Source organism: Bos taurus, chromosome 15, assembly GCF_002263795.3.
Source record: "Bos taurus isolate L1 Dominette 01449 registration number 42190680 breed Hereford chromosome 15, ARS-UCD2.0, whole genome shotgun sequence".
In the NCBI taxonomy this organism is placed as follows: domain Eukaryota; kingdom Metazoa; phylum Chordata; class Mammalia; order Artiodactyla; family Bovidae; genus Bos; species Bos taurus.
Genome location: NC_037342.1, coordinates 55,836,175 through 55,980,353, shown reverse-complemented (window position 1 = coordinate 55,980,353; position 144,179 = coordinate 55,836,175). Strand labels below are relative to the sequence as shown.

General features: G+C 39.6%; 1 protein-coding gene and 1 pseudogene across 15 annotated transcripts; both read right to left on the bottom strand.

Annotated features, from left to right (window-relative positions):
* Positions 1 to 25,052: 25,052 nt before the first annotated feature.
* Positions 25,053 to 30,033, bottom strand: LOC104974294 (prefoldin subunit 4-like; annotated as a pseudogene).
* Positions 30,034 to 46,676: 16,643 nt separating this feature from the next.
* On the bottom strand, positions 46,677 to 127,459 carry EMSY (EMSY transcriptional repressor, BRCA2 interacting). Of its 15 annotated transcripts, none has more exons than XM_005216306.5 (22): positions 127,349 to 127,459; positions 125,551 to 125,659; positions 120,173 to 120,272; positions 118,598 to 118,672; positions 117,218 to 117,259; positions 113,670 to 113,845; positions 111,909 to 112,061; positions 109,921 to 110,180; positions 100,691 to 100,967; positions 96,061 to 96,315; positions 83,847 to 83,996; positions 80,979 to 81,149; positions 75,211 to 75,347; positions 72,568 to 72,741; positions 70,358 to 70,556; positions 62,198 to 62,362; positions 60,341 to 60,496; positions 59,292 to 59,333; positions 56,597 to 56,748; positions 54,124 to 54,687; positions 52,649 to 53,149; positions 46,693 to 48,684 (listed from the first exon to the last, which is right to left on the bottom strand). In XM_005216306.5, the coding sequence occupies exons 2-22, from the start codon at positions 125,618 to 125,620 to the stop codon at positions 48,490 to 48,492; spliced, it is 4,014 nt and encodes a 1,337-aa protein (XP_005216363.1). In that variant the 5' UTR covers positions 125,621 to 125,659; positions 127,349 to 127,459; the 3' UTR covers positions 46,693 to 48,489.
* Positions 127,460 to 144,179: the final 16,720 nt, after the last annotated feature.

Here is a 144,179-nt window from a genome sequence, read left to right as displayed (position 1 = left end):
CAAGCTCTGGGAGTTGGTGATGGACAGGGAAGCCTGGCATGCTGCAGTCCATGAGGTTACAAAGAGTCAGACACGACTGAATGACTGAACTGAACTGATCAGGAAGATGTGGCTTTTCTCCTTCTTTTCCCACTCTTCTGTATACACGTGTGCATGCTTATGCATGAACATAGTAGAGCAGGGGTTTCCATTCAATGTGAGTAGAGGACTAGGTGGGCAGCTCCATTGCACAGATGGAGAAACTGAGGCACACAGTGAGAAAATCATATAAGATCCCAAGTCCATTCACTGTCCTCCGACCTCAGATACACAGCTTCTGTCTCCTGAGCATCCAGCCTGCTTTAAGCTCTGTTTGGGACCAGAGTGTGGAATCTGGTAAGTCTGACCTTCTCTCCCACCCCCCAGCTCTTCTGCTGCTCTGACCTGGATCTCAGAAAGGGAGGTTTCATCCAATGTTCCAGTTTCAGGAACATGTTCCTTCTATGTCCCCAGCATCCCTGGTAAGTCCGTGGAAACTCTAGGATCCCAGAGATCAATTGATTTCATCCCATCTTATTATTTACATGGGGGAAGAGACCTGCCCACTGCACAATGCATCCTCCCAGAGGCAGCGGTTGTCTTTGCCACAAACTTCCTACAGAAGACAGTAGGAGGAGAGAAACCTGGAGAGGAAACTGAGGGGGTGGGTGGGAGAGCATCATGCAAGGATTGGATGCAGATCACTCTGCGTCCTCCATGGCCACAGGTGCTGCCTTCTGGTTTGTCCACATCAGCACATGCAGCATCCCCCTTTATCTTTTCCTCACCCTAATCTGTTCATGGGTACACACTGTTCAGAGCAATGTCATTCACATTCATTGGTTCAGCCAAGATAACACAAGAGGTTAACTCTGCAGGGATTTGTGCCTGTTATATAGATGGGGAGACTGAGGCCCAGAAAGGGAAGAGACTTGGTTCCTGATCATGGCAGGATGTTGTTCTCGGGAGTCTGCCCACAGCCTCCCACTGGCTTTCACTGAAAGAGTCCCCACATGCTGAGGGGGAGCTGAGCCAGCGACTCCAGCACCTCTGGAGGGGACACCTCCAGCTCCCAGGGTTAGATGGGGTGAGGAGGCAAGGTTGGCAGGAGACGTAGTTGGTTTCCAGGTTTCTGGTTGGCTGTGCACGTGGATGGGAAGCACAGTTTGGGTCAGGCAGCGCAAGTCACAGGGGAGAGGGCCCCTGGGGAGGACAAACTGAGCGGGAACTGAGAGGTGTCTCTGGAGAGGCTGCAGCGTGGGTGGGTGCAATGGTGCCAGGAGTGTCACCTTCCTGGTGAGCCTTCAGCAAATACCTGTTCAAAACTCCAGCCCTCCATACTTCTTATACCCCTCCCCTGCCTCATTTTTCCCCATGGCCCTTAGACCATGCAACCTACTGTTAACTTACATCTCACTTACCTTATTCACTGTCTGCTCCCCATGGTGGGTGGGGATAGACAGGGAGCTTGTGTTTGTTTGTTTGTGTTTGTTTGTATATCTGTTTGTTTCTCTGCTAGGCCCCTGTGCTTAGAACACTGCACATCTATGTGCAATGTGTGTGAGATGTGTGGATGGATGAAATCCTCAAGAGCTGAGGGCTTGAGACTGGGGTGTTTAGGGGGTCAGCATGTAAGAGGTGGCAGAGAAATAACAACCAGTAGACAAGGTCCACAGCGTCCAGGTAACCTCCACAAAGTCACTTCACAATCTTGGTTTTGCTCATCTGTAAAAAGGAGAGGGGCTAGTTTACAGGGGCTGCTGTAACAAAGTGCCAAAAACTGAGGGGCTTACACAACAGAAATGTATTGTCTCCCAGTTCTGGAGGCTACAAGTCCAAGGTCAAGGTGTTGGCAGGATTGGGTGCTTCTGGGGGGTAAGAGGGAGGATCTGGTTCTCGCCTCTCCCCTAGCTTCTGCTACTTTGTTGGCAATCGGTGCCATTCTGTGGCTTATAGAAGCATCACCCTAATCTCTGTCATTGTCGTCACATGGTATTTTCTCTGGGCAGGTCTCAGTTCAGTTCAGTTGTTCATTTGTGTCGAACTCTTTGCAACTCCATGGACTGCAGCATGCCAGGCCTCCCTGTCCATCACCAACTCCCAGAGCTTACTCAAACTCATGTCCGAAATTGGTGATGACATCAAAGCATCTCATGCTCTGTCGTCCCCTCTCCTCCCACCTTCGATCTTTCCCAACATCAGGGTCTTTTCCAATGAGTCAGTTCTTCACATCAGGTGGCCAAAGTATTGGAGTTTCAGCTTCAGCATCAGTCCTTCCAATGAATATTCAGCACAGATTTCCTTTAGGATGGACTGGTTGGATCTCCTTGCAGTCCAAGGAACTCTCAACAGTCTTCTCCAACACCACAGTTCAAAAGCATCATTTCTTTGGGCTCAGCTTTCTTTATAGTCCAACTGTCACATCCATACATGACTACTGGAAAAACCATAGCCTTGACTAGATGGACCTTTGTTGGCAAAGTAACATCTCTGCTTTTTAATATGCTATCTAGGTTGATCATAACTTTCCTTCCAAGGAGTAAGCGTCTTTTAATTTCATGGTTGCAATCACCATCTGCAGTGATTTTGGAGCCCCCAAAAATAAAGTCTGACACTGTTTCCACTGTTTCCCCATCTATTTCCCATCAAGTGATGGGACCAGATGCCATGCTTAGTTTTCTGAGTGTTGAGTTTTAAGCCAACTTTTTACTCTCCTCTTTCACTTTCATCAAGAGGCGCTTTAGTTCTTCTTCACTTTCTGCCATAAGGGTGGTGTCATCTGCATATCTGAGGTTATTGATATTTCTCCCAGCAATCTTGATTCCAGCTTGTGCTTCTTCCAGCCTAGCATTTCTCATGATGTACACTGCATATAAGTTAAATAAGCAGGTTGACAATATACAGCCTGATGTACTCCTTTTCCTATTTGGAACCAGTCCGTTGTTCCATGTCCAGCTCTAGCTGTTGCTTCCTGACTTGCATATAAGTTTCTCAAGAGAAAGGAGAAAAGGAAAGATATTCCCATTTGAATGTAGAGTTCCGAAGAATAGCAAGGAGAGATAAGAAAGCCTTCCTCAGCGATCAATGCAAAGAAACAGAGGAAAACAACAGAATGGGAAAGACTAGAGATCTCTTCAAGAAAATTAGAGATACCAAGGGAACATTTCATGCAAATATGGGCTCGATAAAGGACAGAAATGGTATGGACCTAACAGAAGCAGAAGATATTAAGAAGAGGTGGCAAGAATACACAGAAGAATTGTACAAAAAAGATCTTCACGACCCAGATAATCACAATGGTGTGATCACTCACCTAGAGGCAGACATCCTGGAATGTGAAGTCAAGTGGGCCTTAGAAAGCATCACTACAAAGTTAGAGGAGGTGATGAAATTCCAGTTGAGCTATTTCAAATCCTGAAAGATGATGCTGTGAAATTGCTGCACTCAATATGCCAGCAAATTTGGAAAACTCAGCAGTGGCCACAGGACTGGAAAAGGTCAGTTTTCATTCCAATCCCAAAGAATGCTCAAACTACCACACAGTTGCACTCATCTCACATGCTAGCGAAGTAATGCTCAAAATTCTCCAAGCCAGGCTTCAGCAATACGTGAACCATGAACTTCCAGTTGTTCAAGCTGGTTTTAGAAAAGGCAGAGGAACCAGAGATCAAATTCAATGATCTACTGGATCATTGAAAAAGCAAGAGAGTTCCAGAAAAACCTCTATTTCTGCTTTATTGACTATGCCAAAGGCTTTGACTGTGTGAATCACAATAAACTGTGGAAAATTCTGAAAGAGGTGGGAATACCATACCACCTGACCTGCCTCTTGAGAAGCCTGTATGCAAGTCAGGAAGCAACAGTTAGAACTGGACATGGAACAACAGACTGGCTCCAAATAGTCCCAGCTGCAGTGGCATCCAAAGGCATCAAAGGAGAATACAGAAGGAAAGAAATCCTGGCATTTTCTAAAATGTTCTCCCCTGGCTGATTCTGTATTTCCTCAACTAGAGAGCCTCCTAAAGATATTGTTTATGCAAGCTGGCATTGGGAAAACATAAGGGCTTGTGGGTGATAAAGACTGCTTCTAATATTTTGCAATGGTGTAAGACGGCAGAGTAGAAGGACATGCGCTCATCTTCTCCTACAAGAACTCCAAAACTACAACTTGCTGCTAAACAGCTGCTGATTGGAGAATGTTGGATCCCACCAAAAAACAGATATCCCACATCCAAGGGCAAAGGAGAAGCCCCAGCAAGACAGTAGGAAGGGCAAAATCACATTTAGAATCAAACCCCTTACCTGCCAGAGACGCTCAGAGGGCTCAGACAAATATTGTGCACATCAGGACCCAGAGACCCTACAGAGACTGAGCTAGAACTGTGTTTGAGTGTCTCCTGCAAAGGTACAGGTCAGCAGCGGCCTGCCGCAGGGGCAGGGGCTCTGGGTGCAGCAAACCTGGGTATGGCATAAGCCCTCTTGGAGAAGGTTGCCATTAACCCCACCATAGAGCCACCAGAATTTAAACAGGACTGGGAAAACAGACTCTTGGAGGGCACAAACAAAACCTTGTGTGCACCAGGACTCAGGAGAAAGGAGCAGTAACCCTACAAGAGACTGACCCAGATTTGTCTGTGAGTGTCCGGGAGTCTCTGGCGGAGGTGTGGGTTGATGGTGGCCTGCTGCAGGGTCGGGGGCACTGAGTGCGGCAATGTGTGCATGGGGCCTTTTGAAGGAGGTCCCCATTATCTTCCTTACCTCCACCATAGTTTGGCCTCAGGTCAAACAACAGGGAGGAAACACATCCACACCCATCAAACAGAAAATTGGATTAAAGATTTACTGAGCATGGCCCCTCCCATCAGAACAAGACCCAGTTTCCCCTTCAGTCATTCTCTCCCATCAGGAAGCTTCTATAAGCCTCTTATCCTTATCCATCAGAGGGCAGAGGAATGAAAACCACAATCAGAGAAAACTAACCAAACTGATCACATGGACCACAGCCTTGTCTAACTCAATGAAATTATGAGCCATGTGATGTAGAGCCACCCAAGGCAGATGGCTCATGGTGGAGAGTTCTGACAAAATGTGGTCCACTGGAGAAGGGAATGGCAAACCACTTTAGTATTCTTGCCTTAAGAACCTCATGAACAGCGTAAAAAGGCAAAAAGATAGGACACTGAAAAATGAACTCCCCAGGTTGGTAGATGCCCAATATGCTACAGGAGATCAGTGGAGAAATAATTCCAGAAAAAATGAAGAGATGGAGCCAAAGCAAAAACAACACCCAGTTGTGGATATGACTGGTGATGGAAGTAAAGTCCAGTGCTATAAAGAGTAGTATTGCATAGGAACCTGCAATGTTAGGTTCATGAATCAAGGCGAATTGGAAGTGGTCAAACAGGAGATGGCAAGAGTAAACATCGACATTTTAGGGATCAGTGAACTAAAATGGACTGGAATGGGTGAATTTAACTCAGATGACCATTATATCTACTGCTGTGGGCAGGAATCCCTTGAAAGAAATGGGGTAGCTATTATAGTCAATAAAAGAGTCCAAAATGCTGTACTTGGATGCAATCTCAAAAACAACGGAATGATCTTTATTCATTTCCAAGGCAAACCATTCAATATCACAGTAATCCAAGTCTATGCCCTGACTGGTAATGCTAAAGAAGCTGAAGTTGAACAGTTCTATGAAGACCTACAAGACTTTCTAGAACTAACACCCAAAAAAGATGTCCTTTTCATTATAGGGGCTGCTGCTGCTGCTGCTAAGTTGCTTCATTTGTGTCCGACTCTGTGCGACCTCAGAGATGGCAGCCCACCAGGCTCCCCCGTCCCTGGGATTCTCCAGGCAAGAACACTGGAGTGGGTTACCATTTCTTTCTCCAATGCATGAAAGTGAAAAGTGAAAGTGAAGTCACTTAGTCGTGTCCAACTCTTCACGACCCCATGGACTGCAGCCTACCAGGCTCCTCCGTCCATGGGATTTTCTTGGCAAGAGTACTGGAGTGGGGTGCCATCACCTTCTCTGTCATTATAGGGGACTGGAATGCAAAAGTAAGAAGTCAAGAGATACCTGGAAGAACAAGCAAATTTGGCCTTGGAGTACAAAATGAAGCAGGTCAAATGTTAAAAGAGTTTTCCCAAGAGAAAGCACCGATCATAACAAACACCCTCTTCCAACAACACAAGAGAAGACTCTACACATGGACATCACCAGATGTTCAATACCAAAATCAGATTGATTATATTCTTTGCAGCCAAAGATGGAGAAGCTCTATACAGTCAGCAAAAACAAGACTGGAGCTGACTGTAGCTCAGATCATGATCTCCTTATTGCCAAATTCAGACTTAAATTGAAGAAAGTAGGGAAAAGTACTAGACCATTCAAGTATGACCTAAATCAAATCCCCTACAATTATACAGTGGAAGTGACAAATAGATTCATGGGATTAGATCTGATAGAGAGAGTGCCTGAAGAACTATGGACAGAGGTTTGTGACATTGTACAAGAGGCAGTGATCAAGACCATTCCCAAGAAAAAGAAAGGCAAAAAGGCAAAATGGTTGTCTGAGGAAGCCTTACAAATGGCTGAGTAAAGAAGAGAAGCTAAAGGCAAAGGACAAAGATATATCCATTTGAATGCAGAGTTCCAAAGACTAGCAAGGAGAGATAAGAAAGCCTTTCTCAGTGATCAATGCAAAGAAATAGAGGAAAATAATAGAATGGGAAAGACTAGAGGTCTCTTCAAGAAAATTAGAGATACCAAGGGAAGATTTCATGCAAAGATGGGCACAATGAAGGACGGAAATGGTGTGGACCTAACAGAAGCAGAAGCTGTAAAGAAGAGGTGGCAAGAATACACAGAAGAACTATACAAAAAAAGATCTTCATGACCCAGATAACCACGATGGTGTGATCACTCACCTAGAGCCAGACATCCTGGAATCCAAAGTCAAGTGGGCCTTATGAAACATCACTATGAACAAGGCTAGTGGAGGTGATGGAATTCCAGTTGAGCTATTTCAAATCCTAAAAGATGATGCTGTGAAAGTGCTGCACTCAATATGCCAGTAAATTTGGAAAACTCAGCAGTGGCCACAGGACTGGAAAAGATCAGTTTTCATTCCAGTCCCAAAGAAAGGCAATGGCAAAAATGTTCAAACAACCACACAATTACACTCATCTCACATACTAGCAAAGTAATGCTCAAAATTCTCCAAGTTGGACTTCAACAGTATGTGAACCGTGAACTTCCAGATGTTCAAGCTGGATTAAGAAAATACAGAGGAACCAGAGATCAAATTGCCAATATCCGTTGGATCATACGAAAAGCAAGAGAGTTCCAGAAAAACATCTATTTCTGCTTTATTGACTATGCCAAAGGCTTTGATTGTGTGGATCACAACAAACTGGAAAATTCTTAAAGGGATGGAAATAGCAGACCACCTGACTTGCCTCCTGAGAAATCTGTATGCAGGTAAAGAAGCAAAAGTTAGAACTGGACATGGAACAACAGACTGGCTCCAAATTGGGAAAGGAGTATGTCAAGACTATATATTGTCACCCTGCTTATTTAACTTACATGTGGAGTGCATCATGGGAAATGCTGGGCTGGATGATGCACAAGCTGGAATCAAGATTGCCAAGAGAAATATCAATAACCTCAGATATGCAGATGACACCATCTTTATGACAAAAAGTGAAGAACTAAAGAGCCTCTAGATGAAAGTGAAAGAGGAGAGTGAAAAGTTGGCTTAAAGCTCAACATTCAGAAAACTAAGATCATGGCATCCAGTCCCATCACTTCATGGCAAAGAGATGGGGAAACAGTGGAAAGCATAGCAGACTTTATTTTCAGGGCCCCCAAAACACTGCAGATGGTGACTGCAGCCATGAAATTAAAAGACACTTGCTTCTTGGAAGAAAAGCTCTGACCAACCTAGATGGCATATTGAAAAGCAGAAACATTACTTTACCAACAAAGGTCCGTCTAGTCAAAGCTATGGTTTTTCCAATGGTCATGTATGGATGTGAGAGTTGGACTGTGAAGAAAGCTGAGTGTCGAAGAATTGATGCTTTTGAACTGTGGTGTTGGAAAAGACTCTTGAGAGTCCCTTGGACTGCAAGGAGATCCAACCAGTCCATCCTAAGGGAGATCAGTCCTGGGTGTTCTTTGGAAGGACTGATGCTAAAGCTGAAACTCCACTACTTTGGCCACCTGATGCGAAGAGCTGACTCATTGGAAAAGACTCTGATGCTGGGAGGGATTGGGGGCAGGAGGAGAAGGGGATGACAGAGGATGAGATGGCTGGATGGCATCACCGACTCAATGGACATGAGTCTGAGTGAACTCCGGTAGTTGGTGATGGACAAGGGAGGCCTGGCATGCTGCATTTCATGGGGTTGCAAAGAGTCGGACACGACTGAATGACTGAACTGAACTGAACTGAGGCACCACCCAGAGATTCTGGTGTAATGGGTCTGGGGTGGGGCCCTGCCTTGCGATTTTTTTATAAGCTCCTTTAACTTTCATGCATTGGAGAAGGAAATGGCAACCCACTGTACTGTTCTTGCCTGGAGAATCCCAGGGAGGCGGAGCCTGGTGGGCTACCGTCCATGGGGTCGCACAGAGTCGGACACGACTGAAGCGACTTAGCAGCAGCAGCAGTTGACACTGACATGCAGGTGGAGATGAGAGCCCAGGGACTGAATCTGTGGATCTGTGGCCCTCGCTGCCTCATCAGCAAACCCACGCTGGGTTGGCATAGCTTCCTGCTCAGGCGGAGCCTTGGGGCAGGCAATGGAACAAAGAGGCTTTGTCCATGCCCACACCCTAGGGTGGAGCCTGTGTACCTGGGCCTTCCCAGAGCTAGGAAGACAGTCCCAGGCCTGGGCTGTGGGAGAAGTAGGGATTACAAAGTTATGGCTTTCTCGCGGATTGCACCCAGGTACTTGGAAGCCTGTAGCAGGAAATGAGATGGAGCCTTCTGGGCACCGTGGCTTTTAAGGTGAAACCTGGAGGAGGTCAGAGTATGGGATCATGAAAGAGGCAGAGGGGAGGGCAGGTCCCCAGAAGGAGAGAAAGACTGTGTGAGGCAACAGGGCGTGGCATGGAATTCAAGTCCAGGCCTCACCACCTGCCAACAGCATGATCCTTGGAGAGGGAGTAACTTTACTAAGCCTCAGCTTTCACATCTGTAAAATGGGGATTGTGGGTATAATAACTAAATTGTGTGTTGGGGGGTGGGTGGTGCTATTGAGACTAAACACTAGAACTCGCCCGAACAGTTCTTTACCTCAGCTTCAATCCTATCCTCCGTCCATGAATTGAGTCTATCCCTCTGCTCGGCACTGCCCCACCCCCACTGGAACACAGGCCTGGGGTCCCACGGTCTACCCCGCTCGGCAGCAGGTCGCTTGCAGTGTCACACCTGACTTCTCCCCACAAGACTGAGGACCTGGAGGGCGGGGCCTGGGGCTTGCGCTGCTGTGTCGCGGACCCAAGTCTCATGCTCAACCAGCAGCAGGTCCCTTCTGAGAACCCCAGCTCAGTGAAGATAAGCATCTCTAAGCGTTCTCAAGAAGTACCTTGCAGAAGTGACAGCCCAGATTGTGTGATGTCTGCCATACACTGTTCCAACAGGTGCTGGGAGGGTTTGGCTAAGGGACAGATGGACAGACATAGGAGCAGCATTTCCTGAGTGGGGCCACCCCACCGTGGACTCTGCTCCCGCGAGACCATGTTCACCGAGCAGCTGTGCTCTTTCTTTGCCACGTACACCCGCATCCTTGGCTCCTCACAACCCCCTTCTGGGGCGGCTGCTTTACAGATAAGGAGATAGAGCTTGTAGGAGACGGGCACTTGCCCCAGCACGTCTGCACCGCAGGCCGCTCCCACCCCACCCTCTGCCGGGCACAGGGCGCCGGGAATACCATTCTGTCCCTGCAGGCCCAGCACTGTACCACCCTGTCCGAGCCTGGCTCTGACCTCTCACCAGACCAGGAGCCCACACAGGCAGCCAGCACAGGGCCTGGCACAGGCAAGAGTTCACACAGTACAGAAGTGAATAAACAAGTGAATGAGTGAGTGAATGAACGGATGGCTGAGAGAAGGCCAGCGCCTCTGTCCCCGAGGGGCCTGTGGTCTGGTGGACAAGCACACAAGATGTGCAGGGAGCAGAGAGCCCTTGGGAGGCACTGACTTCCCCTCTGTGTGCACAGGGAATTGCTCACCCAGCCTCCTGGCCCAGGTGAGGCGAGGCCTGAGGTTGATGACAGAGAAGAAGCAGCTTTCGGTACCATAAGAAAGCGCCCTCTGTGTGCCCCTGTGTACAAGGAGAAAGAGAAGCCCAGGAGGGGCAGGGATACGGCTGAGGCCACAAACAGTCCACAGCGGAGAATTTTTAGGTCTCCCGGCTCCCCTTTGGCCGGTGTCCTCTCTTTCATGCCTCATTGTCATGATAGTGCCACAATTATCGTACTCATTACATGCAACCTTGGCCTTAAGGAAGTGCCCTTGAGGAGCTGGCCTGTGCCAACGTGGGAAGGATAACAGCCACTCCCGGGTGCACCCCACTTGACCCGGGAAGCATGGCCCACACCCACCTCCTTTAGTCTCACAACAAGCTGTGAGGCAGCCGTGCTTCCTGGTGTGTAAAGGGCGCTTGCTGAGGCTCTGAGGCAGGGCTCTTGCTCTCCCGGGAGCACATAGCCAAAAACAAGAAAAAGACAGCCAAGAGTCCTGGACGCAAAAGTCCAGGAGCTGGATGGTGGCTATGGTTGCACAACAGCTTAATACCTCCGAGTTGTGGCTAAAAAGGGTTAAATGGTAAACTGTATATTACGTATATTTGACTGCAATTTGGAAACAAATGGCCAAATGCACCTAAGTACATTTGTGTACCTAGGACCATGGGGAACCACAATTGGGAGTCTTTCCCTTCTTCGGGGTGGGGAAATTTCACCCACTCAGAGCATTCTGGTAACCCAGGCTACCCTCTACTTCTTTCCTCTTCAGCAAAACTTTTCTAGGTTTCTGCGCCGTGCCAGGGTCCTGGCTGGGTGCTAGTGACACACAGATGAGGCCCAACCCCGTTAGAACTCAGCAGGGAGGCCAATCCAAGACACGGAGGGGCCCAGTCAGGAGCAGAATGGAGACCACTGGGCATCTGCAGGCTTCCAGGCTGGGCTGGAAACAAAAGATGAGCCAATCAGGGTCAACAATGCAGCGGTAGGTCTACCAATCAGCTGGCTCCAGAGTCGTGACTCTGAGAAAGGAGGTGACGGCTGGGGTAAGGTCCCCAAACTCAGCACAAGCAAGACAGGGGGCCTGACTGAGCAGGAGCCTGCACGCCGGGGTTGGAGCCCAGCTGTGCCCATCACCTGGGGCAGGCCATCTCCACTCCGAGCCTCCATTTCCTCAGGGTGATTCCCGCTCCTCCTGAAGCCTGTGAGCGTCGTACTCATGTGCATACATCGCCTAACTCAAAACTAAATCTTTCTGCCCTCCACTGCCCCTCACCCTAAGCCTCATCCTCTGTCTTAGCTTTGACAGCCCTGAGCAGAAGACAGCAAGGGGCTTTGAGCGGCTCTGGCCCCTGTCCCCTGTGCAGGACTGATACAGTTCCCCACCTCCCACGTCCCCAGCTTAGCCCCTCACAGGTGCCAGGGGCCTGCCTGATGTGCTTTCATTTCATCCTCTAGTGAAACAAGGGCTGTTAACATCTATGCTACAGAAAAGGAAACTGGGGCTCAGAGAGCGGCTTCCTCAGTGTGTTGGGGCTGCCTGACTCCTAAATCATGACCTTCTCACTGTCTGTTTGGGTCACCAGTGGTGGATCCCAGCCCCCCAGGGCCATCACCCTCCATCCTTCTGTGACACTATATCCTGGGAGCTGGGCTCAGCCCTGCAGCTTGGCCTGCTGTCCAGGTTTTCACCTGAGCAACCTCCTCACAGGCTTCCTGCCCTGTTACCACATGGCTGAACCCACCAAGCCCAACTTCAGATGCCCCAGCTCACCTGGATGTACTGGTGACTGGGTGCTATGGGTCCTCAACTCCCCGCTCTGGTGAGTGAGTCTCAGGTGAAGGAAATTTTCACCCGTGTGATGTCATATCCCAAGTGGATGGCACATACTCTGGGCTCCAGAAATGTCTGAGTGAATCAGAAACAAAGGACCCAGTGCAGTATCCTTGGCACCTAGAGTGGACACTGTGCAAGACCACACCACCCCCAGAGCCCTGCCCTGGAGGAGCGACCAGAGTTATGTCTGCAGCAGGGTTGCTCATGTAGGAGAGAAGTGGAGCAGGTTTGGAAGAAGGAGCGGGGGGCAATGGTGAAGCCACAACTAGGGAGGATGGTTAGAAGAGGTGGCCCAGCAGGCTGTTATCCTGAAGAAGACTCTAGAGGGCCCTGCCCATTCATTCACTCATTCATTCACTCCACCGTTCAACACAGTTTCTGGAATAGTCTCCCTAATGCCACACTGTGCTGGGGCAAAGCGATGACACCATCCCATCCCTGTCCTTGGGACCCCCCAGAAGCCCTCTCCACACTGCTGGGCATAGAGTCTAGGCTGGGGCCAGGGAGCTCAGATCAAGTCATCTGGCTAACAGGCTACACGGATTGGGCAGGGGGTCCAGTTATGCCCTTCATTTGGATCAAGCAGGCGGTGGATGGTGAGAGAACTGCAGAGATGGGGACAGTAAGGAAGGACATGCATGAGGCAAGGGATCTGTGTGGGACACGTGAAATTTGAGGTGCTGCTCAGACATTGAGGGGTCTTCCAAGAGAACCAGATAGATGGTTGGGACACCCACGGAGGGCTCCAGTCCCCGGGACAGAGCCCTGGGGACTGTCAGGGTGGAGCTGGCTCTGATGCCTCCTTGCAGCTGAGGGGTCGAGTGTGTGGGGAGGAGAGTCGGCAGCCGTCCTGCCCGGGCGGAAGCCCCTCCCGCAGGAGAGCCCAGGCCACTTCCTCCCTCGCCTGGAGCACGGTGGATAAGGGCCGGCCTCCAGCCTTGAGGCAGCAGGGCCTTCCTGCTCAGCAGTGCAGCATGTGAAGGAAATAACTTTATTAGCTCGTGGATGAAAAACAGGAAACGTATGCTGTGACTCGGGCACCAGCAGAGTTTCACTCACATCTAGTTTCTAGGAAACAGTTATGTGGCCTCAGACTAGTGGGGTTTTCTCAGCCAGGTCTTTCTGGAAACGCCATGCTTTTCTCAGGAAAAACCATGTCCTGTAGGCCCCCCAGACTGAGGGGTAATAGTGAGAGGAGACCTCACTTCCCTTCCCAGTCCCCTACCCCTAGAAGGCTTCGAAGACACCCGAGGCTGACAATGGCGGGTTTCCTGAGTACCTACTATGTGCTATACAGTAGAAATAACTTGAATCACAATAGCAAAGTGAAGATGGTTAAAGAAAGTTTAAAAAAAAAATAGCTGTAAGAACACAGAAAATTCAAAGGATGAAACAAATATTAACCAAAAAGAAAAAAATCTGTTGTAGCCAAATAAATATCAGACTAAACAGATTTGAAGACAGAAACACTATGAGAGATAAAGTGGGCCATCATGAAATAATTAATATTTCAATTAACCAGAAAGATATAAAACTGTTTAATTCATACACACATGAAAACACAGCTTTAAGAAAGACATATACAGGGGGAGATCTATCAGAACTTGTTAGATCACATAAAAAAAATCATCAGTAAGACTTCAGCGATCTAATGCTTGCATTTAGAATCCTGTATCCAATAACTGTACAATAAACCCAGTTTTAAAGCACATAGACCACCTTTGCCTACTGACAATACACTAGGCTATTAAACAAGTATCAACAAACTCCAAAGAATCATATAAACCATGTTCTCTGACTACAGTGTTCAGCATTAGAAAAATCTATAAATGAATTGCTTTTAACAACAGATTAAAGGGGAAAATTAAAATTATTTTTAATAAGTAATAGAAAAAATAAAAGTCAACATCCATTTGCAGTTAAATAAAACTCTTCACAATTAGTAATATAAACAAATTTTCTAAACCTGATATCTACCCAAAAAAATCTATGGGAAGCATTTTACTAAATTCTGAAGCAATAAAAGTGCTTCTTTTAAAAATAGGAATAAGAGAAAGAAGAGTACTTACTGCCATTTCTATTAAACATTGCACTAGGAGTTCCAGAGAACACAATAAGACAAAAGAGAAATAAAATTAAGGATCAAAAAGGAAGAAATAAAACTGTTATGATTTAATATGACTTTCTACCTAGAAAAGCAAAATAGTCTAGAGTCAAATTATCAGACCTAAGAGAATTTAGCAATTCATCTGATTAAGTCAATACACAAAAGTCAATTGCACTTTTATATACTACCATTTTTCCATTTTTTGTTAGAAAATATAGTTTAAAAAGAATATGATTTGTACTAATAAAAATGTGCAATATCTTGGAATAAATCTAACAAAAGATGTACAGGACTATTAATAAAACTTCATTGAAAGATGTTGCTGTTGCTGTTTAGTCGCTAAGTCATGTCGTTTTGTGACCCCATGAACTATAGCCCACCAGGCTCCTCTGCCCATGGAATTCTCCAGGCAACAGTACTGGAGTGGGTTGCCATATCCTTCTCCAGGGCATCTTCCCAACCCAGGGATCAAACCCGAGTCTCTTAACTCTCCTGCATTGGCAGACAGGTTACTTACCAAATAAACAGAGATGTATATCACATTAATAAATGGAAAGACTTGCTATCTTGAAGATGTCAGTTTTCTCCAAACTGACCTGTAGATTCAGTGCAATCCCAAACAAAATTCCCAGTGAACTTTTTCATTGGGAAAGAATTCAGTTTGCTTGTGATTTCTCCTGTTTCCTCATGATTAGATTCATATGGAAAAACAAACCAAGACAGACTCCCACTGACCAAATACGGGACCATCTGAACTTCATAACAATAATGACAAATATATTGAAATACTTAAAAGTCACCAAGTTCATAACAATACTTGTTCATATCATAATAGACCTATCATGGTGATCAGTTTAAAATGTATAGAAATGTTGGCTCACTATGTTGTGTAACAGGACCTAATGTAGTGTTGTAGGTCAATTATATTTCAAAACTAAACAAACTCTTAGAAAAAGAATTCAGACTTGTGGTAACCGGAAGTGGGAAATTGGGGGAGAAGGAATTGGATGAAGGTAGTCAAAAGGTGCACACTTCCACTTATGGGATACATAAGTACGAGGGATGAAATGTACAATGCAGTAAATGAAATTAACACCACTGTATGTTATATGTGAAAGTAGTTAGAGTAAATCTTGAGTTCTCATGGCAAACTGTCTTCTGTTTCTTTAATTTCATGTCTATATGACATAATGGACACTGACTAAACTTATTATAATATCACTTTATGCTATATGTAAATAAAAACATTATGCTGTACACCTTAAACTTTAGAACAGCTATATGTCAATAAAACTGGAAGCAAAAAGTCTTACTGATCAGCTTTGGAGGGTGCTAGAAAATAAACTTATTATTATGAAAGCTGACAAGAAAAGGGAAAGACATTTATCCTGACTTGCTATTGAAACTACCTCAAAGAAATGAACTCGTGTATTTGATGAAAAGGAAGTTTTTAAATTTTGTTTGGAATGAAGGAATCCTTGCTAATAAGTAAAGAAAGACTAATTGAGTTAGAATGTCACCGTTTTGCATTTCCTCAGAGAATGCCTGATCACAGGATAGGGGAAGGAAGAGTACAAGATGTGCCTGAAAGATCTTGTTGTGCCAGAAATTACGGAAGTATCCAAGAATGACGGGGACTTTTCAAAAGGATACATGACCCAGCTTGAAGGGACTGATCAAGCTAGGGACAGTTTGATCACAAAACTAAATACAGCCCAGTGAATAAAACAGAAAACCATAAGTACACACTGATATAAACAAATGAATAAATCGAAAGCTTGATGAGAAATGAGACATTTCACAGTTTCAAAGTATTTATGAAATCACAAAAGAGAAAAGAGTAACTTCACCGTGGAGAAGACTAGCAGATACCACCTCTATCCTCATCAATAAAGGAACCGGTCAAAATCACACGCCATCTGAAGACGCAATGAGAAAACCACAGGGTCACTTCTGGGCTATTCCTGCTAACGATGCATAATCATGAGGAAATGTCAGACAAATTCCTACTGGTCTAGAAAATCACTCCCCAAATGTCAAGGTCTTAAAAGTCAAAAGTTGAGGAACTTTTCCAGACTGAAGGAGGCTAGAGAGACATGACATCTAAATACAGCGAGTGTGTCTGAACTGGGTCCTCCGACTATGCAAGACACTGCTGGGGCAATTGGCCACTTGAAGGAGGTCTGAGGAGTAAACGGTAGCAATGACTCCCTGTTAGCCTCCTGGTGTTGCTGGTTGTATTACAGAGGAGACAGTCTTCGTAGGAAATAGTACAGACTCAGGGCGTGATGGGAAACCAGGTACACAACTCACACTCAAAAGGTTCAAGGGAAGGGAAGTTCTTTGTAATGTACTTGCCACTTTTCTGTGTTTGTGCTTGTTTCAAAATTAAAAAGAAAAACTTAAGAGACACAATCAAAAGCAATGTCTGGACCTTACTTTGGATCCTTATTCAAGCAAATATATATACATAAAGAGAAAAAATATATATAAATGAATATACATATTATCTATTATACTTTATATATACGTATGTATATATACTTTATACATATGTATAATATATGTAAAAAGACAACCAGTAAATTTGTTACATTGGTATTTGATTATATTAGAAAATCATTCATTTTTAAGGTGTGAAACTGCATATCTTTTGCAAAGGCTTGCTGAAGTATTTACAGGTGAAATTATATGAAGTTTGGTGTCTGTTTCATTAACTTGTGGTTGGGAGTCTAGATGGAGCACAGTTAGCCATGAATTGATAACTGTTGAAGGTGGTCAGGGTTCATTCGCTCCACTTTTACTTATGTGTGAAATGTCCTTAATTTCTTTTTAATTTCCAAAGAAACTGTAATAAAAAGCTCATGCGGTAAATATGGGGCAAAGCTGGGTGATGTCTTTTATGTTCTTTGTCTATTATGTTCTTTGCTCTATTTTTAAAGTATCTAATTCCCTTCTTGAAACACCCTGTGTTGGTGACTGTAATCCAGCAGGCACTGTGATCCAGGGTTAGTGGGAGTGTGCTGCTGCTAAGTCGCTTCAGTCGTGTCCGACTCTGTGCGACCCCAGAGACGGCAGCCCACCAGGCTCCCCCGTCCCTGGGATTCTCCAGGCAAGAACACTGGAGTGGGTTACCATTTCCTTCTCCAATGCATGAAAGTGAAAAGTGAAAGTGAAAAGTGAAAGTGAAGTCGCTCAGTCGTGTCTGACTCCTAGAGACCCCATGGACTGCAGCCTACCAGGCTCCTCCGTCCATGGGATTTTCCAGGCAGGAGTACTGGAGTGGGGTGGGAGTGTAAATGGCCACAATTCTTGGAAGGTAGTTTGTTTAGGGAAGTATAATTTTTAAAAGTTATTTATTTATATATTTATGACTGCCTTGGGTCTTAGTAGCAGTGCACAGGCTTATTTGCCCACAAGGCATGTGGGATCCTACTTTCCCAGCCAGGGATCAAACCTGCATCCTCTGCATTGGAAGGTGGGTTCTTATCCACTGGACCACCAGGGAAGTCCCTAGAATTTTTTCTTTTTAATGATCTGTTGAAAGTATCATTGTACCTCAAGAAATTGATTGACTAGATTAGAGTACTTCTCTAAAATGGGATACACTGTGAACATTTTTTAAATGAGGCAGTTCTATTTTTTTTTTCCTTTGCCCAGCATTCTGATGACTATTTGATTCAGGTCACTAACTGGGCAATCATGGTTGCAACAGCCCCAGCCATGGGGTCTTCCTCTTCCAGAGTCAGTGGGCTGTCAGTTTGATTTTGATGACAAGAAAATATATTGAACATATGTCCAAGTGAAAAAGTCAAATGGCTGAATAGTGTATGAAGAATGATTTCATCACAGTGAAGTGCAAGTAGCTCAGTCGTGTCCAACTCTTTGCGACCCCACGTACTACATAGTCCATGGAATTCTCCAGGCCAGAATGCTGGAGTGGGTAGCCTTTCCCTTCTCCAGGGATTTCATCATAATGTAGACATAAATACATTGTATGTATATTGCTGCTGCTGCTACCGCTAAGTCACTTCAGTCATGTCCGACTCTGTGCGACCCCACAGACGGCAGCCCACCAGGCTCCCCCGTCCCTGGGATTCTCCAGGCAAGAACACCGGAGTGGGTTGCTATTTCCTTCTCCAAAGCATGAAAGTGAAAAGTGAAAGTGAAGTCGCTTAGTCGTGTCCGACTCTTTGCAACCCTAAGGACTGTAGCCTACCAGGCTTCTCTGTCCATGGGATTTTCCAGGCAAGAGTACTGGAGTGGGGTGCCATTTCCTTCTCCAATGTATATTGCTATCTACACTTAAAATTTTTTATGACTGTATCCCAAACTTTTAAACTTTTGTTACACAAATAGTTATACAAATTTTAAAGTAAATCATTCAGATTAATAGTGATACTAGTATTATTTTAAGAGAACTTGAATATAAATGGGCAGGGATAAGGATTTTTTAAATGACATTTAATAAATACCAAAAACTATAGTGAAGACATTCCAGAAGAAGAAAGTGAAGATGGGGAAATTTTGCTCTACCAGATATTAAACAAGGGCATGCTCAGTTGCTCAGTTGTGTCCGACTCTTTGCGACCCCATGGACTGGAGCCTACAAGGCTCCTCTGTCCATGGAATTTTCCGGGCAAGAGTACTGGAGTGGGTTGCCGTTTCCTTCTCCAGAGGATCTTCCCAAGCCAGGGATCGAACCCGGGTCTCCTGCATTGCAGGCAGACGCTTTACCGTCTAAGCTATGAGGGAAGCCCCTTAACTAGAAAACATGTTTGCAAAATACATAGAAAATTTATCAGTAGGCTGATCCTTTCTATTTTTATATCTATATATACATTTATGAATTCCCAAAAAAGCAGTAAGAAAGAGACAACCAAATATTCCTATAGAAGGTCCATCTACTCCTTCACATATACACCTTATGATGTGACCCTCACTCCCTTGAAGCAGCCCCCACTGAAGACTCATTCTGACTGGGAGAAGTTTTTCCCTCATGGAGCTGAGACTTGAGCTCTTCTCTCCCACAAGTTCTAGTCTGCCTGCTTCCTAAGGAAGCCAAGGGGGACACCAGGCAGACCTCAGCTATAGGAGTCTGCCAAGGCAGCCATAACTAAGGACCACAAACTAGATGACTTAAAACAACAGAAAGGTATTATCTCACAGTTCTGGAGGCTACAACTATAAAATCTAGGTGCTGGCAGTCATGCTCCCTCCAAAGCCCTCCAGAGGACGACCCTTCCTTGCCTCTAAAAGTTTTCGGTAGTCTCAGGCATTCCTTGGTTTAGGGCAGCATAACTCCAATCTCTGCCTTTGTCTTCACATGACAATCTTTCCTCTTCTTATAAGGACACTAACCATAGTGGACTAGGGCCCACCCTACAACCTCTTCTTAACTTGACTACATCTGCCAAGATCTGATTTCCAAATAAGGTCACATTGGCAGGTATGAGGGTTATATCTTCAACAGATCTTTTGGGGGAACACAATTCAATCCATAACATAACACCAGCCTCATTTCTGTCTTCCTGAGAAGGTCTTTGTGTCCCAGGACCTAGGGTTCCCACAGCCAGAGGGAGAAGGGGAGAGCTCTGTACATGAGTGCGTCCAGGGCTCCTTCAATCCGCAGGCCAGTCTCAATGTGGGGCCCACAAGAGCCAGCAGGATGCAAAGGGCAGTCCTAAAACTGCGTAACATACGATTCAATCCTAGATCTATCACTCGCAAGTCATGAAACCTTGAGATTTCATGCCCGTACTGAGCCTCAGTTTCTTCATCTGGAAAATGGGAAGTGATAACATACAGCTCAAAGGCTTGTGAGGGTCAAATGTGATGACTCTGTCTGTGGGAGTTTCTGGCACGTACCAGGCTCTTGGGTGACTCTCAGTAAATGTTAGTGCTCTCTCCCCCAGGTTCCAAGAGCTCCTCAAGGAGAGAGGAAGCCCCGCCCTGCCACCCAGTATCTTGTAAGCCCCTCAGGGGCAGAGTTGTGTCCTAAATAATCCATACTTGTACCCCTCAAGCATGGTCTCTGCAGCTGGCCAGTAGTGTCAGCATGTCTGAGATGAGAGACCCCTGGGAAAGGGCAGTCTGACACGAAGGGAAAGCCAGTCACCACTGGGAAAGTCGTGGGAGTTGCCACACTCATGTCACAAAGCAAAGTCTTGACCCTGAAGAAAGGAACCAAGAGGACAGAAACCCGACTTCTCAGTGGGCGGCCAGGCCTGCTCTCGTTCCCTCTCCCCCTCTTTGGAGTCTGGCCCCATTGAGATTTGGGAATGTTTATTTTCTTTGGTGGGAAAACAGAGTAGGATAAAATATTTCCTTGCGTCTGGAGAGCTATTTTGAGCCAGGCCAGCCTGGTGATGCTCCTGGTGATGGACGCTGGCTGACCCGGGCTGGGCCCCAGCTTTCCGGTCTCTCTCCCTCCCATGCCCCAGAGTCCTGGCAGCAACATAGCCTGTGGGAGCCTGGGTTCCCACTCCTGCCCAGTGACTCATCCCAGGGGGGTCTCGGGGAAGCCTTTGGCGGTCCTTGGACCTTGTCTCCCAAAGGGGAGACTGAGGTCTGTGCTGCCCCCTCCTGGGGATTTTGACAGGGAACTCAGGCTGTGGACATGAACGTGCCATAGAGATACTTAGAATGGAGACAAACAACCGCTACACAGCCTGTGCAGTTCAAGATCCCAGGGCGGGAAAGGACCTCCTCGTGTAGCAGTGCCCCTCCACACATCTCCACTCAGTGGCCACATTGTCCTTCTGGAGACCCAGTCTGATCTGGCCCCAAATCTGCCTAATCCTTACCAGCTCCCACTGCTCATAGAGAGAAGTTCTACTCCATCTGTGATCAACAGGCCCCACCAGCGCTGGACACCCCTCCTCTGCCTGCTCCAGCCTCCTCTTTCTTTGTGCTCTGAAACCAGGCTGGCCTCTATCCACTCCTCAAACTGCTGACAAGTCACTCAGGAGTTTCACAGGCTTCATTTTTTTTCCATCCTTACCATGACCTTCAGGCAAGTGCCTTCCAGGGCCAAGGGTTGGGAGGAAGAGATGTTTGTGAATATGCCTGCCACACAATAGGACCTTAATAAATGTTGGGTTTCTTCCTTCCTTCTTAACACACACCCTGTTTTTTCTTTTTTTAAAAAAACCCAATGGCATCACATAAATCTTACTGCAGAAGTTGCTGCTGTTGGGCGGGTGTTGAGGGCAGGAAAGCCCAGGTGGCCCCACTCCAGAGACAAGAACCAGGCCTCGGGATGAGGCGCTCCTGGGAGTCTGCTCTCTAAGGGTTCCCAGCCTTCCCCGTGGAGCTGGGAAGCTGTGTAACAAGCTCCTCACATCCTCAACAGAGACGGGACTCTGGCTCCTATGAAAGGCTGGAGGAGGGTCTTCATGAGGCAAGTCCCAGCTGGAGGAAGGAACAACTTGAGACTTCTTGCTTCTGAAGGTGAAGCAGGAGTGGATGGAGGGAACAGCCTCAGAGAAGAGAGGAAGTGCTCCCCGGGTGGAGTGTCAGGAACCTCTGGACAGCCTGGGGGTGGGGGTTTGCTGGGGTGAAGGGAAGGAGACATCCCAGAGTACCAGACACTTACCAAAGGCCATACCAGGAGCCGTTAGGGCTCCTTCAGACTCTTGTTCTTAAAAAGTGGTCCAAGGGCTTTTTTTGGAGAAGCCTCCACACCTTGAGAGCAAAGTGGAGGAAGAAGTGAATGTGCAGGCTGAAGCACAAAAGAAGAAAGATGAGGCAGAGGTCCAAGTAAACTCGTACACCACAGAAGCCACAGAAGCAGAAATGGTGAAAGCTAGAGGCCAGGGACGCTGGTACAAAGTGTTCGACTGCATGTCATCCATCTAGAACTTGTCTCAGTGGAATATCTATCTGGAACATCTACAGCCATTCTGATTGCCCTGACCACCTTTGAGAGACCCACCATGCTTGTATCAAAGCAGTTCCTTTTGGTCCTTTGCCCTGGACTAGTGATATTATGGACTAGTTCTCTTGTCAGTTGTGGCTGAATGTAATGTGTACAATAAATCATTTCTTTTGCTGTCTTAGCTGAAGAATAAGAAAAGTGGTCCGAGGGCCAGCAGCATCAGCAGACTCTGGAAGTTTGTTAGAAATGACATCTCTGAGGCCCTGCCCCAGACCTGCTGAATCAGAACCTGCCTATTAACAAGATCCCAGCGATTCACCAGCACACGAAAGTCTAAGAAGCACCCTTGATGGTGATGCCCCCACGTTATAATAAAGAATGGCCTTGAGAGGAGAAATCCTGTCCCAGTTTCTCACATTAGGTCAATGACAGCCTAAGCCTGGAGTCTGGCTCTCCTGGCCTTGTCCCAGGTCCTTGGACTAGCTCTGCTTCATCCCAGTCCCCCATGCAGGAAGTTATCCTTTCTACCTGAGTGTGTTCAGGACAGAAAGGACTGAGAATAGGGAGAAGAGCTTTGGTTGGGGAAACAGGGACCTGGAAGCTGAGCCTGGCTCTGTTAACAGCCCCAGGTGTGAGCTGCCCTCTTCGGGCCTCGGTTTCCCCTGTGGTTCTCTGAGATGGGCTGGAGTAGGCAATAAAATCAGGTGGTATTATCAATCACATTCATTTCCTTACAGCTGCCTGGTGAGGCAGGCAGGTCAAGAAGTATTTGGGGGCTTCCCTGGCGGCTCAGTGATAATGAATCCGCCTGCTAGTTCAGGACACAGGGGCTCGATCCCTGGTCTGGGAGGATCTCACAGGCCACAGAGCAACTAAGCCCATGTGCCACAACTACTGAGCCTTGCTCTAGAGCCCTCCCACCACAACTATCGAAGCCCATGTGCCCTGGATCTTGTGCTCAGCAAAAAGAAAAACCATGGCAATGAGAAGCCTGCTCACCACGACTAGAGAGTGGCCCCTGCTCACAGCAGCTAGAGAAACGCCTCAGAAGCCATGAAGACCCAGCGTGGCCAAAAACAAATACATAAATAAAATGAATTTTTTTTTTTTTAAAGGAAATATCATCCCTATTCTACAGATGGGGAAACTGAGGCCTGTTAGGCAGTGGCTTCTCCGAGGCTACCAGCCCTGGCTGTTTGTGCTGTTCTGCCCAGCCCAGCGACCCTGAAATGTGCCCCTTGGAACCAGCCTTCCTCTCTAATGGTTCTTTCAGCTCCTGTCAGCTATCAGGGCCCCTGGCTCGGCTGACAGCCAGCGTGTCTGCTGCTGATACTCGGATGCCCACATTCCTGGGCTGTGACGGGGAGCGTACCCGGAGCCCAGGCTGGGGGCACCCGGAGGGGTTCCACTTGGCTGCAAGCTCTGGGGCCTGGCTGTCTGGAGAGTGTCAGGATGCAAAGAGCTTTCTCTCCTTCTCTCTGAGGAGGCAGGGGGCGATGTCTCTAGAGGCTGATATGACAGGAGCTGGAGAGGGTACAGGTTCAGCTGGGCCCTGAGGCAAGGCCTGGCCCTGCGGACAACAAGGGGGAGGGGAGGGGAACAGGAAGTGTGAGGGGGCAGGAATGAGCTAGGGTCAGCGGCAGATCAAAGGAGAGCCATCTGAGCAGCAAGACAAAGACCTCAGGCTAGAAAGTCAGACCTAGCTGCATTTTTGTCCATGCTCTGACATCTTAGTTCTGTGACTAGGGGCAAGACACCCACCACCTCGGATCCTCCGTTTCTTCATCCTTAAAGTCCTTAACACAGCCTTGTACATCCATAGCAAGCAGGCAGTGGAGTCCTTCTGAAGCCAAAGACACTCAGGGTTCAGTGTCGGACTAGCATTGCATTTAAGAAGTAAACCTAGCAGATAAAGACAGCAGAACAATTCATCCTTATCTTTTTAAAGAAGTCATTTCAATGTAAACATTATTCAAGTTTAATATAGAGAGCAAACTAGTGTTTACCAGTGGGGAGAGGGAAGCAGAGGGTGTAGGATTAAGAGGTACTGTTGCAGCAAGGGGGACCCCTTCCAGGGCCCAAAACTGGGCTCTTGTCTAACACTTGGAAATGAATTTTCCAAGGAGACACATGTGCTGACAAAGCAAGAGATTTTATTGGGAAAGGGCATCCAGGTGGAGAGCAGTAGGGTAAGGGAACACAGGAGAACTGCTCTGCCGTGTGGCTCGCAGTCTCAGGTTTTACGGTGATGGGATTAGTTTCCAGGTGGTCTTTGGCCAATCATTCTAATTCAGAGTCTTTGCTGGTGGCGCACGCATCACTCAGCCAAGATGTATGCTAGCGAGAGGGATTCTGGGAAGTGGACGGACATGCGGTATCTCCTTTCGACCTTTCCCGAACTCTTCCGCTTGGTGGTGCCTTATTAGTTCCATATTCCTTATCAGGATCTCCTGTCATAAAACAACTCATGCAAATAGTTACTATGGTGCCTGGCCAGGGTGGGCGGTTTCAATCAGTGTGCTTCCCCTAACAGTACAACTGTTATGTATAAAATAAGCAAATAAACTGGGCTTCCCTGGTGTCTCCGTGGTAAAGAATCCACCTGCAATGCAGGAGACACAGGAGACCCAAGTTCAATCCCTGGATGGGGAAGATTCCCTGGGGGAGGGCATGGCAACCCACTCCAGTATACTTGCCTGGAGAATCCCCATGGGCAGAGGAGCCTAGTGGGCTATAGTCCATAGGGTCGCAAAGAGTGGGCTTCCCTGGTGGTTCAGATGGTAAAGCATCTGCCTGCGATGCGGGAAACCTGGGTTTGATCCCTGGGTCGGGAAGATCCCCTGGAGAAGGAAATGGCAACCCACTCCAGTACTCTTGACTGGAAAATTCCATGGGCAGAGGAGACTTGTAGGCTCTAGTCCATGGGGTCGCAAAGAGTCAGACACAACTGAGCGATTTCACTTCACTTCAAGGCTTATGTTGCTGTCAAATCTTGATTATAACTCAACTTTCGAGTCTAACATCCACTGAGTTGATCTCAGTTTGGATTCTAAGGCATCAGTTTCTTCTTGGAAATTTTTTCTTTGCTTCTCCTGAGACTTCTTGCGCTCATTACTGAGAATGGCTAATGAAAACATCACCAGTCTTAAATAATCTTGATATCATTACGCAGTCATCATCTGCAAGCATGATGCCCTGACAAGCGTCTTCCAAATTTCAAAGTTGTTTCCTTCTTTACTCCTAATTCTTCCTTCAGTTCTGGGATTCCAACTGTATTCTGTGCAAATGTGTCTTTTGTTTACCTTCAAAAGTAACACTGACACCTTCCTCATATGACACCTTCCTCATAGTGGCTGCCACCTTAGTGGAGTCTTAGAACAATTCATTCTTTGCTTGAGTCTGTTGAAAAGAAAAATGAATCTAAATACACTCTGTTTGATGCTCTGAGAATCCACTTTCTCCTCTTGTCACTTCTGTCCTCTTCTTAGTTTGGCTCCTCTCACCTCAAATGCCCTGAAAAATTTCTCCAACCCCAAGCTATTCAGTTCTTTCTCATTTTCCCTCCCCTCAACCCCAGGACTTTACTATGTGGATCACCTTGGCCTCTTGCCCAGCAACAGGGAAAATAAAAGGGGAAAACGGCAGGGTCCCTCATAGGATTCCCTTGGGCACGGTAGATTCTGTGTAGTGGTCCCTGTTCCATCCAGATTACTACTATGATTTAAAGCTGTGACAGGACAAAAAAGATTACTATATGAGCATTCAAGAGCTTGTCCTAACAACTCCTACCCACTAACAAGACTCTACGTTTTCCCTTTCAGTTCTGCACGTCCTTACCCTGTAAGGCAATGCCAGATAGGACCTTTTCCTTTGGGAATGGAGAATAGGGTTGGAAGGTAAGCACAGAGGAACCGGATCAGAGGGCAGCAGGGAGGGGAGCAGGACTTAGGCAAAAGAAGTTAAGCCTATTTACTTTCGGGGACTTCCTTGGTAATCCCTGGTTGGGGAACTAAGATTCAAAGTATCAAGGGGCAACTAAACCCATGTGTAAAAACTACCCACATAGTTTTACAAACTAGAGAAACCAGTGTAACACTAAGAGCTCTAGAGCCTGCGCTCTAGTTCAAATACAGAGGTTTTCTGTTCATCAAAAAGCATCATAAAGTGAAAAGCAAGCCATAAAGTAAGTAAAAACATGTGCAATGTCTTACACCAGAAAAGAAATTACACCCAGAATATATAAAGAAGTTCTAGGAAATAATGAGAAAAAGATAAAAATCAAATTGAAAAAATGAGCAAAAAGACTTGAACAAACACTTCATAAAGAGAAAAGTCAATGGCCAATAAACATATGAAATAAACTCAACCTTAAAAGTAATCAGAAAAGTGAAAGTTAAAAATATGATTACACTCAAAATAATTTGTCATATACAAATGAAAGCAATAATGACATTCTGTTACACACTTAATAGCATAACTAAAGTCCAAGAACCTGACAATACCAAATGCTGATGAGTATGTGAAGTAATAAGAGCGCTCTTCCCTGGCAGTTTCTTTTAAGCTAAATATAGACTTACCATACAACCCAGCAATCACACTCCTGGGTATAACTTAAGTGAATTGAAAATTTAAGTAAATACAAAATCCTTTACATGAATGTTTATTTATAGTAGCTTTATTCATGAATGCTCCAATAGGAAACAACCAAGATGTCCTTCAATAGATGAATAAATAAACTGAGTATAACATCAGGGTTCTCCAGAGAAAATAGTATACACATACTGGGCTTGGGAAAACATGAATATATACAAAAATATTTCTAGCATAGCAAAAACTAGACGCCACCCCACTTTGGTAGGCTGGAAAATAAACTGTGGTATGTTCAGTCAATGGAGTCCTATACAACAGTAATAATGAACAGCCATATTTGTCATCATAGAAATAGCTAAGAAACATAGTGTTGAGTAAAAGCAGCAAATCATAGAAGATACAGTCAGTATAACTTCATTTATGTAAAGTTCAAAAACTGAAAAATACATTATTTAATCATGCACAAGTAGATGTCAAAATATTAAAAAAAAAAAAAGCAACGTTATAACTATAATAAAAATCAGCAAAGTGGAAGTTCCCTGGTGGTCCAGTGGTTAAGAATCCACCTGCCAATGCAGGGGACATGGGTTTGATCCCTGGTCTAGGAGGATCCCACATACCACAAGGCAACTAACCCCCTGCATCATATCTACTGGGCTCATAACTAAAGAGGCCACGTGCTACAGCTCCTGAAGCCCACATACCTAAAGCCCGTGCTCTGCAACAAGAGAAGCCACTGCAGTGAGAAGCCCGTGCACCTCAACTAGAGAGCAGCCTCCATTCGCTGCAACAAGAGAAGGCCTACACACAGCAACAAAGACCCAACACAGCTAAATAATTAAATAAAATTAAAAAAAAAAATCAGGAGAGTGGTTTTGTCCTGAGAAGAGGAGTGTAACAAGAATCACACAGACTTGCAGGGTGACTGGCAAGTTCCCATTTCTTAACTCGGGTGGTAACTACATGAATGTTTGTATTTATTTGCTCAGTTGTGTCTAATTCTTTGCAACCCCATGAACCAGGCTCCTCTGTCCATGGAATTCTCCCTCCAATACTGGAGGGGGTTGCCATTTCCTTCTCCAGGGGATCTTCCCAAACCAAGTACCGAACCTGGGTTTCCTGCATTGCAGGCAGATTCTTTACCATCTGAGCTACCAGGGAAGCTTTATAATTATTCTTTAAATTGTACAAAAATACTATATACTCTCCTGTATATATTATATATTTCTAATTTTAAAAATTGTTAAAGAAAAGTTTAGAAACATCTATTCCTACTGCATTAGCGTCTTTGTAGCCCTAGCACTTGAGCCTGCTAACCTACAGAGAGCAGTCAACCTGACCCCCTTGGTGTCACTTAGGCATGACCTTCATCCACTCCTTCTACCCTTCATGCCTCGCTCCCTAGTGCCGTTATTTCTACCAGCACTGTGTATTTCTGGTGATTTTCTTTGATCTGGGTAACTCTTAGTTACAACCATGAGCCATGCACTGTTCTAAAAACTGTAGATACAGTGGGAACAAGGCAAGAAACCTATTCCTCAAAGAATTTACATTACATTCTAGCGCAGGTAGACACATATGTCAGTAAACAAAGAAGGTTGTTTAAGGAACTAAGTTGCATGAAATAGGTAAAATAAGGTAACATGGAATCAGAAGTAGGCTTTTGGCAGGACAATGTGGGAAGGCCTTTCAGAGAAGATGATACTTGAGATGAAACATGGTTGATGAGAATAAAGTGGTTCTGTAGAACAGACTTCAGGATCAAAGTAACCGCAAGTGCAAAGGTTCTGAGACAGGAATCAGTTTGCCATGTCCAGGAACAGAGAGAAGCCCACTGTGGCTGGAGCACAAGAATGAAGAGAAGAAGGAGATGAGCTGGATAGGGTCAGTTGCACCAGGGTTTAGGGTTGGGAAGTCATCGTAAGAGCAGTGAGAAACCATCAGGAGTTTGTCTGACACTTAACCCAAGAATTAGTTACAAAATTTAGAACAACTTTTTAAATAACAGCTTAATTGAAATATAATTCACAAGCCACAAAATTCACCCTTTTAAAGTGAAAACTCAATTTTTCAATTCACAGAGTTGGACAATCTTCTCCACAAACAATTTTAGAACATTTGCATCATATTTTTTAAAAAGACAAAAACTCTGTACCCAACAGCAGTCACTACCCAAAACCCCAAGCCCTAGGCAATCATGGATCTACATTCTGTATGAGTTTGCCTATTCTGTATACTTCATATGCATGGAATTATACAGTAGATGGTGGAGAAGGAAATGGCAACCCAGTCCAGTATTCTTGCCTGGAGAATCCCATGGACAAGAGGAGCCCAGCGGGGTCGCAAAGAGTCGGATATGACTGAGTGACTAAACACCAGAACAATGCAGTATATGGTGCTTTGTGACTGTTTTCTCTCACTTAGCATAATGTTTTTGCTTTGGGCTCCCCCATTTTTCAGTGTAAACGCTTTATCTCTTTTCTATTAATTAATAAGAGAGAGATGTTGAAGTCTCTGAACGTAATTGTGAATCTGTTTACTTTTCCTTGCAATTCTAGCAGATTTTTCCTCTAATACACTTTGAAATTCTTTTATTACATGCATATACTTTTAGAATTACATGCTTTTGATGAGTTTATCTCTTTCTTAGGGCTTTCCTGGTAGCTCAGTGGTAAAGGATCCGCCAGCCAATACAGGAGACGTGAGACACAGAGGTTTGACCCCTGGGTCAGGACGATCCCCTGGAGGAGGGCACGGCAACCCACTCCAATATTCTTGGCTGGAGAATCCCACGGACAGAGGAGCCTGGCAGGCTGCAGTCCATGGGGTCGCAAAGAGCCAGACATGGCTGAGCATGCACGTGGCACCCCTTTCTTATTAGGAAATGGTATTCTTTATTTCTGATGATATTCTTTGCTCTGAAATCTACTTTATCTGACACGTAGAGCCATTCCAACTCTTTTTGTACTATTGATAGTATAGTATATATATTTTCAATCCATTTACTTTTTAACTAACTTTTTAAAAAATTGTATTTATTTATTTATTGGCTGTATTGAGTCTTCGGAGAAGGCAATGGCACCCCACTCCAGTACTCTTGCCTGGAAAATCCCATGGACAGAGGAGCCTAATGGGCTGCAGTCCATGGGGTCGAGAAGAGTCGGACACGACTGAGAGACTTCACTTTCACTTTTCACTTTCATGCATTGGAGAAGGAAATGGCAACCCACTCCAGTGTTCTTGCCTGGAGAATCCCAGGGATGGGGGAGCCTGGTGGGCTGCTGTCTCTGGGGTTGCACAGAGTCGGACATGGCTGAAGTGACCTATCTTACCTTTTTGAGTCTTCATTGCTGCGGACAGGCTTTCTCTAGTGTGGCGAGCGGAACGACTCTCTAGCTGTAGAGCATGGCTTCTTACTGCGGTGGCTTCTCCTGTTGTAGAGCATGGGCTCTAGAACACGAGCTCAGGAGTTGTGATGCAGGACTTACTTGTCCTGCTGCATGTGGTATTGTCTCAGACTAGGGATCGAACCCACGTCCCGAGCATTGGCAGGCGGATTCTTAACCACTGGACCAGCAGGGAAGTCCTTCCATTTACTTTTTAAAGTTGAAGTATAGTCGAGTTACAATATTATATTAGTTTCGGGTGTACAACATAATGATTCAATATTCTTATAGGTTATACGCCACATAAAATTATTACAAGATATTGGCTGTATTCCATGTTATGTACAAGGCGTGTGTGTGTTTATTCGCTCAGTCATGTCCGATTCTTTTGCTCTATAATTTTGTGTTATTTTATACATAGTAGCTTGTACCTCAATCCACTTACTTTTAAACTATTTATGATTTTTTTCAAGTGAGTTTCTTGGAGGCAGCATGTAATTGAGTCTCATTTTTATATTTAATCTAATGCTTTATGCCTTTTAGTTGAGAGTAGATAATTTACATTTAACGTGATTATTTATGTGAGTGTGTGCTAAGTTGCATCAATCATGTCAGACTCTGTGTGACCCCATGGAGTATAGCCCGCCAGGCTCCTCTGTTCATGGGATTCTCCAGGCAAGAATAGTGGAGTGGGTTTTCATTCCTTTCTCCAGGGGATCCTTCTGACCCCAGGATCGAACCTTCATCTCTTATGTCTCCGGTACTGTCAGGTGGGTTCTTTACCACTAGTACATCTGGGAAGCCCAGATTTTTTATATGGTTAGGGTTAAATCCATTGTCTTCTTTGTTCCCCTGTATGCTCACCTGGCTTCCCTTAAGGACAAAATCCCACATAATCACAGTGTGTTGTGAAAAACCATCATTAAAACTTGCATTCAGTGGCTGCAGAATTTTAGGTTGATAGGTATTTTCCTTCTGTACTTTCAAGTATCATTCTGCTGTCTTTTTGCTTGAATTGTTTCTTAAGAGAAATCTGTTATTATCCTTCTTCTGGTTCCTTCATGTCTTTTTCCTCACACTAGTGCTTTAAGGCTTCCTTTTCATCATTGGTTTTGAGCATTTGACTATGAAATGTCTATGTACACTCTTTCACGTTTCTTGTCCTTGGAGCTCACTGAGATTCTAAGATGTGTGGGTTTATAGTTTTCATCAAATTCGGGGAAGTGTTGGCCATTATTTTCAGGTATTCTTCTGTCTCTCTTCTGTTTCTCCAGGGTGCCAAAATACACATATATTAGACTGCTTAAAATTTTCTCAGTCAACTGATGCTCTTGTTCATTTTAAGATGTTTTCTTCTTATTCTCTGTGTTTCATTGGGGATACTTTCTATTATTGTCATTAAGTCCCATAATCTTTCTTCTGAAATGCCTAATCTGCTGTTAATCCTACTCAACATATATCTCAGCTATTACAATTTTCACCTCTAAAAGTTTCATTTGCATCTTTATATCTTCAATGTCTCCATTTAACACTTCAATACAAATATGTACTGATAACGACATTTTAAAATGTTCTCTGTTAGTTTTTACATCTGGGGTAAGCCTGTGTCTGTTTTATTTGATTTTTCTCACTGTAGGCTGCATTTTCCTGCTTATTTGCATTTCTGATCATCTTTATTCGATGCAAGTAATGGTGACTATTACCTTGTTGAATGCTAGATATTTATTTCTATAAAGATTCTTGAGCTTTGTTCTAGGATGCACTTAAATGAGTTTGAAACAGTTTGATCTTCTTGGGGGTATTTCTTTTAAGATGCGTTAGGCAGGACAAAAACGGCAATTTGTCCAGGACTTATGATTCCCCATGACTGAGGCAGAACTCTCTACCTGCAGAGCACTCTACCTGCAGCCTTGTGAAATAAGTAGCTTTCCAGTCTGGCTGGTGGGAACCAACTCTATTCCTGGCCCTGTGTGAGTGACAGCTACTACTTCCTCTAATCCTTCCAGGTGGATCTTTCCCCTGTCTTTGATAGTGTCGTCACACACATGCACCAATCAGCATTCAATAGAAGAAGCAGGAGGATATCATCCAGATCCCTGGGAGACGGTGTGACCTTTGTAAGGAACTGGAATGCTCTCTCCATTATGACTAGAGAGAAGGCAGGCACGTGGGCCCAGACGTAAGTAGGTCATTAGAAATAGTGGTTGGGAGAAGTATCTTAATTTGGGTTCCCCCAGCAGAGCACAAGACAAGGAGTCATCACGTGTAAGTCATTCATTCAGGAGGGGGCCCCGGGAAACATTATTACAGGAGTTGGGGAGTGAGGCAGGGAGGGGAAGGCAGCAAATAAAGGCAATATTACCAAGCCAGTTACCACTGTGGGTAACTGGGGCTTAACGTGTGTAAGATGCTCTTAAGTTATCCCAAATTAAGAGGTGAGAGAGCTGGGTTATTTTTTTATATCCACTCCCATCAGTCCCTGGCTAACTGGAGGGCCGTAAATTTCCCAGCATTTCGGCACCTGCATGGGGCAGAGGCAGGTCCCTGTGCCAGAGAAAGCCCTTAGGTGAGCGGAGAGGCTGATGTCGGCAGAAGGAGTCTGGCCAGCTGGCCCTGAAATGGAAAGGCTTTAAAGGAGCGATGTGTGGGGTGCCAACAGCATCTCAGTATACACTGCAGAGGGTCACTGCCACTTCTGAGTTCAGCGTTTAGTCTATACAATACAAGGTGAGGTCATCATCTGAGGAGGAGATTTGAGAGCAGAGAAAATGTCTCTCTCAGTCAGGGTGTCCTGAGTGAGACTGAATGGGCCTGTGTGCTCCAGCTGTTGATAAGCCTTTGATTTTAATACAGGCACACACGTGCGTGCACACACAACCATCTTCCCCAGTGCATCCCCACTGTGCCGAGTCCACAGGGCTGTGGAAGGCACACAGTGCAGATGTGGTGTGGGCAGCAAGAAACCACAAGAAGAGCAAGAAATGTGGAGATGTCAGGAACTGGTTTCCCAGTTGGGAAAATGGTGCTAACTTACCTCCCAGGACTATTGTGAGAATGAAGGGAAACAGGGCACGTGAGAGCACTCTGCAAACTTAGAGCACTATATGCACACTGCCAGAGGCCATCAGGTACTTGTAAGACGCCCCGGAGAAAGACTCACTGAAGATAAGCTTCCCAAGAAAACCCACACACGGTTATAGGCAAACCTCCAGTAGGTCAACAAAAGTCTTGATATTGACAGAGTGGCCTGTGGTCCAGCAGCCCTGGCATCACCCGAGAGCTTGTTTCAAATGCAGAACTCAGATGCCAGCCCAGAGCTGAGTCCAAATCTACTGACTCAGAAACTGCATTTTAACAAATCCTCACAGAGTTCAAATCCACGAAGAAGCAGTTGAGTCACTGGTCCTGTGCTCAGGTCAGAGCCTGCCTCTGCCCTCCCCTGCCCCCACCGCCACCTACCCCTCTGACTCCTGGGGCAGTTCAGTTGCCTCCAGGTTAGATTTGGGGTTCTAGTCTGGATCTGCTCCAGGGAGAGACTGAGCCTGACTTATGCCTCCTCGCACTCCTTTAGCAAGGCTGTGTACTCTGATCGCTGAGCTGGAAAATCATTATAACTCTGTTCATAATGAAGATTGTGAAGAAACAAGAGATGGTAGGATCATATTCAGGATGGTATGGTAATATATTTCTGAAATTTACCTTCTAAAGAGGTTAAAATTAACAACAATAACTACAACAACAACAATGTCCTGTTGCTTAATTTATTTGAACTGTGGCAATCCGGAAAAGTCGTCAGTATGAAATGACTCATTCCCTGAGGGTTCTGAATACGATTCTAAAATCACCACCCATGGTTTTCCTGCACTTTGAAGTGACAGCAGAGGAGGGCACTGCGCTCGGAGTCCAGAGAGGCCGATACGCAAATATCTCACAACAATAACATCCTCATCCAAAAACAGCCTGCAATAAGGATGTTATTGCTGGGATGTGCTTGTGCATTTTAATGTTAATAAGCATTTGTGCACCTGTGAGCAAACCCCAGGACCAGAATGGTCTGACTTTTTTTTTACACAATCAACAAATTTGTTGATACCTCATCCATGCCAGATCCTATTCCAGGGACATGAAGAGGAATTCAATTCTTGGAGCAAAACTTTCACGGAGCAAAAATTGGAAGCCATAATGAAAATTCAGAGGAGCTATAAAGGAGACAGATTCAACAGTAATGGGGGAAGAATTTGGGAAAAGTATCTCTGAAAGTGACCTTCGGGATGGAGGGTGAGAAGGCGTTTTGGTCAATAATCAGGGATAAGTACAGTGTAGTAGGAAGGAATACAAGGCCCAGGAGGCAAAAGCGCTTGTCAGGTTTTTCCAGCTGGCTAACAATCTAATGCTACAGAGAAAAACTGAAGATAATACATTTGAATCAGTTCTAATGAGGTGGATGAAACTGGAGCCTATTATACAGAGTGAAGTAAGCCAGAAGGAAAAACACCAATACAGTATACTAACGCATATATATGGAATTTAGAAAGATGTTAACAACCTGGTGTACGAGACAGCAAAAGAGACACTGATGTATAGAACAGTCTTATGGACTTTGTGGGAGAGGGAGAGGGTGGAAAGATTTGGGAGAATGGCATTGAAACACATAAAATATCATGTAAGAAACGAGTTGCCAATCCAGGTTCGATGCACGATACTGGATGCTTGGGGCTAGTGCACTGGGACGACCCAGAGGGATGGTATGGGGAGGGAGGAGGGAGGAGGGTTCAGGATGGGGAACACATGTATACCTGTGGCAGATTCATTTTGATATTTGGCAAAACTAATACAATTATGTAAAGTTTAAAAAAAAATAAAATTAAAAAAAAAAAACCATGGATAACTCCATGAGACCCTGACAGATTGCATTGTTGACCTCTGGGTGTGTAATAGCTTCCAGGGGCCTGTTCTGAGCTCACTGCTCCCTAGTCACCCCACATCCCAATTTTCCACCATCTTTGAGTTATCTGCCTATCCCATTCTCCTACTTTCTTGCCTATGGAAGATGTCTACCCTCCTTCCAGCACCAGCTCTGAGGTTGCTAATGAATGAAACCATAAATTAGAAGAAAAGGAATTAATCTATTCCGGTTTGGGACAGCCTAAGGCTGAAGTACTTCTAGGAAATCCAGTTGGGGATGCGTCAAGGCAGTGGGTTTTGGCTCTGGGAAGAGATAATATTATAGATATGGATTTGAGACTCAGCAGAAAACTGACGCAAATGTTATCTCCCCACCTACCCTCCTGTTCCTGAATTTACTTCTCTTATGTTGTAATGGATGAACCCAACACCTCCACAAATCCCTTCTCTTCCCATTAGTCAAGAACAGTACATGAGCAATTCTCCTATCCTGCATTATAAACTTTCTTCTGTCCATTGGATCAATCCCATCAGGAATCCTATTTTCTTAAGTTACAAAACAAAAATCAACAAACCTCTTGACCTCACTTGCCTTTCTAGCAATTGCTCCTCTTTATAGCAACTCACTATCTTTGCAACTCATTATCTGTATTTTCAGTTTCCTCCTCACATTCTTCTCTAGCTTTTGTCCCTAACTCCACCACAGTTGCTCGTCCCAAAGTCACCGATGACTTCACATGACTAGCTCTGGGAGTTCTCATTTTGACTTAACAGCTTTCTTTAGCTGTTTCCCAGATACTACCACCTCAGTCTCCAGCTTCACCTCCCATCCTTCTGGTCATTTCTTCTGTCTCCTTTTCTGATTCTGCCTCATCTTCCTGACCCCTATGTGCTGGGCTGCCCAGGGATCAGCCCTTGTACCTCTTTTTTTTCCCCCTACCTATTTACAGGTATCTTGAATTTAATTTATGCTAAACTGAACCCTTGATACCCTCTTTCAAAATTTGATCTTCCCTAAGTCTCTCCTACTTCAGTTAACGGCTGTTCTACTCTTCCTAACTGCTCAGGACAAAATCTTGATGGAGACGGCAGATAAACGATAGACAACTCCAAGCTCCCATGGTCCCACAGAAACACTGAAAAATAAGCAGAAACTGTCAGAACTAATTTGTCAGACTCTGGAATATAGTCAAAGGTTTACAGCAATAACCAAATGATGAGTCAAGCAAATGGCAACTTGAAAAGTATAGGATGGTTAGTAAGGGGCTGGGCATGGGGCACAGAAATAGGACTTACTACATAATGGGTAACGAATTTCAGTTGGGGATGAGGAAAGTTCTGGAGACAGTGGTAGTGGTTGTCCAATAATCTGAATGTACATAATGCCAATGAATTGTGTACTTAAAATGGTAAATTTTATTCTGTATATTTTACCAGAATTTTAAAAAATGAGACTGGAAAAAAAAAAAAAAAAACAACCAGGAAAGCTTTATGGCATTTTACTAGCCTTCATCCCACTCTCTCCCTGACTTGGCTTAAAGATGTCAAGTTACCAGTGTAGGGGCCTGGTCCCTGGTTCTGGGAGGAGGACAGCAAACCTCCTTTGCAAATTATTGTGTACATCTGTTCTAAGCTGCCTCAGGGTTATTTGAAGGACCAAAGCAAGGCACTCATTGCTATCTCACTTAAATAAACACTCACTCAGGCTGAAAAGGCAGCAGACATTGCTTGAAAACATGGTGTGGCTGAAAGACAACCTACACACACCTGAAGAACAAGATCTGGTTGAGACATCAACCACTGATAAACCACCTAAGGACTGGGGAGAAAGACAAGGGAGTCATCTGTTTTTGTTTTTTTGAAATTAGGGCATTCAAAAGCCCCCGTATATTAGGAGACATTTAGAAAGCCATGCACATACTTAGGAAAAGGACTGAGACCTCAAGCTTCACATTAGCATGGTCTCTAAGTTCAGTGAAGTTTGGTTAAGTGTTGAAGGGCCACAGCACAAAGTCAGCCTACAAACATAAGGAGGTATGTATGTGTGTGTATATTTGCTTAGCTCCTAGGGTTCAAGGAAATTTCTGTCAAAACACTAGTTGAATACATGCTGAGGAATAGAGACTTCAGTGACCACACATAAAAAAGAAAACAGTTTCTTGGGTGGGGAAAGAAGTTAGGAGAAGTCATGAGACAAGTGACCCACTATAGCCTTTAACGATCAAAGTAAAAAACAAAAAAATGCCAAACCAACCAACCAAAAATCCTTCAAATCCCGGGGCAAAGTGAAAATCTGATGTCTACAGAGTTGCCATATCTTAATATTCAGATGTTCACTTTTCAACAAAAAAAACAAAAGTATATAAATAAAGAGTAAAGTACAATCCATTCAGCAGTACAAAATCAATTAACTGAAAGTCACCCAGAAAACTCAGACATTGGACTTACTGCACAAAGCCTTTAAAATAAGTGTCTTAAATATGCTCAAAGAGCTAAAGAATAACATGGACAAAGAAATAAAGGAAAGTGATGTCTAAACAAAGGAGAATATCAATAAATTATAAAAAGGAACCAAACAAAAATTCTGGAGATGAAATATATAATTATTAAAATGAAAACATCATGGAAAAGGTATAAAGCTTCCTAAAAAATTAAAAACAAAACTATCATATGGTGCAGCAATTCCATTACTGGGTATATATCCAAAGGAAATAAAAAGAGTATCTCTAAAAGATATTTGTACTCCATGTTCACTGCAGCACTATTCTCAAGTCAAGACATTTGTTCATCAACAAATGAATGGATAAAGAAAGTGTGTGTGTGTTGTATACATATACAGTCCAGTTCAGTTCAGTTGCTTAGTCATATCTGACTCTTTGCAACCCCATGAATCGCAGCACACCAGGCCTCCCTGTCCATCACCAACTTCCGGAGTCTACCCAAACTCATGTCCATTGAGTCGGTGATGCTATCCAGCGATCTCATCCTCTGTCGTCCCCTTCTCCTCCTGACCTCAATCTTTCCCAGCATCAGGGTCTTTTCAAATGAGGCAGCTCTTTGCATCAGGTGGCCAAAGTATTGGAGTTTCAGCTTCAACATCAGTGAACACCCAGGACTTCCAATGAACACCCAGGACTGATCTCCTTTAGGATGGACTAATTGGATCTCTTTGCAGTCCAAGGGACTCTCAAGACTCTTCTCCAACACCACAGTTCAAAAGCATCAATTCTTCGGTGCTCAACTTTCTTTATAGTCCAACTCTCACATCCATACATGACCACTGGAAAAACCATAGCCTTGACTAGATGGACCTTTGCTGACAAAGAAATGTCTCTGCTTTTTAATATGCTATCTAGGTTGGTCATAACTTTCCTTCCAAGGAGTAAGCGTCTTTTAATTTCATGGCTGCAATCACCATCTGCAGTGATTTTGGAGCCCCCCAAAATAAAGCCAGCCACTGTTCCCACTGTCTCCCCATCTATTTGCCATGAAGTGATGGGACCGGATACCATGATCTTAGTTTCCTGAATGTTGAGCTTTAAGCCAACTTTTTCACTCTCCTCTTTCATCAAGAGGCTCTTTAGTTCTTCTTCACTTTCTGCCATAAGGGTGGTATCATCTGCATATCTGAGGTTATTGATATTTCTCCCGGCAATCTTGATTCCAGCTTGTGCTTCCTCCAGCCCAGTGTTTCTCATGATGTACTCTGCGTATAAGTTAAATAAGCAGGGTGACAATATACAGCCTTGACATACTCCTTTCCCTATTTGGAACCAGTCTGTTGTTCCATGTCCAGTTTTAACTGTTGTTTCCTGACCTGCATACATGTTTCTCAAGAGGCAGGTCAGGTGGTCTGGTATTCTCATCTCTTTCAGAATTTTCCACAGTTTCTTGTGATCCACACAGTCAAAGGCTTTGGCATAATCAATAAAGCAGAAATAGATGTTTTTCTGGAACTCTCTTGTATACATATACAATGGAATATTATTCAGCTTTTAAAAAGTAAAACTCATTTTCAACAACATGTATGAATCTGGAAGATGTTAAATGAAATAAGCAAGGCACAGAAAGACAACTATTGCATGACCTCACATATATGTAGAATCTAAAAAAGTAGAACTCATAAAAGCAGAGAGTAGAATGGTGGTTGCCAGGGGCTGGAAAAATGGGGGATATGTTGGTAAGTTCTTTAAAAATTTCACTGGAAGGGTTCAACAGCAAATTTGAAAATGCAGAAGATGGAATCAGTGAATTTAAAGATAAAACAACTGATATTACCCAGTCTGAGGAGCAGAAAGAGAAAAGAATGAAGAAAAATGAATAGAGTCTAAAAGACGTATGGAACACCAGCAAACAGATCAATATATGTGTTATGGAAGTCCCGGAAGAAGAAAGAGAGGAAAGGGTAGAACAAATATTTGAATAGAAAATAACTGAAAATTTCCCAAGTTTGATGATGAGGACATGAATCTACATACCAAGTTCAGGGAACTTCAAGTAGAATAAACTTACAGATCAGATCTGTCGCTCAGTCGTGTCCAACTCTTTGCGACCCCATGAATCACAGTACGCCAGGCCTCCCTGTCCATCACCAACTCCCAGAGTTCACCCAGACTCACGTCCATCAAGTCAGTGATGCCATCCAGCCATCTCATCCTCTCTCGTCCCCTTCTCCTCCTGCCCCCAATCCCTCCCAGCATCAGAGTCTTTTCCAATGAGTCAACTCTTCGCATGAGGTGGCCAAAGTACTGGAGTTTCAGCTTCAGCATCATTCCTTCCAAAGAAATCCCAGGGCTGATCTCCTTCAGAATGGACTGGTTGGATCTCCTTGCAGTCCAAGGGACTCTCAAGAGTCTTCTCCAACACCACAGTTCAAAAGCATCAATTATTTGGCGCTCAGCCTTCTTCACAGTCCAACTCTCACATCCATACATGACCACAGGAAAAACCATAGCCTTGACTAGACGAACCTTTGTTGGCAAAGTATAATGTCTCTGCTTTTCAATATGCTATCTAGGTTGGTTATAACTTTCCTTCCAAGGAGTAAGTGTCTTTTAATTTCATGGCTGCAGTCACCATCTGTAGTGATTTTGGAGCCCAGAAAAATAAAGTCTGACACTGTTTCCACCGTTTCCCCATCTATTTCCCATGAAGTGATGGGACCAGATGCCATGATCTTCGTTTTCTGAATGTTGAGCTTTAAGCCAACTTTTTCACTCTCCACTTTCACTTTCATCAAGAGGCTTTTGAGTTCCTCTTCACCTTCTGCCATAAGGGTGGTGTCATCTGCATATCTGAGGTTATTGATATTTTTCCCGGCAATCTTGATTCCAGTTTGTGTTTCTTCCAGTCCAGCGTTTCTCATGATGTACTCTGCATATAAGTTAAATAAACAGGGTGACAATATACAGCCTTGACGAACTCCTTTTCCTATTTGGAACCAGTCTGTTGTTCCATGTCCAGTTCTAACTGTTGCTTCCTGACCTTCATATAGGTTTCTCAAGAGGCAGGTCAGGTGATCTGGTATTCCCATCTCTTTCAGAATTTTCCACAGTTTCTTGTGATCCACACAGTCAAAGGCTTTGGCATAGTCAATAAAGCAGAAATAGTTGTTTTTCTGGAACTCTCTTGCTTTTTCCATGATCCAGCGGACGTTGGCAATTTGATCTCTGGTTCCTCTGCCTTTTCTAAAACCAGCTTGAACATCAGGAAGTTCACAGTTCACATATTGCTGAAGCCTGGCTTGGAGAATTTTGAGCATTACTTTACTAGCGTGTGAGATGAATGCAATTGTGTGGCTGTCTGAGCATTCTTTGGCATTGCCTTTCTTTGGGATTGGAATGAAAACTGACCTTTTCCAGTCCTGTGGCCACTGCTGAGTTTTCCAAATTTGCTGGCATATTGAGTGCAGCACTTTCACAGCATCATCTTTCAGGATTTGGAATAGCTCACAGACCCACATTAAGACACATCATAATCAAACTCTCAAAAGACAAAGAAAAAATTCTAGAAAGAAGCAAGAGGGCAGCAACTTATCATGTACAAGGGCTCTACAATAAGATCAACAGCCAATCTTTCACCAGAAGCCATGGAGTCTAGAAGGAAGTGGGATGACATATTTAAAAGTGCTAAAAGAAAAAAAAAAAAAAAAAAAATCAAGAATTCAATATCTGGCAAAACTTTCAAAAATAAGGGAGAAATTAAGACATTTCCAAATGAGGGACTTAATTACCAATAGATCTTTCCTAAAAGAAATGCTAAAATCCTTCAGGTTGAAACAAAAGGCCACTGGATAGTAACTTGAAGACATGAAGAAATAAAGATACCCAATAACTACATAGGCAAATGAATATAAGGGCAGAGTTTTGTATGCTATCAAAATTATCAATTCAGATTAGACTGCTGTAATTTTAAGATATTCCATGTAATTCCCATGGTAACCACAAGGGAAATATCTAAATATCTAAAAAATATACACAAAAGAATTGAGAAAGGAGTCAAAATATTTCACTACAAATAATCAACTGAATACAAATGAAGACTGTAATGGAAGAAATGGAGGATAAAAGGGTATAAGACATTTGGAAAACAAATAGCAAATGGCAGAAGTAAATCCTTCCTTCTTAATAATTACATGAATGTAAATGGATTTAACTCTCCTTTCAAGAAGACTGGCAGACTACATTTTAAAATATCCAATCTGCTATCCACAAGAGACTCACTTTAGATCTAAAGGTAAAATAGAATATAAGTGAAAGGATAGAAATATATATTCCATGGAAATGGTAGCCAAGAGAGAGCTTAGGTGACTATACTACTATCAGAAAAAATAGATTTTAAGTAAAAACTGTTAGAGAGACAAAGTGGCACAATATACAATGATAAAGGGGTTGATTCATCAAGCTGCTGCTGCTGCTAAGTCGCATCAGTCATGTCCGACTCGGTGCGACCCCATAAATGGCAGCCCACCAGGCTCTTCCGTCCCTGGGATTCTCCAGGCAAGAATACTGGAGTGGGTTGCCATGTCCTTCTCTAATGCATGAAAGTGAAAAGTGAAAGTGAAGTCGCTCAGTCGTGTCCGACTCTTCATGACCCCATGGACTGTAGCCTATCAGGCACCTCCATCCATGCAAAACAATTGTTAAGGATATATGCACCAAACAGAGCTCCAGAATATATGAGGCAAATATTAATAAAAACCAAAGGAAGAAATCGTTCCACAATAATAGAGACTTGTGGAGATGTCAGTTCACCACTTTCATCCATCATGGATAGATTATCTATGTTAGAATGAAGAAAAAAAATAAAAGAAGTAAAACTGGGACTTCCCTGGTGGTCTAGTGGTTAAGAATTTGTCTGCCAATACAGGGGACATGGGTTTGATCCCTTGTCTGGGAAGATTACACATGTCATGGGCAACTAAGCCCGTGTACCACAACTACGGAGCCTGTGCTATACAGCCGAATAGTCACAACTACTGAGCCTGTGTGCCCTGGAGCCTGTGCTCCACAAGAGAAGCCACCACAATGAGAAAGTCACATATCACTACTAGAGTAGCCCCCACTCCCTGCATCTAGAGCAAGTCTGTGCGAAGCAACAAAGATCCAGTGCAGCCAAAAGTAAATAACTTTAAAAATAAGTAAAACTGAAAATTCACAAATATGTGGAAACTAAACCACATTTTAAAATAACCAATGGTTGAAGAAATCACAAGAGAAACTAGAAAATGCCTGAGATGAATGGAAAAAAAAAAAATCCCAACATACTAAAATGCATGGAATATAGCAAAAGTAATGCATCTGGTAAATTTATAGCTGTAAATGCCTACATTAAAAATGAAGGTCTCAAAATCAATAACCTAACTTTACATCTTGGGGAACTAGAAAAAGAAGAAAAGCTAACACCAAAGCTAGCAAAAGGAAGCAAATAATAAAGAACAGAATGGAGATAAATTAAACAGAGAATAGAAAAACAATAGAATCAATGAAGTCATTTATTGGAAGGGATCAATGAAATTGGCAACACTTTAAGTTTGAGCATGCTCTGGGAGTTGGTGATGGACAGGGAAGCCTGGCGTGCTGAAGCCCATGGGGTCACAAAGAGTCGGAAATGACTGAGCTGAACTGAACTGACCCCCTCCCCAAAAGATGTCTGTAAGGGAGATTCACATGCAATACAAACGGTTCACAGTAGGTAACTAATGATAAATGATTAGTAAAAACATGTTTCTCCCAAAATGCTAGAGGAACCTAGCAGTGGGGTGGGATGAATTCTCCTGGAAGACATCTTCGCAGTCTTAGTGAAGGAGGTGAAATTCAAGCTGGGCTTTGAGGAATGAGACTTTCTAACACAGCATAAACTGTGTGTGTGGTGGGGTATATAGGCAACAGACCAGGGTAGTGAAATGAATTATGAATCTAGAAACCTAAGCTGAAGCTATGGCTAAAAACCTTGAATACCAGATTCCACAGTACTGGGGAACCATTGTAGATGTTAGAGAAAAAGGACATAAAGAGATGAGACTGGCATCAAAAAAGAAATGTTAAATGTTTTTCTGTTCCAATGAACCAACGTAACTCCAAATATTTTGTAAAAGTATTAATTCATTTTACTGGCTCTAATGGCTTAAAACTTTTTAATGACTTCTCATTGTTCTTATAAAAAATATTCAAACTTTTATAACAAGCTGTAAGATCCATATAGTTTGGTCTCTACTTTCCACTCCCACTGTACTCACTGCCCTTGCTCTCCAAACTGCTGCCACACTGGCCTAGAAGTCCCCTCCCACCACGAGGTTTTTGTATCTGCTGTCCATCTACTGGACAGCTGCTGCCCTCCTCTTTGCCTAGCTCAGTCCTCTTCCTTCAGATTACAGGTTAAACAATCTTTCCTGAAGGAAAACTCCCCAACCTCCCGATTTATATGCTATCATGGCACTTTCTGTCACAGCATTTAACACTGAATAGATCTAGGTGTGATCTTTGATGAACATTATCTCCTTTGCTATGCTTAAGCTCCATGAGGACAAGGGCTTCTCCTCCAGCTAACAACTGTGTCCCTGATGTCTATGCAAAGGAAGTATACAGTTACTATTGATATTTTTTGGAAGAGAAAGAAAAAGTCAGAAAGAACCACTTTGGAGGAATTTTGCTCACCTATCAGTTTTTTTTAAAGTAGGAATTATAATTCATTCCATCTTCTGCTGTTTTAAGCCCCTTAGAGCTTGTCCAAACTCACATGGCTTGTCAGGAATCAAACTCAGGCTTGCTTTTTTTTTTAAAAATAAAAGTGTACAGGTACACTGTGTATGTAAATAAGGAAGAGAAAAAGGCAAGAGTGGGCCTTCTCACAAGTACAAATGTACAGTGATCATCAAACCTCACTTACATAAAGGCTTATAAACCTGCAAGCAGAGGCAAAAGACTGTTTTTCACTGTCCTTTCTTGGAAAGGCCTTGCCCATATGGTGCTTTTTCACTCTACTTCCTCTTATCAGGAGTTTGTGACACATAATTAAACTGAGTTGAGCACCTCTGAGTGAAGGCATGTTAGGCTGGCATAATGATCATCTTAAAGACCAACACCAAGTTCCTCTGACCTTCCAAAGATCAGTCCTGTGTCTGGTGGCACAAATATACTCTTCTATGGAAAGTAGCAACTCATGGCTCAGCATGATGCCTGCTAGCATTTAACCTGTGAGGTTTGGTACATCACCTGTCTCTGAGCCTTCAGTTTTTTAAGTGGTAGTGGTACAAATACTTAAAAAATAGATCACCAAACTTAGACTTACAAAATAGAGCACAACTGTGCCTGGCATTTTCACATAAACAATTTCATTTAATCTTCACAATAATTCTACGGGATCAGAATTATGGAAAATGTGACTTCCTCAAGTTCATATGACGAATAAACAGAGGAGCCTGGAGCTCAACACCTACCCACTATTTCCTCTGCACCATCCCAGGTGCTACTGAAGTCTCCTATCACAGCAGTGTATTGAAATGTATTTAAAAGCATTTTCAACTATAAAGCTCTATACACTTTTAAGGATGTTAAGTAATTTGCTACATTAGAGATGAAGAACAAGAACCTGATTAAGATTTTAAGGGTGATGAATTAATTTCCAGAAAACAACTGACTTTTAAGAGCAGTAATATTTCTGTACTTCAAAAGTTCTCAATTAAAATAATAAAAAAGAAAATGATTTAATTAAGAAATAGGCAAAGAACATTTCTCCACAGATGTATGAATGGCCAATAAACACATGAAAAAATGCCCATCATTAGCCATCAAGGAAATATGTATCAGGACCCTTCATATGTTAGCATAACTACAATTAAAATTACAGCCAATGTTGGCCAAGACACAGAGAAACTGGAGATCTCCAACACTGCTGGCAAGAATATAAAATGTGCAGTTACTGTAGAAAAAGAGTTTGGCAGTTCTTCAAACTGTTAAAAATACTTACCACATGACCCAGACATTGCACTCCTAGATATTTACCCAAGAGAACTGAAAACTTACGTAAAACTTGTACACAAATGTTCATAATAGCATCATTCGTAAGAGCCTCAAAGTAGAAACACAAACTGCCCATCAACTGATGGATGGACAAAATGTGGTATATCCACACAGCGGACTATTACTGAGCCACACAAAGGAATGGAGCACTGATACACGCTGCAACATGGATGAACCTTGAAAACACTACATTAAGTGAAAGAGGACAGTCATAAAAGACCACATATTACATGATTCCATTTATATGAAATGTCCAGAACAGATAAATCCATAGGGACAGAAATGATCAAAGGATACCTAGGGCCAGGGTGGTGGTGGTTTCAGGCATACAGGGTTTCTTTGGGGGGTTATACAAATGCTCTAAAATTGACCGTAGTGATGACTGCCCAACTCTAAATATACTAAAAAACCACTGACTGTGATACTTTAAATGGGTGAATGGTATGATGTGAAGTTATCTCAGTAAAACTGCTCATTTTTTTAAAGTTCTGTAATTTCACCATAAATTGCAACTGCTAGTACGAAGCATTTATCAAAGTTTCCTTTAAACCAAACAGATTTTTCTTATCACTGCTTATAACAGTTGTTAGGGTTTTATTCATTTCATAGCATTTGCACTGTAATCTTGGAATATCTTTCACACGGATGATGTAAACTTACATTTATGAACTTAAACATATGAAATGGTAAAAGAGCTAATGCTAAGATCTTCAGTTAAAGGATGCCTAGAGATCCATGAATGGCATTACCATCCACCCACTAAATTAAGAAACCTAAGAGCCACTCTTGTTCCTTCTTTCCTTTAGCCTTCACATCCATTTCATCAGCCAGTAACCCTGCTTGTCAACTCCACAAGGGAAGGATCTTCTGTTTATTCACTATGGTACATACCTGGTGCTTAGCCTAGCATCTGGCACACGGAAGATGCTTAACTAATATTTATCAAATAAACTGAAATTCATGCTGTCCTTGAGATTAACAGTTTTTAAAAGAAAAAAAAATAAATCCCTCATTTGATAATTTGTTAAAATATATACTAATTTTTTTAAATGTAGACTATGGAAATTTCATCCGCCATTTTAGTTGCTGAAACATATTAAGGCTAAATTCTCAAAGGGACACAGGTATGCTGTGGTACCGGAATATGCAGAAGTAGAACATAATGACTTTATTCAAGTTTGCTGTTACCTGATCCATGAATATTTAAAAGATATTTTATTTTATAAAAACTTACATCTGTAAGTAATGGACTGACCGTTAACAGAGGGCTTAACCTGGAACACATAGATAGGCTTAGAGGCCCATGAACCCCTAAAAATTGCAAAACCTAACATGTATATTGGCATGTGAGAGTTTTCACTTTTTGGTGAGAGTTCAAAGTGTCATCAGATTTTCAAAGTCTATGACCCAAAAGGTTAAAAAAATTACTTAACTAGAAACAGTCACAAAGTCTTTTAAACAGGAATTTGTACAATAAAATAATACCCAACAGCTCCATCTATGGGTATAAGTCATTATCATGTAGCAGAAATAATGACAACTACAAGAAATCAGTGCATCTGTGAATGCCTGTGTTTAAATCTTCAGTGTCACTCTAGTGGGAATTTATTAACTATAGGATCACAGTTTTTTTTTTTTTTTTCCAGATATAGATGTAAAAATTAGGAGACCATTGATGAATTCTACTTTACAGTACTTCAGCACCAAAAAATTGGGCAGTTATGCTGATATATGTATATACAGTTCAACATTTGTCAGTCTTAAAATGCTTATTTATAGTGAAATCTATATAAAACCGTTAAAAACTTTTCTATTTACATTTTTTTAAAAAATGAAAAGTATAGTTTACTTTGCCACAACTTGTCAAAACTCTTACCCGTTCCCACCCTCTTACCCTTCACTCTACTTGTGACAGACAGTGATCACAAGACCCAAACATATTGCTTAAACAAATCATGTCCTAAAAAGGTAGAATGCTTAAAAACATTACATTTAGAACTGCAAATGAACTTTTTATACATTTCAAAGGGGGTTAAACAAAGGTATGTAAAAGTTATTTTCAAAGTCTCAGTCCAACATGAATGTGCAATTTCAGTGTTAAGATAGCATCATATGAATAATTTGTTTTCCTGAACATAACTGAACATTTCCTTTGGACTAGAAAATATTTCTATTCCTCTGTTTCACAATGAAACATTTTCTCATAAGTTTTCTTAAAGGAGAAAGGGGGAGGGGGTGGGAGGTGGAAAGGGTAGACAATCCTGGCTTACAGGAAATTTGTCAGAAGGAATACGGCCTGCTTTGAAATGTTTACATTTAAATAAATAGAAAGCAAGTGTGCTGCCCAGAGCACAAAGGAACAACAACACAATAAATTAGCATACAACTGGTGAGAATGTACAAATCACCCAAAAAAGCACTTCCCACTGGTTAGGGACCTGATTTCCACCATCTAACAAGGATTCTTTAATGCCAGTATCAAATAACTAGTTATTTTATAAAATACGAACTGCGGAGATGTAAAATGTTAACCAATTCAGCACTTGCAGGATTTGCAAAAACATACAAGATTTAAAAAAAAAGAAAAAAAACTGTTCCTGACACACTGTTTCAAAATACAAACTATTCACATTCTCCTTTTTTGATGGTGTTTGCTCAGTAGAAACCAGTTGAAGAACATTCACAGGAAAAGTCTCTTTCCACCGCAAGACAAACTTTTCCATTAGCCGTGGTCCAACAGAGAAAGAATATCAGGTCTTATGTCACTGTAGATGTGCATCTTTTTTCTTTTGCTAAAAAAAAGTACATTCCCCTGTGAGTTTTATCTTGTTTTAAAATGCTACTCCTGCAGCAATTCTTGTTGAAACACTGCTGTTTCAGGGTCCACAGTCTAAGCATGGGCAAAGTGCTCTCTTTAGACATCAAAATACAAGGGCTTCCCTGGACACTTGGTAACCAAGTAGGTTTTAAAGTGCACTCCTGTGTCCAAAACACTAGGATCGCTCAGCAGAACTCTGAGAGGGGCTGGGTTCAGTTCCATCCTCTGTGCTACTGTCTATGTCCTGCTCCATGGCCGTCTCATCATCATCCAACTGCTGACTGGTGAAATTGTTCAGTTCAAGGAGCCCGCTTGGCTCTACGACCACGTTGGAGCTGGAGTGGCAAGGAATAGCATACTGGGGAATGGCCTGGAAGAGAAGACAGAGGAGAGAAGCTTCATGGTTAAAAAAAAAAAAAAAGGTAACAGAAGGATGTCCTCAACAATAACAAGGAAGGAAATAAGGACACTGACATTAACTGGACAACTACTAGATGCCAGGCACTATGCTAGATGCTTAATATTATTCCCATTTTACAAATGAGGAAACTAAGATAGTAAGTGACTTAATCAAGGTCACACAGTTGGTCAGGGTTAATGCTAGCATGCCAGGATTCAAATCCAAGCCCTCCACAACGCAAAGTGATCTCTCCACTCCTTGATGGTGCCTCTTCTAACAAAGGAGGCTGAAGTCCATGCCTAATTCAAGAGACAGACTCAGGATATTTTTATTTGGTCATTAAGCAAATTTTAAATGTAAATGCATCAGATTTTGCTTCTGCAAGATGAATGATTAATCCACTGATACCACAATATTTTTAAGCCCTTTGGTAGTTCAAAGGTGAACTTATTTGTTTGGGTCACATAGTAACAATCTTTACTGAAAATGAGGCTAGAGAAGACAAACAGTCTTTTAAACAATGAAAGTACCAAAAGATAACCACATATTCCCTTGCCAGATTCTTTTTTTTCTCAACTTTATTATATACCTTCTTAAAAGGTATATCAGTTCATATCATACCCCTACTTAAAATTCTACAATTGTTTCCTATTGTTCTTGTCTCCAGCCTTATTCCAAATTCACTTGTACCATAGAGTGTGCGCACTAGTTCTTCCCCTCTTCCTGGAATATCCTTCCTCTAAATCTTTACATGGCTGGTTCCATTCTTATCATCTGCATCTTAGCTCAAATGCTTCAAGTAAAAGGCTTTGAGAAGCCTTCCTTCTATGAAAGGAAACCAGAGTACTGGGTCGATTCCACCCGTAACCCCTATTATGTTCTGTACATTTTCTTTATTGATTTATCATCTCTTTGTTTTCTTCTCATCCTTAGAATGTAAGATCCAAGACAGTATGAACCAGAGCACAGATCCTGACTATCTTTTTCATTGCCAGATACCCAGAACTTTTGAACAGGGTCTGGCACACATTGAAACTGAAAGTCACTCAGTCGTGTCTGACTCTGCGACCCCAGAGACTATACAGTCCATGGAATTCTCTGTGCCAGAATACTGGAGTGGGTAGCCTTTCCCTTCTCAAGAGGATCTTCCCAACCCAGGGACTGAACTCAGGTCTCCTGCATTGCCAACAGATTCTTAACTTTCCCAACGAATAATGTATCTTTGACATAAAGAACCCAGGAGCAAAGCTGAATATCAGCATTTTGAAAATATACCTAACCAAAACAACCTTCTACTGAGGAGAGATGCAAATTTAGTTTTAATACTATCAAGAAAATAGTGTAAGATGCCCAGGCATTGATTCTAAAGTGGTAAAGTTTTTTGTCTTCCCTCACCCTCCTGCCCTTGTTCCATACAGCTGATCGCTATGAAAAAGTCTCTGGTGGGGTCAGAATTTTAGTTCAGCTCTAGCTGTGACTTGCTGTGGACCTCTGAATAAGTCACTTCCCTTCTTAAGCTTTAGTTTAATTTTGTGTAAAATAAGATCATTAGAAAAGATATGCTTTAAATATCCCTACAGATCTAAATTCTATGAATTCCATATACATATAGACCCCTTCAAAATAGAAGATACATTCATCTTGGGTACTCCTCTATCCTTACACCTAGCACAGTGCCTGGAACACAGAGGTCAAATAATCCATGTGGAATGAATGAATGAATAAAAGAAATATGGATTACCTGTCTACAAGGTACTTAACATTAAACATGCTGAATTTTTACAGAACATTTTTCAAGGAACTGCTGCAGACTTCCTTCACTCAAGTCAGTGGTATTTTACTGAATGAGTAAAAATCAATACTTTGGGTCAAAGCTAAGCATAACTACTGAGACCTGAAAATAAATGTTCTAACAATCTGTTAGTGATGATTATAACAACAGGAGCTATCCTTATTGAGTATTACTCTATACAGGACACTTAACCAGATATTTACTCAATCCTCAAAACAACTCTTTGAACTGTTATTGTTTCCCCTTCATCACAGGAACAGAGGTTAACTGTTGCCCAAAGCCACAAAGTAGGTAAGGATTATGGGATTCAAATCTAGATATTTCTGTCTCCAAAAGCTTGGTCCTTAATGCTGCTCTTCCCTCTGACACAGTGACACATCAACCTAGCATATAGTAAACGCTAAAAATTAGCTCAGTATTCTTGCAGAGAACCTACTCATTAGCTATCATCTTTGATACATGAAGCAAATTACATTTTCACCCCTGTTCATGAAGTAGAGAAAATAATTTCCACATAAGCTATTCAAAATAATTTTCAATTTAGCAAGTATATGAACTTAAAGAACTTAAACTCCCAGGGGCCACAGTAAATTTTAGTAAAAATAGGAATAGCTATCATATATTGGGCAATCACGACAAGCCAGGTACTGTGCTAAGTGCTTCATCTCAACTTTATATACTCCTTATGCCAATCACGTAAAGTAGGCATTCCTTATTCCCATTTTACTGATGAGGAAACTAAGGCACAGGGAGGTTAAGTAGTCTTGCCCAAAGTCACATAGTGAATAGCAAAGCCACGAAACCTCCTTTTCCACCAAACCCTACCTCTTCAGTGGAGAAGGGCATGGCAACCCACTCCAGTATTCTTGCCTGGAGAATCCCATGGACAGAGGAGACTGGTGCAGTCCATAGGGTCGCAAAGAGTCAGACACGACTGAAGCGACTTAGCATGCAATGCTACCTCTTCAGGGGGAAAAAACATGTAACAAATCCATCTGGTCAACGATTATTTAGTTCACTGTTTTGACAGGAACAAAATGTTTGAATAATTCAATGGCCAGATCTATTTGCACTTAAGCATTTCCCCTATACTAAAATAAATCCCATCTGGGTTAATATCGGTCAATTTGCATTCTTTCATGGCTTGGGATCACAGGAAAGGCAAAATTTACTACAGAATAGTCTAAGTCACACAATATAGTACAATAAATACTACCATCCATAGTAAATACTAGATTATCCACATTTCAATAAATCCAAATTCTCAATTAACTAAAATGTGCTGCTCTGATACCTTCCAAGCAAAAAATAACAAATGTCAAGAAAAAAACCTGGAACCTTGCAAGGAGAGAGGGAAATAAAACACAACTTCTAAAAGCTAGTCTGGACCCAGTAACTCTTCAGTCTGGATTATATATGATAACAGATGAGTTTTAGAATGAAGGGAATGTGAGGCATAGGAAAATCTACTGTCAATGAACAATCCATCATGTTCACTAGCCTGTACTTACCAAGACAGGAGAGTAACCATAATAAGATTTTTCAATAATATAATGATTGAAATAAAAAGCAAAGCTTTATGGTTAGTCCCAAGTTAGTTATAAAATTAAATTACTAAGAAACATTCTCTTACAACATGGTTCTCTAGACATTTCAGTTAATTAAGGTTTTATAGTGCTGAAAACCATAAATTTGGATCAAGATCAAGAACTGTGTTTCTACAGGGGTCTCTAAAATTAACTTGAAATAGGAGTACAATCCAGTTATATGCCAAGAGTACAAACTACTTCTACTCTGGGCAAAGACTGAGAAGCCCAAACTTTGACCTGGAAAGTTGCTGATCTTGCAGGTTGACTGCTGAGTCAACACTGGCAAGTGTGGCTTGCATCTACGAATCAAGTGGACACTGGGGCTCAGGGCCCTCGACTGTCTCTAAGGTGTACTGTTGTGATAATATCTATCCATTTTCTAGGACTCTGTTTCAGAAAATAATTATAAACTTGTATATTTGTAATAGGTAATAAACCAAATTTGATAATCTCTCTGCTATTTTGGCTTGACTCTTCCTGTGACATCCCAAAACACACCAAACCCACAACCCTCAAGACACCCAAGATTTCTTGTGTTCCTTCTGATTCTTACCTGGATGATAATTTCTGCTGGGCTCTCTTCAGCTTTCTTTTGGCCTACATTCTGAATACGCATGAACTGGCCTGTCGCAGGCACTCCTGGTGCATCGATTTTCCTTGTCGTTAGGGGAGGGCCAACAGCAGATGGACTTGAACAGGACTCTCTACATTTCTGTTGCTGGGGAGTGGAATTCGCCATCCCTGCCACCACCACATGGGTGGAGGGTAATGATCCTGCTTCACCAGTGAGCACACCAGTGGCAAGAGCCTTCTTTGGGGGATCCACTACCAAATGCTCTACATTTGTATCAATCTGAGCTTCCATCAAAGACATTTTCAAAATGTCTGACACTGCTGTCTTCTCAGAGGCCTGAATGGGAGATATGCTTGTAACTGGTGATGTCAACTTAGGCACAGAACTGCCACCAGTTATCTTTGTAACTGTGGGAGGCTGGCGCCCCTCAAAAGTTATCTTTGTAACAGAGGATCCTTGGGTTATAATTGGCTGCTCCACCTGAAAACAAATTGGGGTTGTGTGTGTTACAGCTACATATCTTTGAGAAAACCTATCAAACACCCCAGATAATAATGGCAAAAGAAACATTTGTGCTGTATACTAGGAAGATATTTTGAAGCTTGGTGTTTCAATAAGAGGGCTGATGGGAAAGTATCTGGTTACCTTTAAGAAAACTAGTGAAAGAGGAGGGGTCAAAAGAACCTTTGTTCAGCCAGCCAAGGTTCATAGCAGTAAAGGAAAAAAAGTCACAGCAGCCTTGTTTTCCTTGGGATTTACATCCCCACACAGTATACCTTAAACCCATCTCAAATCATTTCATATAATCTTCAGTTTTTTAAAATAAAAGTAGGGTTTTTTCAATCTTTTGCTTCAAAATACGTTTATACAAACATATTCTATATATATATATATATATATATATGTATTTATAACACACACATATACACATACATCACTCCAAAGCCACTAATTTTCCCTAATATAATTTTTCTTTTCAATATTCACAGATAATTCCTCTGAAATCTCGAAGATAAATTTATTAACCAAATGGTGGTGGTGTAAACTACAAAGGAAGACGGTCAATGAAGCTCCTTAAAAGACTGTAGTTTACTTATTAGCATTATTGCCACAGAAATAAGAGCTTACAAGCATGGAGATAAATACTTTATGCCTAAAAAATAAAAATAATTTAGGTATATCTATGCATTATTGATCAATGCTGAAGTTATTTCATTAAAAACTGCCTGGAAATTCAAGTTCTGAGTGCTATGCTTTTTTTCTTCCTATATTAATGCGTACATTTCTTCCCTAATGTCAACCTTCTGATGGAGTAAAGTAATACCAGCGTAATGAGGCTTTTGAGTTTCCTCTTGCCAGGAGAATGCACCGCTAATCACGACAGGGTTGTGATGTTTTCATTTTTTTCCGTGAACAGAGAAGTTTAACTTTGCATGCTATCAATATTCCGTTACCTGGCTTGCCGGCTGTTTCTCTGAAGAGGCTGGGAGCGGCATTTGGCTCTGGGGGGTTTGGGGTTGCACGTAGATTTTTGGTTGGTTCGGAGCCTGCTGCAGTTTAGGGAGCTGCTGCGTGGTTTTCACTGCAAGCACCTGTACTACAGTCTGTGGGGGCTGTGCCATTAAGGTAGGAAGCTGCCTGTCTTTGGCCACCATGGGATGCTGTGTGTGCTGCACATCTGGCTTGGGCTGTGCTTGTTCTTGCTGGAGAGGGGTGAGTTTTTGATGCCTGATGGAAAGCTGGGGCATTTGCGGGAGTTTGTGCTGGAGCTGGTCTGCCTGCAGGTGGATGGTCTGCTTCTGTTTAGTCTGGAAGCACTGCAGAGTTTTCACTTGCAGCTGAGTCTGTTCCAGCTGTGGCTGGCTAAGTTTCTGCGGCTTAGCTGACTGTGACTGAGTCAGGGCAGATCGATAAAACAGACCTGTCTGAGGGTCTAAAGTGTCCATCTCTTCAACCTCGCCCTCCTCAGTTCCAAGTTCCTCGCTGTGTTTGGTAAAAGCAGTGTGACTGCTTAATGCCTAAGTAAAAAAGGCACAAAGTAAGAATGAAATAAGAAAAACACCTATATTGCTACATTTTCCTCAAATTGGAAAAGACTTGATTATGAGAATCATTCAAAATTTTCAGAAGGGAGAACCTAAGAAGACCAAAAAACTCTCAAGGTCTCTAAATCTAAAGGCAGCCTTAGATTGAGACTCTTAAAATTTCAACTCTTAGACATTAAGTACGGCAAAAACTGGCAAATGCACTGCAGTAAGAAAACTCTCAGAGGGCCCAGAACTTAAAAGGTAAGAAAAATAAGGATGCTCTGTAAGCACAGCACAAGATGGGAAAAGAAAAGGGTCCCTGGCTCAGGACACAGCTCCAGAGCTGTTCATCTGTCCAAAGGAAGAACGCAGCAACCCAGAAGTGAGGTATCTAGAGAAAATCCAAGGTTCAGAGATGCCCACTTGTGCTGTGCACCCATTCAGCACAGTCCAGGAGGCAGGCATTGTCTGAGGGCCATGCCCATCCCAGTCTCCACAGAGGGCCTCTTTGCTAAGGGTGGAGACGGGTGGCCAGGCCTACCAAGGTCTGAGTGATCTGCCCTCTGCCCCAGCCCTCCTCGCCCAGGTTCCACGCCCACCAGGCAATGGCTTTCACACACCCGGCTCCCTCCCAGGAGGGAAGGAAACTGTGGCAGCAATAAGAGCACTCCTGTCAGGAGAAACAGAGATGGCCTGATGTCAGTTCTAACAGCGATGGGAGGCAGCAGCAATCTTGAGTGACATGGTTAGAGCCAGCTGTCCGACCTCCCCGGGTGTCTTGAGAAAAGTCAATGTCAGGACAGCCAGATGAGGGCCAGACTCCAGGCTGAGAGCTGACACCCAGCAAAATCTCTGGCCATCTGGTTTCCCTCAGTGACAGAAGATCCACCCCAATCCCATCCTTCCCACTGCTTTGTCAAATGCTACACATCTACTTAAACTTTAAAACTTTGAGATTCAATTGAAACTCTCCCCTATCTCATAATGACCTTACATATACAGGTTTTTAATTCAACAATTTCTTCATGCCTTTTGAGTAGTTTGCCTGTAATTACGGTCAACTGCTACCAGTTGAGTAATGGTAATTTATGTGGCTGCTAATGATAAGTCATGCTTAAATCTGATATTTATGATATCACTTTATAATAGAGGCAGGATTCTTTAGATTTAAATCCTGGTTCTGCCATCCAGAATAGGTTATTTAATTTCTATGGGCATGAGTTTCCTCATTTGTAAGAGGGATGATACAATCACCTTGCAGGCTCATAGCAAGAATTAAATAAGTTAAAGCATTTAAAGCTCAAAGCACAGTATCTGGCACAAAATCAATATATCGATGTATTTTTTACCTTTTCCCCATTACCCTTGGTACCACATTTTCTGTTTTATATTAATTCATTTTCCTTCCTGTTGAGTCTCTCTTCCTCAATTGGTCACATTCAATAAAAGAAGTCAAATAATATTTACCTAGTTATTTTTAATGTTCCCATAAGGATTCATTATGAAAGCAAAAAGTAAAACAAATGAAAAACTCAGCATCAAACAGCTTAAGGAAGCCAACTTCTATTTCATTTGAAAATCTTGCCTCAGTGATAAACCCTTCCATAACAAGAAAATACATAGAAACAGTGAGCAATTCTGATATCATAGATTCATCTAGATAGCTTTACCCTTTTGAAATGTTAAGAGTTCACAGAAGATCCAAGAATACTATTTCTTAATTACTTTCTGGTGTTAAGACTCTCAGTTCATTTCCTTTACTCACCCCTCACAGATGAAAAGAACTACACTAACACTCTTTAACTCAGTTATTTCCCCTCTTATAATAGGAGATGAAACTGAATCTTATTTCAGGAAGGAAGTGGCTACAGAAGGTAGAAGGAAAAAGCAGAGATACAACCTGCTGCATTATGTGGGTGATTGCTCCAGGGGAAGAAGCTGGGATGGACTTCACCACCACGGATGTCTGTGTTGCAGTCTGTGACTGAGCCACATGCTGGAGGAGGGTCCGCTGAGGCTGGGAAGGCTGTTGGGGCTGGGAGCGGTGGCTGACTGAAAATAGAGGAGGTGATGATATTTCTCCAGAAATCACCACAGCATCTGTAACCAGTAGTCATTTTAAACAACTGTCTGTGAGATTGCATCACAGAGAGAAAGTGTGGTACTAGGAGGCAGAAGACCAGAGTCTGCCCATTTATGAGCTGTGTAACTCTGAGAAAGTCACTTATCTTCTCTGAGACTCTGTGTCCTCATCTGTAAAATGGGAATAACAGAGCTATTATAAGGATGAGATGAGAAATGTATGTGGAAGCACTGTGAAAACTATTACCACAAAGGAGGAACAAATCCCTTAAAGCTATATCCTCCTGTGAGTTGTACTCTTTCTCCAGTGACCTTTACCCCATTAAGGTAACAAAACAACAATCAATTTCTGCAATCAAATCCTAGACTAATATTTTTAAGGATAATGAGACAGTACAAGTTTTTAACCTCTTGATCCCAGTTCTAAAGGTAATACAAAAACCAGAAGCATTCACTCCTTTATATACAAAAGACACTCTCTCATATCCTAAAGGTGATATGATAGGTCAAGGTGATACTACAGAAAGAGAACTGGATCAACAGTCACAACTGGATTCTGTCCCACTCTGCCACCAATCAGCTATGTGAATTTGAAGAGGTCACTTAAACTCTATGTTATTAATCTCTAAAGTTCAGAGGTTTTATTTTGTTTATTTTTGTTTTTTATTTTATAAATAAAATAAAATTTTATTTCTTAGAAGAGGACCAAATGAAGTAATGAATTGAAAATGGTCCTTAGATTGTTAAGTACCAAAATATAAAGTTAACAAAATAACAGAAAAGTTAGTGTTCTTTCATCTTCTCAAATTCAGCTCATCCAAAACAAATGAGTAAGAGTACAGTTCAGGAAATAATTCCACCTCTTAGTCTCTTGCTGGAAGGTCCCATGGAGTAAACTATACATTTAAACTACACATCTATGTTGATGCCAAACTATCACTTTTAATCAGCCTCAATTTCAACTTTTTAAACAGTATAAATACTCAACACTTCTTACTCTACAGAGCTTTAAAAATGTCTATAGTTACTGGAAACCAACTTTTTGAATCAGAAACAGATAAAAATAAATCTGTAAAATTAGCTAAGGATTTTGAGAATATCAAAACCTCTCAGTAATCCATGGTTCTAATTCTCATATATCTTGATCTACAATTTCAAGTAGTAGTGGTTCCATACTTAGAAAAGTCACAGTCAAATGCCCAAGGAAAAGATGATCACTACAAAATCAATGTAAAAGTGCCACTGTCAGTATAGAACTTTAAAACTATCTAGTGAAATACAAATAAGCTTCATTTTTATAACACATTTTATCTATATTCAAAAATGCCATTTTTCTTTTTTTTTTTGAACATTTTTCTAATATTTATTTATTTGGCTGCACTGGGTCCCAATACTGCATGCAGGATCCTCGATCCTCGTTGCAGCATGCAGGACCTTTTTAGTTGCAGCATGTGGGATCTAGTTCCCTGACTAGGAATTAAACTCAGGCCTCCTACACTGGAAGCTCAGAGTGTCTGCCACTGGACCACCAAGGAAGTCCCACCATGCAGTTTTTCTATTGTTGCTATATATACGCCTACATGTGATATGAGGTTACAGGCAGCACCACTAGTACTCTTTTGTAAATGCACTATAGTATCTTATTGCATTTCACAAGAAGCTTTATATATACATTTTAAATTATATGAGTTAATACAATCTTTCATATGTGCTCAACGAAACTGGAAAAAATGGAGTCATAGTTTGTATTAAAATAACAAATACTGAAATCATTTATAGTACAACTAAGAGAAAAAAATCATATTAATAATATTAAAACTAAGCAAGCAAATCAATGAAGCTTTTTACTGATAGAAGCATCATCAGAAATGAATGACATTTGAAAAATAATATATACAATTTCTGATGAAATTATTAGATTATATGCAACATTTTTACTGCCCACACTAATATTCATAATTATTACATTTATTAAGAAATGAAGTAGATTTCATAGATGATCAACTGAAACCATTTAAGAATAATCCTCAAGATACTATAAATTCAAAATACTAAAATCTCTTCATAGTAATTCTCCAGAGTGTAGGTAAGTTAAAGAAAAATAACATCCACTGCAGAATAATACAAGAGGGTCAGGAAGTTGGCTTTGAAGTAAAAAAAAAAAAAAAAACCACTCAGTGAGGCTGAAGATATGATGGGAGAAGATTATAGAAGGGAGGTCACAGAGTAGATATTTGGAAAACAGCTGAAGTGACCTTTAACTGGGCCATGAAACACCATAAAACAGTCACTTATTTCTTTAAACAACTCTTATTTTTCCAATGTCAGACTGCTCATTTCTGAGAAAGAATCCCACTACTCTGCAAAAGGAAAGTCTCTCTCCCTTTTACTGAGTAGAGCTTACCTTTCCTCTACCAGATCAGAGTAGAGCGCATCCATTAAGTGGTTTGCCCCCAAAACAATCATCTTTTATCTTCAGTTACTTTTGCTACAAATGGATGCACACCACTTACCTAGAAGGGGAAAAGCAACCTCTGTCCCCTCATCAGTGCGTTCTGAAAAGGATAAGTAAGGGAAGATATCATAGGTCTTTTTATCTATTTACCGTTTGATAATCTAGTCTATCCCCAGAGGTTATTATTGATTTTCCCAACATACTGCCCTCTGCTTTTTGCTAAGTATCTCTAAAGAAAGATGCTAGATAGCTTTACATAATTTTTAATTGGATTTTCCCTTTTGGCAATTTTAATCCATTAGTCTTAACAATATCTCCCAAAATTATGCCAAAAAATTCCCTTTCCACTTTGGTATTTACATCCTTCAAATACTTGCAACTTTTTGTTCTCTTATGCTTAAGAAAACAGAAGACAGGTGTTCTTTATATACTGCCTCATAAGTCATCTCTCCTAAGCCCTAATTATTCATGTTACTACTCTCTGAATTCCTCCAAATCTCAAAGTAATAGAGGGCCCCAAACAGAAAGCAGTATTCCAGGTGTGGTCTCACCAGAATATGAACGAACCTATTATCCTTCCTGCTCCACTTCTCTACATATGCCATCCAAAAACATCATCAGTGTTTTTGCTGCCAGACCACATAAATACCTAACGTGTTTTCCATCACAACTCTTAACTATTTACAAGGATTTAAAATTTTCCACATATTTTCTTTACATTAAAAAGGGGGAGGAGGGTTGGATTTTATACTTTCTTTCACCCTTGACCCACCTCCCCTTCCCAAAACTAAAAAATTCAAATGTATATGAGTACTTATTCCCCCATAAAAGATATTCTATCCTCTCACTACTGGTGCTGCCTGATGTTCACAGATATTCTTTAAGGCCAACTACAGTTTTATATTACTTGCAAACTTTGTAAAATCTATCAATTTTCTCCCTCTAATCATTAAAGGCAGGGTAAATCCCAAAGACAATGTGAATCTGTTCTGAGAGAAAACTGGAAGAGATCGAGAAATATAAAAAATACATTTTCCCCCAATCATCACATGAAATCCAGAAAGGTAGCACTCCTACCTTAATACTACTTTTTAAAAGGACACCTACCAGTGGTGATGTATTCAGCAACTAGTTCTGACTCTACCACCGCAATTGATGGACTTTCAGGAGAATGTCTCTTTTCCTGGGTCATCTGAATAGGCACTGCCATTTGACTTAGGTCAATAGTGGGTTGTCTTGGTTTAGATTCCAATTTTTCCTTCACTGTATAAAAAAGTCAGGGGAAAAATTAACTTTATTATAAACAAGTACTAAAACCAGAGTTGTCCATGGAAAAATGAACAAGACCTCTGGGGTGCCACATGGGCAGTGACTAAGAAGATAGGAAGTTGAAAACAAAAGCACAGACTACTGGATGGCTATAGAGTGCACAACTTGTGCAAGCATACTCAGCAGCACAGCAAGAACGCAGAGGTGTTCAGACTAAAATCTGCCCCTATTATCACTAGGCCAAACAACTGGATCTGTTTCCCTTGTACATACATCCCTTTAGAACACTTCCTTTACCCTTAGTCAAGGCAGTACCTGGTATTCTTCAGTTCACCAACCTGAAAACAAAGGGTGAGTAAGCACTACTCAGCATTATTTGCTCCAGGACACAACTGCCCAGAAGAGCACAACACAGTGACCAGTTTAATTTGATCTATTAAAAATTCAAGATAATTCCCAAAGAATTGTTACATTTTTATGACTCTTGAAGGATAAAAATATTCACTGTTAGGAAAATATGTTCCTGCAAAAATGTCTATGGAATGGTCTGGAATCAAGAATGGTTTCCATGGATAGAATAACTTTCTAAATTATCACTTTTTCTACAAAATTATTTGGTTTCCACCCTCTATAAGGCATTAACGGAAATAGTTGAGTATGTTAAAGACAAGGAGCTAAGGAAATGCCTAAAGCCAAAAATAACACCAATAAAAAAATCAAAGACTTAAAATAAATGCTAGTATTCTTTGGGTAGTGTAGAGTGGATGTTACAACAAACAGTAAGTAATTAAGTCCAGTAAGCAATCATTCAGATTGTTCTCACCAAGCATAAAATGTGATAAAATCAAGATAATCATTTAAAGAAAGTAAAACAAAACCAAAGGAATACAAAAGTCACCCCACAAGTAGAGAGGACACTGAATTGGGAATCAAAAGACATGGAATCTCACTCTGCCACTAGCCAACTGGATAACCTCTCTAGGTCTCAGTATGTTTATCCATAATGAAACGAATGGACGAGATCATCACTAAGGTCCCCTAAGAACTCTGACAATATCTGATCTATTATAATAGAAAAGTCAGTATAACTAACACAGTTTTGCCTAGAGTTTATAGAAGATATTTAATAACTGGAAATACTGATTGGATCTTGCTAAATGAGAACAGCTTTGCATGGAAGCTCAGGTTGTTATATTATACAAAGAAGTATGAAGATAAAAAAACAAATTAGAATGTTAGCAAGGCCCTTAATGTTTTATGACCACAAAACTGCTCCACCAATATCAAGCAGGATGGCAGGGGCCCTCCAATTTGCCTTCTACTATTCTTGAATAGAATTGGCAAATGTACTGCATTTATCTTTGTGCTTAGAAATCGATAGACCTACTCCTTTCTGGTGACAAAAGGCAACAGGATTGTCCACTTTAAGCTGGAGAGAGAGAAGAAAAGAACTGTGCTGTTTTTTCTTCTTTCTTCTGATAGAAATGATAGACTACAGTCTGTCTATCCTTCAGTATTCCTGTGAACATCTTAATGAACTGACAAGTAAACAGACTGAACCAATGATTATAGACAAGTCCAGAGGGGGGAAATGTGCTCAAATAATAACAAAGAAAATATAACAGTAGTAGTACTTTAGCACAACCCATCTCTAGAGAAAACATGCTTCATTCAGCTGAGCATGTGAATTCATACCTGTTGTCTGTTGGAGTTCTAACAGAGCTTTGATTGTTGAAGTAGCTGATTGTGATTCACTGGATACATCCTGATAAATTATGGTGGGGCTAGTCTCCATTGCAATCTCATGTTCTGACCAATCCTGACGCCGGGAAGCAATTACATGAACTACAGGCTGGGAATCTGTTTTATATTAGTTAAAAAAAAAAAACCCTATAAACAAAGTTTCTCTTAAAAAAAAAAAAAAAAAAAAACAATTTGTTCTTTTTAAAAAATCTTTGTTTTACTACAAACTTCATGCTTTATCTCCCCAAAAAGACTGTAAGCTCCCAGAGGGCATAATGTCTTTCATGTCTATATTCACTTATTCATTCATTCATTCATTCAACAGACTGGGCACCTATGTGCCAGTCTACATTTGGCACTGGATATAAAAGAGCTCACAGAATAATCAAAGGATGCTCAAGAAGCACACAATCTGGTTGGAGAGACAGACATGTAAAGAGACAAATTACAATTCAATGTTATAACTGCTATGATAAATAGGTGTGCATTTCTGTAGGTGGGTGCATGTCCACGTACCATAAGAACGAAATGCGGTATGAGTCTTATTTTCCCCAATGCACCTAAAAATGTGTTCTGTATTACAACCTGAGCATTCAGTCAACACTTACTGGAATTACTGAAAGGAAATCCTGTCCACTGACAAGAAAAATGGATAAATGATCTAGAAGCAGCATGATATAATAGGACACATATAACATTCAGAATTCAAAGTCTTAGGTTACAGTCCCAGCTCTAGCAATTACCAGCAAGTTGATTCTTTGGGTCTTAGTATCATTATTTCTAAAATGGCAACACTAAAATTACCTCTCTACCTCACAGGATTTCTGAGGATATAATGAAATAATATATGTAAAAGAGCTTTATAAACTATGAAGGACAATAGAAATGTTTTATTTTTGTTGTTGTTGTTCTGGTTGTGGCCTGAAAATTTCTCAATTCTAAGCCTTTTTGTTAGTTTCAAAATAAATTATAGCCCTAACTAACTCAAGGCTTATTATATTCATGCTATGTAAGTATGCATGTAAATATTAGACACATAAAATCAAACAACAAATTATTTGAGTTTTCCATCTACAGAATAAGTAGATGGAATAAGTAGTATAAGTGTAGTATACTACACTATTGTTAAGTTCTTAAACTCCTTGGTCCAAGATACCACAAAGAAATTACATAGGCTATAAAAGCATGACTCCTACTCCCAAGTTTAGATTCTAATGGAGGAGACATAAAACGTGTGTGTGTGTGTGTGTAGCTTTGTATCCTGAGATAAAGTCAAATGATTAGGGCAATTATATAATAGAAAGAAAAAGACTACTATGAGTTGGAATGGTCAGTGCAAGTATCACAGAACGTAATTCATGCAGCCCCAAAACCAAGAATAAGTACAACTTAAGTTCACCCTTCTATGAATTTTATATTTTTGAAAACCACAAAGTTGTTCAAAAAGGTTGAAGCAGCAGGAATGACTCTTCAAAAACAAAACAAAACCAAAAAACCTATCTTCCCCCCAAAACAAAATCAATATACAAAATATCTGGAATTTTTATTTACCATAAAAACAAAACTGTATTTCTGCTCCCTACCTTATCCTCTAAACTCTAGGTAGACTATATGCCACACCAGGGATGTACAATTTCCATTAAACTTTCAAAAAAAATCTAGATGATTGAAGAACAATATCATGTAGTAATATCAAAAGCTCTGTGAGGCCTACAGCAGTTTTTCTTTACTAATTCTAAGAGCATATATAAGAAATTAAACTTAAAGAAAACTGATCATATTAGGGAATCATTCATTTTATATAAACTTAGTTCTCAATTTTAAGAATCTCTCATGATGCTATAAGTACCCCTTGGTTAGGTACAAGGACCTATAGGCAAAGAATGACTTTGCAACCCAACTCTGTAAAATACACATATTAACTACCCAGAAGAAAGCAAAAACTGCATTGGTAGAGAGATAAGGTAACACAAGACTGAAAAAGAAAACACATTTCTACAAGGAGCACCTAATCAGACACATCAGCCCACATAACATCATCCCATAGGGACTGGGGAGACTGGTTTTTCTCTTTTTGCCCATACACAAAAAGTGCAGCTGACCATACAAAGCGTCAATGCAGCAACCACAATGGCTGTGACACAGAATGGGTGTGAACCTAAATATCAAAAACATTCCTTGAGTGATTTTCCTCTAGCTTAGACTAGCTAAATCTACTGCCTACCAAATCTGACGCTGAGGTCAGAGTGTAATGACTGAGACAGCAGGAGCCTGATACAACAGTTCCATTTGATTATGCAGTGTGCATCCATCCAGACTTCCCTACCTCTCTTGGGGATGGTGGCCTACTGACCCTCAGATATCTTTCCCCATAGGTCATTTAACAAGTATTTATCGGGCATATACTGTATGTTATGTACTAGAGATACACACTATACTGTTATACCCAAAGGCAAATTCAGGCATCTCTATGGAAGAAAGTCTCATATGTCTTTACTATAAAAAGCTTCTATCACATTTGCATAGAATTGTAAGACCTCTCTGGAGAAGGCAATGGCACCCCACTCCAGTATTCTTGCCTGGAAAATCCCATGGACGGAGGAGCCTGGTAGGCTGCAGTCTATGAGGTCGCTAGGAGTCGGACACGACTGAGTGACTTCACTTTCACTTTTCACTTTCATGCATTGGAGAAGGAAATGGCAACCCACTCCAGTGTTCTTGTCTGGAGAATCCCAGGGACGGGGGAGCCTGGTGGGCTGCTGTCTCTGGGGTCGCACAGAGTCGGACACAACTGAAGCGACTTAGCAGCAGCAGCAGCAGCAGTGGTAAGACCTCTCAGGCTTCCCTGGTAGCTTCCCTGCAGCTGAAAGAATCCACCTGCAATGTGGGTGACCTACGTTTGATCCCTGGGTTGGAAAGATCCCCTGGAGAAGGGAATGGCTACCCATTCCAGTATTCTGGCCTGGAGAATTCCACGGACTATGTATTAGTCCATGGGGTCGCAAAGAGTCAGACACGACTGAGCTACTTTCAACTTTCACATGGGACCTCTCAGCTAGAAAAAATAAAATCTAAAAGTATGTTTAATACTATCATCGATCTTATGTTAAAATCTTCAAAATATCACCACCAGTCCAGGAATCTAGCACTAAAGAACTCACTGTTTTCCAAGGTAATTTCCTTCCATCTTTGCACAGTTATGACAATTAGAAATTTTTCTTGTATGGAGTGGAAACAGGTCTTCTGATTGCTTCTCAACAGTTCTAGTTCTGCCCATGTACCTATCAAAGACCAATTCTTTTCCCTCTTCTATGTCACATTCCTTAAGATAACTGACAACAGTTCCTATGTCCCCCACAACCCAACCCAATCTTCATCTTCTCTTTTCTATAAATGTCCTGTTTCCACCTACTGTTCTTCATAAAAATGACTCCCAGATGCTGCACGCACCTAATCCATCTATTCTATACTAAAACCAAGATGTCTGTATCTTTTCCATGATGTAATAAGTATCTTCCCTCTGAAATACTGTCATAAAAAACAAGGCCCTCACAGTATTTAACTGCTTACACAGCTTTCCCCCAAATGTTCCAATGAACATTTTGCAAAAGAAGGGTTCCATGCTCAAAAAAGTTGGGGGGCATTTTATATTATATATGCCATTCTTCATCTTTCACAATATATATCACCACATAATGACTCTGAAAAGTTCTGCAATAAGTATTGGTATGTTTTGCTTAACCTTCATTCATTCCTTACCCTCACCATAACCTGCTGAGATCATGAAGCTTCTGGAAAAATCATCCTAGAAAAAAAGTTACTTAAAACAATGTCTTTATAGGATGCATTTTCATATTTGCTTCATTCATGTTCCATCTTAAATCACTACCTTTGGTTTTGTCTCCTTTTTCTCTTCCATTTTACTTCACATAATCTTATATTCTAGTCTACTTAAAACCTTTTTTGGAAACAAAGTTTTGCTTTTAACGTTTTTTTCTCTCTTTAAAAAAAAATATGGAACCCAATAAGCCAAATAACCTTGTTCCCAAGTGAAAAAGAGAAAAAAAGAAGATCCAAATAGGAAGGAAAGCTGAAGAGCTGTGGAAGGTATGTGGCCCAATTTTCATTTAGCGACCTAGGTAAGTATGACCCTGAACTATTAGTTGGTCATCTAGCTGTCTATCAGTATGTAAAAATACTTCAGGTGTACAGCACTTAACCCACTAGGTTAGGAGAAACCCCAGAAAGGAAAAAATGTTTTGGACTCAGGAAACAAAAATGAATTTATAAGGCTGAAGCTTGACCCTGTGCCACAGTTGCTGTTACAGTTGCTGTTTTGTTTGTTCATTCAGAGAAACTTTTACTGAGTGTCTACTTAGAGCTAGTTAACCTCTTCACTAAATACTGAATATACAGAGATGAGTACGATGCTTGCCTCTAAGAAGTTAGTAGCCTAGTGGAAAAGAAAATAATTATATTAAACAAACAAAAAAAGTACAAAATAAAATGATCAATGATAAACTAGCTGGTAGTACAAAGCAATTTTGGAAGCCTAGTATAGAAGGAGTAATGAACCCTCCCAGGGTGATTAAGGAAAGTGCCATAACAAGGTGAAGATGAAGGTCGCTATTCTAGCCTGTGAGAAGACAGTTCAGAAATAATGTATAAGGCCTAAACTGCTTCTCCTTTCAGGCAGGGAATGGTGGGAAAAGTTTAGAAACCACAAGTAGAATCAAGGAAACCTTTGGCATAAAAAGACATCTTTATTCTAAGACTTGTATAAAGGAAGTCACTAGAAAAAGGATATGAAGTCGAGAAAAGTCGATCTATTCTTACAGTAGAATGCCAACTATCAACTAGGTAACAAATAATAGACTTTAGAAAATTATCACTGGATGCTAAAACTAGCAGATAAAGATGAGGGATATGATATTTATATAGTTTCAAACCATCTCCCCATATATTACCATTAATCTCAAAGGGACATATGGTAATTTCATAATGCAAAAAAAAAAAAAAGGCCGGGGGGAGGCATTAACCAAGAGATCAACATTAACATAACATCATCAATATTGGGACAAACTGACATCAGTGCCTTCTGATAAGATAAAGCTAAGAATACACTACATCTGTGGAATTCATGCTGAATCAAATGAGAAACATTAGACAATGCAACTAAATATAATGCATAATACTGATGTGGACTGTGGACTGGTGGTGGGGGTAGGTTGCTGTACTGGCAAAACTACAAAGGATTACATGATTGGACAGTTGATGACATCTGAATGGACTGTAGATCATAGAACTAAAACTTTAAATCGTGATTTTGATAACTGTATTTTAGTTATGAAGAGACTAACCCTTAAGAAATATAAGCCAACAAATATATAAGTATTTAGAGATAAAAGGCATGACATCTACAACTTGTTCTCAAATGGTTAAAAATTTCAAAAATTATAAACACACAGGGGGCGGCACAGAAAGAGAATCAACAACAAAGTAAATAGGGCAAAATGTAAATAAGTGGTGAATATAGTAAAAGACTATACACAGAAGTTCTTTTTATTCCTGTAACTTTTTATAAATTTGAAATTACATGAAAAGTACTAAACAGAGGTGGGCTAAAAACTACAAAAACAATATAAAGGAAAAAATGGGCTGTTATATAGTGCTTATATTCCCAGTAGGTATGAAAACCAAACTTGAGTCTTAGACTTAACAAAACCTTTATCCCTTTCTTATAACACAGCATATACATTCCCACAGCATATATAGTCCCTTGTCTTTGGAGAATGTACTAAGAAACTATACAGTGAAATGGGGAGAGGAGTAAATGAAGATTATAAAAATTGGCTTTAGGGACCTCCCTGGTGGCCCAGTAGTTAAGAAACCACCTTGCAAGGCAGGGGACATGGGTTTGATCTCTGGTCAGGGAATGTCACAACTACTGAGCCCACATACTCTGGAGCCTTGTGCCACAACTAAAGAGTTGTGCAGCACAACGAATATTCTGCAGGACACAATTAAGACCTAGCACAGCCAAATAAAAAGCAAATAAATAAATATTTTTTTAAACTGGCTTTATAGTTAACTATATTAGATATTCCTCTTTGGTGATTTTTTTCTGTATTACAAAATATTTTAAAAAGAAGTAATATGCAATGAGAGATAAATAACAAAAATAAAAATAAATGATGCCACATATAATAACAGATCAAAGAGCAAGAAATTTATACTCAATCACTTCCAAAAATAGTCAAACTTTTATCCTTTTCTTAGAATGAAAACTAAAGGCTCCCTAATGAAATGGCATGTTAGGGAAGTAATGACTGGCTTACAGCTCCCTTAGGGAAAAAACAGCAATTTCAAAGGTAACCTGAGCTTGTGTATATAGTTTACTGTTCAGGTTCCCATTTCAGCACCAATTCATAACCTAAACATTTTACCTGTCTTTTATGAAAATATTTCTCAAAGGAAAAAACAGCTGGAATTATTCAAATAAGTACAGACTTAAAAATAAAAGAGGAAAAAAGAATCTTATTGTTAGTTTAAGAATAGAATCTATACACATCAAATCAGTAAGTCTAAAAGAAACAGAGTAAATATCACCCCACTGTAACCAGACATAAACTGATTCATAACCAATATAGAATGATAAATTAAACCTTAGTAAATTGATTCAGAAAATATTACTATTACTAATAATACGCTGAAGAAAATTATCCATTTTCTAAAATGAGAGCCATACTGTTTGCTAAAATCAATATTTTAATTTATTTTTTTATCAATGAGTTTCCAAAGACCATTTCAAATGCTACCTCCTTCATGAAGCTTTCTCATAAAGCTTACTACATAGTATAAATTTAAAGATAAATGTTCAAATTGAATTAATGGAATAATTAGCAATATGAACCATTAGTAAGACTAATCTGGGATGATTCCACCAAAGAGTTAAAATAATAATGCCTGTACAATATGAAGAAACTGTATTGAAAAAGTGAAGGTGCTAAGAAAGCATTCCAGAGAGAATAATGTGGACGATGAGGAGAGGAAACAGAGTGAGTGAGGAATGATCAAAGAAAGATAAACAGTTCTGTTTCAATATATCAGAGCTTCTAAGTACAGGCATAAATATACTACCTGGGTGGTGACGGTAACTGACACACACACGGGTACTAGATCTGTTGTTGTTGTGCAGTTGCTCAGTCATGTCCAGCTCTTTGCAACTCCATGAACTGCAGCACGCCAGGCCTCCCTGTCCTTCACTATCTCCCTGAGTTTGCTCAAACTCATGTCCATTTAGTCAGTGATGCCATCCAACCATCTCATCCTCTGTCGCCCCCTTCTCCTCTTGTCCTCAATCTTTCCCAGCATCAGGGTCTAGATTTGTACAAAGTCTCAAAGTTTATGATCAATATGGGTGGTTAAGGTAACTGACAGACACAGGTACTAGATTTGTAGAAAATCTCAAAGCTTATGATCATTGAGTTTATTTCAATAAGTGACTCCCTAGAACAACATAATTAAAATAGCACTAACTATAACTAGTTTCCCTACTATGGAGCCTGGCTTCATATCACCTTCCTTATAATTAGGACAACCACACAATTATCATCTAAACTGGAACACCTATGAGAGTGAAAGAGAGTGCTATTATTATTCTAGAACAGAAATAAACTAAGACTTATTCCATGCAAACTGCAATGTATGAACACCCACATACAGCCCATTTATAGGCCTATCTCTGGCCACCATGATCCTTTCTCAAGGTTCAGCAAAAATCATTTCAAAAGGTACACTCACTTTCTTGCACACTTCTACTTACTCAAAGCAAACAAAAGGAATCACAGCTCTATCCAGTTTGATAATATCTATCTCCCCAAATCATCACCTAGTTTATGAATTATTTGATGAACATATGCCAGGCAAGAAAGAATGGTAAGCCTTACCAAAAACAAAATGTCTGCTCACATCAAACAAAAGACAATAAAATCAAAAGAAATGACAAGTCAAAGTATACATGTTTGTTTGAGATCCTTAGATTCAACTATTTTAGAACTAGGGCATTATCTCAGCAATAATTATATAAATCAGAAGTAAAATGGGTCTTACCTTGGGAACTTTGGGAGGACTCTGTAGAAGAGGAACTACTATCTGTATAACTCTGTGGTTCTTCCTTTCCTTCTTGAATAGATGAATTACCAGCCTCTGCCACCCTGGAGGCTTGTTGTAATGTTTCTGTGACCAGCTGCCTTGTTTGTTCACTAACAACTGTGGCCTGAAACGTCACTGGTTTGGGTTTAATAAGAACCTAGAAGACAAGTGGAAATACAACAGTATAAATTTTTGAGCATTTAAAATATGTTTAACTTCTAGATCATAATAAAACAAATATTTTCCTGACGTGGAAAACAGTACTCTGTCCATTTATTATACTTTGGGCACAGCATTGATCACCACAGACAAATTCAATCTATGAATCAATTATACCAGGCCACATATACAGTTCATGCTACAACAGTTACAATCCTGACAAGAGCCTTTGCTCTGTTTTTTCTTGCCTAAAATGACTTCAGGAATCATTTTACAATCTGCAGTTATATAGAAGAATGATAGCTACAAGCTAAGGACGGCAGAACAGAAAGACACAAGGAGCCTAGATTCCCAGGGGAAGTGTGTGTGTGTGAGAGAGATAGAATTTAAGTATTTGTGTATACTATACATAGTCAGCATAAGAGGAAAGATTTCCCGTGTGTGTGTGTGTGTGTGTGTGTGATAGAATTTAAGTATTTATGTATACTATACATAGTCAGCATAAGAGGAAAGATTTCCTCAGATCTCCCAGGAGAATTTTTGAGTCACAATAACAGTCCAGGATTTCCTTCCTCTAAATATTTATCAACATAATAAAAATAAAACCCTAATTTGTTTAAGCCACTGTTCTTCAGGTTTCTTTTTAGCAACCAAATGAAATTCCTAATTAACACACCTGCACAAAGTAATCTTGCTTAGGACCTAAGTCATCTTGTAAGAAATCTCCAAAGGAACACTAATTTAGACAACTGGGTGTGCGTGCATGCTCAGTCATTTCCGACTCTTTGCAACCCTATGGACTCGAGCCCATCAGGCTCCTCTCTCCATGGGAATCTCCAGGCAACAATACTGGAGTGGGTTGCCATTCCCTCCTCCAGGGGATCTTCCCCACCCAGGGACTGAACCTGCATCTCCTGCATCTCCTGCATTGCAGGCAGACTCTTTACTGCTGAGCCACAATTTAGACAACTACTATAGTCAATAAAGAACATGTGACAAATCAACCTTGGCAAAGGTCAAAACCACACAGACAGTAGAACAAGTGAAACGGGAAGAAAGTTTCACACTGAACCATTCAATTCAAAGTGTGGACTCCAGGAGTTAACTTCAATGGGGTACATGGAATGAAAATGTTACTTCACCACAATTATTTTTTACTTCTCCATTTATATGAATCTAAATCTTTCAGGCTCTATTAAGTCACCCATTTCCAAAAATTCAAGAATGAAAACATGGGTTATGACAAAGATGATGGAGCAAATGTAACTGTTGCCACTGAAATTTAAAGCAATTTGACCTTATTAGAAAAATCACAAAACTAATGGTTTTGATATATAAACTATTTGGCTATAATATTGAGGGAACTGACTCTAAAGGCAAACTATTATAGATAAATTATCTTTTACAAAAATTCTAAAAATGGCATTTTTCAACCAAAGCTGACATCATTTCCTTTGATATTCTCAAGAAAGTAAAGTACCTGAAAAATAAACAGTAGCCCACCAACACAAGATTAAATCCTGAGCCTCAATTTCCCAGGTAAATTTCTAGAAAAGCTCCCTTATCATTTACTGGTTGAAAAATGAACAGATCTTTACTTTCTCCATTGTTTAGGTTTAAAGGAAATAAAATTTATAAGTAAATATCTCAAGTGCTTTCAAAGGTCATATAAGCTTACACAAAAATATTCTTTGACAGATTATGAATAACTACTATCCTCTGTCAACCATCTACTTCTCAAATAACAACATACACCTTCAGCAAATTTTACTCCAAGGGGATTCTATTCTCTAATTTTTGCTCATGACATGATACAAATATTTAATTTTTTTTAAGTACTGAAAAGAGAAACACAGGTTTTGAAAACAGACGGTTATAAACACTCAATCATAACTTTTAATAATCTGGTTCTTTCAATGTTACTCATCTTTTTGTTCAGATTTCTACCTTGGAATTTTAGGAATTTGAAATATACCAGAGTCAAGAAAAATCACCATATCTTAGCATACCTGTGTTTTCCCTTGCTGCCCATATACAATTTTTGTTGGGATGATTTTAGCTGCTGGTTGAACTGTGGAACCTATACCTTTTGGCTGAGTTACAATCATTTTGGTGATGGGTCTTGTAGCAGTGATAATAGCTGGCTTTGCTCCTGTTGGCACCGTCTGAATAGTCTTTTCTCCCTAAATTGAAGTCAGTAAATACATGAGATTTATATACATTTAAATGGGAAAAAAAAGTCCTTTTACTGAAAAATCATAGAAAAGTTTTACCAGGATGATGGGGAAAGGGTTGCAAATTGTGCAACAAAGTATAAGCTTCCAGGTGATCAAAAATGTTAGACCTAGTTGAAATGATCTTAGAAGTCATCTGACCAACCTTCTGTCCAAAGAAGGCAGTAAATATTTCTTGGTGAGTGAATTTTAAAAATTACCTTCTTTAAGAATACTTAGTATTCTCTGTCATTCACAGAATATATATACTAAAAGAGTCAAAATTTAGAGAGTATATACTGTTATCTCTAAGTGTTGGAACTACAGGTCGTGCTCCCTCAATATTCATCTTTATGTGACAGTTTATATGAAATAAACATATGTGTAATAAAAAAATTAGTGTGCATTCTACCAATAGCTAAATGTTCACATACAAAATAAATTAAGTTTCCCAAATATGAAGTTATAAGGCTATATAGCAGAATGTCTATGTGAAATGGTGTGGGCAAGAAATGTAATCAGCAGCAATATTAACATTTTTTCTGAGGTTACACTGGAAAATACAAAGAAAAAACTTAGGACATTTCCCACATTAGCATGTTACTAATATCACTTTAGTCTACTAACTAGATAGTTTAAGCCCATTAACTTTTCACCATTTTCTACATTTTCATCTGCTTTATTCTTAAGTACTATTTTCTGATCATTTATGGAGTCAATACTTGAGCTTAACAAATTAAATTCAGTCATTTTACTAAAGTACTAAAATTTTTTAAAAATTAAAATCCATAAAATTAAAAAGGAAAATATCTAAAATTTTTTCACCTTATCAGTTTTTCTTTTCAGTCACCATCACCTAAATGTGCAGCCACTGAAATTTAGCAGCCAGTAAAAACAAAACACCTAGGTGAACTGGCAAAAAGGTAATTACTCTGTAAATTTAGGTTAAATGATTACAAACTTCACAAGTTTAAATATCTGCTGCAATAATCTAAGGAAAACATGGAGTGTCTGCCAACCGTGCGATTACTTATTTTAATACATAACACACCCTTCACGGCAGCATCTCTGGAAAGAGCTCTATAATCATTTGCCAAGAGCTGCTAGCTTGCAAGTGGGCGTGCCCTTTTATTAAGAAGCTCAATGGGCCCTGTCCAAGTAAAATTATAAAGACCCATTCAAAACAGACTAGCAGGCTTTTCTGAAAAAGCTCTTTTGGTGTGTGTGTGCATACATGCACAGGTGTGTGTGTGTGTATGTGTGTACATGCACAGGTAAGCAAGTTACGAGTATAGGTGCATGTACCTATGTGGTGAAGAGGATGGTCTTATACCCTGATCTTCTTGTTTGACTATCATTTCTTGCATCAAACTTTTTGCTATTAGATATATATAGCAGCTAGTACTCACATATACTATTTTTATATCTATATGACCATAGGACCTAGAGTACATGGTACCCCTCTCTTTTAATATCAAGTTCCATGAAATTACAAACCATGTAATTTCTGAAAATCTATATTCTAATTCTGGCTTTATTTTTGGCTTACTATGTGAACTGAGGCTGGGAATAATCTATACTTTCCTACATGATGAAAATATCTAATACTAGACACCCACCAGCACTGTAAAGACTATGATGCCAAGGAAGCCACTAGAGATCAACTACAATGAAGCATAGTATTCTTTTTTCTAGCAAAGTAGAGATACTACCAAACCTCTATAGTTAAGTACAAAGAATAATAACAGTAAGAAGAAACAATTTATTGAGGACTTATGGGCCAGGTACTGTTTTAAGCACTTTTAAAACAGTTACCAGTTAGTTACTCATAACTCAACAAACTCACTGGTAGAGATCACCAATGTACAAATGAGGAAATTATGGATGAGAGAAATGGAATAAGTTAGCCAAACACCTATGATACTCAGAGACAAAGCCTAGGTTTGGCTAACTTCAAATCTCTTAACCTCGTAACAATTGCCTTCAGAACTATAAATGCATCTCTAATTTACTTGATTTTTTTCCCACTAGCTCAAGAAGTAAAAGTGAAAGTAACAAATCCTTATCATTAATTTAGTCTTAGCGGCAAATACTTCTCTTTGCCTAGCCTATGTCCAATACGAGACTGGTATCTACTGGCCATAGGCAGCAATAGAACTGTCCACTGACAGAGTTCCCTCTGAGTTAAGCTGGTAAAATCTTCCATCTGAACCAAGCTAAGACTGAAATCATGGTCATAAGCAACATAGTCAATAGCAACATGTTTTAGAAACTACTGTAAAAAATGGCATCAATAGGTGGTGTTTTTTACATCACAGCAGGAGTAAATCAAGCCATTCTATCCATTGTGGGTTCTAAAGTCCTTAGACAAATATTTATATAGCTGGTCTTTAAAATCCTCAGTGGACTGCTCAGTCTGTAGTTTAAGCTCTTACTTACTCCAGCATTTAGCAACGTTGTGACAACGTTTTTGCCCGGGAGGCCTTGAATGGTCGTTCCTTTTCCTGTAGTCTTTTGCACAACAATCACATTGGGCTTGGAAGTCATGGGGATTGTAGTGATTTTGGTAGTCGTTCCTTAGAGAAGGGGGGAGAAAAGGAGGCCTGAGTTAAGGACTAGTGATATTTGGTTATTTCTATTCATGTTGTACACAATTAAATACATGTAGTCAGTGTCACCCCAGATGATGTCAAAGCTGTCATGAGGATGAAAATGAAGGCCTTGGAATAATAAATTACAAGTTGTCCTAGAATGAAAGAATATTAAGAATCGATTCTTACAGCATTCATCTTTTTGGAATCTGAAGACCTACATAACAAACTCAGAATCTAAATATATCACCATCTGCTTCCCTATCGATATTTTTCTTCTGACTAGTTCACTGGAACAAATTAGACTATTTTATGACAAACATTTCTCCCAAACTCAATAGTATTACCTGTGTGACTAGTATGACAGGAAAACGCTTCAAAAAAAGAATATAAAAAAGGATAAATGTATATCAAAATTCTCATATAACACTAAATTGTAGAGAAAATTTATGAAAAAGAAATGTCATTTATTTTTATGAGAACAAAAAAGAAAATAAACACTAGTCCCAGACCAAGTCAGATGAAACACATACTCTTATAATTTCCAACACTCTGAAAAGTCTGAGGATGAAACCCTAATTTATATACTTAAATATATAAATTTATATTTTCAATCATTAAGTTCTATATAATAGATCTATATCTACCAATCCAAACATATTAGTATCTTACCCTCTCCCGCACATACTTCCACAATATGTTTCTCTTCTATCGAATTTATCTTCCTATCATATTCATACCCTATATTCTTCTAATTGTTCAAATTGGAAATCCTGGTGCAAATCTTTGATTCTTGCCTTGTCTTCACTCTGCATCCTCTAACAAAATAACAGCCCCTTAGCTCCAACCATATTTTTTTATACCACTGACTCCTCAGTGTTTAGCACACACTGTATTGCAATTACTCAAGTTATCATTCAGTGAGTATACAAATGAACTAAATTTGTCATAACAAATGTCTTCTTTCAAAATGTTATCAATGTCAGCTCAACAGATAGGCCCACATCTCTCTTGCTTTCCGGTATCTTCTCCCTATTTCAAGCTTCTCTGTCACGCAAATAGCTCTGATGTATCCTGCCATAGCAAACATTCTTAAAACAAAACAAAACAAAACACCACCTCATTTCATCATGCCACGAACCAACAACATGTGAAACTGGTCAAAAGCCTTTCAAATCCTCACTGCATTTCGTTTCAACTTGCCTTCTTCGGTTTCAAAATCCTTTATAATTTGATCTTATTTGTTCCCACTGCACAATGTACACCATAATCTCTATAGTTTAACGAGTATTTTCTTTTATTATGGCTTCCTATTATCTACCACACAAAGACCAAACTCTTCAGCTTAGCCCTCCAGGTTCCATCAGACTTTAATTTTCAGGATTACCCAATATATATCTCTTCTTCAGTGTGCTGATTTCCACATCAGTCCTTGAGCATACTAGACCCAATGCACCCTTTATACCTAGAATTTCCTCTGGCTATGCAAACAGGCAAGTCATAGTTTTCCTCTACAGGCTTGCATATCATTTATCAAATGACTAAGCACAGAATGGATACACATTAAATACATGACTGATTAATATACTCTTGAGAAGAAAAATTAAAATTTTATTATTTTCTACTGGGAAACCTTAGCATTCTCTACTATAGTTTCGGAAATAAGATTGATAAGAATAAGAATGTTCTAGTTATGTATCAATTTTTGGCAATCTTGTTACAATATAATACACTTGCCATCATCTAATGCCTCTATCAGTCTGAGGTAACATGCTCAGGTTACATAAAAAAGCACTTTTGTCCATGGGCCAGTTTCACAAATATTTTTTCCTTTATCTGTGGTCTGTGAATAGTAAGCTGTTAAAAGCCACAAAAACCAAGCTGCCTATTATTTACTTATATCAACTTTAACTCTTATTAACTCCAATTCCTCATGTGATTAACTATGATGCCTTCTCTGACAATGCTCCCTCATCAAATATTTGGTTAATAAAAAAATGTTTTTAGAAAGTAAGCATTAAATACTAGCTCAAGGAAATGTAAACCAAGCTTTAATTTTATAGCAAAGTATAAGGGTCACATTTTTGACAAAACTTACTTAACAAATGAATTATCTTTATAACTATGAAAATATCAAATCCTTTCTATTACAGGTGTGTCAATTTGTGAGACAGCTGCAAACCAAGTTCACTAGCTTAACAAAATGGGAGGCAGTGTGTTAGAAAACTGAAGAAAAGGGCATAACATAAGGAAAAGCAAGTACAGTATTATATTAAGATAGAATACGATTTATAACTAGAACTATCAAATTGTAAAAATTTAAAATTCTAATAGTATATTTTTGTATCTCAGGTGATATCTATTATATTGAAGTAAGAAGTATTACTCATTTAAAAAAAAGTCTTCCTCTATACTTTCATAGCATTCAGCCTATAGTTCTCATGTTACAAGACAATGTATGAAGTTCACCTGTTTAGCATTCTGTAGGGCACAGAATATCCCTTGTGTACATCACTGTGTATCACAGCACCCAACCCCACATCTAGCTCATAGCATATTAGAGAACTCACCTAGACATACAGTCCTTACTTATAGAGTCAACATACAATAGGTGCAAGTAACTGTGAATCACATTTGGATCATAGGCTATGACACTGACGCATTCCAGAGATTCTTATTCAAAAATAAGATGCCTGTAAAACTTTGAGCCTTATGGAACGCAGGCGTAAAGAACACAAATTAATTGGCCTAGACTTTATTATTCACTGATTCTTAAATCACTCTGGCAATTTTGGTTTTGGGGGTAATTTTTTATATGTTACTCTGCTCAAAGAATGAACAAATGAATATAACGAATGAACAAATGAATGTAACGAATGAACAAATATATACAAACACTAGCCCCTTGCCTGGACATTGTACTAAAGATAAGGGGAATCAAAATCAAGTCCTGCCATTGTAATAGGTTCTCATAAAGTCCTTAGATTCAAGATAATGAGTTTACCTCTAAAGGATCCATCTTCTGCATAAAACAGACACGATTTTTCAACCAACTTTCAACAAAGCTCACCAACAGACTTACGTATCTGATAATTCTATATATACACACACACATGTAAGTAAATATCTGACTGCATAAATGACTAACTGCAAAAACAGTCATGCCTTCAACTTAACTGCTTATTCTAATAAAAATAAAAACTTGACCTTTCTGGAAAGTACTTTGGAAGCATGAATTTGCCTTCCAGGACATTATACAAAGGAAATAAGAATTTCATATAATAATTTATGTATAATAATATTCTTCATAGGATTATCAATGAGAAAAAAATTGTTAGGTAACCTAAAACATTCAGCAATGAATAAACAGTTAAATTATGGTGCATTATAGGAGAGAATATTGTATAGTCATTAATCTGGGGTGTGAGGTATCAAAATACATTTAATGGAATGAGAAAATGATATTATTATATGAAAAAAGATTAAAACTGATTATATAGATCTATATTTAATTTTTAAAATATACATATATGCACAAAACATTTATACAGAAATCTAAATAGAAAAAGGAATAAACAGAAATATACACAGATTATTTCCCTAGATGGCAAAAATTATAGGTTTTTAGTTTTCTTTGTATACCTTTCTGTATTTTCTAAATTCCCCACAATAAACATAAAAGTATTATTTTTTTTTAAAAAGCCTTCCATTCTCAAAGCCAGATGTATGAGTGTATTTTAAGAAAAGCATTTCTTTTTTGTTGTGGGGGTGGTGAGGGCATTGACTCTAGCATCCAGCATCGGATCACAGATTAAGGTAGAAAACTGTCTAAATTCATTCAACCTGGCTTATTGGTTTACTGTGAAAAGACAGGGATTGAAAATTTAAAAACTGACCAATAACCCCAGTATCATGGAACGAGAATATAATAAGAAACACTGACACGTAACATAAGGATTAGTTTAAAGTACTCAGAAATGAGAGAAGTTCTTTAGAATGAAAGTGTCAAATAGTGAAGCAGAGGTAGAGGCAAAACGAGCCCCACGCAATGAATACAGCTATTTCAGCTGTGAGCCCATTATACCCTACAGTGCTGAAAAAGTTTAAGAGCTCTTCCTCTATGTATCTATACACTTGAAATAGCAACTAACCACCAGTTACTTTATATTTTAGAACAAAGGTATGTTTACAAGTGTAGGGTATATACCTCACTGCCTCTTTGCTTCTAGGAAAATGTGCTTGTGTATACTGCTCTAACCTCACACAAAGCAGCTAAATCATAAATAAGGTTTGAAACCAAGAGGCTTCATGACATTCCTTCAAGCTATATGGTATTAAGAACTTATACCTAAATAAAGAAATACCCTATGGTCATAAAAAGTTATACACTAATAAAAAAACATGATTACTTTTTGAAAAATAAAGTTTAAGTGCGTGCTCTATACTATTTAAAGATATTGTCAGGTAATAAATTACAATCTAGTTTTAACTGTGTTATTTAAAATATCCTCTTAAAAGCTGAAGTATGATGATTCTTTCCCTACTGGTTTCACCCTCCTTAGTTTGGCAAACATCAAAGTTTCTCACTTACACTTAAAGAGCAGAGCCAAAGTTAGCAGCTTTAAATATAGAGCTTTATGCCAATACCACGACCTGCCTTGTTTTTTTTCACTCCTTGAGTTATCAGCAACATCATATTACTGCCAGGAACTTCAATTCCTTCACTTTAAAATGTCAGAACAATTCACTGGGGGCATACAAAATACAGCTAGTCTACAAAAATGGTAGACAGTAAAAGTCCACAGGGCTTGCCTGGTCAGAGATTATTCACATCATTTTAATTAAAAAACAATATTCGATGAAAATAGACACCATGTTAACATTCCACTTCAGGGTATACAACTCAAATATTGCAGGAATAAATGAGCCATTAAAAACCAGGTAAGGTTCTAAAATACCAATAAATATTAGCTTTCATTATCTGAGTTAAATATTTTTAAAAAGTAAAAAGCCATTATAAATGGTGAAAAACAAATAAAAATATTCAAGTATTTTTATTTTTAATAAGCTAAAGTGACATTAGTAATTGAAACTATGAGATTATGATCCTGCAAACATATGTAGACAAATAAATACTAGTCAGTAATTGAGATTATGATCCCACAAACATATTTAGACAAATAAATACTAGTTCTTTCACTGCCTAGTTTATGTGGCTTTGGACAGGTCACATTCATCTCTTGAAATGTACAATACATCTATACCTATAAACTGGAGATGATACCAACTATTTCAGAGTTTTGAGGTAGAAATGAATTGATAGATGGGACAATATTTTATAAATGAAACATCTCTATGCAAATGTAAACTATAATCCTCCCATTCTGATTAAAAGCAACTAAATGTTCTTTCTATTTTTAAACTCTCAAAAGCTTAACATGTAAAGATTTTATACTGGAACTAAAAAACTATACTTAATCACTAGACATAAGGGCTAAAAACCAAGTTCTAGATTTCTAAGCAGAAAACTGAGATCAAAACAGTATCCCTTGACAGTGAAATGTTTTTTCCTCTTATTGGTCACCTATACCTTTAACATATTTCAGATATACCTACCAGAAACTATATTACTGCTAATTATCTTGCCCCCCAAGGTAGCTAATGATTTGGGTACTACTGTAATAATGCTACCACTGGTAGTTTTCACGTAGGTTGCAGCTCCAGGGGTTGCAGCCATCCGACCTATAGATGGGCTCACTGTTGGCCGAGTATAGGTTGCCTGTGTGCCTATAAAAAGGGAAAAGCCAAGAAAAAAACTTGTCATCACTTTTAGAAGAATGACAATTTATACAGTTTAACTGTAATTCAATGTAATCTACATTGCTTTAACTTGAAAATGGAATTTCAAGGTGTCAAGCCATTAAATAACAATTTACAGCCAGTTTTCAATGCACATAGCAAGAACTACAGCCAACTCAATTTGAATTAACTTTACACATAAAATTTTGTGATGTGTTGCATCAAATTACTAACCCCAAGAAAAGCATAACTAACTCTGTTCCCTTCTTCCACTACCCTTCTTCCACTAGCTTGGTGCCAAAAGAAACTTAAATTTAATCATCTTTCCTGCCAGAGCATTTTAGATATTTCTGTTATAGATTTCAAGGTCTCCGCATCTGTTTTATGCTCTCAGTGCCAAATCCAACGTCAGCACTCAGCAAATAAGGCAGTATATTGTTTGCCTAAAATTTTATAAACTTTTACTGTTTTGTACTCTGCTACCCTCTAAATATATTTCCATCATTAGAGAGTTATTCCATCATTTTACTAGAGATTAAAGTTGTAGCTGCCAAGAGTTGCCAGGAATATTTTTTTACTGAGAAAATTCACTATTTACATATTTCCTCAACTTTAACTGACCTGTTAGAATATTTTTCTTCATATCTCTCAAAAAGATTTTACACTCGTACCCACTATTTTTAGGACTTTTTCTTTCCCCCAAACAGGAACTAAAAATTAACCAGATTAGCCTATTGTAGCATCTCACACATCTGGTAACTCAGAAACACTATTCCTAAGTTTCTAAAACTGTTCCTAAGAACAGTTAGTTTTGAGGAGAAAGAAGATAATTCAGGTAACACTTTCTTCAACTGAAAACATTTTTTTCATAATTAGGTTCAGAAGTCACTGTAATAATCATTTTCAAAACCCCCCTAAAATTGGTTTTATCCAGTTAGTATTTACCATTTTAAAATACAATCACTACCCAAAAAAAGGAAGAAGCGGAGGAACATTAAGTAGAATTAAACTGATTACAAACATACATCTAAATCAGAAAAACAAATCTAGTACAAAATAAATATGCTATGAAGATACACAGCTTGAATTAATTATAACTGGAAAATATTTCAACGTTAGCTTTTGTTTTAAATTTTGCAGAAACATTTATTCTAACATAGATATATAAGGATACATTATTTTTCACTACCTTTCCCTAACATGAGGAATCACATCTTTGTACAAAATGGAGAAAAGTTTTGGGTGAAGAATGATAGATTCAATAAAAGAAAAACTGTTTTTAAAACATAGGCTTTGCAAGAAGATGAAGTATTATTGCAGAATGGCGGTTGTCAGGGATTGGAAGCAGGTGGGAATGGAGAGTTATTGTTTAATGGGCAGTTTCAGTTTGGGAAAACAAAAATGTTTTGGAGCTAGATGGTTGTAATGGCTGCAAAACAACGTTAATGTACTTAATGCCAATGAACTGTACACTTAGAAATGGTGAAAATGATAAATTTCATGTTATCTATATTTTATCACAACCTTTTTAAAAAAAGTTTTGGGAGTCAAAGAGACCTGGATTCAAATTCCAGTCCTGTCTTTTATAGACTATGTGGCCATGTGATGTTGCTTAACATAAGTCTCTGTTTTGTTTCTGAAAATGGAGACATTAAAGCTTAAGGGAGACTAAGGGTAATGTTTATACACACTTTTACATAATGGCCAATAGGTGATAGCTTATAAACTTGAGAAAGGAATCATTTTACACTCTTCAGATTCTATCATCTAAATTGTTGTTGTTCGGTTGTTAAGTCATGTCCGACTCTTTGCGACCCCATGGACTACAGTATGCCAGGTTTCCCTGTCCTTCACTATCTCCTGGAGTTTGCACAAACTCACGTCCATTGAGACAGTGATGCAGCCAACAATCTCATCTCATCATCTAAATTTGGCCCTCTTCAAAGAGTCTGGCAAGAGTTACACCAATTTAAAATAACACCAATGGATAATACTAATTCTAACATTAATTTATAGTAATGGCTATTATAGTAATGGCTAGTAAAGCACTCTCCTGGGGACTTAACATACCAGATTTGGTAAAGGTATTATGATCACATAGAAATAGACAACAGAAAAGACTGAGAGGAATTAAACTGGTCAAAGTCACAAAGGATGGTACTATTTCACTTCCTTGGGCCACAGTCTGGATACTCTCATACCTGGGTAAAATGGCATCCAATGCTTCTCTCAGTCAGACTAACACTTACCATACAATAATGTAACAACGATTCTCAGCCTCATCAGGGTGAGATTCTCTTGGGCTGGGACTGCGTTTTCATTCACTCAACAAATCCTGACTGAACACCTACTTACAGATCAGCTCTACATACATATGGTGAATAACACAGATACCGTCCTTTATCCTCATGGAGCTCATGAGCTAATAAAGTAATTAACATCAAACAATTGACAAAAAAGTACCTAAGTAATTAGAAACTGTAGTATGTGTTACAAAGGAAAAGAAGAGGACCATGACAACAGCAGAGAGCTAATTCGAGTTGGGAGGAGGGAAGAGTCAAGAGAGGCCTCTTTAAAGAACTGTCTCCTGAATTTCTATATTCCCAATGTCAAGCAAATTACTGAGTCAGAGAAATTACTCAGTGAGTATGATGAATGAATGGACTGATGCTCAAGATAACTTACCAGTAGGAGTGGTTACCAGTTTAGTTGTCATAATTGCACCATTACTGCTAACCACCATAATAGGGGAATTGCTACTGGTAGGCAGAGTTGCTGTCACTGGTTTGGGTAAGATTTTACTTGGTTGAACTTGTTGTGTGATGATTTTAACACCTTTGAAAGAAGAAAGATAAATCTCAATACAAATTATTTTTTAATAACGTGGTTTATATCAACCCAAGAGGGCAGCAGTTATACACATTTACTGAGTCTTGACTAAAGAAGCTTTCTTTCATATTGATAAATAATACTCTTTTAACTTTTATCCCTCAAACTCCTATCTTTCCAAATTTCTTTGATTCAGGAATATAATTAAAATACAAAAACTATTTAACAAGTTGTTAATAAAAAATGATTTTTGTCTATGATTACATCATATGAGAGCTTTCAAACCAAATTAGCCATTGATCTTAACTTTCACAGACAATCTGTGTTCTATGCAAATACTTGGGATGAAAGGATTAGAAGACAAAAATAAGTTAATGTAGCTTTTATATATTCTCTACTCTATCAAAGATTTTTCTAACCTCTTAAGATTACAAAAAGCAAGAACATTTTCTTTTTGAACCTTTTATTTTTAAACTTATTTTAAAGTATTTAAATAGCTCACTTTGTCAAAAGTAAAGAATATGCTGTTATTGAACCTACATAAAATACACATGTGGACAAGAATTTGAAAACAATATATAAAAATAAAATTAAAATATTAGGGTGGTGATGTTATATTTTTCATACATTTTTCCATTTAAATGTTACTGTTACATTGACTTTCCAAATTTTAGATGTCCATTTAAAAGAAATCTCTCATGCTAACAACAAATTTAAGTCCTAACAGCTGTTAACTAAGGAAGGAAAATTTTGGTAACACTTTTTCCCCACTAAACTTCACTGAAATAATTCATGGAATACAATGTATTTCAATAGACAACTAAAATTTTTATTACTTTTTTGGATGGTGATTTAGGTTAAGATATGAGGTAGCAAACAAATATATTTATTTAATAGCCTTAAATAATTATAAAATACTTATACCCAACAAAGAAATTAAAATAATAACATCTAGGCATAATTAGTCAAATTACTTAATGATCTTTATGACTCAGCTTTCCATTCATAAAATAAAGATAATATTAGTATATATACCTTCTAGGATTGTTGTGAAGATTAATTATGGGAAAATTGTGAGTTGCCTAATACATAGCAAGGATTCAATAGAAAAAAAAGTATTACTACTGTATAAACAAATTCTTATTATAATAAATCATAAACTATAAAGCTGTAGGGGAAAAATGATTTCTAGAATTATCTCATTAATGAATTACAACAATGCTTAAGGTACATAAAGAAGATAACTCCCATGCTTTTAAAACCATTCCTCTCATTGTTGCAGTAAATAGGAAAAAAGAGGAATTAAGTTTTTTCTTTCCCTTTCCTGAGAACAAAGAAGATAAAGAGAACAGTCAGCAGGCCTGATCATTCCTACTTTTTACTTTAACTGTTCCTAATCTGTTGTTGTTCAGTCACTCAGTCGTGTCTGACTATTTGTGACCCCGTGGACTGCAGCATGCCAGGCTTCCCGGTACTTCACTATTTCCTGGAGTTTGCTCAAACTCATGTCCATTGAGTCAGTGATGCCATACAACCATCTCATCCTCTGTCAGCCCCTTCTTCTCTTGCCCTCAATCTTTCCCAGCATCAAGGTCTTTACCAATGTCTACTGTTCACATCAGGTGGCCAAAGGACTGGAGTTTTCACATCAGTCCTTCCAATGAATATTCAGGGTTGATTTCCTTTAGGATTGATTGGTTTGATCTCCTTGCTGTCCAAGGGACTCTCAAGAGTCTTCTCCAGCACTGCAATTCAAAAGCATCAATCCTAATCTCTAGTCTGTAACTAAGATTGCTTTTCTGCCCCCTAACTCGACATGAGCTACATTTTGCACCTATTATCCTTTGACTCTCTGTGAATTACATCCTGAATCTGGTGCTCACCTTTATAGCACTCGCTTCATAGACCACCCCTCATAGTTTTTCTCTTTTTGCACTACAGAAAGAAGGCCACAGGGCTACCAAACTGCCAGATTCAATTACTGGGTTACCTGATGCCACCCTATCATTGTTTTTAGAAACAATGCAAGAGGAAGAATACAAGATCCTTACACCTTTGGTCCTCATCATTGACTCCTGACTGCAAGCCCTCATCTTATATAAGCTCTTAGACTCCTCATAGAGGTGGAAGTTCAGGTCTTGAGGCATGAGGCTGTTGTGTCGCCCTCTGCTGCTGCTGCTAAGTCGCTTCAATAGTATCCGACTGTGCGACCCAACAGATGGCAGCCCATCAGGCTCCCCTGTCCCTGGGATTCTCCAGGTAAGAACACTGGAGTGGGTTGCCACTTCCTTCTCCAATGCATCAAAGTGAAAAGTGAAAGTGAACCGCTCAGTCGTGTCTGACTCTTAGCGACCCCCTGGACTGCAGCCTATCAGGTTCCTCCACCCTCTGCTGGCTGAGGATTAAAGCCACCTTTCTAATTCCTCCAAACTCTGTCTTCGTATTTTTTTATTCGGCTTCAGAGGGCAGAGAAAGCCAAGATTTTGGCCCTAACATCACCAAATCAAAACAAAACAAACTGTGTGGTGTGCTCAACTGCTCAGTTATGTCCAACATTTTGCAACCACATGGATTGTAGCCAACCAGGCTCCTCTCTGTATGGAATTTTTCAGGCAACAATACTAGAGTAGTTGCTATTTTCTCCTCCAGGGGATCTTCCCAACCCAGGGATGGAACCTGCATCTTCTGTATCTCCTATACTGGCAGGCAGACTCTTTACCACTGAGCCACCTGGGAAGCCAATTGTGTAGTTCAGTTCAGTTAGTTCAGTTCAGTCACTCAGTCGTGTCCCATGAACTGCACCATGCCAGGCCTCCCTGTCCATCACCAACTCCCGGAGTCCACCCAAACACATGTCCATCAAGTCGGTGATGCCATCCAACCATCTCATCCTCTGTTGTCCCCTTCTCCTCCTGCCCTCAATCTTTCCCACCATCAGGGTCTTTTCAAATGAGGCAGCTCTTCACATCAGGTGGCCAAAGTATTGGAGTTTCAGCTTCAAAATCAGTCCTTCCAATGAACACCTAGGGCCGATCTCCTTTAGGATGGACTGGTTGGATCTCCTTGCAGTCCAAGGGACTCTCAAGAGTCTTCTCTAACACCACAGTTCAAAAGCATCAATTCTTCGGCACTCAGCTTTCTTCACAGTCCAACTCTCACATTCAAACATGACCATTGGAAAAACCATAGCCTTGACTAGATGGACCTTTGTTGGCAAAGTAATGTCTCTGCTTTTTAATATGCTGTCTAGGTTGGTCATAACTTTCCTTCCAAGGAGTAAGCGTCTTTTAATTTCATGGCTGCAATTACCATCTGCAGTGATTTTGGAGCCCAGAAAAATCAAGTCAACTACTGTTTCCACTGTTTCCCTATTTGTCATGAAGTGATGGGACTGGATGCCATGATCTTAGTTTTCTGAATGTTGAGCTTTAAGGCAACTTTTTCACTCTCCTCTTTGTGTGGTAATGGATGTTAATTAAACTTATTGGGGTCATTTCATAATACATGCATATATCAATCATTATGTTATACACCTCAAACTAATAATATGTTATATGTCAATTATACCTCAATTTAAAATAAGCAAATTACAAAAACCATTCAAGAGATTGATTTCTGACAAGAAAGCATAAGGAGTTCTGCTGACAATGAAACTGGTGAAAATGATTTTTCAAAAATAAATAAATAAAACCAACCAATGAAAGGCTCTGGTGACAGTCCTAAGACTAAATGAAAAACATCTATTCAAGAATACATTTAGTAAGACAGGGGAAATCTCTAATATTTAAACTAAGACCTGTTCCTCGTCATCCCTCCCTACATGTGAAGCAAGGACTCCTCTCCAGACTGCCATAGTCAAGGGCACAGTGTTTCCTCCTTCTCCAGCTCCTAGTTGGAGGGCTTTCTTCTGAGGAGTAGAAGGACTTCAGCTTATCTCATCCTGCTCCCTGGTACCTGCTGCTAAGTCACAGGCCACTGCAGTCAAGAGGTGGCTACTCCCTTTTGCCCAGCCCCCAATCCATGGCTCTATCTTGGGCAAAAAGCCTCTGAGAATATTAGGCTCGTGACCACTCTGGCTTGTAAGACAGTGGCTCCACCACTGGGGAAAGCAAGCCGAGAGGATCTCAGGCTGCTTGCCCACTCTCCCACACTTGACTTCACTGAGTGCTGTCAGCTTACAGAGCAGGGGTAACATACATAGAAAAGACTGCCATGACCCTACCCCCAGAGTTCCAGAGCTGCCTGAGGATAAAAACAGGTCTCAGATAGCTCCCTAGCCTCTTCCCAGAGAAACTGAACTCATTTGTAACAGAGCATGGAGAAGTTCAAACCTAAGGGTGCTCTCAAAAACAGTGGAGGATGTGACGAAAAAGACTAGAGATTTCTTCAGGAAAATTAGATACCAAGGGAACATTTCATGCAGAGATGGGTACAATAAAGGACAGAAATGGTATGGACCTAACAGAAGCAGAAGATATTAAGAGGAGATGGAAAGAATACACAGAAGAACTATACAAAACAGTGTCTTAATGACTCAGATAACCAGGATGATGTGATCACTCACCTAGAGTCAGACATCCTGAAGTGTGAAGTCAAAGGCCTTCTGAAGTACTATACGAAAAAGCTAGTAGAGGTAATGGAATTCCAGCTGAGCTATTTCAAATCCTAAAAAGTTGATGCTGTGAAAGTGCTTCACTCAATATGCCAGCAAATTTGGAAAATTCAGCAGTGGCCAGAGGACTGGAAAAGGTCAGTTTTTATTCCAGTTCCAAAGAAGGGCAATGCCAAAGAATGCTCAAACTGCCACACAACTGCACTCATTTCACATGCTAGCAAGGTAATGCTCAAAATCTTCCAAGCTAGGCTTCAATAGTACATGAACCAAGAACTCCCAGATGTACAAACTGGATTTAGACAAGGCAGAGGAACCAGAGATCAAATTGCCAATATCCATTGGATCATAGAAAAAGCAAGGGAATTCCAGAAAAATACCTACTTCTGTTTCATTGACTATGCTAAAGCCTATGACTGTGTCAATCACAACAAACTGGAAAATTCTGAAAGAGATGGGAATACCAGACCACCTTACCTGCCTCCTGAGAAACATGTATGCAGGTCAAGAAGCAACAGTTAGAACCGGACATGGAACAACAGACTGGTTCCAAATTGGGAAAGGAGTACGTCAAGGCTGTATACTGTTACCTTGCTTATTTAAATTACATGCAGAGTACATAATGCTAAATGTGGGGCTGGATGAAGCTCAAGTTGTAATCAAGATTGCCAGGAGAAATATCAATAACCTCAGATATGCAGATGACACCACCCTTATGGCAGAAAGTGAAGAGGAACTAAAGAGCCTCTTGATGAAAGTAAAAGAGGAGAGTGAAAGAGCTGGCTTAAAACTCAACATTCAGAAAAGTAAGATCATGGCATCCAGTCCCATCACTTCATGGCAAATAGATAGGGAAACAATGGAAACAGAGGCAGACTTTATTTTCTTGGGCTCCAAAATCACTGCGGACAGCGACTATAGTCATAAAATTAAAAGACACTTGCTCCTTGGAAGAAAAGTTTTGATAAACCTAGATAGTGTATTAAAAAGAAGAGCCATTACTTCACCAACAAAGGTCCTTCCAGTCAAAGCTATAGTTTTTCCAGTAGTCATTTATGAATGTGAGAGTTGGACCATAAAGAAGGCTGGGTGCTGCAGAATTGATGCTTTTGAACTGTGGTGCTGGAGAAGACCCTTGGGAGTCCCTTGGATTGCAAGGAGATAAAATCAGTCAATAATAAAGGAAATCAACCCTGAATATTCATTGGAAGGACTGATACTAAAGCTCAAGTTCCAATCCTTTGGTCACGTGATGTGAAGAGTCAACTCATTGGAAAAGATCTTGATGCTGGGAAAACTTGAGGGAAGGAGGCGAAGAGGGCTGTTAGAAGCACATTGACTGAAATCACCCACCCTGGCCAGGCACCATAGTAATCATTTGTTTGAGTTATTTTATGACAGGAGGTCCTCACAAGGAACACGGAACTAATAAGCCACCACTAATCAGAAGAGTTTGGGAAAGGTCAAAAGGAGACACCATGTGTCCAACTACCTCCCAGTATCCTTCTTGCTGGCATCCATCTTGGCTGAGCAATCCTTGGCACCACCAGGAAGGACTCTGAGTCAGAACGATTGGCCAAAGACAACCAGGAAGCTAACCCTGCCACCATAAAACCAGAGACTGCAAGCCACGTGGCAAAGCACTTCTCCTGAGTTCCCTTAGCCTGCTGCCCTCCGCCAAGCAACCTCTTTCCCAATAAAATCTCTTGCTTTGTCAGCTCATATGTCTCCTTGAACAATTCATTTCCAAGTGTTAGACAAGAGCCCACTCTCGGGCCCTGAAAGGGGTTTCCCATTCCTGCAACAGGGCAACAGAGGATGAGATGGCTTGATGATATCATCGACTCAATGGACATGAGTTTCAACAAACTCCAGGAGATACTGAAGAACAGGGAAGCCTGGCATGCTGCAGTCCATGGGGTCGCAGAGTCGGACTCCACTTAGCAACTGAAAAACAGTGGAGAAGTTCAAGCCTTAGGGTATTTCAAAACAGTGGAAGATGTGATGAAAGGCAATTCTATAAGTAGAATCATGGATTTGATTAAGATAGACTATAGGCCAGATAGTTTGTAGAAGAGAGACGAATAGTAAGGAAGCTGAGAGGAACCCTCCTATGGTAAGAACAAATATCAAAAATAGACCTTTGAAATTATTCCTTCAAAGAAGCCACAATTTGCAACAGTTTGTAGAGCAACTTATGCTCCAGAGCATTGTTGGATACAACAGAGAAATCAGTTAGTGAAGTTTAACAACTAGATGTGGTCAGGAAAAAAGAAGAAAGAGCCATACCAATACCACTGTCACCTCAGAATAACTGGGCATACCTGGAGCTGTACCTCCCTAAGGAACAATAGTGGGGGCTTATCAGTAACCTCAGATATGCAGATGACACCACCCTTATGGCAGAAAGTGAGGAGGAACTGAAAAGCCTCTTGATGAAAGTGAATGTGGAGAGCGAAAAAGTTGGCTTAAAGCTCAACATTCAGAAAACGAAGATCATGGCATCTGGTCCCATCACTTCATGGGAAATAGATGGGGAAACAGTGGAAACAGTGTCAGACTTTATTTTTCTGGGCTCCAAAATCACTGCAGATGGTGACTGCAGCCATGAAATTAAAAGACGCTTACTCCTTGGAAGGAAAGTTATGACCAACCTAGATAGCATATTCAAAAGCAGAGACATTACTTTGTCAACAAAGGTCCGTCTAATCAAGGGTATGGTTTTTCCTGTGGTCATGTATGGATGTGAGAGTTGGACTGTGAAGAAGGCTGAGTGCCGAAGAATTGATGCTTTTGAACTATGGTGTTGGAGAAGACTCTTGAGAGTCCCTTGGACTGCAAGGAGATCCAACCAGTCCATTCTGAAGGAGATCAGCACTGGGATTTCTTTGGAAGGAATGATGCTAAAGCTGAAACTCCAGTACTTTGGCCACCTCATGCGAAGAGCTGACTCATTGGAAAAGACTCTGATGCTGGGAGGGATTGGGGGCAAGAGGAGAAGGGGACAACAGAGGATGAGATGGCTGGATGGCATCACTGACTCGATGGACGTTGAATCTGAGTGAACTCTGGGAGTAGGTGATGGACAAAGAGGCCTGACGTGGTGCGATTCATGGGGTTGCAAAGAGTTGGACACGACTGAGCGACTGAACTGAACTCAACTTCAACAAAATAATTGATCCAGTCACTAAACAACAAATAACCATGCAAATAACAGTAACAAATCACAAATGAGGGTAGAGGAAGACCTGTACCCAGTTACAACACACAATGTCTATTATCTATATATACAATCTAAAATGTCAATGTAAAATGTCTAAAATGTCCAGTTTTCAACAAAAACATCAGGAGGCATGCAAAAAAACAGGAAAATATGACCCACACAGGGGAAAAAAAGCAGTCAACAGAAACTGTGAGAGCAATCACGTGTCAGATTTAACAACAACAACAAAAAGGCTTCAAAACAGCCATTACACATATGTTCACAGAACTAGAGGAAAGCAGGATTACAGAAGTAAAAGAAGGTATGATAACAAAGTTGCATCAAATAAAGAATATTAATTAAGCAATAGAAATTACAAAAAAGAATCAAATGGAAAATGTAGAGCTGAAAAGTATAGTAATTGAAATAAAAAATTCACTAGAAGGGCTTAAGAGTAGATTTGAACGGGCAGAAAAATGAATTAACAAACTTAAAGATAGATCACTTACAGATTATGCAAGCTGAAGAATAGAAAGAAAAAAGAATGAAAAAAATGAACATAAATGTGAAACACCAGTAAGTACACAATACATATGTAACTACAAAAAGGAAGGAACAGAGAGAAAAGGGGACATTCAAAGAAACAATGGCTGAAAATGTCCCAAATTTATTGAAAAGCAGTAACTTACACATCAGGAAGCTGGACAAACACTAAAGAAGATAAATACAAAGAGATCCACAAACAGGCATACCACACTTAAAATGCTGAAAGTCAAAGACATGGAGGAAATCCAAAAAGCATCAAGAGAACAACAATTTTTCATTTACAACGGAACTGCATCCAGGTTCGAAACTGACTTTTCAGTGGAAACAATGGAGGCCAGGAGGCAGTAGAAATATGTGTTCAAAGTGTCAAAGAAAATCCATCAACCAAGAAGCTGATATTCAGCAAAGCTATCTTTCAAATATTGCAGATGTAATAGTCTTTACCAAATAAAAATGAAGCGAATTTGTTGCTAACTGACCCCTTACAACAGACACTGAAAGAAGTTCTATGAATAGAAGGAACTAGAAACAAAACAATGATATTCACTCTTGCCAGTTATATTCAAAATTTTACCATTCTAATCAGGGAAATCAGGCAAGAAAAAGAAATACAAGGCATCCTGATTGTAACAGAAGAAACTATCTCTATTTGCAGATGATTTGATTATTTCATATAGAAAATCCTAAGGAATTCACTAAAAACTATTAGGACTAAAAGTGAGTTTAGCTAAGTTGCAGATGTAAAATCAATAGATTCAGTTGCATTTCTATACTAATCCAAGTAACTAGAAAAATAAAATACTTAAAAATAAATTAACAAAAGTGTAAAGTTAATACACTGAAAACCACTCATTTCAACAGTGTTGAAAGAAATTAAAGATCTAAATAAACACAGAAACATCCCATGTTCATGGATCAGAAGATTTAATATTATAAAGATGGTAATACTCCTTGGCTGATCTACAGATTCAAAGCAAACCCATGAGATTTTCAGCTTTCTCCTTTGTAGAAAGTGACAAGCTGATTTCAAATTTCATACAGAATCGCAAGGGACTCAGAACAGCCAAAACATCTTTTAAAAAACAACAGAACAGGAATATTCACACTTCCTGATTTCAAAGCTTAATATAAACCAATGGTAATCAAATCAGCACAGAGACAGACGTATAATGGAATACAATTGAGAATCCTGAAATAAAGTCATACACGTTTTCAGTGGATTTTCCACAAGGGTACTGAGATCATTGAATGAAGGAACAGTCTTTTTTAAAAATGGTATTGGGATAATCAAAGCTCAATATGCAAAGAATGAAGTGGGATCCTTACTTCACACCATTACAAAATTAATCAAAATAGATCAGAGATCTAAATTTAAGAGGTAAAAGTATCAATCTCTTAGGAAAAACATAAGGATAATCTTCATAACCTAGGATCTGGCAAAAGATTCTTAAATAAGATACCAAAAGTACAAGCAACACAAGAAAAAAATCAACTGTATATCATCAAAATTAAAGGCACTTGTGCTTCAAAGGACACCATCAAGAAATGAAAAAACGACCCACAGAATGGGAGGAAATGTTGGAAGTTTATGTATCTGATAAAGGCTTAATATCTAAAATATGTATAGCAAAAAAAAAAAACCACCTTTCAGTTCAATAATAAAAAGACAAATAACTCAATTTAAAAATGGCAAAAGATATAAATAGACATTTCTCCAAGGTAGATATAAAAAGGGCCAATAATCACATGAAAAGACACTCAACACTATTAGTTATCAGAGAAACACAAATCAAAACCACAATGAAATATCACTTCACACTTCACACAAAGTACTAGTTGCTAGAATCCAAAAATCAGAGACAAACAAGTGTTATCAATGAACAAGTGGATAAACAGAATGTGCAAATATTATTTGGCCATAAGAGGGAATGAAACACTAATACATTCTATTTCATAAATGAACCTTGAAATCATTGTGAAGTAAAAGAAGCCAGTCACAAAAGATCACACATTAAATGACTGCATTCACATAAAAACCCAGAATACAGAAATCTAGAGACAGAAAGTAGATTAGTGGTTGCTTAAGACTAAGAGGTTGTCATGGTGGGACTTCTTTTGAAAGTGATGAAAATATTCTAAAAATCAACTGTGGTGATGGTTGTACATATCTGTGAATATACGGAGTGAGTGAAAGCTGCTCAGTCATGTCCGACTCTTTGTGATCCTACGGCTGTAGCCCACCAGGCTCCTCTGTCCATGGAATTCTCCAGGCAAGAATACTGGAGTGGGTAGCCATTCCATTCTCCAAGGGATCTTTCTGACCCAGCAACTGAATCCAGATCTCCTACACTGTAGGCAGATTCTTTACCATCTGAGCCACCAAGGATATACTACCTACCATTAAATAGTACTCTAAATGGGTTGAATGGTAGGTGAATTCTCTCTCAATAAAGCTCTTTTTTTAAAAAAATTCCAGAGCATTTTGAAAAGGAAAACTTTACACTTCTTTCTTGAAAGCACATATACCATTGAAACTAAAGCCTGACAGAGACTGCAGGCAAAAAGAAAACAAGAGATCAATTTCCCTATGACTACTGATCCATTGTACTATCCATACCTCATACTAGCTGTGAGGCAGTGACCAAATGGTACAAAGTTCCAGTCAAAAGGTACAAACTTACAGTTAAAAGACACATAAGTGCTGGGGATGTAATGTACAGCATGATGACTATAGTTAACAGTACTGCACTGTATACTGCAAGTCGCTGGGAGTAAATCTTAAAAGTTCTCATCACAAGAAAAAACCCTGCAACTATGTGTGGTGATGATGCTTATTGGAGTAATCATTTTGTTATATATATATATATATATATATATATATATATATATATATATCATCAAATCATTATGCTACATATAAAGCTAATACAATGTTATATCAATTACATCTTAAAAAAATAATAAAATGTTCCTATCAAGAAAGTAAACAAAAAATTGAAAATATCAGGATCTCCCAAAGTCCTGTTCTACTCTGAAATAAAATATAGATTCCATGGAGGAAAAAAAAAAATCAATTTTCTTTTCTTAAAGATATTAAGTATGTTATGAGGCATTTAATCTCCTTAAATCTAAGACTCTATCCTATCTGCCTTTCTAGTCAATACCTTTATGATTCAGTAACTTACGTTATTGTCTCCTACCCTTGAGTGCCCAATGTGCTAGCACCCTGTGCTAGAGAGGATTTCAATAAACTGTTACGCCACATTTCTTCACTGTACACAGTGTCTTTTAATCTTAGTACCTCTGCCTAGCACCTAGCAACTCATGCCAAATTCACAATATGACCTCTAACACAAGACTCCCCAGACTAATTTTTCTACTGCTCACTTCTCATAACCCCAGTAGGCTCCAGAGTATAGTTCTAAAATCTGGGTTTGTTTCCTCTGCTTCCTTTTATCTCTCCTGAAAGTTCACTGAAGAAAACCTGTTCCTCCTGTGCAAACTGCTTTTTCATTCTTCTCTATTCCCAAGCATCAGTTTCCTCTATATAAATATCCCCAACATGAGGGCCTCAGAATATACTTTGGAATTAAAACTCTTGTGCTTAAGGAGCCTATATGTGGAAGTAAATCCATATATATTATTACAATTTTCAGAGAACTGGTGACTGGGGAAGAATTACCATCTCCTATAAACATTTTTCCATTTACCTGACTCCTGTTTGATTTGAATGGTAGGCTTGATACCCGGTGGCAAAGGAGACTGCTGAGGCTGCTGCTGATGAGATACTGGAGAAGGCTGGGCCACCTGTTGCTGTGTCTGTTGCTGCACTTGATGTAACTGCTGCTTAGGAGACTGCTGATGCTGTTTAGGAAACTGTGCAAGAATCTGAGTTGGGGCACCCACTAAGCTTTTGGGAGAAGGAAGTCTGGTTGATGCCATTTTGATTGCTGACGTAGATACACCTATAGAAAAGTAAGGAAAAGAACATTTAAAATTAAAGCATAATTAAAACTACTTCTGGTTATTATAGTAGATAATAATTTAAAACTAGGTAAATCAAAGAAACAATGATTATCCAACACCTAGGGTCAGATATAATGTATGTAGTATTTTACATATCTGATATCTAGTCCTCAAACTTTGCAAGAGAGGCATCATTGCTCCAACACTCAAAAAACTAATTCATTTTCCCTTGGTGAAGAGTCAAAACAAAAGAAACATCAACCAGCACATTCTCACTCATCTCTCAATAGGTTTTTCTCTTGGAAAATATAGATTCTCAATGTGAATAAAAGAACAAAAGCAAACTAAGTTTGGTTTTGTTTTTTGCAAACTAAGTTTTGAATACAGTTTTTTAAATATTGCTTTTCAGGTTTTAATGAGTCAATTTAAAAATGGCGTTAGACAAAATAATTCATACTGAAACATTCACCTTTTATTATTTAGCATGGTAAAGCAGCTCTTCTGTATCTCATTTCCAATAAAGTAAATATCAGTTGTTTCTTGAGAACTGGGTCATTAAATAATCATGTGGAAAGGTACAAGTGGGCATACTATTTAATATATCCATAGCAAAAAATTCTCATGATAAGAGTATTTAAGAAATTTTTCAGTGCAATGCTAGTATTAGCAAGCATGCACAGGAAGCAAATACCAACAATTTTCACTACAGATGTTATGAGTTTGAGAAAAATTATTCCCTCTCCCAGATTTTTCATCAGTAATTTTACAATTCATCAACAACACAAGAGGACTATTATCTGTAATGAAGAGAAACTGATAAATTAATAACCTAATCATAAAAATCTAATTATCAAACAGGCTATTTCACACCTTCCTCCCCCACAGCCCTATTATGACATTTATATTGCATTACAGAAAAAAAATTTAAATATCACATTTGTATGTAAAATGTTTCTGGAGAATAATAAAAATGAAGAAGAAATCTTAAGACACTCCAACTCAGTTTTCCTGTATGTTGAGTTTACCCTGCACTATAATTCTCTAAGGGTTGTTTAACGGATCAGGTAAAACCACAGATTGAGGAATATTTTGAGAGAAGACAAAAGAAAGATGCAGTTAGAATCAGCTCAAGGGCTTACTCATCTTATTTACACATTATTCTTCCACCTTGCTCACCTCCATCCCTCCCTGACTGCTAGGATTTTAGTGACATGTGTCTGCTATATTGCTTAGTTTTACTGAACTAGATTATCTCTGGAGCCCCTTTCAAGTGCCAACGTTTTAAAACTTAATGAATATAAAGTGTTATTCAAGTGAAAGTATTTTTAAACTATCTGAAAACTTTAACCTTTACACTGCATTAATGAACTCTTGTATTAACTGAGGTAAACTGTGCACATGAGGAATCTAACCAATCTATGTTCTCTACATCCTTTTATACAGGAGCACATTTGAATTGACAGGGTTGAGGAATTTCATAACAAGAGGATTTCATGAAACAGAAATGGAAAATGGGAATTGGGTTCAGGGCCAGACTAAAAAGACAAATACAGTAAAGAGAACAGGAGTATTAGTGTATACAACAAAATAGGAAGTACCATGTTACTTAGGTTGAAGTGCAATCAAGGAGGAAAATAAAAGCAGAAGACTGTCACAATATTTGGTAAGGTAATTCATCAAGTCTATAAAACATCATTAGAAGAATGAGACAAAAGAAATTTCTCTCACCAAAGTAAGAGAAAAGACAATGGCAACAGGATTTATCTGAGAAACAATAAAAAGTAGAAAAATAATAGTGATCAATCTGAGTAATAAATAATAGTCCATTCTTCTGTTAATGAAGAACAAGAGTCAGATGAATTTAAGAGATAAGATAAAAAAGGTTATTTATGACTTATAGTCTGATAAATACTATATGAAAACTAGAGGGGATAAAAGGGAAGAATCATGTTGTGATACATACTGAAGTATTTATAACCAAAATTATGATATTTAGGATTTGCTTCAAAATATTCTGGGTCAGGAATATGTAGAGGAAAAAAGCAGGTATAGATGAAACAAGACTGACCATGTGTTGCTCATCACTGAAGCTGGGTAATGGGCACATGGGTATTCATTTTACTATTCTATCTGCTTATGTGCTTGCAATTTTCCATAATAAAAAAGAAAATTTCAGTTATCCTATTTCGTAGATGACCAATTCAGTATAAACATTCTAATTGGTAGAATTTAGGACTTCTTATATTCCAAATATGTAGTTCCTCTCCATACACATGAGCCAACCATACACAATTCCCCTAAACTCTGCTTTTAGAGCCAGTCAGATGATATCACTTAAATGGCAGAAAGCAAAGAGGAACTAAAGAGCCTCTTAATGATGGTGAAAGAGGAAAGTGAAAACGCTGGCTTAAAACTCAACATTCAAAAAACTAAGATCATGGCATTTGATCCCATCACTTCATAGCAAATAGATGGGGAAACAGTGGAAACAGTGACAGATTATTTTTCTGGGCTCCAAAATCACTGCGGATGGTGACTGCAGCTATGAAATTAAAACATGCTTGCTCCTTGGAAGAAAAGCTATGACAAGCCTAGACAGTGCATTAAAAAGCAGAAACATCACTTTGCTGACAAAAGTCCACATAGTCAAAGCTATGATTTTTTTCAGTAGTCACGTATGGATGTGAGAGCTGGACCATAAAGAAGGCTGAGTGCTAAAGAATTGATGCTTTCTAATTGTGGTGCTGGAGAAGACTCCTGAGAGTCCCTTGGACTGCAAGATCAAAACAGTCAATCCTAAAGGATATCAACCCTGAATATTCATGGGAAGGACTGATGCTAAAGTTGAAGCTCCAATCCTTGTCCATGTGATTCAAAGAGCCAACTCATTGGAAAAGACCCTAATGTTGGGAAAGACTGAGGGCAACAGAAGCAGGTAATAGAGGATAAGATGGCTGGACAGCATCACTGAGTCAATGGACATGAGCTTGAGCAAACTCCAGGAGATAGTGAAGGACAGGGAAGCCTGGTGTGCTGCAGTCCATGCGGTCACAAAGAGTCAGATACGACTTAGCGCCTGAACAACTACACATATTAACATGGCGTCCTCCACCAGGTCTTATTGTTACTAAGACTCTTCCCCCTCCACCACCAGCTGCCCCTAGAAGAATAACCAGAAACAGATACATCAGCTCTAAAACAGTTTGTCTTTAGTCCCCAAAAGAAGCAGACGCTGAATGCCATAGTGCCCCAGGTACCTACAAAGAAGCTACTGAAGAAGCCCTGCACTCAGATCACAACTGCAGTTTATATATTACCACTTCTGCTAACATTTACCTTTTTCTAAGAAAATGCCTTAATTTCTTAGCCCTTATATCTAAATTAAGTATCTCAAACAAAAACTCAAAATAATCATACACTTTCCTTGGAGTATCTACATTTGGATAGTTTCCTTTTGTATCTCTCATGCTCTACTGAAATCCACTGAATTTAGGAGAAATCTCTGAGATGTCCTGTCCAGCTCTCCTATGACGACTTAGGGCTCAAAGATATACAGGATGCTAAGAAACAAAGGAGAAAATAGGGAAGTCAAAGTCACAGGTTCCCAAAAGATTCAGAAGATACCTGGAGAAAATTAAGAATGAAAAATGGAAGCATGGAATATTCATTTGCCTAAAGGTATTTCAATAATAACGAAGAGAAATACCAGTCAGTCAAACCAGTCAATCCTAAAGAAAATCAACCCTGAATATTCGGTGGAAAGACTGATGCTGAAGCTGAAGCTCCAATATTTGTGCCACCTGATGCAAAGAGCCAACTCACTGGAAAAGACCCTGATGCTGGGAAAGATTGAAGACGGGAAGAGAAAGGAACGACAGAGGACAAGATGATTGGATAGCAACACCGACTCAACGGACATGAGTTTGAGCAAACTCTGGGAGATGATGAAGGACAGGGAACGCTGACATGCTGCAGTCCATGGGGTCGCAAAGAGTCGGACACAACTGGGTGACTGAACAACAAGAGAAATACCCTTCTTTTCTCAAATAACAATTTCACAAAAGGGAAATGTGCGTGTGTTGTTGGGGGGCGGGGATTAAATCAGAAGCTTGGTATGAACACTACTATATATAAAACAGATAATCAACAAGGACCTACTATATATATAGCACAGGGAACTCTATTCAATATTCTGTGATAATCTATAAGAGAAAAGAAACTAAAGAAGAATGAATCTATGTATAACTGAATCACTTTGCTGTACACCTGAAACTAACACATTGTAAATCAATTATACTCCAATAAAATTAAAATATTATGAAAAAAAATTCCATACACTACAGGGACAGAATTTCGTGATGAATTACCACTTACCTTGTGCTACTGTTGACATGACCACAGATGGTGTGGAAGAAACCACAGCTGTTACTGCAACTGTATTAGGAATAGGTGATGGTGTAGAACTGCTGCTGCCACTGCTGCTACTACTGACCAGAGAGGACTGTGAAGCAGTTATAACCACTGGTGGCTTCTGAGTTGTGGAAGCAATGACTGATGTTGGTACAAGCTTAGTGACTGCTGCATAGTTATGGGATTTGGAGAGAATGTTGGGCACGAAGGTTGAACTTGGTGATGTGGTCACTATAATAACCTAAGGAAGGTAAAATAAGTTATTTTCATGTACCTATCACACTACTAATGTATCCAGACTCACAGTTTATACAATTTAAAAATAGCTTATGAAACACAATGAAGCAATTCAAGAAAAAGAAATTTACAACTAAAAATATATGAAAGCTTTCCTTTACTAGTGATCATCAATATTTATTTAAAAGAAACAACTTTTACTAACCAAACATTTTAAAAGACAACATTCAATGCTGTACAGATGCAGCATTTCAATATGCTCAGGAAGTATAAACTGGTATAATTTTTCTAGAAAATAATTTGGATAGTCATTCATTTATAAATATTTGTTGAGCATCTACTATGTGCCAGGCATGGTTCTAGAGGCTGAGGCTAGTGGAATGAACAAAACAGAAAAATTTCTAATTTCCATTAAACTACAGTCCAGTAAGGGGAGAAAAATAGTAAACGAGTAGAAAAATATATGTCATGTTGAGATAAATGGAAGACACAATAAAGCAGGGCAGAAAACAAAAGAAAAAGGGGGTGGTATACAGTTTTTTATAAAATGTTCAATGAAGATCTCTCTGACAAGGTGATAAATAAGCAGAAACTCCAAGTAGGGGTTGAATCACACTGCTACCTAGAGGAGAGCATCCAATGGAACAGGGAACAGCGAATAATAAGCTCCTGAGGGAGAAACAAGCTTGGTATGTTCAAGAAACCTCAAGGACCTAATAAATTGGATTGGAATTTATAAGACAGAGAGTAGTAGCAGACAGGCTTAGTAAAGTAATGGGGGACTAGATGATGTAAGACCATGTTGATATGTATACCCTTGATATACGATATGATGAAAATGGCATTTTATCTCTGTGGTCTTCCTTCTAAAAACCCGTAACCATAATCTAATCATAAGAAAAACACGAGATAAATTAAAGAAGTGGGGCATACTACAAAATATCTGACTAGTCCACAAAACTGTCAAGGTCCTCAAACACAAGGAAAGTATGAAAAACTTTCACAACCAAGAGGAGTCTAAGAAGACATAACAAGAAAATGTAATGTGGTATCCTGGAACAGAAAAAGACAATAGGTAAAAACTAGAGAAATCTGAATAAACCATGGGCTTTATTAATATTAATGTATCAATACTGGTTTATTAATTGGAGCAAATGTACCATATTAACACAAAATGTAAGAACAAGGGAAACTGAGTGCAGAGTATATGAGAACTCTCTGTACTATTTTTTCAATTTTCCTATAAATCCAAATCTGTTCAAAAAAATAAAGTACTTTTTACAAAGCACTACTCAATTTGCTAGGTGAAAAGTACAGCCAGGCAGAGACAGGAGAAACAGGAAGACAAATTAGGAGACTCCTGAAAACCAAGCAGAGAAGATGGTGACCAAAATGTCTGTAGTAAAACTGACAAAAAGTGAACAAATTCTGAATATATTTAAAGGAAAACCAACTTGATTTGCTCACAGACACAGAAAATGGAGGGAAAAAGAGGCAGGATAGAGACTTCAAGGTTAACCACTAGGACTTGAAAAATGTAGGTGACAGAGGAGAAAGCATTTCAGAAAGAGGGAACAGGATGGCGCAAAAGATCAAAGGTAGGAATTAGTCTGATGTATTTAAAAACAGAAAAGAGAGCCAGTGCAGCAAAAGCATACAAGGCAAGGAAGGGTTACAAAAGTAAGCAGAGGCCAGATCAAATTTGCAAACCAGAGTAAAGAATCTAAATTTTATACTAAGTATAATGGGAAGCCATGGGAAGATTTTAAGTAAAGAAATAGCAAAACCTGATTTATAGTTTAAAATATCATTCTAGTTGCTAGGTGATGAGAGTTAAGAGTGGAAGCAGTGAGACTAGTAAAGAAGTCACTGCAGTAGACTAGGCAAGAAATGGGAGAGGCTGCTCGGACTAGGGTGTTAGTAGTCAAAGAGAAGTGATCAGATTCAGATTACTTTAAGACAAAGAGTCAACAGGACTTGCTGATGTATGGAAATGGCAGAGTTGAGGAAAAGAAGAGAATCAAGATTAGCTCCTAGAGCTAATACACACTGGTTTACTGAAATCTCCTAACAATTTTACCACAGAGATTACTATTATTATCCCCATTTTACAGTTGAGAACACAAAACCATTTATAAATCTGTAGTATCAGCTTTATTCTGGGCAAGAATAATGGTAGTTTAGTGATACCCCAAATGATACTAAGTGAATTTTTCCTCTTTAACCAGAATTACTTTTTACCTACCTAGGACAGAAAATTGTTTTGAAAAACCCAAAGAATTTAAGAGAGAAATTCTTTTTTTTAATTTTTGTATCAGTCCTAAAGAATGTCTGAAATTAAATCAGTAAGTCAAACTTACTGATGTCTGTCTGTACTCAGTACTGACATCTCAAAGAAGCTTTGACGTCATATCATTATTATTATATATTCCAGTGTTAGAGAATTCTAAGTAGTGTCCATTACTTTAAGAAGTTTGTTGATTATTTGAGGAGTCAAGAGACATATGAGTCTTGACCAGCAAAAACCTCTATAGAGCTGACCAGTGTACTTCTACATAGACTCAATCAGCAAACCTCTACATAGCACTACTACAAACACAATCATTAGCCTTCATATAAACTGAGAAGTAGACCAATATGGTGAAAAGACCCGAAGTTAAGAGTCAAATGAACCTGAGAACTCTGAGTAGAGAATCTCTGCTACTAACTAATGGTAGGGCCCCGGATATGTGAAAACCTCTATGTTCCAATTTTCATCTATAAAATAGGGATAATAATACTTACCTTACAAACCATTATAAGGCTTAAGTGAGATAATGATGTGAAGCATCTAACATAGTGCTAGGCACATAGCAGGTGGTCAATATTTGGCAGTTTACAAATGGTACTTAATAGTATCTTATTACTACTACTTAATAAATGTTAGAAGGATATCAGTAAAGCTGTTATAGATCAAATCAACCTGAAAATTAAATTTTTAATATATCAAATTAATGTGGAAATTTATTTTAATGTACTCTATTTTTGTTTCATTAAAAAATTTTATATATCTTTTTCCCAAATTCTGATACTCCTGAGAATCCAAAGAGCTCACAGTTACTATCAACTAGCCAAGCCAATTAATAGTAGTAATAGTAATGGCAGGTTTCATATTTGCCAATTCTGAACTAATAGTAGTACCTTCCTAGAGCACAGTTTTTAAAGGGACTCTGTGGCACAGATGAGAATTAGCCAAGGCTTGGCAGGAAAGTTGCCACACTTAACAGGCAATATCTGTCATGGGTAGGGAAAGGGAAGCATTCACACTTGGGTCAAATATTTTTAATTTTAGAACTAGAGTATACATGTAGACTTCTAATATTGAGACAATAACATTTCAGCAAAATAAATAGAGAATCTTTGAAAGCATGTTTTAGATTATAGGTATAAACGATAAAATATACTTTGAGATTTCAGTCTGCAAGCTAATTTCTGATTTGAAAAGGGGTTATCCAAAATTAGAGATCCACCTTGAAGAAAATTTACTTGTACTTCAGTTACGTGTTACAATAAGGAAAACAAAGGGATTTTGAAACCAAGAGAACCAAACAGTGTTTATTCAGGCCATAATTCAAATTACTGACCTTCTAGCACTCACAAAAACTCCTTAAGAGTGCTGGGACTTGCACCCTAAGGATAAAATGAAAAATATCAATCAAGCATGTGAAAGCATAAAGCTATATTCTGTTGCTTTGTTTATATAAGTGTTGTACCAATGTTATACTTAAAATGAAGGCATCACATTAACACAGGTGGAAATTTGTCTACCCTGAAAATACATGACCTATTTGAGTTTGAATCAAGTCCACAAATTCATAAATAATTATACTTAATGTAAAGTAATTCCTAAGTTGACTTCCATAGGATTTGTGAGAAATCCAAGGTGAATAGAATAATGGTAACAGCTTTACAGAGATTTCAAAAAAATCCAATTATCCAGCAAAAGGAAAACAAAAAACATACCAAAAATCCAGTGTATCTATTAGTCCTACCCACATTCAGCTTCTCCAAGAAATAACAAAATTAATGGCACTGAATACACATGAAGAGTATAGTTTTGCACCTAAAACAAAATAAATACTAGATACTTAGCAAATATTTGTGGAATGAATAGGTCTTAATTTTATTTTTTTTTTGGCTGTGCTAGGTCTTCATTGCTGCACAGGCTTTCTCAAGGTATGGCAAGTGGGGGCTATTCTAGTTGCAGTGCGTGGGCTTCTCATTGCAATGGCTTCTCTTTGGAACACAGGCTCCAGGGCATGCAGGCTTCAGCAGGTGTGGCACATGGACTCAGTAGTTATGGCTCCCGGGCTCTAGAGCACAGGTTCAGTAGTTGCAGTAAAGGGGCTTAGTTGGTAAATGGCATGTGGGATCTTCTGGGAGCAGGAATTGAACCCATGTCTCCTGTACTGGCAGGCGGATTCTTTACCACTGAGCCACCAGAAAAGCCAATTTAATTTGTTTTACATGTTTATTCAACACAGTAGGACAAATCTAAGGTTCTAAGCCTGGAATATTATGGGATGACTCATGCATGACTTTGGAGATAAATATGTCCTCTTATGAGCATTACAAGTCTGACAACCTCAACTATCCATTTTCAATTGACAATTCAGAAGAAAAGGAAAAATTAAAATTAAAAAGTTCACCAATTTCACTTATAGGTGAGCCCCCATCTATTATAAGAATTTCTACACAGGTTTACTAAGAAGACTGGAAAGTTAATTTAAATGTCAGGTGACATTTACTGAGTATTCATCATATGTACTATGTTAAGTACTTTCCACGAATCATCTCAATTAAGTAGTAAGCACTATTATTATCTTTGTTTTTAAAGGAAACTGAGGCTCAAGAGAGATTGAGAGCAACTACTAGAACCATATATACTTATTCATTCAACAAATATTAGTTAACACCTACTGCATGTCAAGCGCTGTTCTAAACACTAGGAAATAGTAATGAATAAGACCAAGTCTCTACCTTCAGTAACTTATACTGTATGGGAGAAATAGAAAATAAACAAATAAGTAACATAATGTCAACTAGTTATAAGTATAATGAATAAAAGTAAAATAAGACAGAATAAGGAAATAAAAGGACATAGACTAGAGGTGGGTGCTCTTTTAGGTATAACTTTGCTACATTATTTCTCAAATATCAAAAGAGCAGAAGAGAAGAGGGAGATGAGAAGAGAATTACTGATAAAATGGATCCAGCAAAGAAGGTAGTACAAATTTACAGAAGTAGATTTAAATATTCTTGGAGTATAGCAGGCTAAAGACACCTAGTATCCAGCTAGCCCAGAAAACAATAATTAAAATGTATAAAAATTGATATTCAGAAAGATTACCCTGGAGCCATCAAATACAAATACAAAAATTATGTTCAGTGTAACATTTAAGAAGTCAGCAAAAATAGTCAATTTCTATATATTAAGGGGGAGGCTTAGTGAAATAAATTCATTATTTGGAACAGTTCATTCCCAATAGTATAAATAAATTTTTTTTTAAAGTTCACTGACTTGACTTATAGGTTTATCTCTTCCAGTAAAATATTTTTATATAAGTCTACCAAAAAAGATTAGCAAGTTAGTGTTAGGTAACACTGCTTTCCATTAAAACACCAGCAAGGGAAGAGACCTAACATTTTTTGAGTACATACATTTTGTGTACTTTAAAATACCCAATCTCGGGAATTCCCCGGTGGTCCAGTGGCTAAGACTCTGTGCTCCCGATACAGGGGGGCTGGGTTCGATCCCTGAGTGTCAGGGAACTAGTTCCCATGTGCCACAACTAAGACTCTATGCAGCCAAATAAATAAAAATAAATATTAAAAATAAAATACCCAGTCTCATTTAATCCTCACAATAACCTTATAAAATAGGTATTATCCTCATCTCACAGATGGATAAACAGATTTAGAAAGGTTAATTTATCTCAAGTCATACTGCAAGACCTGGGGTTCTAACCCAGGCCTCTTTGACTATAAAAATCCTTACCTGATTTTTAATACTAAACTATGATGCCTCATCCTAAGACTGAAGACAAAATTATATTCCACCAATCAATTCATTATCATTTCTAGTTTATCAAGAAAATTAAAATTTTGACATCTTTCCAAGAAACTTCTTTAAATGAAAGTTATCATGGATCTAAAGACTTAAAAGTAGGAAAGCAAACTACTGAAAACAAGAATTCACCTCTACTCCTTCCCCCAAATCCCTCTAAAACAGTATGAAGGGATTTTTCAGAAGGGGCACATAAACCCAAAAGGTTAAAATAGAAAGGAGACAACAGCTACCACGTTTTTGAAAAGTGGAAAACAGAAGTAATAACCAATCGAGCATACTCAAAAAACTGAACATCTAAGACCAGCAAGCAGAGAAACAAAAAATTAAGACAGCTTTCAGAGAATCCCAGAAAGACTCAGAAACTTGAGAGTACCAGATGCTTCTGAAGTGGGGGTAAGAGAGGGATTAAACAAATGGAAATCAGTTGAAAACCTGTTCAAGCAGCATTAAGATCCCCAGCTATCCTCCCCTATCCTAAAGGAAGACTAAAAACTTATTCTCTTGAGGGAGAGATTGAATCCAAGGGAATTTGATGATACAAGGCTGAGGAGAGTAAGTGCTATGGTGAAAACAGAGGGGTTTAGTAAAGTTTATGTACTGAATGATTAGACTATCCAGCCCTCTCCCTCCCTTCATTCCCAAAATATTGGCAGACAGGCTTACTACTGTAGGTGAAGACTAGAAGATTCTTCTCTAAAGAATCCGTCCAGAAAAAGCCTTAATGAGAATGACAACTGGTGGAGGTAAAGTGGTACTGAGTGTTTATCAACAGAACAGCCCAGCTAAGTCAACCCACAATGAAAGTCACCAGCCAGTTATGTCCCATCCAACTCACAAAGCTTTCATCAGCTTTTTAGTCCCCATTTCCATATATAGATGTGGCCAACGTTTAAGGAAACTTAAAGACAGAGATTAAAACAAATAAGTAAAAGAAATTTACAAGAGAGAAAATATCAAAGAAAAAAAAATTTTTTAATTATCGTATCATTAGAAAAGAACATAGTGACCATGAAAGAGCAAGATACTATTAAAAAAAAAAAAAAGGAATTTTCAGAGAGCAAGAAAGTTACTAGACATTTTAAACAGAAAAACCAAAATGAAAAATTCCAGACAAGTAATGAAGGATAAAGTTAAAAAATAAAGAAAATAATACTCACAGAGCATTTACTATGTGCCAGGCTCTATCCTACACATTTACATTTATTATTTCATTTGTTTACACTTAAAACCCTATAAAATAGATATATTATTCTCACTATTTTACCACAGAAAAACTTACATCAAGAGTTTAGTTTTCCTAAAGTCACATAACTAGTAAGTAGCAAAAAATGGGATTCAAAATTCAGGAAGTCTACTTCTAAAATCCAAGCTTTTAACTACTTTACTACAGTAGGAAAAGCAAACAAATGGAAATTGGGGATGAGAAAGATTGAAATTACAGGATCAATCTAGGCATTCAATATCCAGAATAAGAGGTGATCCAAAAAAAGACAGAGAAAAATCAAAGAAATAATTCAAGAAATTTTCCAGAATTGAAGGATATGAGTGACTAGAATAACAGGGGCCACTTGAGTCCACAACTCAATGGATAAAATAAAGACCCCAACCACGGAAAATTACCTTGAAGTTTCAGAACTCTGACAGTTACTAAGAGCTCTCCAAGAGAAAATGAGGGTCTGGAATAATAATGGCATTACTGGACTTCTCAAAAGCAACACTGTAAGCCAACAGCCAGTGAAGCAGCATCTTTTAATTCTCAAGGAAAACGATCTCCCACCTAGAATACTTACCTGCTAAATTGACATCAAGACAGTAGGAGGATAGAATATAAAGAAATTTTCAGTCTACCATGTAGGGTCTCAAAGACTTCCCAAGTGGCGCAGTGGTAAAGAATCCACCTGCAATGCAGGAGATGTGGAAGACATGGGTTCGATCCCTGGGTCAGGAAGATCTTCTGGAGGAGGAACCCACTCCAGTATGTTTGCCTGGACAATCCCATGGACAGAGTGGCCTGGAAGGCTACAGTCCACAGGGTTGCAAAGAGTCGGACACGACTTGAGTATATGCACATGCGTGCGCACGTGCACACACACACACGCACACACAAAAGGTCTGAACAACTCTACTTTCCACCCCACCCATACACCAAGAAGCTACTGGAGGATATACTTCAGCAAATTTGTAAATGAACCAAGAAAGGGGAAGATCAGAATGACAGTGAAGGGAGATCTTAGACACAGCAGTGTGTAACAAGCCTAGGGCACCATCAGTTTCCAGATTAGTGTCGGAAGTAGAGGGTTCTAATAACAAAACTGACCAAATACTGATGACTTGAACATACTGAGAGAAGAGTTTAGAAATGAATTAATGATAGCTTTCAAGGATTAAAAAATAAGATGATAACAATTATTCACTTAATCATATCCTTCCTTTCTTCTATGAAACACCTAACTCTGTCTGACAACTTCATTACTCTGGCAGCATAAATACTGAGTTCCTAAAGGTAAAGTTATCCAAATAGAGGCTGAAAGAATCCTCTATATTTTTTTTTCCAAACAGAACCATAAAAGTGAAATAAATGGAAGTCTTAGAAGATCTGCTAGCTATATCATATAGGGCAAGTCATGTGGCATCTCTGAGCCTCATCTACAAAAACATAAACAAAAAGTAAAATAATAATATCTAACCCAAAGCTTTATATGTAGAATTAAAGAAAGAGATGTGAACATTCCCACCATAATGCCAAGCACATAGTAAGTACTCAGTGCATGTTTGTTAAATCTGAATCACATTGACTGAAAGAGATTAAAGCAGCACCTGGCAGACAGAGATTCCCTCTACCACATACCTTCTGTGTTGTTGAGTTTGTCGTCTGTGTTGATGGTTTGGTGAAGGTTATTTTCACAGGAGACATGTGGGGTGGCAGGGAGTTGGCAATGCTCTGCATGATGTTGCTCATCTTAGGACTGCCACTCACAGGCACAGTGATCGTCTTCGAGACCGGAACGACAGCCTTTGGAACTTCCTTAAGGACAACAGGGGAGGAGCTGGAAGAGTTTGTTCGCCTTCGTTTTCTGGGTTTTTCATCTTCATCTGAACAGCTAACACCTGTAAGGCAATAACAACATCGTTAAATTTTATAGTGATCTAACCTTGTATTTATACTTCATTTTAAAATCATCGTGTCATCAGTCATCCTTGACCTCTCCCTTTGCCTCATGCCCAATCAGACAGTTCTATCAATCCTCCCTTAGGGGAGCTATCTCTGAGTCTTCCCGACTTTAACCCTACAGCCATGTCAGGCCTCCTTATCTCCTGCCTGTGTTTCAGCAACAACCTCCTAAAAGGTGTACATGATTCTAATTTCTCCACTTCCGTTCTACCTTTCAACCTACTACAAGTTATAAAAATCTCACATCTAATCATGCCAGTGCCCTGCCTCAAATCTTTTAGTTTTACCTCCCTACAAGATAAGCCACAAAAATCATTACTGTCTCATTCAAGGTCCCATATCCTTCTAAGAACACAGTACCCTATTCCACCCACCCTATAATCCTTGCAAATTGACATGCTCACCATTCCCCAAAGCCAACTTATCACATTCTCTATCCATGTGGAATCTCTATATACTCTTGTTCTTTGGGGAACACCAAGTATCATCAATGACCTCTTCATCATCCAGCAATCATCATCCTGTAAGCTATTTCCTCAGTGAAGCCTTCCCTTACTCCAAGCAATGCTAATCCATGTCGCCTCTGAGCTTGGAAAGCACTTCATACATTCTTTTTGGTATCACTTATCCCATGGCAATGTGGCAGTCAGTCTGCACATCTCCTGTTATGAAGGGACTCTCAGAGGGCAACAACTCAGTCTTACTGGTTTGTTTCCCTGGTACAGTGCCTTGCACATATGAAGTTAGGAGAATGAATGATTATATCTCAAACTAATGTTGCCTGTGTGATTTCTGAGAATAAAGCAATAAACTTTCAGTTACTTCAAGCTATATATTATGTGAAATACTTTCTTCATGTTTGGGATTCACTTCCAACATTTAAAAAACAATTAAAAAATAGACCTCTACAGTTATTTTAAAAAACCATTTTGGCTAAATTCACAGAAATCAGGTATAATACTCCCAAAGTTTAAAATTTTTCTTTACGTACTAAAGCCTCAATTGTCTTGTACTTAAGAAAAAAATCAAATGAAAAACAAAATTTTGCAATATACATAGGAAATCTTTATAAAGCAGACATTTACAAAAGCACTCAGCATGACTCATGGAATTGGTGATAAAACATAACTCCTTATACCTTTAAGTTTTAGACTCTAACCAAGACTGACATGACATAAAATTATTTCTGTCTAAAACTGCAAAGTCCACCTCTAAAAGTTACAAAGAAATTAAGTTTATAACTACATTGAGAAAAATGAAAGTCAAATAGTAATGATCTCGAGTTAACACTAAAAGCAAATCAATACTGACATAACAGACATTGAAAGCAAAAAATGAACTGGACATCAAAGTGCTTCACAGGGTAGAATCAAAGGGTTAACAACTGCAAATAAACCTCAAAAAATTACAGTCAACTAGAAATATGAAAGAAAGATGCTCTAGAATGCTTCACTGAAATTTAACAATTAGATGATATATTGCATAATTTTTAAAAACACTACAAAGACTACAATTACAAGAAAGGAATTCTTTACAATATTCAAAAACTAACCACTGCTTATAGCCAGTGGGCCAATGAATTAATCAGGAAGGCAGATCTAATTGGAGCCTACGCTGCAGCTTTTAGCCAAGATGGCCCTGATAACACTGAGAATATCACTTACTTTTGACATAAACAGTACTTCCACTTGGCAAGACAACTACATTGGAGGCAGGACTGGCAGGTCTTGGAGACTTAACCGTTGCTATGCTGCCACTTGGAACAGGGGTAGAGGTTGGGGTTGACGTGGTACTTGTGTAGGAATAGCAAACCACTACTGAAGGAACGATAAAAAAGTCCGCTGTTAACTTTCACCAAAACGGTCCACACATACGCAAAGATAATTTTTTTTACTTCAGGCCAATTTTAACATTTTCATATAACCAGAAGTTAGCAGCCAATACTAGGAATTAGGTCCACAGGTTAAAAAAATTAATAACCTTTCCTGAAAATCATCACTTAACGAGGTTTTCCCCAAGTATTTAGTAGCTGTCTACAGGTGGCACTGACAACAAAGAAGAGCACAGTTACAAAGAAACCAAGTTCAAAACTGAGAAAAATGAAAATCATTATTTACTCATGGCAAGAGTTGGACAAAAAGCATATACTTATATTCTTTTCTAATACTAATAGCAGTATCAATGATGGAGTGATGGATCAGTTTTCCCTAACCACAGAAATTTCCAACTTAGCCCCTAGAGAAAACCAAGGTAAGTTTCTCTTATAAACAACTCACTAGTCACTTGCCATCTAAACAGTGCAATAATAACTAAGGTAATGACAACACAGTATTTTAACTGCTTGAATAACAGTAACAAGCAGGAATGAGTACCATGGATTATGCTAAATTCTTCCCATATATTATCACTAATCTCACAACACCACATCCTCATTTTAAGGATGAGGAACCCAAGGCTCACAGAAGCTAAAAGACTGGGTGGAGGTCACAGAGCAAGGAAATGAAATATGAGGATTTAAACCTAGATTAGAACTATCAAAAATTCTATATTCTTTCCACTGAATCAGAGAGGTGGTAAACAGAAAAGATAAAAGAGGGCAGAGAAAAAAGATATCTCACCTGCAACAAAGAAAACAGGAATTCAATGAAGGCCAAATTTGCACACTGATAACTGTCTCTCCCTAAATATAGCTTCTTTACATGTAAAACAGAGTCTGGCATGTATGAGAGGAATGTCTCATTCTGTTCCACGATCCATAGATAGTCAAAAAAAGATAATTCCCCAAAATAATCTGACAGTAATAATAATCTGCATTATTTTCAGGGTCATTTTCATATAACACCAAACTAAGCTACTGAAGTCAACTCAAACATGCACTCTCAAATTTAATATTACTCTCGGTTACCTTAGAAACTCCAAGGAATTTTAAAGCATGTGTCAATGACTAGATTAAATAACAATAAGAAAGCCTTCTCCATCAGCCACGTAACCCCTAACAGATTAAACACATTGACTGGAACAGAGAAGCAGTATATACCACTGATTCCAGAAGACAAAAACAGAACTTTATTTTCTAAAGTATCAGTTCAGCATCTTTCTCCGGCAGCTATTATAAATGACTTCTATTGCCTTATTAATTTTCTAAGGCCTTTTATCCACTTCTAACAAGACAGGTTCCTATCGAAAAATTCATTCCAAGGCTTTTTGCAATTTTGTGATTAATGTAATTCACACTTTGAACAAAAGGGATATTTAATTTTGGCTGAGACTAAAAACTTGGCAGTTTCTAGTTTCAGAACAAGAGTTATTCACTACGTTTCACAGCGTTTGAATACTGGGACAAAAACAGATGAAAAATAAGATAACTTTTCTTGAAAGAATCCAAGGAAAGTCATCTCTACACACTGAAATATTTCTTTACTCACCTTCCTTGCTTCCTGTTTCTGCAGGCACTGGAAGAGATGCATTGTGCTGAACAGCTGCATTGGCAACAGCATTAGCTGTTACAGTGAAGGCAGTTTGGGGAACCAGCCGGGGCATCAGGGGTACCAATCGACGACCTTCAATGGACCATTCTGAGGAGCTATTAGGTCCAGACATACTAAACAAAAAAGAAAATGCTGCTACAAAAGTTCTTGATAGCTAAAACTGAATCAAATACATATATTCAAATATAACTTTTTAAATTATAAAAAAAGTACCCTGAGTGAACAGGAGAGGCTTTATTTTAAGCAAGATCAAAACTATGAATAAAAATCAGAATTTAAGGAATCTTACATACACTTAGGTTTTCACACATTTTATTCCATAATCTGAATCTTATAACGAACATCTCTGAAACTCTGGAAAACTGTCCCATGCCTTGTAAATAAACATCAACATTATTTTCATTAGTTTAAATCTGGTTGGTATTGAAGATGAAAACTAGTATTTCTACCAACTTTTAGAACTAATGTTGTAATTAGGCTAAAAAGGTAAAAATTACTCAATTTCAAAAATCAGACTTTCCTTAATAATTAAGGATGAAATTCACTGAATTTTTGCAAAATTATCTTAACTGCCTGCATGGCCAGAGGTTCTAAGGCTTTCAAACAAGGGAAACTGAGGCAGTAAACGAGGGAGACTAGGTACTGGGAGGTGCGAAGCTGTACACATCACTGCAGGTGTCACTGACAATGTGTTATATTATTATCCTTTCTATTAAAAATAAGTAGACTAGATCTGAGGACACTGGAAGAAATCTGCCACTATTTTAATTTTACTTATTTATATCATTCTTCACTCTTAGAAATGTTTGAGGCAACTGAACTCTATTCCTTAGCAGACACTATTCTCAATTTTACTCTAAACTTGTTGAGCAAATTTTATCCTAGGAGTCCAAACGGAGGTTGAAGCATGAAAAGACAGCTTTTCCCTTCCCTTTGCTTGGCTTCAATAAAGGCAGCGGTCTAACTAATGGTGACTGTCAAGGTTTAAAATTCACCCAGAATCAATCAACCAATTTCTTCACTAAGTTGGAAATACTTGCGCACCTTTTTCAAAACCAAAGATTCTACAACCCAACCTAGAGTTTAAGATTCTGTGTGTGCACTGATTCTTGATAGAGTACACAAAAGCTCTTGTTAGTGGATAGTGGAATGATGATGATGACGGTGATGATGATAGTTAACATCAATTAGCACTTAGTATATGTGATATATTGTTCTAAATATTTTGCCTGTATTAACTCATTTAATTCTTTCAATCCTATGAAATTGGTAATATTATCATCTCCATTTTATAGATGGGAAAATTGAGTTACCAAGAGGTTGAATAACTTGCTTAGGGTCACACAGTTACTAAACAGCTCCTTCAACAAGCATACATCATTCTATTGAAATGAACTGCCACAACACAAGTAGAAGGTATAAAAATTTTCAAATGTGTTTCATGTCAAACTTTTGCCTTTGATTTATACTAACTAGACACTGTTGTCTAATCTACAAACTTTCAATAAATGAAACAAATTACAACTTGAGAAGAATTTACATTCAGTTAAGAAAAGAATTTCTAGGAGTTGATGAATCCAACTGAGTTATTGTGGAAAATCTGCAAATTCCCTATGGTTTAACACAGGCCTACCTAAGACAAGGGAAAGAGGGATTCCTAAGACCCCGATAACCCTCACAAATCTGTTATCATGTAATCTCCAAATTGATGCTAGTTTTGAAACAGAGAATGGTACAACAAGAGAGACAGAAAAGGGCTATTACTGATTGTCAAAGGGAAAAAGTTCTAAAAGCTATTCAGTATTTTCTTGGCTTACTCCTATTTTGCTACCATTTTACTAGAAAGTCGCTAAAAAAATTTGCTGATGAAAGTTTACCATACAAATAAAATGATGTCTACACTTACCTGGTACACTGTTAAATAGTGGCAGAAATTATGGAAGATTAATAATTTAAACACATGAATATATATGCTATTGAAAAGACAGAACCTGCAGTGCAAAAAACACAACTGCAACTTTTAAAAAGATCTATAAATCTTCCAAATTTCTACTCACGCAAACATGCCCAAATTTTTTTAAGTGAGTGAAAAATTACTCATCATGTTAGACCTAGATTTAAAATTCCTACTTGCTTATTAATGAGGGTGTAAATATGCATTAGCTGCACAAATCATCTAAAAAGAATTTTACAGGTTTCTGTAAACATCTTATTCCATGGCTTCCCTGGGATTCCTAAGTTTCAGAGAACATCTCTTTATTTATACTAAATATAGCAAGAGGCGGGTGGAAACCTTGCTCCAAGTCCCTTTTCTGAGAAGTCTGACACTAGTAGAACTACCTTGGCCCTTGCATCCTTTGGTGTGCATGGCACCAGCATGAAATCCTCACAGACAGGCTCATACAGTATCCATGAATGACTAGCTGATGGGGAAGGAGTTAAGAGATCAGTCATTCTGGATAGCTACTTTCTTTAGATCCAAGAGTGGCCCAATTAAAAACTGTGAGGCCTCTTAACATTCCAGGCTTTAATACTATAATTCTGTCATGTTTCAAAACTGAATTAGAGTATCAAATAATAAAAACGTGTTATGGTTCAAGCAAGGCTTTTCTTTGATCCCAGACACTCGACTCCTTTTGTTTCCACCTCCTTTGTGCTCAATCTTCTTGGCTTTCTTTTCACCTTTCAAACATTCCTTCTGGCCTAAGCTGCTGTTTTGAGTGGGGGAGGGAAGGGAGAGGAGAAAGGGAATGCAGTCTGTTCAGATGCATTCCTCCTTGGCTCAAGTTACTTTTTTCAGGCTCAGAGTATGAAACGTCCTATAGATAATCTTTAGAACTAGATTCTGTTGCTACAGACGGCAAAGGAGACGGACAGATGAGGGATCTATGTCCTCCTCAGCATTACCCACTCATTGCCCCTTGGGCTCCACAAGTAAATACAACATCTGGTCAAACTAAAACCGCAATATAAAATATTAAAACAGGAGTATGGAAACGCCTGAGAAGCTTAAAATTATACACTGAAGTAAACGTTTTTCAAAAAATTAAATTCATGTATTAAAGAAATCAGAAAAGGAGAGAAAAAAAGAGGAAACAGGTAGGTAGAAGCCAACTCTCAATTATCCATGCTAATAGAGAGAGGAGGGAAAGGGAGAGGTCAGATTAAAGAAACTCACATATTAACCAAAATACTTTGGCAAATACTTAAAATTTCTTCCATCAAACCTTTTCCAGAACAACTAACAAGTAGTAAAATGACTAATTAAAATTTTCACCTCCTCTCCCTTCCCACCCTCTGACTACTTTCAAGCAGCAAAATAGCTAAAGGGTGGGCAGTATTAGGAAGGGGAGGAGGAGAAGAGAAGGAAAAGCAAGGGGCTCGGTTAATTCATAAATGAAGTATGTGCCCCTGAATAATTGAGAGCTTCAATTTTGAAATAAATACAAGAAAAAGCCTGAAATAATAATAACCTATTTGCATACCTGTAACTTGGTCTTTCACCCAAATATAAGGATAAATTCATTCTTTAAAGGGGAAAAAAGGAAAAGGAGACTAAATAAATGTTATCTTTAAGTATGAAACTGATGCATCAACTTATACCTAATTGCCCCACAATATTGTTCCAATGTTTTTAAGGTACTAATTTTGTCTCTAAGTGCCCCTGATTGCAAACTACTATTCACTACTTCATTATCTAGCACATAAGTTTCCTATTACCAGTTCTCAAATTAGAATCTAGGCTCAATTACTATTTTTAGAGTATCTCAATTTAAAAGTTTAGAGAAATTTAAAAGAAGGAGCACATTAATATTTAAATGTTTCAGCCATGTTGGCCTAACAATACTTAATGTCACTAGAGGAAAATTTCTAAATTTCCACAGTGCATAGATATCTACCGCTGAAAAATCTCCAAATTCAAACTGCTTATTTTTCAAACTATGCAGTTAAAAAGATAGCACCCCATTTTATCAGTCAAGTAAAATGAGGAACAGAGAAGTACAACATGAAGCTAATGGATCTTCGGGGTCAATACTAATACTGCCAATTGGGTTAAAAGCACTATTTATTACAGAATGGAAAGGTACCAAAATTTTTCTTGTAGCTTTACTTCATATTAAGACAAAAATAAAAAACAAATGAATTATTCTATAACATACCTTATTTTATCAAATGTTCCTACCATCTTGCATTAACATTTAAAGGATAATTTCTGCTCTTTTCTATTTTTCAGGAGGCACTCTCTCCATACATACTCCGTTAATGCTCAGTCCCTACCTTCCACCACCCTCCACCCCATCTATCAAATAGTCATAATGATCTGAAAGCAATTTGATAAGAATCCTTTATAATTGTATTTTGTTGTCTTTTCAAAATAAATTAAAATACATTGTATTCATATTTTTTAAAACCAGGTTATATGTTACAATCTTTTTTCTGAATCTCAAAATACATGAAATATTAGTCAAAAAATTTATAATGCCTATTTATAAAGCAATATGTATACATATCAAATACTGTTACAAAGAAACTCTAAGGGGCTGTCAAATTTGGGAAGCAGGCTACTTTGTTTTATTAAACTTTGTTTCAAATACAGGAATCACCTGCTAAACTGCAGAGGCCTTTAGGTACACAGAGATTACATTGTAACAGGATTTGACCTGAGTACTTAAAGCTTGCCTAACCAAATGCAAAACATAACCAATAAAATAAACAGTTAACACAGCTATGGTTAGGATCCCTGAGTACAGAGATATTACTATCAAGATAAAAGACTCAGGAATCTCTACACAATAGGAAGACTGTTTCAAAACTATGGTATACTACGTCATGAAAAATCAGGGGTGGTATGACTAATGGCTTACTTATGTGCAATTGTTGTTAACCGTTCATCGTTTACTGCTCTCCGAACTTCAGCACGGTGGCGTTCTGTTGAGATACTATGAAAAAAAATAGCCATTATAGAACTCTGCCAAGCAGGCATCTCTTCTCTATACTTTTATTAATGTTTAAGTCAACATTTTGTTTGTGGGGGAGGAGGGGAATTGATGTGTAAAAAAGATAAAGACAAGGGTCTAATATATATATTTTCAAATGCTTTAATTAAAGTCATAGAAAAGGATTCAGACTGATTCTGTGTAATTGTAGAGAGAATTTGTAACTAAATTCTAATTATAAATTACAAATTATAAATTTGTACAAATTACAAATCACAGAAAGACAAATTCAGTTTGATATGAAGTCATTAACGTCAATTCAGAAATGTCAGACCATAGTCAAGATTAGCAGAGGTTCCTGTTATCTAAAAATACAAACCACTGAATGACCTCTAATCATGGTTACTGAGATTCTGGCCCTCAAAAGAAAGTCCTTTCTAAAGCTTAAGAGTCTAAAATTTTATGTTCAGTGAATATACTAAATAAATGAAAGTGACAAGATAATGTTTCATATGCTATGAAACTTGACACCAAGATATTACTCCTTTATTACTCAACACTGAAGCTACATGTCTTCTGCATTATATCACATCACCATTATGGTAAAAATGTGCTTATGTTGATCTGATTAAATATATGTAAAGTTAAATCTAAACAACTAAAAAAAAGGCTATACCCATTCCATTCATAAATACTCAATAAAATGAATACCACCCTTGAAACTGTAATCTTTATTACTAGGCTAAATCTATACCATTGATTAAAATATTTAAGGGGCTTAAAAGCAGAATTTATGAGGCAATATAAACAACAAACAAAAAATATAAATTGTTAAGTATGGAGGCATTAAGACAGAATTTAATAACATATCTACTTTACTGATAATTGAACGTAGGGAGGAAAAAAATCTCTTCCCTATTTTCACTTTAAAAATAGGACAAAATAGTCTTAAATGTAGAAAGGACATTTCAGTTAAAACAAAACTGAATTTTCTGAGAAAGCTCAAGATGTTAAGAATGGATCAAGGCAAAGTATCAAAGAACCCCTTTCACCAGATTTTTTTTAATGAATTGAAGTCCCACACTAATGGGAAGCTGCAGGGATCAACTGTCCCTAATGTTATGACTATATAATCACTACCCATTTCTATACCTAAGACAACAACTTCCTAGTGTCTTCTTCTACCCCAACAGATGCCACTTGGACACTCTAGATCTTCATATCCAGTCACTCCTAGCTCTTCTTTCCTTTACCCAGGTTAAAAATATTTCCCTTTTCCAACTAGCCCAAAGCTAAAATAACCTGCCTTAAACCTCTTCTGATTAGAGTACAGAATAAATGGTAAATTACATGATTTTCTGTAACAAAGCACACAACTGGGATGGGATCTCTAAGTACCAACAACTTGAACACCTCTGTCTTCAGCCTAAGAGTGAAAAGTACCAAAATATCTCAAAATGAAATTCCTAGAGTCATGTCTCACAAACTTTTATGATAATTTACCTAAGAACTTTTGAGAGTTCTCCAAGAAGATCTTTCTTTTCCTTGGTGAGATCTCCCTGTGCCCGAAGTGCACTGATAACTCCAGCATATGCCTCCAATTCTAGAAGAAGAAAATTATTTTATCAAAATAGACCATCAATATTTTAATAGTATGGCTATATACAGTGAAACTTCAGGGCAGGAAACCTAAAAATCAATATGCAAATATTTCATTAATGTCCTCTTATTAAAAATTTTATCTTCTAACATACATTAAATGTGGCTTTTATAAGCTTATTTTCTTTTTTACTGCCTCACAGAAGTCATGTGTGTAAAAGTTTAGGAAGAAAAGTCTAAATATTTTGCTTTACATATCATCACTGAAGAACATTCAACTTGGATGCTACCAACAACTGGGAAAAGGTTCCCAGTGGTATAATAAGGCTGGTAAGAGAAGTTCTTAGTATTATTGATAGGTAGCTTTGCTGATAAAATTTTGAAATAATTCCTTAAGCTTGCCTAAGAATTCAACCTATATTCCATCTGTGAGTAGCGTGCAACTGAAAAACTACTGGATCAAGAGTCAAATGACCAGATTCTGGCTCCAGCACTGACATTAGTTGTGTGACCCTGGGTAAGTCCTTTCTCATCTTTGATCCTAGCTTCTTTACCTAGTGTCCTAGAAGACACTTTGAAGGTACCTTGAAGAAACCACCAACAAATTGAAACCACCAGCAAAATGACTAAGGCAGATTAGCAAACGTGAATTTTCGCTCTTACAGAATCAGTACATAATACACTGAAACCTAATTCCAGACAGTTTCATTTCACTAACTTTCCACAGCAACAACCATTATTTAATGAAACTGTTGTCCCTAGTAGTGGTTAAACTATAAAACCAAAAAGCCCTCAATGGCTCCCAATGAACCATGCCTGCTTCTCAGTGAACTTCCTCATGTACTACCTTTCTATAGTACCTCCAACAATGACTCTGGACTTGGCATGTGACTTGCTTTGGCCAATGGAACATCACATACATGATGCAAACAGCAGCCTTGCACACAGGGCCTTGTTCTCTTGGAACCTTAAGATCACCAAGCTGTGAAGAAGCACAGGATGAAAGGTCACATGGAGAGAGCGGCCCAGCCACCTTAGCTGAGCCCAACTAACCAGCTAAGCTTCCAGCTGAATAGAGCCATGTGAGCGAGCTCAGGCAACACGAGCAACCCACAGAATCATGAGAAATAATAAAACAGTTGTTTCAAACCATAAACACTATGAGACAAGTAGACCTGAACAAAACAAAATGATGGGAAATAAGTATCCAGACTACAGTTATCTTCTTAATAGATCCAACTTACTACCAGTATTTGCCAATGCCTTACATATAATAGATACCGAATGTTAGCCAAATAACTAAGGCATGCACAGCTGCATTCAAGATACTACAATAACAGTAAAATAGTAGCCTCATTCAGTTTGTATTATCCACGGTTCTGTCAAAAAAAAAAAAAAAGAATTTATATAGAAGAGTGAGTTGACCATATTAAATAGACATGTCTTGTCCAACTGAATTATTTCATGTGTAAACATCCTGCATGTTCAATCTACACTGGATATTAGGTAGATGTTTCATGTGGTCCTTCTGGAAGGACAATCTCTGCTTCCCTGGAAATACTTTGATCCAAAAAACATATTTCAGCTTTTATCAGAACCCAAAGTAGAGTTCAGAAAGACACTGGGGATAACTTAAGAAATCACTATACTCTAAATGTTTATGCCTCATTTATCAAGTATTTTATTCAACAAATCAGTGTTGAATCTCATTATATATACGAGATAGTATGCTAAACCCTGCCTTAAGAAGTTAACTCTAGAATAAAGTTACAGTGAAACAAGTCATCAGACAATTCTGATACAGTTTACAATACAGTGGTAAAGGCACAGAGGAAAAACATCATCTAGTCTAGAAGCATAAGCTTTACTCAGAAACAGAACTGTGCTCTAGGCGGGGCGGTGGGGGGTGGGGGGGGGCGGGAGGCAAATGTACAAAAAGAACATAGAGTAAAAGAGCATATAATGTTTCATAAAGATGTTAAACTCCCAGTAATAGTCACTGTTTTGAGAGTTTTATACTAGGAAAAGTAAAAATATGTCTGTACTTGGCTAGTCACTAATTCAAACCTAACTCCTAACTGAACACTACTACTACTGCAAGGTACCAAGGCGAATCTTCATAGAAACAAAACAAGGTCCGTATTCTCAAAGTGATTAAAATCCAACAAGGATACAAATAGAAAAAGAATTTGGGGCCAGACTAAGAAAAGCCACTATCCCCAGTCTAAAAAGTTTTTGATAGGACTCAGTGATTGATTAAATGTGGAAGGAATGGCAGAAGGAAAATAACCAGGTTTTTCAGTTTCCAAGATATTTAGGAAAATGACAATACCATAAAAAGAAATGGAGAGGTCAGAGAGAAGTGATTTCAGGAAAAGGTTCACTTTTGGCCTGTGAAATTTATGGTGATCAAAATTTCACTATTTCACAGTATTTTTTAGAAAGTGAAATTAACTAAAGACAAAGATTTTGACACCTCAAGTCTCATTCCAAGTCTAACTAAAAAGTCAAGGATAGAAGAGGTAGCAACCACACACAAAACTGTATAACTCAGAACACAGTTCTCACAGGTACACAATCCAAGGCACACTTTCCTTTCATTCAATGAGAAATTCATTCACTGTAAAGAACATCGGCTAGCTTCCCAACCTTATTCACATTTGTGGATTTCCATTTTGATGAGAATCCTAAGATTCTGACAAATATCAAGCTCAGTTGAATTTCTGGTATTATTTTTTATACCATTCTATTACAGTGTTAACTTTAATGAGACTTAAGTATAATGAAACAATTAACACATGAAATACCACAGAAAACAAAAGATCTGAACTATTTTATTTTAATAAAGCCTCAACCCATTCCATTTAAGCAAACCTGCCATTCAATATGAATACTGTATTTCATAAAGCCCCATGTTAGCATTATATAGAGATAGAAATCCTCTATCCCAATGTCTATGTGGGCTTCTCTGGTGGCTCAAACAGTAAAGAATCTGCCTGCAAGGCAGGAGACCCGCGTTTGATCTGAGTCAGGAAGATCCCCTGGAGAAGGAAATGGCAACCCACTTCAGTATTCTTGCCTGGAGAATCCCAAGGAATGATGAGCCTGGTGGGCTACACAACTGAGCAACTAACACTTTCACAAGTAAAATATAAATGTTTAACATCTTATGTTAAAATAATTTACAACTGTTTTAAAAGAATCTTTTTAAAAGCTAATCCTTAAAATATTTTAAGCTAACTCTTAAACACAGTACCTTCTCTAAACTCTGGACCTAGAGCTAGTGTCCGAAAGCAATTCAAAGGTTTCACTGTTATGATAATGAGTCAACGGGTGAGGAGGAAGTCATTCTGCAAATCACTATCAAAGCTCACCTCCCAAAAGAAGGATCATTGAAGATGACATTACCCTATAGGAAGGCTGTTCTCTTCAGTACAGAAGCAGCTCTTCAGCAACATTACCTACACAGCTCTGACTAAAAGTAAGGATAAATTTAAGACTTAAAGCTTACAATTTTTATATTTAAACATAATCTCTTGATTTGAGGTTCCAAAAGCCCAGAAACTAAAGCAGCTGACTGCAGTTGTGATCTGAACAGATCACAATAACTCTTTAACTATTTCAGCTATGAAATAAATACAAATCCAATTTTATAACTGGTAGCTAACAAGTTAGACCAATTGTCTATCAGTGTATAGAAAACCTTGAATGGGTAGTAAAAATTTAACTTATAAGGTTAAATTTAAAAAAATAAAATAAAGGAATAATTGACAAAAAAAAAAAAAAACCAAGGTACTAGAGTACAATGCTAAGAAATAGTTTAAAATATAGAAATCTTCATGGTAGCCCCTAAGGGGAAATAAAAAGGGCAAAGGTTATTAGCAGTTAAGGCCAGACTAGCTGTGATTCAGATTTATCCACAGGAATTTCCAACAAAGATTTCTTGTGAAGAAAAGATTCAACTGCAAATAAATAAATGTCTGAAAGCAACTGCTTTAAAATGCTATATACTCAGATGTCGGACACCGTGATAGGCTCTTTCTGTATACACTTAACCCACAAACTTATGAGGCAGATTATTATTACCCTTCATTTACAAAATTATCAATAGATTTAGGGAGATTAAACAACTTGCTTTTGGATGTCAGTCATTAATAACAGAACCAAGATCCTAAATCTATGTGAATTCAAAGTCCGCATTTTCCCCTTCAAAATCACAGATATCTAAATAATTGCTGCTGCTGCTGCCGCTGCTGCTAAGTCGCTTCAGTTGTGTCTGACTCTGTGCGATCCCATAGACGGCAGCTTACCAGGCTCTCCTCTGCCAAAACATTTAATGTTCTTTTCCAAATTATTTTTTTCATTTATTGAGTCATTACTATGCGCTGGTCTGAGACTACAGTGGTGAATAAGACAAAAATATCCTCCTTGAATCTTAGAGTCTAAGGCTACATTTCTCAACCAAGGATTCTCACTTGAATCACAAAATACAGAAAATGATTTGAGTAACTCTTTTTTTCTCAATTGTCCCAAAGATAATACATAACATACCATTCTAGATGCAGGTAGAAAACTTGGTTCATTACATACAATGAAGGCCTTAGCATTAGGGCTTAATTCTCTCCCTCAATGCTGTTTGAGAAAGACTGCCCTAAAGGAAAAGAAGCACTAAATAGTTCATTACAAGCGTAAATGGTGTTTTATTACTGATAGTAAAATATAATTTGGGAAAGTCAGCATAGCTTACATTAACTCAGAATTCAGAAACAGTATGGCTCCAGTCCATGGGGTCGCAGATACAACTGAGCAACTGAGCACACACGCACACACATGTAATTCACACACACTCATGAAGCCTAAGAGTATGTTAAAGTGAGACTGGAATCATATTCCCTGGGTTGAAATTCTGACCCCATGACATACTAAAGAATTAGTCTGGGTTCTAAGCTTCAGTTTTGTCATCTGTAAAATGGGGACATAAAAAGAAAAATACCTATCTGGTTTGAGTGACAATTAAATGAGATGTTGAATGTAAAGGACTCAGTCCAGTAGCCCTGAAGAATTCTTAGCTGCAATTATTATTAATAGGATTCATGCATCTACTGTGTACAAAGCACTATGCTAGGCACTAAGGAAATAACAAAGAGTAAAACAAGAACTATATACCTCTAAAGGATTTCTAACACAGCATGAAATATGACATCCATGCAAACAGTCATGACCCAAATAGAAAGCAAAAAGCATCACAGAGAGGCACAAAACATCAGAAATTAAAATCATACCCAATTTTCGAAGAATCCTTTTGCATTCATCCCTGCTGAGATCCAAAAGTGTTGGCCACACAACAGGCATTGCTGCTTCTTTTTGGTAGCCCCAAAGAGCTTGTCTTCCCTTCCAAAGCAAAAACCAAAAAGTCAAATTACAAAAGGCCACATTGCTCAAGTGCATTCAAAAGCCCACTCACCTGGCTATTCACACGTTAAGAAGCAAAATCAGTAAAAGTATCTCAAAATCCTATTTCACCTCCACATTTTACAACTTCTGACAAACGAAGAACTTAACCATTTGGGAGTTTACTATTCCAGGCTATCACATGGAAAGAACATAGGTATCAGACACCTATAGGCTTTAATTAGATCTTACAACTTACTGGCTGTGTGATCCTGGGTAAACAGGTCTACTTGAACATGTGTTACTATAAAGTAGAGGTTTTATCACCCAGCTATGAGGGCTGAATAACAGTGTACGTGAAGTTCTTATTCTAGTGGCAGGCACGTTATTTAATAAATAGGTGCCACTACCTATGTAATCTTGGGCAATTAATTCACTTGACTTCTGCCAGGTTTCTCACTATGAATTACATGAGATACAATATGTAAAGATCCTAAGATGCTAAGTGGATAAATGGAACTGTCTCCTCGTCTTAACAATGAGAGATGAATTTACACCCCGAAGTCTTTACAAAAGCGTTTCCCAAAAGTTTAGATGTCAGAAACTTCGGACTGGTAATCCCCTGGTCTAGAAAAAGACAACGGCGCTGGGCCCTTACACAATACCTGCTTAGCCCACAGCAGATCTGCTGTAAACATCTGTTAAATAAATGAGTGATTGAGAAGAGTAACACGAATGAATGAATGAGTGAATGTAAGAATGAGCGAGCTCAGTGTCTAGACTAGGAGTCAGGCATCGATCCGTAATAACTGCTATCTCTTTTCCAAGAGCTAGGGCTGCTAACTCCAGCTCCACGCCTGGAGTTGAACCCCCTCCCCCTACTTCCCATAGTCCTCTCAGCTAAGAACCAACCCAGAGCAAGGAGAACTGGACTGCGCGCCCCAGTCGGCAGAATGACATAAAGAAAAGGGGTGGGGAAGAGGAAGAAGGGGCAGAGCCAAAGGAATCCGCTCCCTCCACAAGCCAGTCCCCGCCTCCCGACAGGATCTTGGAGGTGGCCGGCGACCGCCGGAATCAAGCACCACGTCACGGCATCCCGATGCGTCCCCGCCAGAGGACCTTAGTGCGGGGCCGCATCGCACTGGAAACCTGGGCAGAGGTTGCCGGAGCCCGCTCCGGGAAACAGAATCCTGTCTAATCCTCCCCCCACTCAAGTGTCAAGGAGGCCAGCCCGCCCCGCCCCCTCCCCAAACAGGCACTCTCTCGCAACACCACAACAAGAGTAGCCCGCCCACCCTCCTCACCCGTGCCGCTCAGCGCCCACCCCAATGTCAAGCCCGCGACCCAAGCTCTGTAAGGACCAGTAGCCGGAGTCAAGGGCTCTGGTAGGCATCAGCGCCTCGCTCCCTCCTTAGCGGAGAGGACAACGGAGAGAAAGAGTTGACGCTCGGACAGCCAGGTAGACGACCAAGACTCACCGGCAGGCCCCCAGGAGCTGGACCCCCGCAATTCCAGCACCAGGCCTGCCAGTTCCCCTAAGCCCACCTCGGGGAGCCCCACGATCCCGTTAGGAGACAACGGAGGATGGGGCTGGGCGCCCCAAGCCAGGCTCCAAATGCTTGGCCCGGCGGTCCTTCAGACTGGCTATCCTGCCAGCTCTTCCCAGCAGTCTGTCTGAGAGTCACCCACCTGCCCGGCCTTTCTGAGCTCATCTAAAAGGCTCCTCCGCCAAGACTAGGGGACACCAGGAATTGGGTTTGTTTGCGGTGCCTCTGAACGGGCAAGATGGCGACAGGTATCAGGGCGCAGGCGCAGGCGCGCGTTGCAAGTCGGGAGGTGTAGTTCGCCTTTCCCGCCTTTCGAAGAACGGACACCAAAAGATCTCCATTCTTCTGTCCCTCTTTTCCTCCACGTTTTGAAAGCAAAGGAGAGACATCGCGAGGATTGCTGGGAATTGTGGTCTGAACTCAAACTCCCTCCTCTTTCGCTCTCGGTGGGCACGCGCAAAGAAGGCTGGGATTGTAGTTTCTCCCATACCCTCCTCTCCCGGCTTCGCGCGCCTGTCCTGAGAGACCCAATGGACTGGCTCTCCGCTGCGTGTTTCGCTACGTGTGGCGTCACACGTAGCGGCCAAGATGGCGTCGGTAGCTGGAGCCGAGGGTTCCCTGCGACCTTTATTCTAGGCGGGGTTAGGAAAGGTTGGGAAGTTTGTTGGTCCCTGAAGCCGTTGAGGATTAGACTCGGATTCCTCAAGAGTATTAGGAGCAATTATTACGGCCTCCAGCCCCGCCAGACGCAGCTCGAGGAGAGAACATCCACACTGCCAGACCTGACACAGTGGAAACCGCAGTTGGGCGTACCCGAACTTGGGGTTGCGAAGTTGCAAGTAGAGAAGGGGGACCCGAGCGTTCTCGACTTCGGGTTTCTCCACCTGAGAAGTGGGAATGATAGTGCCATTTCTGTCAAAGGCAAGAAGGAGAAGGGATTTATTTGAGGCCCAGCGACTTGGTAGGTTCACCCTTTAGCCTTTGTTCTTAATCACAGAACAATTGTGTGAAGAGGGTATTGTTGCCTCTATTTAATGGATGAGAAAAAGGGCCCAATATATAGTTAATTGCGGCCGTAAGATCGAAACCAGTACCTGTTATTGTTGAAGATCTAATCAAATTTTGTGATTTCCCACCCTTTCAAATTTTTTTCTTTGGGAAACGACTGTTCCGGTAAAAATGGTCAAATGGAAAGGAGTTTTTAATCTGCTTTATGATATTAACAAGGTTTTCTTATAAATGTTAATTTTACCCTATTGGGATGTGATACACAACGTACAGAAAAGTTCTTGGATCTCCATTGTAGGTTAGGTAGAAAAAAAAAAATAACAACATGTGTATGCTATTGGCCCATTAGCTAAGAATCCTCTGAGGCCCAGGAAAATTTTATAGTGTTGGAACCCAAGTCTGTCCCTTGAGAAAGTCAGGAAGTGGGACAAATAGTCTCCCACCACCCCATCCCTAATCTTCCAATGCATTCTCTTCCGTCTGTCCTACTAAAAGTATCACCTGTTTTCTGACCAGTTTCTTAACTCTTGGAAAGATGATAAATGAAACTTTAATAGAAGATTTTGAATATTCTTTGATTTGAGTCTCATAGCATCTTAGTGAGCCAAGTCTAATTAAGATTACTCCCTACTATGAAAAAGAAAAACACAGATCAAGAACTCACCCTATTCCACAAAGCTAGGAATTGAAGGGAGCTAGGTTTTCCCCTAGGTCTTCTGACTTCCAAGTGTCTTCCTCTACAACATATGTCAAGGTGACAGGTAATGGAGTAGAAATGGAAAGACAAGCTGCTTATAAAACCAACTCTGACTATAATTAGTGTATGAGTCAAGAATTACTATAGCTTATACTATGCTTGTGCTTGATAGGTGCCAATACTGTTCTAAGCTTTTAAAATATTCATTCTATTCTTAAAACTTTTATGAGGTAGATACTGTTTATCTCTGATTACAAATGAGGAAACTGAGGCATAGGAAGGAATTTAGCTTGCCTAAAGTTAGACATAGTAAATAAATGGTGGGACTTGCCTAGCAGTCCAGCAGTTAGGATTCTGTGCTTCCACTGCAGGGGGCATGGGTTCAATCCCTGGTCAGGGAACCAATTCCCATGTTGCAGTGACTCAGCCAGAAAAATAATAATAAGTAAATGGTAAAGCCAGAATTTAAACCTAAGCACCTTGGCTCCAGAGTCTGCCCTGGGCTAGTGCTTCACGAACTTCAGTGTTCAGTGAACCACCTAACTATCTTATTCAAATACAGGTTTTGATTGAGTAGATCTCAGTAGGGACTATGATCCTATATTTCTAACAAGCTCTCAAGTGATGATGTTCTGTCATCAACTACTACCTCTAATCTACCACACATACTCCCTTTGCTCAGAACCTGTTTGTCTTTTGCAGCAAGAAGCTGCCTTCCCCACAATGCCTCTCACTGCTCCATATCCCCAAATATTCCTAACATTAAATTCTCTTCTTTAATGATCAGACTCAAACTTTACTCTCAAGACAATTATCCTGTCCCTACCTTTCCCTCTCGGAAAAGCGAGGCATTTTTTGTCTCTGCTCCTACACCACTTATTGTAGTAAGTTCTTGTTACAGAACCCAGAACATTGAGTTAACGGTCATTTGTATGAAAATCTTTCTCACAGAGAGTGAGCTCTTTAAGGAGAGGCACAAGAGTTTGTACTCTTCTGCCTAGCATATAATAATAGCTAATGCTTATCTAGGGCTTTCTCTTACAGATGCAGTTACATATCTAGTCAGTCAGTCAGTTCAGTTGCTCAGTCGTGTCCAACTCTTTGCGACCCCATGAATCGCAGCATGCCAGGCCTCCCTGTCCATCACCAACTCCTGGACTTCACTCAGACTCAAGTCCATCGAGTCAGTGATGCCATCCAGCCATCTCATCCTCTGTCATCCCCTTCTCCTGCCCCCAATCCCTCCCAGCATCAGAGTCTTTTCCAATGAGTCAACTCTTCCCATGAGGTGGCCAAAGTACTGGAGTTTCAGCTTTAGCATCATTCCTACCAAAGAAATCCCAGGGCTGATCTTCAGAATGGACTGGTTGGATCTCCTTGCAGTCGAAGGGACTCTCAAGAGTCTTCTCCAACACCACGGTTCAAAAGCATCAATTCTTCGGCACTCAGCTTTCTTCATAGTCCAACTCTCACATCCATACATGACCACTGGAAAAACCATAGCCTTGACTAGATGGACCTTTGTTGAAAAAGTAATGTCTCTGCTTTTCAATGTGCTATCTAGGTTGGTCATAACTTACCTTCCAAGGAGTAAGCGTCTTTTAATTTTATGGCTGCAGTCACCATCTGCAGTGATTTTAGAGCCCAAAAAAACAAAGTCTGACACTGTTTCCACTGTTTCCCCATCTATTTCCCATGAAGTGATGGGACCAGATGCCATGATCTTCGTTTTCTGAATGTTGAGCTGAATGTTAAGCCAACTTTTTCACTCTCCTCTTTCACTTTCATCAAGAGGCTTTTTAGTTCCTCCTCACTTTCTGCCATAAGGGTGGTGTCATCTGCATATCTGAGGTGATTGATATTTCTCCCAGCAATCTTGATTCCAGCTTGTGTTTCTTCCAGCCCAGCGTTTCTCATGATGTACTCTGCATAGAAGTTAAATAAGCAGGGTGACAATATACAGCCTTGATGTACTCCTTTTCCTATTTGGAACCAGTCTGTTGTTCCATGTCCAGTTCTAACTGTTGCTTCAAATGTATCTAATCTCCATGGTAGCCTTATGAGATATATTATTACCCCTATTTTATAGATGAAGAGACTAAGGCACAGAGATACCAAATAGTTTGCCCAAGGTAACAAGCTGGTAAGTAGCAAAGCCATGATTTCAAGTGAAGTCACTTTAACTCCAGGAAATGTAAATAAAGTGAGAACCATTCTTCTCTACTTCTGGTCTGTGGAAATGTAGTTCAATACCTATTTCAAACTGTATTCCCCTATTGACAAAGCAGATTAAGTATGTTTCTTGGAACAAACTTCAAGATGCATGCCATCTACCATTCTAATTTTGCAGTACTATATTGGAGATGGTAGATTTCACTCTTATGAAAATATCTGTTAAGCTCCTATGATATTGTACAGGTAGGAAAATTGAAATGGATAAGACCTTAAAGATTCATTTTCTAAATTAAAAAATTGGGGGGTCTAAAGAAGTGAAGTGACTTAACCAGAGTCATATAGGAATTTCATGGCAGGAGTGAGACTGGAAACCAGCCCTTTCCACTTTATCACACTGCCTTTAGATTCTTACCATCAAAAAGTTGTATTACCACACTGGTATAGCCAGGGTGTGTGCTAAAAGGGGATAACAAGACCAAAATTTAAAAAAAAGAATATCGAATAGATCAAAAATAAGTGGATTTGGGGGACAGAAAAGAAAGAAGGGAAGTAAACTGGAGATAACTGACAATTATTATACATATCCAGGCTCAGTGAAGGATCAGAAGTGCTTTGAGCAGTCTGGAACAGGTTCTAAAATGATTAAAAGATCTGGCCTTTGCATTGTCAACTGCCTCCATTCCTCTCTCCAGCTAACCATTCAGTTCTATACTCTTCTACTTCCCAAGTAGCTGACCTCATTGTTTTAGTAGGCTGGTGGTGATGCCTCATCACCTGTGTGGAATGAACCTTTTTACCAACCCTCTTTCTCCAAAGGAACTTCTGTATTCCTTGCCACTACATCTGCCATACAGCCACTACAGTCAGGGTGAGTTTTGTGAATTTCAAACACGTCAGTCACCTACATAAAACTTGGGAAGCTCCCACATGCCAATGGGCTTCCCTGGTGGCTCAGATGGTAAAAGAATCTGCCTGTAATACAGGAGACCCAGGTTTGATTCCTGGGTCAGGAAGGTAACCCTGGAGAAGGGAATGGCAACCCACTCCAGAGTTCTTGCCTGGAGAATCCCATGGATGGAGGAGCCTGGTAGGCTACAGTTCATGTGGTTGCAAAGAGTTGGACACAACTGAGCAACTAAGCATGCATAGATGCTAGTGATAAAATTGTAGGGCTTCCCTGGTGGCTCAGTGGTTAAGTACCTACCTGCCAGTGCATGAGACACAGGTTTACTTCCCTGATCCAGGAAGATCCCACAAGCTGAGGAGCAACTACTGAAATTGTGCTGTAGAGCCTGGGAATCGCAACTATTGAAGCTCGCATGGCCTAGAGTCTGTGCTCCACAACAAGAGGAAATACTGCAATGAGAAGCCCACGCAGCTTCAGCCAAAAAAGACCCAGCACAGCCAAAATAAAAACAAATTTTTTTAAAAAGAATAAAGTTTTAGCTTTTTTATGAGCAAACCCATGCTGAACTAAAGAAACATGCTTACTCATCTAACCTGTTCCTAGAACACTGCTGTCACCTTTTCAGATCAGATCAGATCAGTCACTCAGTCGTGTCCGACTCTTTTGCGACCCCATGAATCGCAGCACGCCAGGCCTCCCTGTCCATCACCAACTCCCGGAGTTCACTCAGACTAATGTCCATCGAGTCAGTGATGCCATCCAGCCATCTCATCCTCTGTCATCCCCTTCTCCTCTTGCCCCCAATCCTTCCCAGCATCAGAGTCTTTTCCAATGAGTCAGCTCTTTGCGTGAGGTGGCCAAAGTACTGGAGTTTCAGCTTTAGCATCATTCCTTCCAAAGAAATCCCAGGGCTGATCTCCTTCAGAATGGACTGGTTGGATCTCCTTGCAGTCCAAGGGACTCTCAAGAGTCTTCTCCAACACCACAGTTCAAAAGCATCAATTCTTCGGCACTCAGCTTTCTTTACAGTCCCAACTCTCACATCCGTACATGACCACAGGAAAAACCATAGCCTTTTAATCTTGTCTAAAATCTAATGTTTTCCTCAAGTTCACTGCTTCCCTTGAAACTCTTTCAAATGGAATTCTCCTCCTCCCATCTTCAGTATCCTGAACCAGAAATAAAGGCTGACTTTCTTCTAATTTGTCACTACCATCTGTATTAAAGCCAACTACTCTTGTATTAAGGCTTTTACCATCAAGCCATTCAAACTCCATTCCACCCTCATTTTGTAACTCTAGGCATGAAAGACTCTTAAGGAGATTTTTAATAATCTGCTGATACCTGCTTAGGTTACCCCATTGCTTGGCCCATGTACTCCCCCAGAAAAGTATACAAACCTTTCCCCATCATTGCCATCCTGCACTTTGTTCTCCAGAACTGTTCCACCTTTGAAATCACTAAGCAAGGTATTCCACAATCAAAACTCATTTATTACAGATTTCTTACTCCTTTACCCTCACTAAGTCTGATCTTCAACTTCAGTGAAATCTGTAGTTCACAGTCTCCCAGTTCTAAGTCTTCCCTCCTCTGATTTTGCTTTCTACCCTGGACTCCCAAGATGATTTATTTCAAGCTCAGTCTCATCAGCGCTTTCAAGTCCATTCGACAGTCTCTATCCTTCCACATAGACCCTAAAGCAGCCCTCAAGCTTGGATCAGTTTCATCTCTGCATCCCTCCCCATGTTGATTGATCTATTAGTTAAATATTAGTGTATAATACATTATCCCAAACCTTAGTGAATTAAAAAAAATTTTATTTCAACAGTTTTTGCAGTTTCTGTGGGTGGCTTAGGAGAGTGGTTCTGGCTTTGGATCTCTAAGAGGTTGCAATCATCTGAAGGCTGACTAGGGCTGGAGGATCAGCTTCCAAGGTAGGGCACTCACATGGTTGGCAAACTAGTGATAAAAGAGTTCTGTTTCTCACTATGGGGACTTCTTATAAGGCTGCTTGAGCATCCTTATGACATTGTAGCTGGATTCCCCCAGAGCAAGTGATCTAAGCAAGATAGAAGCTGCAGTATTATGATGTGCCTGCCTATGTGTATACAGAAAGATGGTTTATATTTGTGTATATGACACATACATACCGTGAAAGGGACTTGGTACGAAACAGTAAATCTAGAACAGCTTGATGAAACTAAGTTGAGATAATATTAGGTAGCATTTTTGTTCATTCGCTAAGTCGTGTGCAACTCTGCAACCCCACGGACTGCGGCACTCCCAGCTTCCCTGTCCTTTACTATTTTGGAGTTTGCTCAAATTCTTGTTCTTTGAGTCAGTGATGCCATCTAACCAGGTCATCTTCTGCTGCCCTCTTCTTTAGTCTTCAATCTTTCCTAGCATCAGGATCTTTTCCAGTGAGTCAGCTCTTTGCATCAAGTGGCCAAAGTATTGGAGCTTCAGCATCAGTCCTTCTGATAAATATGCAATGTTGATTTCCTTTAGGTGGTTTGGATCCTATTATAAAAAGAGTACCTGGGCGTGTATTACCTCATTTGAACCTCAAAATTCCCTTAACGTAGTAATTATTGTTCCATTTTACAATGGCCTAAAGAGAAAAAATTGTCCAAAGTCGGATATCACCAGAAGACTCTTCTCAAGAACACACAGACACTACAGACTCTTAGTTATCTGTGGTTGCATAACAAACCTTTGCTTTGCCTTGAACAATTTATTTTGCTCCTAAATCTCCAAGTTTGGGTTTAGTGGGGACAACTCATCTCTACTCTGGGCATGAGCTGGGGCAACTTGATATCTTAAGAGCTGGAAGCATATGAGTGCTCATTTATTCATATGATTAGCAATTGATGTTGGTTGTTGCCTGGAATCTTTGCTGGAATTATTCTTGGGAATATCTGTATGTGGCATCTCCATGTGGCCTGGGCATCCTTACAACATGTAGCCAGATTTGAAGGACAAGTGACTGAAGAGAAGGAAACTATCATTTTTATGATCAAGCTATGGAAGTCCGAGCCTTTTTTCTGCCATACTCTAGACTGGAGCAGTCAAGCCCACCTGAATTCAAGGGGAAAGTGGGAAATAGGTTCCATTGCTTGATGGAAGAGTGGTAGAGTCCTGAAAGAACATGTAGGGCCAGAAATGATGCTGTGCCTATTTTTGGAAAATGTCCACAACAATTCATATCCCTCTCACATGCAAAACACACTCATTCCTTCTCATTATGACAGCAGACCTGGGTTGCTCAGAGACTAAGAGGTTGCAATCATACTGTGAAATTCCATTTATATAAAGATCAAAAGCCATCAGATATAATTTATAGTTTTAGAAGTGTGAAAAGTAAATACCTTGAAGAGAGCAAATACTTGAATGGAGCATGTAGGAACATGCCAGTGTGCTATAAATGTTCTATATCTTGATCTAAGTGGGCATTATATGAATAAATATGCACATGTAAAAGTTTACCATTTGAACCAATTGATTAAGATTTGGGTTTTGGTGAAATTGTCTGCTTTTCTGAAAACCCATCTTCAATTTCTAGTAGGTATCTAGCCTTACATTACTAATTTGGATAAAAGCAGTTATTGTGTTTGTTGGGAAAGTGATGTTCTTAAAAAAAACTTAAAAGCTTAACATCATGGCCCTTTAGGTCCTTACCTTTCACATCCTTGCACATCTTTCTTTATAAGCATCCTAGTGAATAAATGCAAAGGAAGCCCAGATCTGGCTAAATTTAGCAAGCCAATGTTTACTACTTTTGGGTATCAATTTATTCTTTGATGCTGGGAGGGATTGGGGGCAAGAGGAGAAGGGGACGACAGAGGATGAGATGGCTGGATGGCATCACTGACTCGATCGACTTGAGTCTGGGTGAACTCCGGGAGTTGGTGATGGACAGGGAGGCCTGGCGTGCTGCGATTCATGGGGTCGCAAAGAGTCAGACACGGCTGAGCGACTAATCTGATCTGATCTTATTCTTTGAATGAATGTCAGGCCCTGAAGTTTTGAAGATGAATAAGTTATAACCATTATCCTCCTGGACCTCATTGTTGAGTGGGGAAGGTAGACATATGCAGATAGCTCTATTTACCATAGGAGAACATGATAACACAGAATGTCCACGATGACGTGGCATTTAATGAGTGCTATGGGATCAAGGAGAAAGGATTATTTCCATCACAGAAGGCTCCTTAGCAGAGGTAGCATTTGAGCTGGGCTTCACAAAGTAGCAGGATTTTACCAGACAGAGAAGTAAGAAGAGGGTATCAAGGGTGTCACAGCAGAGAAAATAGGAGAAGCAAAGGCATGGAAGCACAGGACACATAGAAGTGAAATGAGGGATATTGGATTCCCAGTTAGTGGTCCTCAACTGGGAGTACCTGTCAGAACAGCTTGGGAAGCTCTATCAAATTTCAGAAGGCTGTGATGTACACTCTTGGCTAAAAACCTTAGATGGCCTCTGAGATTTTGTCTGTACCCTAAATAATCACCACACCACCTCACAAAAGAGCACCAGACCCAAAAACACAAGTTACTGCCATTTAATCCATGTTGGAGCCCAAGTAGCAAGAGTACTTACTGTCTGTGCTCTGGATGGTGATTTGACACTGATTAATGACCTGATCATTAGAAAGCCAAAGGGAATTGCAAATGAAAATAGAATTAAAGACATAATCTCACCCATTAAGTTTTCCCTAGTTCATTTTTTAAATAAAAAAATTAGGTTCACCCAAGTGCTAAGGTGCCTCAGGTGAGGAGCTGATGATAATTAGTAATTATCTGAGATGAGATCCAAGATATTTCATAAAGATGGAAATAATAACCCTGTCGGAAATGGAAATCAACTACATGGGGTAAGGGGGAGGGGACTATAAATCCAAACATAATATTCAACTTGTCTTCACCTCAGAGAGTTTCCAGCTGTTTATGACGTTCTGCGGTGATTTGCCAGAGATGAAATGTATTTTTTAAAACTCTCCTCCAGCCAGCAGAACGAAAGCCTCAGAGCCATATTCTCTTTCAAGAAGTGTTGAGCACTTGTGAAGTCTGCAGAGAAATAGTAGAAAGTGTCTGCTTTCTTGTCAGTTTCAGTGAAAGTTTTTTTTCCCTTGTAACCCTAGGATTGATCATTATTCTCTAAGTGAGCTAGTGGAAGACCAGATCAGGTCTCTTATGGGTGGAGACGGCACTTGCTGAGATGCTGCAGGCTTTAAACTTATCACGTCAAGGCCAGCAGTTCAAATCCAATCCTTGCTAAAGGCAGAGGTAATAAAGGAACACGTGCTTATGGAGAGCCTGGGGAATATATGCAGTGAGAAATGATTGTGGGAAGGAAATGCTCACATGCATGCGTGCGTGCACGCGCGCGCACACACACACACACACACACACACACCCTACCTGAAATGTACAAGGCAATCTGCTGATAGTTATCTCACCAGAGTCTCATTAGATCAGAGACTCCTTGAGAGCAAGGACTGAGGATTTTGACTTCTAAATTCCCAAAACTGTTGAGTGAATTACTGAATGGCGTGTTGAACCCAAAAAGACAGTGGTTGGTATGTGCATGTGGCAATGTCTTTCCACAGTCACCCCAGACTGCCTAAGGTTTGCCAAGCAGGCCTCACACCTTCATGCTCTGCCCTGGGGCTGTTCTCTTTCCACTCTTTCTCTGCCTGGAATGCCTTCCCCCCATACCTTCAATGCAGCCCCTTGCCTTTTGAAGCCTATCAAAATCCTTCTTATTCTTTACTGTCCATCTCAAATGTCTTTTAAAAATCATTCTCCAAGCAGATGGGAGCAGGGCATGTTCTTGGAAATCAAAAAGATTTGGGTTTGAATTCAGTGCCACCTCTTTTAGTTCTTGAATGAGTTACCTCAGTTCTTTGTGCCTCTGTTTCCTCCACATGGGTTTTGGGGAAGATTTAATGTTATAACATATATATGGCACCTAGATCGGCGACCAGCACAGGATAAATTATCGGTAACTGTTAGCTCTCTGAAACCCAGTTCAGTGCTTTAAAAATGTTAGGTCCCTCTGTCAGTACATTCTTTAGTGTTTCCATTAGTGTTCTTCCCTCACCCCCGCCCCCTCACCAGAGTCCCTCATCAAGTGTAATTGCTCCCTCCTCTGTTGGTAGTACTTTGTTTATGCTTATTTTCTAGCACTTGGTATAAACTAACTTGTGCTATAACTCATCGTGTTTCCCTCCCTCTTTGGCTAAAAATGCATCAAGGGCAGTATCTCCAGCAGCTACATTAGGGACTAGCTTAGGACAGACATTCCATAAATGGTTATCTAATTGAAACAACATTTAACCCAGCTTTCCAGGAGGCAAAGTGAGCATGTAATGTGTCTTCTCTCAACCAGTGCTGAATGGTCTAAGTAGCAAGAAGGAAATTCCCCTGCAATTAAATGGTTCAGAGTTGATTGCTGTCCATGCAACCCAAGTGAGCAGAGCCCCTCCACTTCCAGATGTCTTTGTTTCTCTCACTTCCAACTCAGCCCCTGCCAGAGGAGCATTCCCATGAGGGTAACTCGATATATGGGGTTTTTTTTTTTTTCTGATCTGATTAGAGTGTGAAATACTTTCTTTGGAGAAAGTGCACAAGAGTGAGGTTTTCCTCTGTTTTTGCAAGGGATAGAAAGGAAGAAAGAGGAAAATAGAAGCCAGAGGAAAATATATTGTACCCCAGGAAACAAACATATATAGCCAATGCAACAGATGCTGTCCTGAGTTAGAACCTGAGCCATAAAGGACTCCATACCTTTGCATTGATCCTAGGAAAATAACTAAACAGAAGCAAAAGCAAAAAAAAAAAAAAATCTCTTCCCCAGAAGCTATTCTTTGATATCTGTACTAATGAACTGGAAGCAACCTACAAATTCAACCCAATTCAACAAATATTTACTGAATTGCTAAGTCCAGAGGCACTGGAGTTACAGAGATAATGGTGAAAATAGACTTTCAATCTCAGTCAGTTCTTCTATCTACTCAATTATTTTCATCTTTGGGAAAAGCACAGTATTTCAGTAAGTGTTCAACTAAGAAAGCAGAACTACTCTGAATTATGGGATAAGGGGTTTATCGTAGGAATTGGAACTTGTACAATGTGGGAGGAGTTGGGTCAGTGGAGCTCTGATAGTGGAGCTCTGAAAGTGGACCAGTGGAGTCACCAACGGATCCAATCCTAGAAGTCACCAATCCTAGAAGAAGCCAAGGACACCAAGCTACAGAATGGGACTGTGATGGGGGAGCTCATGGAGACGTCTCAGGGGGTAGTCTGTGGGTGCACAGCCAAATGTCTGGTGGTGGACTTGGAGTTACGATTGACCAGGAGAGTCAGCAGTGGGAAGACCAGGGTGTGGAGTGGAGGAGAATGAAGACAAGCTAAAATGTGCTGGCACCTCCATGTTTGCCTTCAGACCCACAACTTCAGAGAGCTGCACCTTCTGATTCACTTCTGCTTCCCAAATCTCAGGCAACTATCGTTTTTTTTAACCAAATTTAACCTAGACTCATACAGTTGCAGCTTAACCAAGCATATACACATAAATTTCTTCCATCATCATAAAGTCATTTCTGTCTTGTCCCAATTTTCTACAATGGAAAAAGAATAGCTTTTTAAGTCTAATGGGTCCGAGTTCTAATCCTCCCTAGTTGTATGTCCTCGGGCAAATTACATTTCTGGATCTTAATGGATCGAGAGCCCTTGCTCTGTGCTACCAGAGCATTCTGTGCTTCTCTCTGTTGTAGCACTTATTTCATTTTCTTGTCATTATCTATTTATGCATCTATTTCCTCCACCAGATCACAAGCTCAAGCACAGGGATGATATCTGATTCCACATTATAGTTACGGTACCTAACAGCCTGGCACAGAATGGATGCTCAACAGAAGTTTGCTGAGAATGAATCATTGAAATGGAGAAGAGAAACTCATCAGACTATCAGGCTAATAGTGGAGGCTACCACAAAGATGTTAAGGCAATGAGACCCTTCTCTGCCCCTATTACATTCTCAGCACCCTGTAAAAACAGGCTCCAGACACTATTTCCATCCACAGCATCCATCTTAAACCATTCCAGTTCCCAACCTATTTTAATCACCCTAATTCCTGGCTTCTGGGCTTGTCTTCTCTTTATCACCTATAATCACCTCCTGGACCTATTACTTGAAATATTCAGGCCTTTGGCTCTCTGTCTTGTCTGAATATTTATCTTCTCCTCTGTTTAGTAGAAAGTATTTCTATTGGGTTGACCAAAAAGTTCATTTGGGTTTTTCCATAACATCTTATGGGAAAACCCAAAGGAACTTTTTGGCCAACCCAATACTTTCTTGCATATTTCTCACCGTCCTACCCTAGGTTCTCATATCAGAGACTATAAAAGTTCCTACCCTCAGGGAGTTCTCAGGTTGGTGAACAAAAGACAAGGAAACCAGCAATTCCAGGACAGTGTGGTAAGAGGTCTGGTTGAAGTATGTACGGGGTACTGTGGGGGCAGAGAAAGAATGAAGAGCACCTGATCTTACAAAGAGAAAGGTAGCTGTTAGAAGGATGGGTAGTTTGATCTGGGTCTTGAGAAATTGTAAGAGATTCTCAGGCAGAGAAAGGGAGGACAAGCATTGCAGACAGGGACCAACATTACAGAGAGATTAAGGTCTGGGCAGGAGTGACAGCTGGCTTGGTGCAGTGGGAAGAGCATAGAAACATAGTTGGTAAGTGGAGGGAAATGAGCCAATGTTTTAAAACTGGGAGATTTTACGTAAAATTCTGGATCTCCAGCTTCTGTTGAAAAATCAGAAGATCTAGCCATTACCACACTCTCATTCTCACATGAGCCGAGTGTTGTTTATCCCTCTTAAATGCCAAAGGTGTTTTATAACTTGCTAGTCTCCACCACACCGTTTATCATCACACTTGCACTCATGTTTTTCTTTAAGAGAACAAATATTTCTTAGTACCCATGTCTCTGTGAAAAGTGGGGGAAGTGGAGGTTAGATCACAAGGGCCATGGCAATGAAAAAAAAAAAAAAGGAATACTGTGTTTCTTTGTGGATGTGAAGAAATGTGTATCTGTTGGAGAAATGCAACTTTCTCTTAAACCCAGGCCCCTCACTCATTTATGTTGCCTTGCAGGGGTTTGCTATATAAAGAGCGATGACTTCATGGGGCTGCCTTACTTTTCGTAAAATCTTGCAATGTTCACAGGCCATCAAGAAGGAATGTGCCGGGAGTGCTTGTCTTAAAGGTGTAGGAGACATGTGCACGTCTGGCCAGAGCTTGTCGAAGAGAAGCCAACACTGACTTTCACAGCCTCGAGTAGGTGATGAATCAAGTAGAAAGAAATTGAGAGGGCTCAGAAAAGAGCTTGTCCATGGCCCCAAAGGCAGCGAATAACAGGAGTTCTCTGCAGCTGGTGACAGCATGGAGGAAATGCAGTGCAACCCCTGCTTCCAGAACCAGAGCCATAAGACCAGGCTGCCCCCAGTAATCATGCAGAACTGGCCCAGCTTCTCAGGAAGAGGGTTACTGGATCCTTCAGAAACCCCCCAGTCCTCACATCCTGGGACTGATGACCCTGCACTTCCAAGTACTGTCTAAGGCCTCCAGCCTTCCCAGAGCCTGAAACTCCTGCTCTGAGCTCCTTGCAGCTGGCTGAGAGGCTGCCTCAAGCTCCTTTGGGGCCTGCTGTCTTCAGTGATAATTCTCTGCAGCTTGGCTCTGGCAGTCTTACCTCCTCTCTCCGTGTAACTGATCCTGGTCCTCTGGCTCTGTCAGCACCTCTGCTGTGTGCAGCGTGACATGTGTGAGCCTTGAGCTGGGTGGGAACATTCAGAGTGAGGTGTGAGTTTCTTCCCAGGTCACTGAAGCTGTTTTCTGTGGTATGCAAGACACTTGGGCTCTGCTAATCAGAAAGTAGTGCCTTCATTAGGTGGTAAAGGAGAAGGGGGTCCCTTAAATCTTCAGACTGGTCTTCCCATCCCCATCTTTTCTTACATCAATTCTGCTTATACCTGCCGAAATAACATATACTAAATCACAATGCTGAGCATGTTGTGTTTCTGATCAAAAGCCTTCATTGGTACTCATTTACTATCAAATTCAAATCATTTTCCCTGGCATGTTGAAACTATCTCAGAATGATCCCAAAATGCTTTTCTAGGTTTCTTGGTACCTCTCAGGTAATTATAGACTGTTCAGAAAAGGAATGGAACCTTAACTGTTATTTTGTCTAATCCTGCATTTGATCATAAGAATTCCCTTCCTGGCACCCCCGATTCGCTACCAGGGGATGATGCAAAGTAATTTCTTACTGGGGCAGTTGGAAACTGGTTAGGTCCATCCAGGTAGAACTAAATACCTGGGACAAAAGAGGAATTTTATATACAAAAGCATTAGTGTTAATCCAGTTGTCTCTCTTTGGAGGCCAGGCAATCACTTAGAACAGATGTCATCAAGCCATAGTGGCAGGGAAGTCTCAGTCTGCTGGTAACGGGGACTCATAGGTCTGGGTCCCTTTCGATTGCAACTATGCGGCCTGCACCCTGTGACTGCCTTTTCTCTTCCTGATGGGGGAACATCATACCGTAAGTACCAGCCATCATGGATTCAAGTTTCTGAGAACTTCATCCCAGAAATTGGGAAGCAATGAAATCTGAAGGAATAATCATGGTCTTGGAGCCAACCAGACAAGATTGGGCTTTGATTGTCTCACATAAGTATGATGTGGTTAAGAACTTTGGGACTTTCCTGGTAGTTCAGTAGTTAAGAATCTGCCTGCCAATGCCAGGGACACAGGTCTGATCCCTGGTCTGGGAAGATCCCAATGCCTTGGGGCAACTAAGCCCATGCACTACAACCAACTGGGCCCACACACCCTAGAGCCTGTGCTCTGCAACTAGAGAAACCACCATAATGAGAAGCCCACACACCACAATGAAGAGTAGCTCCCACTCACCATAACCAGAGAAAGCCCATGAGCAGCAAAAGACCCAGGACAGCCAAAAATAAATAATTAAAAAAAAAAGAACTCTGGCTCCAGATTTAGACAGAGCTAGTTCAGACACTACTCTACTATCTCTCTGACTAAGGACAAGTTACCCAAGTTCTCTGAGCCTTCATTTTCTGATATGTAAAATAGGGACAATAACACCATCATCACTGATTTTTAGTGATAAGTTATTAAGTACATGTGTACATGTATGCAGTACATGTGTACCAGTTAGAATGTTTTCAGTTGCAAGTAACAAAAACTACAAGTGGCTGAAATGATTAGGACAATTTATTATTTCACAGAACAAGAAATCTAGAAATAGGGAAGTTCCAGGATTGGTTTATTCATAAAGAAATCAGATTCACTCCATCTTTATGCTCTTTCAACCTCAGCTTACAGGCTTTCCTAGGTTGGTCTTCCTCATGATCATAAAATGACTGCCACAGTTCCAGGTATCACATTCTGACACTACAATGTATAAAAGCAAAAGAGGGTCATTTATTTTATGTTTTTTTAAGAGCAAGAAAACCTTTCCCTGATGTTATTATAAAACACACTGTCTCTCCCATTGAAGTCTTTATGCTACTTCCTCACTGATGCTCCATCTCACACTTTTGGCTGAAGCTGGGTCATAAGGCTGCCTTTAATCTAATCACTGACAGAAGGGAATAGAATCACCATGATTGACTGGCTCGGCCAGTCAGGCTGGAGATAGAGTCCTCTTTTCTTAGGGATGGATATCTGAACAAAACTAGGATTCCATGAGTAGAGAAGGGGTGAAATAGTTGTTATGTAGAAAACCAACAGTGTCTGTCATGAAACCTGACATGTGATAAGCATTAAATATATGTTGGCTATTGTTATTAACTCTTATTAGCTGTGTGAACTTATTCAAGTCACACATCTCCTAGAATGCTAATTTTCTAGTTTGTTGGATGGTTATAAAGTTAAATGAGATGGCATATATAAAGTCTTTGGTGCTCAGTAAATGTAGCTGTTTATTACAATTTTGTACGTAATTATTGCCAGAGGATTTGAGCAGCAGGCTGAGGTCTCCCACAAAGGTTCCTGTGGTTGACCCCGGCCTGCAAAAGTCAAAAGCATGGGCACTAGAAGCAGTTCATAGGTAACGTCCTCTAGTTGTGATTGTTAATTTGCCAGCCTTAA

What these genes read in the sequence shown, in the direction of transcription:
- EMSY (XM_005216306.5), bottom strand. Translation starts at nt 125,620, where the DNA reads ATGCCTGTTGTGTGGCCAACACTTTTGGATCTCAGCAGGGATGAATGC. An exon ending in TAGCAGTAATATAGTTTCTG is followed by an intron (nt 75,348 to 80,978) that starts GTAGGTATATCT and finishes CCCTTCTCTAAG; the next exon opens with GAACGACTACCAAAATCACT. An exon ending in GGTTGCTTTTCCCCTTCTAG is followed by an intron (nt 56,749 to 59,291) that starts GTAAGTGGTGTG and finishes CTCTATTTTCAG; the next exon opens with TCAGCCACCGCTCCCAGCCC.